Source organism: Esox lucius, chromosome 20 (genome assembly GCF_011004845.1).
Source record: "Esox lucius isolate fEsoLuc1 chromosome 20, fEsoLuc1.pri, whole genome shotgun sequence".
NCBI lineage: Eukaryota > Metazoa > Chordata > Actinopteri > Esociformes > Esocidae > Esox > Esox lucius.
This window is the reverse complement of record NC_047588.1, coordinates 12,435,754-12,538,095: the sequence shown is the minus strand read 5'-3', so window position 1 is coordinate 12,538,095 and position 102,342 is coordinate 12,435,754. Positions and strand designations below refer to the sequence as shown.

Sequence of the window (102,342 nt, the reverse complement as noted above, 5' to 3'; positions counted from 1 at the left end):
GGTATTTTTTCAATGTTTTCGAAGTTGATACATTATGATACAAACCAATATAAACTGTCTCTCCTTTTCAGTAAACCTGCAGACACAGACACCCCAACATGCCCCGTTTAGTCTTCTGTGCCAGTGCAGCTGGCCTTCAACATACTCTTAAACCTTTGTTGTTTCAAATTCATTGCATTGAGACACGTTTTTTTTTCCATAAATATTTTAAAATGAAGACACAGCCAAAGCTACAGTACAAGAATATCTGTACATCAAATCAGTGACACAGCCTCAGTAAGTCAAAAAAGGACGGCCTCAAACAGTCCTTAGAAGCACCCCATAGTACTGTACACACTGTTTATAGAAAGCTGCTTCAACAGACAGGATGACGTACACACTTCAGCTGCTTCCTGTGCTAAATATTGTCACATTGGATGAGTCGACTATGGTTAACTGGCTATGTATAATATAACAATTTATATTAAGTGGCATCCATACTTTGCAACAGTAACTGGATGTATTCCTAGAGCCTAGAGGTCTGCTTTGACTTTAAACATCCCTAGAGAGGGCCAACAGAGCATGAAGCACGAAGCGGTTGACAGTTCTTCTCCAAAGCCCTCCACACTGTCCTTGTGTCACCATCACTTGATCCAAATTGGCCTCTATGTTCTCTCATCTTCTCCATCTGTCAATCTATTAGCCAGCCCCACAGTGTAGGAATAGGCACAAGGACAAAAGACAGGTCAATGTCGTGGTTTGTAGAGATTGGATATGAATGGAATTGTGGTAGTGAACATTTGTCTGATTGATGTGTTCGATCCTGTGTGTATGTGTGTGTGTCTGTATTTGTGTGCCTGTCATTTTAAATTCCTGTCAAAGAGACTGGTTATTTTTAGACCATTTATGTAGGAGCTTTTCAGTTAGTGAGGAGTTACAAAATAAATATTTTAAGGTTAGGATTATGTTTAGGTATCAGGGGTTATGTTTAAGTTAAGGGTTAGTTTTAAACTACTGCATTTTTGGTTCTCACTTTGATAGACATTTGAGTGTGTGTGTATGGGTACTAGTCTCTCTTGCATCATGTTAACAGTTGAGGGAGAGCACCAAAGTATTGCCATATTACGAGAGTCAGTAGAACAATTATTCTCAGAAATAAATCACATTTGTCGTTTTGAATTTGCCCAAATGGTGGCTTATGCTGAATGTCACAAATCTAGATATCCATGATAGATGTTATTTTTTTACCAAGGGTATACAGGTGCAGAAAAGGGATTATGCTTATTTCAGTTGACATAACTTTGCATTGTCAGAGCAATATGTAGAGTTTTTTGCAATATGTAAAGTTTTTTGTAAAATCAGATATCCATAATATATCTGCAGTTACAGTGAAATTATAGTGTTTCACAAGATTCATGCACCCAGAACCAATTTGAATGCATACAAAAGGACATCCTGAAAATGCAGATTTTCTGTTTCCCTAACCAGATTGGGGTGAGTTGGTCTGAACACAAACTGTTGTTGTTGCAATTCACCTACCATCAACATGGACAAGACATATTCATCATTTAAGTTAAAGTTGGAATTACTGATGAGTTAGAGGCAGAGCAGGTGTATAATGCAAAGTCACCTGCATTTTACCAAGGTTAACTGAATATTAAATAATATAGGTAATTAAGGTAATCGATGGAAGTATATGGTAACGTTGCTAATTTACGCATTAGAGAAATGTTTTCACGCAGTATATAGCATACTTTCGTCCACATTGTCCTAATTGTGTCTCAAAAAAGACAGACAGTGTGGTCATACAGAAGACAGTCAAAATATTGAAATAAGACAGACAGTGTGGTCATACAGAAGACAGTCTAAATATTGAAACATCTATCCACCACTGTTTGACCCCAACACATCAGATTCATACCAGCAATCCTTTGAAGAAAATGAAAACTGTCACAGAGGAAGTGTCGTTACAATGACCCCAGAAAAGTTGGAGTCCTTATTCTAAAGCACAAAAAAGCCAATAAATGTAATCTGATTCAATTCCATATACTCCTGATTTCTTGATTTACCTATACGTAGATACTACTACTTTTGGTGTAATTAGCTATGCTTCTGTAATAGGTTATTCTTTTTGCAAGCAAATGTGATGAATATAACAGTATTCTCCCAGAGTTGTGCCAGTGCATTCTATGAATGACTTAATACTGACAGCCTTCGGCTAACATTTGTTGCCTGAATAGCATGTTATACTATTTGATATGATTTATTAACTTTCAACCCAGCTATGCAAGTATGAAGAACATTGATCAATATACAAAGTTTGAATTTTACTTTAGAGCCATAGTCTGCTATGACTTAAAACCTACAATATGTTGCTAGTTCTGGCTAGCATGAACTCCAAAATGTGGTGTTGACTAGGCTTTTTGAAAGCAAGCACAAGGAACAATGAGTTCCGCCAACCCATGCAGCTAACAATGTTAGTTGATTTTCCAGTGCTCCCATCCAAGAATGTCAACAAATTAGCTGGATGTGCAGTATCACTTTGAAACGTTTTCATTGGATCAGCCAAATGAGTATCCTGCGTAAGGCCATTTTTATTTAAGTTCTTCCAAAATGCAGTCTAGGGATTACCAAATCCGTAGGAAGTAGGGGTGCCGAGGGGCTGTAACCATAAAGAAAATAGTTTGGTATCGATCACTAGGTCCAAATGTTTCGGCACAGTTGCCGCCATACCTTCCTGGGTGTTTCATTTGTGGTAGAGTTTCCTTCTTTTATTTATAAATAAAAGTCTGAATGTAATTGATGGCATGGTCAAATTGGCTGCATTCAGGCTAGGTATAAAGGGGACATAATATATCCTCCCTTTGCCACCACAGTCAGAGGTGAGAAATATTCAGTCTATGGCTCGGGGGAATGCCACAGTGTTTCAGATTAATGCTAATGTGATTTAGTGTTGGTTCACTGACTGGAACATTACACTACCACATGTGCTTTGATGATATCAAACTGGAATGATTTGTACATAGCTAGTGACTGCGCAGAGCCTGTGGTACAAACGACAGGGTCAATATCAGATCTCCTCGTGCTATAGTCATATTTAGAATTAATCCTGCAGTATTGTTCAATGGTGGTTGAATACAAAAACAGAACAGTGAATGATGTAGTAAATAGCAATCATTATTAAAAATGATAGTGCCGGTAGATTTCATCTACGTGCGTCATTTATACATTCACAAGAAGAAGGTGCCAAATATAGTTTTTGATTTTGTATAGCTAGAACATATCTGAATTTGAAAATGGCATTAGCTAAATGAATGACGTTGGAGAGAGGACAATGGATCTGTCTCTGTCCATTCACATGTTAGAATGTAAGCACTTTAGGTCATACAACATCTCACACTCAACCCGCCTACTGTTGACCTAAATTAAGTAAATAATGTGTATTGTAAGCAAATAATAGTGTTCCTGAAAGGTCGTTTTAGCATGGAGATTGCAATTGAGAGCTTCCACCATTTTCATATAGTCTACTAGCATTGCTTCCCAGTGACCCGGTTGTAGAAATTACCAAGGAGGTCATCAGGAGAGAAAAGTCCATTTATATTTTCCTACACTATTAGGAAGGCGATCTCATACAATTCTTGCCTGATTTTTTAAATGGATAGTAAATCATTGGAAATAAATAGTATAGTTTAATGCAAATCAAAATGGGTTTATCTTGTTTAGACAATTGGTAAAGAATATAGACATCAGCTAAAATCAATTGTTTAACATGTCCAAGCAGGAAATTATGATAAATAAGCAATGTGTATTTTGTTGTGTTTTCTGATACTTCTGAACCAGTGACTGGAATGGACAAAAAAATTGTCTCTTGTTGCTATAATTATAATATGCAGATCCATTTTGTTCATTAAGGAATTACTGAGAACAGGGGATATCGAAACCTGGACAGTTTAGTTAGAACAGACATTGAACAGATGCAACCAAATCCAAGCTTGGAAGTGTAATTTACACCTCTGCAGTGTTGTGGTTAAATACATTAGATTTATAAAGAAATATCAATGTAATGAGTTTGATAGTCTGGTCGTCAACGTGTGAGAATGTCTAGCCAGTGAAGGTTGAACAGTACTGATGTGTGTGATGTCGTCACGGGGGAGATGTGTGTGAGGACACGTGCAGCACAGTCCTAGACAAAAATAGCAATTCAATATAGTCCAGACATAATCTGATAGATGTCAATTTTCTTATTTTTTTTACACTACATATGTTGGACACAGTCCACAGCCAGATCATCATAGAAATAAGAATTCATTTGGAAATTGATCTAACTGGTGAAATAGTGGTTAAATGAAAAGTAAATGAACAAAAAATTAATCGCTTAGCTGCAATTAGTGACAGAATAAGTCTTCACTTTCCAATGTTCTTTAGATGGAAAAAAGTTCCTTTCTATGCCTTAAATGATGGTTGACTGTTCAATATTACAACAAGGCTACAAACTGTAATTACAGAAGTTGTTAAAGTCAGGCAGGTGCCCTAGAGTGCAATGGCATTGGCAGTGTTAGTGGAGACATACACCTGAGTGTCATCCGCATTTAAATGAAAGCCTGATACATGTATCCTGAACATGTTTCCTAGTGGATGCATATTGATCGAAACAGCAGTGGCCTTGGGACAATGCCTTGAGGGACCCAATATGTCTCACCTTCTAGGGCAAATGGCTATGAACTGTGAGTAATCGAATATCGGACCGGATCCAGTCCAAGACAGGCTCCGACAGGCCCAGAAGCTTCTCCATGTAGTCCAGACTGGTGGCCTGGCTGACCAGGTCAAATATTGCACTAAGGTCAAGCATTCATGAAGAGGTTATTAGTCATACTTACCGAGACTGTCTTTAGCCCTAAAACCAGACAGGAAGGGCTCTGGTTGGCTATTAGTGGCCATATGGTTTTGGAGAAATGTCACGTTCAAGATATGTATAAAGACATCCAATCACTGGTTGTGTGCTAAATTAACTTTCACTGAGTTTAAACTGAAGAGGGTCATATCCAGTGAGGGACGTGTTGAGAATATCTGTGAAGATAGTCATAGCAGGTGAACAGGTCAAGGACAAGAGACCAGGGGATTGGATGAAGTGAACCAGAGGTAAGCCTCATTGCTTGAGTCCATTATCTGCAAAGATTGTGGTGAAGGTGGTGAACTTTGAATCTCAGGGAGTTTAGGTGTCCTGGAGAGGACAGTTTAATTATTGAAATACTTAAAAGTATTTCAATAATCTTGCGATTACTTGATCTTACCTTACACCAACTAGCACCTCTTCTGTATTGAGTCCATGTGATAATAGTTCCGTGTTTGTGCTCGTTTTATTGGCTGGGAAAAATCGTACACTTTTGACTGATACTTTACTAAGGGGATCGCTGATGTTTGACTGGAGGAGGGCTGACGATTGACAAGGGGAGGACTGACGATTGACAAGGGGAGGACTGACGATTGACAAGGGGAGGACTGACGATTGACAAGGGGAGGACTGACGATTGACAAGGGGAGGACTGACGATTGACAAGGGGAGGACTGACAATTGACAAGGGGAGGGCTGACGATTGACAAGGGGAGGGCTGACGATTGACAAGGGGAGGACTGACGATTGACAAGGGGAGGGCTGACGATTGACAAGGGGAGGACTGACGATTGACAAGGGGAGGACTGACAATTGACAAGGGGAGGGCTGACGATTGACAATGGGAGGACTGACGATTGACAAGGGGAGGAGTGACGATTGACAAGGGGAGGACTGACGATTGACAAGGGGAGGACTGACGATTGACAAGGGGAGGACTGACGATTGACAATGGGAGGATTAAAGCTTAATCGGGGTGATGTTTGATAAGGTGAGAGCGGATACTTGACCAAGCGAGGGGTGACGTTTGACCGGGGGAGGGGTGATGACTGAGTAGGAGGAAGAACTGAGTTTCTGGGGAGGAATGATAACGTTCCTAATATGGATGCTGTACAAATTTTAAACAGGTTGTTCAGATCTCCCCACAACCAGCCAAAGGATGGAAGCAATACCCAGCACGAGAACTCTTGGAAAAGGGTAATATTCTGTGTGTATTTATTTTTAGAATTTATGTATTTGTAATACTACACATACATCATTATTTTTATTACCGTCATTAATTGTGCATGGTCCTTTTCATCTGTTACAGAATAATTTCACAAGATTGCAGAGCGGTGGGAGAAGTCATGTGTGAAATATATCCAAATAGACAATTACTCTAGTAAAATATCTTGACTAAAATAATCTGGCAAAAAAGACTTTTCAACTAATTTGTTGTTCTGACCCTGACACATCAATAAATAAACTTCAATTAGTGCTACACACGACTGCTAGAATCCTAACTAGAACATTTTGTTTTTAACACATTACTCCTGTACTAGCCTCTTTACACTGGCTGCCTGTTAGGGTTAGGGCTGATTTTAAGGTTTTACTCTTAACCTATAAATCAATACATGGACTTGCTCCTACTTACCTCGCTGAAATGATCCAGCCATACATACCTGCATGTAACCTATGATCGCAAGATGCAGGCCTTTTAATTGTACCTAGAATCTCTAAACAAACAGCCGGAGGCAGGGTCTTTTCTCATTGAGCTCCACTACTGTGGAATGATCTGCCAATTAAGGTTAGAAATGCAAACTCAGTGCAAACTTTCAAGTGTCTACCAAAGACTCATCTCTACAGCACGGTCTATGATTAGGTGTAGCCTGGCTCAGGGGTGTGAAGGTGACCAGAAGGCTTGATACTGTCCACCCCTGCTTCCAAATGCCTCTCGGGGGCGGAGTCACAGGCTTGTTGTCTCTCTGTTGCGCACTTGTGCAATTGGGCTGTACTCTGCTGGCAATACTTGGCCCTCATTCAGGGTGGTTGCGGTTGGTGGGTGTCCCTTTGGTTGATGCTTGGCATTGTGGGTGGATTGATTTCCTGCCAGTTGGGCCCTGTATGGGGCCTCCCCCAAACAGGGCCACAGTGTCGCTGGACCCCCCTGTCTCAGTTCCAAGGTCTTACGCTGCTATATTATTGTGCTTGGGGAGTAGGGTCAGTTTTCCTCCTTCACTAAGTTATCCTTCTCCACACCTGTTGCTGTCCCTGTGCAGAGTCCTCCTGGTTGTGTTGCAGACCGAGACAATGCCTGAGGATTTCAGCTGACACCTCCCCTCCCCCGTGTTGTTTTTCTTAGCCACTGAAATTCAACACTACTGTTGTTTGCTCCTTGGGGTTTAAGGCCAGGGGTTTTGTAGAAGCACTTTGTGACATCTGCTGATGTAAAAAGGGCTTTATAAATACATTTGATTGATTGATTCTTTCATATATGAAACAAAAAGACTCCGGTCATCATCCTCAACAGCCTCTGGAGGAAGACTCCGGTCATCTTCCTTCCAACACATCTCAACCTCTCCACTAAAAAGGCAAGGAGGCTCCTCTTAAAACCACTCCTTCATTGGTTGTGAGAGCAAAGACAAACCACCAGAATGGCATTAGTAGTGGCAAGTAACACAGAAGGGTCAGATATGAAGTAACATACTAATTTTTATGTTTGTTCTTTAAGTCACTAGCCATCCAAGTTCCAGACTAGATCGCAGATCAGACCAGCATCTGAAAGGAATTAACTTAGACATGATGATTAACCTAACAGAACACAGGTGCGCACAGTGAACATACATATGCCATGGGGCTGCTTGGAAACCACAGCATGGCACCTGGACTGTGACACAGCTTGACCACTATTTTCATATCTTCTATTTGTGTCCCAACAGCGAGTTGGAGGCCAGGAGTGGAGGTCCAACCTACAACGTCAAGTCCAATGGAAGAAAGTAACACTCTTGGAAGTAGGTTGAATGAGTATAACACAAAACAACAGTCCTGTAGTCCTGTTATACTTTCAATGTTACTCAGACAAAACCAACTCATCATTGGAAAGGTGGATGCTGCCCATACTTAAGTGTTTCCTCTGGAAATGTATCTTGCTGTAGTGGGAATGTTGTTGAGCAGGGCTGCCCTCCACCTATTCTCTCTTCCCTGCCCTCTTCCTCACTTTCTCTTCTGTTATCTCCACCTCTTCATTCCTCTGTTCCACTATGGTCTTACTCTCTCTAGTCTCATGTACCTTGTTGGCACTCTACTTTCTGTACCACTCTGTCCCTCATTATCAAGACTATTGTCTCTGCCTACTGAAGTAATGTGTACACTTATGAAAACGCAGAGAATGACCTTTATGAGATGGTAATAATAATTACTCCTAATTAATAAGGTTATTCAGATTCAAGTATAATACATCAATTTAAAGTAATTTTACTTTAATTTTAAAGTTGCCTGACATTTGTCCCTGCTCCCCCATTCTCTTTAGTTGCAACGGCTTAAACGATTTACTCCTGAAGAAAATCACACTGAAAACCGATACATTTATGTTGTATTCAATGTTGGCTGAACAATCATGGATAAGCATGGAAATAGTACTGTTAGTGTTAGCAAGCCAAACTTGCTTTACCTAACGTCTGTGTTTCTCAGTACGTGTCAATATTACTCGAGATACAACTGTGGCAGCAATATTGATAGCTACATCTTCTGGTGACTGGCCTTTTCTCTCTATCTATAACGTGTGTTCCTCTGATGAATGGCCCGATCCTTCCTTCTCCTTGCTGGCAAACACTGATTTAATTTTTTTAGCGTAGGGAGAACGAGAGTTGTTTTGAACGCGATCAGGACGTCTGTTTTCCTGTTTCAACTCGTCTGCTTCGAGCATATTGGTAGCTCGGACATCGGTAAACGTATGTGTTATCTGTGATGTAGATAGTGCGGGAGTTGTAGGGAGTAGGTCGTAATGTCACTCATTGCAATGAGGCTATATATATACACAAACACACAGGGGTTTTCCTGGCTCAAAATTAGGCAAAGGTGGTATCCCAACCCTCGCACTCTACCGAAATACTTTATATAATATGTGGCTACACACTTGAAAAAGACAATTAACCTGTTATCTTAGGTGCAAATAAAGTCAATTTCCGCCTAAAATGATGTACCCAAATCTAAATGCTTGTAGCTCATGACCTGAGTATAGTAGAAACATTTATTTGGTACCATTTGAAAGGAGACACTCTGTAGTTTGCAGGAATTATAAATTAATGCAGGAAAGTATAACACAATAGATTTGGCAGAAGATAAAACAAACCAAAAACATACGTTTTTTATTTTTTTTATTTTTATCATCATGTTTGAAATGCAGTGGGAAGGCCATGCATTGAGATAGGAGGCTGGAGACACTTCAAGTAGTGTCCCTTAGAAGGCAGGAGACTGTAGGTAAAGTTTTAGGCAGCTACATTGAATGACCATAGAGCTGCAGAATATTCTGTAAGAGGACTCCCAAGTGTCCTTCCCGAGTGTCCCCAAATCTACCCAAGTGGCCAAATTGGATAAATGATTAAATTCCAAGCATATGACAACAGAGATTATTCAAAAATACAAGTGTAATAACAAATAAGGTTTACACACTCCCAGAAATGTCATACATGGTGGATCATTGGTTTCTCTTCATAAAGGTACTGACAGGAGGCCCAACGAGAACGCTGATCCAATGCCCCCCAAAATAAGTGAACGATTTACAATAAGGGCTAAGTTAGAAGCCAACACTGATCTAATGTCAAAAGTGCAAACAGCAAACCACAGCAAACAAAAAGTGAAAAAAAAACTTTGTACACATTGAGGGTCCAGATCACCCAAGTCAACCCTCTACATAATGTTATGCTGCTGATGCCAAGTACCATAAAAGTATCTTTCTGTTGTAAAGCACAGGGTGACACCACAAGTTGTGCAGGTAATAGGTGACTTTTTATGGCACAGGGTACAACGGCGCCTTCCAACTGTACCCTTTTGGCCTTGAGGCACATTCAGGTCTGCAACCAGATACTTTGGTATGTGCGCACCACTGGAGGCAGGTCCTGGGGCAGGAGTGCTAGAGGAGGCAGGAATGCTAGAGGAGCACAATCCCCATGTAAATGACCAGTGATATGTAGGAGTACATGTCATTGATGGAAATGGTCTTCCATGCCTCTTTTTTTCCAGCTTGCTTTTTAGTCCCATACTTGTTGGTGTTCGACACCAGCGTCGCAAGAACAGAGGTAGTAATAAACAGCTGGAACAGATGGAGGGGGCTGTATGTCCCAGTCATGTCCAGCTGAGGTCCAGGCTGCCTTTTAGGCCTGAATGTGGGTGGACGTGGCTCCACATCCTCCTCCAGTACTGTGTGCCAACGGTCCTCTCCCTCAGTGGGGGTGTCAGCTGGTGCACTGGACCGTCTTTGTCTCTGGGCTGGTCTCTTCACACCTCTGGATGGCCGGACGGGGGTAGGTGTGGATGACATCGGACCTGGAGTGATTTTGGAGACAAAAGGTGTGCTTGTTGTAGACCCAGAAACAAGGGCAGATGTAGATGCTCCTGAAGTAGTGAGGGCAGGACTGCTTGATTGTGGTTGTCTCTTTGCAGCCGGCTCCCAGAGATCATCCGAGTCTGAGTCGCTTCCACTGTTAAAAAAATAAAATTTAGATTTGACTAGAATTACATATGGGGACAAATACTACAATTATATATTGGGACAACAACATGTTATAGCCATATAACAAATGTGTGTGTGTGTGTGTGTGTGTGTGTATATATATATATATATATATATATATATATATATATATATATATATATATATATATATATATATATATTCTAATTTAAACTTTATTTCAACAAGGCATGCAGACTGAGACTAAGATCTCTTTTACAACTGGGCCCAAAACAGGACGGAAAAAACCCCAGACAAAACAAGACGCTCACATATAGCACAGGACAAAGAACAGTTCTTTCAATCTGTATTTATATAACTTTTTATATGAAAGTTTAGCTGAAATATATATTTGTGTATGTGTTTATTTGTACTGTAATTGTATATTTGTAATATATACATATTACTACACTTACTACCCAAATAAAAATATTTTTCAGGTGTACACAAGCATATACACGTACACACATACATATGAACATACATATAAAGAACAATAATTTATTTTACTCACCAATCTAAAACGGGATCCTTTCCTTCCAAGAACAATTCTTCCTCGCCAGAATCAAAACTTTGTTCACTAAGAGAGTCCTTGTCTAGCTCTCGGTCACTCTCTCGCTGAATCTCCTCAAAAATCTCCTCCAAGTATGTGTACTTGGTCTTGGATTTCGCTTTCCCACTTTTAGGAGCCATGTTCAAATTCGAAATGTTTAAAATGATCGAAATAACAAGAAGAAGTAACTACTAAGTACTAGCAACAATGTGCGTAACGAAAATACTAGCGCGCTCTGATGCTCTCTCAATTCGAAATGATGCAGGGGTGTCTGGTTGAGCACACCTCTAGATTCCAGCCCATTCTTCCCACAGTGCACATTCCCACATCACAAGAAAGGCCAGCTCATTGGCTATCTAGCTAGCTATGTTTCAAATTAATTGGTCGTCATTGGAGGAAGATATTGTCCTTCAAGTTTGTCTTGGTCCATCTTATTGGTGCGTAACGTGAGGCGCGCTACTAGGGTTTACTGAGGTATTGCGCAGCCAATTCGCTGTGTAGAATCTCGGAATAAGGCTAGTTATCTTCCTGAGTGTCTAATCATTACAGACATACCAAATGTCACGGGGAAAATACTTGTGTTACGGTCTGGATAGCATGAATAGTTTGGTTGCATGTTGATCGAGTCATTTTTCATTCTGTGACGCATGGATACTATGAAAATTAAAACGGATTTTACCAAGCAAAAATATGCTTCCCGTCCTCTCTGGGAACAGAGGGATAAGAAATCTGCGGAGGTTCAGTAATGTAAGTACAAAATTTTCCGTGATACATGAAAAATGAAACCGAGTGCCTACAGTAAAGTATTTTGTTTTTGTTGACTGTCCTGAAACAATTGCACCGTGTTTGGTCGTCGTAATAGCTTTTTTAAATTGCATATTATAATTAGTTTAACGAGATTCCAAGCTTTCTGGCGATATAAGACATGCCTATGACAAAAAAAAATATATTTTACGAATCGTCGCAGTTTTTACCACATGCCGCAAATGAGTATGAACCGTCCCGTAGACGGGACGCCGGTATGGTTCAGGTTAAATCTGCCTTGTGTTAAATATGCCATGTTGTCCATGTCTACGTGAGCAGCTAATGCACGCCGCAATGTCCTCCATAAAATCAACCAAAATATATAAGCAATATATTTATTCTTAACACGGACCTATTAGCGTTATTTAAAACGAAATAGGAAATCACTCATCAGCTATATATCAGCCAATATTATTGTCAATTTTCGTTGTTATGCTATATTGTTGTTAATATAGACTTGCATAAAAACGAAACAGCGCTGTATATATTACAGCCTTGTCACTTATTTCTTTCTCCATCCTTGCCTTTACGCCATATCGTTAATCTCCCTCTCTCGACCTCCTTCATCTGTACTAGGCTCTGCTGCTGTCGCTGATCCAAAGTCTTCTTCACGTTCATATGTATATTCTTAGTGACCTAATGTTGTGTATTTTTGTCACTGTATATTGCATATATAGCCTAATATTTTTGGTGACAGTACACACACTTATCTGATTATCTTTTCACCAGTCGTCTTCATTTGTCTCGCGATCTCTCTGTAATAAATCTGTAATTGTAAGTTATACTAGAAGTCACCTGAAAGGTTTAAAAAAATAAAATAAAAAATGATTCGGCTTGGATGTAGTTTGAGGTTATTACGTTTATTTATTTATTTTTTTAATAGTTTTTTTTAGATGCCTTGGTGTAAAGGAAAAGATCCACTTGTATTTCTGACGTTACTCATCTCTGCGATGTCTGGACGGGTGTGGTCTTGTATGCAAGATTGCCAGATTTCATTGACAGTCCGGCCCCTGGCTGCGCATGCACTGGGAACATGTCTGACTTACTGCCGGCAATGCGAACCAAGTACAGGGACCTCCACAGGATGCCGTGAGGGACACAGTCGAATGCCTTCTCCAAATCCACAAAACACATGTGGATAGGTTGGGCAAACTCCCATGAACCCTCCATCACCCTGTAGAGGGTATAGAGCTGGTCCAGTGTTCCACGGCCCGGACGAAAACCACACTGTTCCTCCTGAATCCGAGGTTCTACTATCGGCCGTATTCTCCTCTCCAGTACCCTGGCACAGACTTTACCGGGGAGGCTGAGAAGTGTGATCCCCCTGTAGTTGGAACACACCCTCCGGTCCCCCTTCTTAAAAAGAGGGACCATCACCCTGGTCTGCCATCCCAGAGGCCCTGTCCCCGACCGCCACGCGATGCTGCAGAGGCCCCCTAAACTAACTTTGCCATTATAATAATAGTTAGCTTAAACTTTTTTTATTTAGGATTTGTCAAGCCTTGCTGACAATACTGACATCAATATTGCAACAAGGCTGCAAACTGTAATTACAGAAGTTGTTAACGAGTGCCAAACCAGGCAACCTTATTTTTATCTGCAGGGAGTTCTCCACCTACATAAATGTCAGGCAGGTTACCTGGAGGTTACCTGGAGTGCATTTTGTCAGTAATGTCAAGGTAAGGTCAAGGAGCAGTCAGTAAGTTGATAATCCTTGGAAGAAAAGTTGATGTATACTCACCTGTCTATGCTATTTAATTGTATTTGAGGACAGTAAAGCACGGCAAGCATTTGCAATGGCACATCACCTTTTTGAAACTCTACAACATAGCCTCAACATATGCAAGAGAACGCTTATTATAGGCGACGCCACTAATAAAAAGTGCCTGTTATTGAAGAGGGCAGCGAGCCATGTGAACTGCATTTCATCTGTGTCTTACTGAGCAACAGCGTACTGACAGTTGATGCTCTACCTTCCACAGATTTATGGCTGCATGGTGCAATAATATTTCTGTTTACACTGTTACCAGTTGCCATGGTAACTGATGTTCCATTCATTTGTCAGGGACATGAACAGTGATTTAGTGACAAAGTCAAAATAATCAAATTGTTTCATGGCAATTTATCCAATGACAGGTGGTGCCTGTGGATGCTGGGTGTCGCGGGCAGGGCCATAACCAAAAGGGAGGGAAGGTGGGTATGATTCATGGGGCCCATGGCCTGGCAGGGCCCACTGATTGTTACAATGTCAATGCCATCTGTAAGTGAGGGGGCCCAGGCATATTTCTTTTTAGGGTGACGGCCCGGGTCACTGCCCTTTAACTTCTCCCCCTAAAATTACTTCAATCACTGGCAGCATCTATTTGTAGCCCATGTCAATCTGAATAGAAAGTTGTTGGTCTCTGATCCCATATTTCTACTTTTCCTACCACTGTACTGTACAATAACTGTATACATTAGGATACTGTATAAAACATACCCGCAAAGACATTAAATAATGATACTTTTCTAATGATAATTTTCTATGCTACAGTACAAACAAGTTATTCACACAGAGTCTTAGGACCAGCAAAAACAGTCAGAGCTAGCGGAAGAACTGCTGGCCTTGTCGTTCGTTCGGTTTTGGGAGGAAGACAGGAATAGGGAACACAGAGAGAGATTAGAATTTTACAACTTTGAACAGGACATCCACTGTGGTAATGGATGTGTAGACTACTAACACCCTGTTAAACAGGAATCAGAGATAAGTGGCATGTAAACACTATTCACAACATGTTTGCCTAAATCTCCATTGCTACATTAAAGTCAAGCACTAATAAGTCACAAGCACTAATAAGTTTACCGGTATACTGTTGGAAAAACACAATAAGTGCCCGATACTGCGATCCAGACCATTGGCTCCTGTTCAAGTCAAGCACTGACAATGGGTGGTTCTGAGCCCCGAGGCTCAAAAAGAAAACTAAAATTAACGGCAACCAAAAAATTGCGTCATTAAGCATTTTTTAATTAATCGCACACGTTAACTTTGACAGCCCTAAATTATATACAGTGGATGATGAGAATACATGTTCCTATTGTGAAATTATAAGGCAATATTTAGTTCATTAGAATGTGTAGCCTTTTGATGAAGTAATTATAACCACTACAGTATGCTGGAAATTACTTTTCTCCCACCGCTGAAACTAAATTGCAACTTCCTTGCCATAATCAGAAGTAATGGGAGGCTAATGAGATCAACAACATGCATATGCAGAAACATCCTGAATCTAGGCTGCTACTCTGGTCCAGTGGGGAGCTATAAAAATCTCCTGAAATTCTTCATGCGTGAGCTTGGCGTCATTTCTAGGGGTGGATACGTTTACGGTTTCCTTAGATAGTTTTCCTTGGATACTGTTTTTCAGATGATATAACTAATTTAATTGACTTTTGATAAACAGTTTTTGTAAGCTTCTGACATAATGGCTACAGATCTCATATAAACTGCATACTCAACAAAAAAATTCAATTGCCAAGGGAAACATGTTTTTGGTTCAAGATAGAAAGAGTTCCCCCTGGATCCAAAATAAGTGTGACCCTTCAGGGACAGCCAAAGCACCCTTTCAGAAATGTTCTTTTTTGAGACTTTAACAGAGCAGTGAAGACAATTATCAGCTACAAGAATAATTCATTGCAACTGTAAAATAAGCCAAACAAATTAATTTAGATAAAGTACGGTTATATAATGCAAACCTGACAAACGAAGAAAATCGAAAGGTGTGTCATTAGGGTTTAATTATGTTTGTAGGGCAAAATCGCTGCTCATAATTACATTGTTTTGTCTTTGGCATAAGTAGGGGCCTTTTGAGATCAAGTTCTTATTGAATTGGACACTCATATTGATTGTTTTTTCTTTTTCATTAGACTAAATCCAGGGGGAATTTTTCTCACAACCATATAATTGACAATGCTTAATCTAGCAAGTCCTATATATTACCTAATATACTGTTACTTGGCACTGGACATGATTTATAATGTGTTGTATTATGTAATAATTAAAATAGCTGCTGCATTTGGCACTAGCTAGTGTGTAATGGTCCCAGCCGGATGCTTTGTGTTTTCTGTGTCCTTGGTTTGTCGTGTACTTGTTTGGTCTTTCCTGATCTCGTTCCAGTTAATCCGTTTATTCCTTGCACCTGTGTTTAGCCCCCACCTGTTTCTGTTCTCCTTGCTAGCCTGTGTATTTAAGTTCCTCCTGCGCCAGTGTTTCTGGTGGATCATTGTTTAATGTTAAGTACCCGTGTGTTGGGTTTTTGGCCATTGTGGTTCTTTCAGTTTTGTACTTTTGCAGCACCCTCCCTCCTTGAAACGTGATATAGTGGAGATCCTAATAAACATCCTAAAACTAGGATTATGCATTCTTGATAAAGGATGTAACATGTCTAATTTATATTATTTATTCATTTCAAAATTTGCAGGATAAAAACTGTACAAAAAATCATTAAAAAACAACAGTTTGTAAACTCCTTTTTATCCAAAATAAATTTCATAATAAAATCAAATAATATTATACAAATAAAAGCAATTATCATTATTAACTACAAGAAAAGTGTATGGGTGTAGAATTCTAAAACTAAGGACAAACAACTACCAATACAACCAACACATAGAAGTACCTGTAATACATGGAGACATTTATTTACAATTCTCTCTACATTTCTATGAATTAGTCTTTATTTTTGAAAAGGTAAACTATTGCAGTCAGTTGGGGCTTTACATTTAGAAGATTTTACTCCTATCTCCTGATGTTCTCCTGTAATTTGTAAATGTTGCTGATGTTGAAAGTTTGATGGTTGCTTTGTGTGGCACTGCCCACCCTCTCCAGCACGCCACCTCACCAGAGTACTAACTGCCAGCAGGGATGATGGCAGCAGCACACCCCATTGACACACCTGCACTTCATCCGTTTATTATGTGTCCTCACAGGTTATTGTGTCCTGTTCTGTTTGTGAGCGTGGGATGCGGGTGCGGGTACTTCATCAACCGGTCCCTGGTATCCGCTGTCAGGCTACCATTGCATAGTTTGAGGTCTTCGATGCCCATCCAGGCTTTAGATTGGTCGTCCCATGGGGTCCGGTTCCATTACCCACATGACCCGCCCACTCACTCATCATCATCAATGGCTGCCATCATGAGAGACTGGAATTGCTGGTGATGACGTCACCCATACACTCTATCATCCTGGTTCTTCCATGTCTCCAAAAACACAACGCCAACATCGCCTGGAGTAAACAGAAGATTCTGGGATGGTCACCAGAGTTTTGGAAGAAGATTCAGCACCATCGCCGCACCGCTCACATTGTTGCTGAAAGGCAAACCACAGTGGCTCTGCTGGACCTGGAAGCAGAGAAGGCCTTCCTCGACCTGAAGGGCAGGTTCTCCACTGCTCCCCTGCTACGCCATCCGGACCCGCACAAGCCCTTCATGGTCGAGGTGGACGTGTCAGGGGTCGGAGTGGGGCGGTCCTCTCCCAGCAGCAGAGGGATCCCCCCCCAGACTCCATCCCTGTGCATACTATTCGTCGTAGACCCCCTGCTGCGGAGAGGATCTACGATGTGGGTGACCATGAGTTACTGGCGGTGAAGTCGGCACTGGAGGTGTGGAAACACTGGCTAGAGGACGCTTGAGAGCCATTCACAGTCCTGACCAACCACTGGAACTTAGAGCACATCAGGGCTGCACGGCGCCTCAACTCTCGCCAGGCCTGGTGGACCCTGTTCTTCAAGCGCCTCTAGTTCACCTTAATGTAACGACCTGGAACGAAGGACGTCAGGGCAGACGTACTCTCCCGCCTTCACGGCTGGGAGGCCAAACTCATGAAGGACACGCCCATCCTGCCCGCCTCCTGTGTCCCATTTCCAGGGACATTAAGACAGATATTTGACGAGAAGGGAGACAGGACCCCGCACCAGCAACGTGCCCCCTGGACAAGACCTACGTGTCCAGGTGAGTGCGGGGCCGGTTGGTGACCTGGTCTCACACCACTCCTGTGACCGGACACCCAGGCATCACCCGGACCCTGGAGGCACTCCAGGAGAAGTACTGGTGGCCTGGCATGGGACGGACGGTGCGACACTATGTCCTTGTCTTTCTGCTTTAGCTGAAAAAAAAATGTTGCTGAAAGGGATGTTCATTGTTACCAAAGTGAGAAAACTGCGAACAATCACAGTCACAGAAGTCAGCATCCCTCAACATGTTGGCAGTGAGTGTGAGATTTTTGTCCTTTCCTAGAAATGGCCAAGGTTCACCCAGATTCAACTCACTTCCAGGGATGAAGAAGCACCACCACTGAGTCTGGGGTATTGTATGTGATGGAGTATGAGGACACACTACAGGTGCTGGACATAAAATGTGAATATCATCAAAAAGTTGATTTATTTCAACTTCTGCCTATTCCATTCAAAAAGTGAACCTTGTATATTATATTCATTCATTACACACAGACTGATGTATTTCAAATGTTTATTTATTTTAATTGTGATGATTATAACTGACAACTAATGAAAACCCCAAATTCAGTATCTCAGAAAATTTGAATATTACTTAAGACCAATACAAAAAATAAATTTTTAGAAATGTTGGCCAACTGAAAAGTATGAACATGGAAAGTATGAGCATGTACAGCACTCAATACTTAGTTGGGGTTCCTTTTGCCTGAATTACTCCAGCAATGCAGCATGGCATGGAGTCGATCAGTCTGTGGCACTGCTCAGGTGTTATGAGAGCCCAGGTTGCTCTGATAGTGGCCTTCAGCTCTTCTGCATTGTTGGGTCTGGCGTATCGCATCTTCCTCTTCACAATACCCCATCGATTTACTATAGGGTTAAGGTCAGGCGAGTTTGCTGGCCAAGAACAGGGATACCATGGTCCTTAAACAAGGTACTGGTAGCTTTGGCACTGTGTGCAGGTGCCAAGTCCTGTTGGAAAATGAAATCTGCATCTCCATAAAGTTGGTCAGCAACAGGAAGCATGAAGTGCTCTAAAACTTCCTGGTAGACGGCTGCGTTGACCTTGGACCTCAAAAAACACTGGACCAACATCAGCAGATGACATGGCACCCCAAACCATCACTGACTGTGGAAACTTTACACTGGACTTCAAGTAACGTGGATTATGTGCCTCTCCTCTCTTCCTCCAGATTCTGGGACCTTGATTTCCAAAGGAAATGCAAAATTTACTTTCAACAGAGAACATAACTTTGGACCACTCAGCAGCAGTCCAGTCCTTTTTGTCTTTAGCCCAGGCGAGACGCTTCTGATGCTGTGTCTTGTTCAAGAGTGGCTTGACACAAGGAATGCGACAGCTGAAACCCATGTCTTGCATATGTCTGTGCGTAGTGGTTCTTGAAGAACTGACTCTAGCTGCAGTCCACTCTTTGTGAATCTCCCCCACATTTTTGAATGGGTTTTGTTTCACAATCCTCTCCAGGGTGTGGTTATCCCTATTGCTTGTACACTTTTTTCTATCTTTTCCTCCACTTCGCCTCTATTAATGTGCTTGGACACAGAGCTCTGTGAACAGCCAGCCTCTTTAGCTATGACCTTTTGTGTCTTGCCCTCCTTGTGCAAGGTGTCAGTGGTCATCTTTTGGACAGCTGTCAAGTCAGCAGTCTTCCCCATGATTGTGTTGCCTACAGAACTACACTGAGAGGCCATTTAAAGGCCTTTGCAGGTGTTTTGGGTTAATTAGCTGATTAGAGTGTGGCACCAGGTGTTTTCAATATTGAACCTTTTCACAATATTCAAATTTTCTGAGATACTGAATTAGGGGTTTTCATTAGTTGTCAGTTATAATCATCAAAATTAAAAGAAATAAACACTTGAAATATATCAGTCTGTGTGGAATGAATGTATACATTATACAAGTTTCACTTTTTGAATGGAATTACTGAAATAAATCAACTTCTTGATGATATTCAAATTTTATGACCAGCACCTGTATATGTTTCTGCATCCAGAGAAGGCCATCAATCCAGTCACACATCCATCTGAGCAGGATCAGACAGGACTGGAACTCAACCAGTGTCAGGGTCCCTCTTAGAAGATCAGAGACCTCTGCAGGGACACCAGGACCCCAAGGACGTGACATGCAAGACCTCGGTCCGTCTCATCGGGGGATGGAAGACACCCGGCACTCTCTCTTTCCATTTCCTCACAGTAATGTAGAACTCGTCATATTCATTACTAATATTACTAATCATACAGTGGGGAGAACAAGTATTTGATACACTGCCATTTTCCTACTTACAAAGCATGTATAGGTCTGTCATTTTCATCATTGGTACACTTCTACTGTGAGAGACTGAAAAAATCTAGAAAATCACATTTTTAAATAATTAATTAGCATTTTATTGTATGACACAAGTATTTGATACATCAGAAAAGCAGAAACCTCTCTTTTACAACACAAGAACCTGGCATTTTAACAGGGGTGTGTAGACTTTGTATCCACTGCACTAAATATACCATAAGTGTTTAAAACATATTATAGCATAAACATGTGCTAGGAGCATCTCCAGTTGCGGTGTGCACCACTTCATTTGGTAACGGGGTGCAGCTGAAGCGTGATCAGAAGTTCAGGCTGGGCTCATACACGGGAAGGCACATATACACACTGAGGCACAAGAGGGCTTGGCAAGTCTCCAGGTCACAGGCAGGCAGAAGGTCAAAACACAGTAGTCCAACTGACAGGCAAAAGTACAGACAGGGGCTAGACCGGGAATCGGAGTCAAAGGTCGATCAGGCAGAAACAGGTCGGTACACAAAAATCCCAAAACTGTAGCTAATCCGAAAAGGGCTTAGTAATGATGCAGCGAACAAAAAATCAATACCTCACAGTTGGGAGACTGGTAGTGGAAGTAAACAGGTAATTGACACAGGTGATCTGTATTCAGGTAATTGTGGTGCGTTCAGGTGGAGTGGAAGGTTGAGGTCTAGGAGGAGCGCCGGTTCCCGGTGAGGAATGACGTGAACAGGGCACAGACCTTACAGACTGATTGGGGTGTAGCAAGTTACAAATATATTGTTACAAGGTATTTGTTGTAGAGGTAAAGGTTTAGTTAAAAATACAGTTTAGAATATTTTCATTGGCTTGTTTAACTGGAATGTATTTCATGATTGCAATCATTCAGTACACATTTCTGTTTGGTTGACAGTGGCAACCTAAATTGATTACAAAAGTCCTTCAACCATTTGGTGGAGACTGGCACATTCAGCCATGTGATGTCATGCAGTCTTTTTCTCAACTGAGACCAGTTGGCTGACAATCTGCAGGCCCCAGTACAGCAGAGAGAGGGAGACAGAGGCCTACATGAGAGAGGGAGAGAGACAGGGCAAGAAAAGATAAGTAGATAAACAGACAGACTGATGATGGATGATTAAATTAGATATTCTTCGACTTCCACAGTGTTTCTATTGACATTTTTGTGCCCATGTTTGGAACTAAGCATGAGTGCTACTCGAATGGATTAATATCAGTGGTATTCAAGCCATGGTCCTGTTATAACACTAGTGCCACCAGAGACTCGGGCAGTGCTGTTTTGCATTGGGAAATTCGCATCAGACTCAGCCCACCTCAGCATGTGCTGTGGGGGGGGGGTGTGAGCAGGCAGACATGCAGGCTCCACCCCAGCTCTGATCACATACATCATTCAAGCAGACCCCTTCCCATAGCTAAGCAATGCCCTTTGCCTGGTTAAGATGAACGTGCTGGTGTGCGAAATGACTAACCCCTTGATCTGAGTTTAATAGTACAACTTTTTGTTTTTGTTGTCTTGCTATACTATCGTACTTTCCACAATTTTCCCATTGCCAGGTTTTTCCAGGTTTCTCCAACAAGTCACTCTTAAACTCAATGCAAACGGCTTGTTTTTAGCCCTCATGGCTCCAAAGAGGCCACTATTTTCTATCTTGTAGTTACACTGGTGGGATGCATTTTAAAAGTACATATGAAGCATAATATGCGGGCAGTTCATTAACTAGGCTTTGCTACCTGTGTTGTTTAGGCAACATTTTGTTTTCGCATAACAACTGGAGCTGGGTTGTATTCATGTATTTAATCAGCTAAACAAAATGTTTCAGTTGCAAAACAAGTAGGTCCATGTCCCTTCCCGTTACGTTAATTAAAAGGTTTTGTATGACAAATGACCACACCCCATGTAATTTACCACTGCCAGAAGCCTATACTGTATGGAAACATTTGGTGGCACAGCAAAAATAGGAAAATACAAAAATACAAACGAAACAATTTAATGACTAAATTCATCTTACTATTACTGTATACTGTATTCATCTAAACAAATATTTTTTTGTTATTGTGTATCCAGGGACTCAAACACCTGACCCAAGACTTTGACCATAGAGACTCTGATGGCCAAGATACCGCACTGACACATATTTAACCAAAGGGACTCATGACTTGACTCCGACTCGAGCACAGGAAACTTGGGACTCAACTCGGACTGGAGGTTTAGTGACTCTAGATTTCAGCCAGTCAGTATCAAATGCATGTTTGTCTTTGTCCATACACATGTCAAAGCCCTTTGATACTGTTGACCACACTGTACTGGTCCAGAAATAAAAATGCATTGGATGTATGTGTCCATTTGTTTGCAATTGTTTGTGAACTACTTGTCCAATCAAAGCCATTGAATCAAGTCAGATGATTGTAGGGTGTGCCTCAAGTTTCAATTTTAGGTGCCTTGCTTTTTATAATTTATATCAACCACACTGGAAGACATATTAAGGCAGTTGATTTACATTTGAATGCAAATTATATTATTATATTCCCAAGTGGCAGCAGTTTGACAGAACCTTTGGGTTCTTAGCCCATGCTTTAACATGGGCTAAGTCCAGAGACTAAGCTTGTCATGGCAAAAATGTTTCAGCTTCCTGGCAGAAGCAATCAGATTTCTGTTGAAATGTCGTGGTACTGGGTAAAGTCTAGGATGCTGTTGACCTTAAGGGAAAAAAACAGGACCAGTGGAAACAAAATAGCCTGCCCACACAACATCAACCATATTTTACAATAAATAACGGGGTTATTTTCTGCACATTTCTTTCTTTACGCAAAACCCACCACTATTGTCCATGGCCAAATACCTATTTTTTCATGTTATTTGACCACAGCACCAGATTCACTCCAAGTGCAGATTTTTTTTTGCAAACTCCAGGCATGTTAGAAAAAATATTATGAAGAAATATATTAATCTCAGACCAACTGAAAGAAAACACAAAAGGCTCTTTGCCAGTCATTTGGGACAACATAAAAGACATATAAGGACAGACAGAGGTACAGAAGTGGGTCAAAGTTATCTCCCATGATGCTCTTATGTAGGGGTTCAAGAAGTCAGCGTCATGGGGGATTACGCCAGGGGGTTCTGGGAGAAGCGATCCTGCGGCGCCTGCCCCTCCCTCCCCACTCTGTGTTCTGGGCCATAAACTGCATCCTACCTCGCAGCGCGAGCCAAACCAGGCCCCTGTCCATCACAGGCAATGGCCTGATGGGAAAAAAGCAGCGTTTCCTCTGGACGCCACAGCTGTTTTCCTCCCGAGAGGGAGGGAGTACAACGGTGCCTGGAATGTCCCCCACCCCCTGCTTTTCCACCCTCACTACCTGTCCTGGCAACAGGTTCCCCACTGAGAGAAAGAGAGGATGAAGGGAGGAAAAAGAAGGGAAGGAGGGGAGGTTGAAGAAGGAGGTTCCCTGGGCCTGTCTCAGTGTCTGGGGCGGACAGAACCGAGACTGGATGCTGTGATGTGTGCTTCAACCATTCCCAAGACGGATTGGGATCAAAAGTGTACAAGGCCTCGGCAGTACCCCACAAATCACATTAGAGGCAGAGCTAAACACTCACATGACAGATGCCTCTTTATCAAAGCGGTGTGTTGGATGGACCGGAGTTCTGCCCTGATCTCTCGGCTGGCCAAGCTGTGCTACATTTTAATAGACTTCTCTGGGTAATATTGCATGTGGGTTCGATTATATGAGGAAGCAGGGGTTTGATCATCTGCAAATAAGCACTACAAGCGGAGAACACTTGTTCACCTAGTAGGAATCTCAACAAATCCGCTCTCACTCACTTTGTTTGGATTTCAAGACATGGTCGTTCATTAGACACAAACAAACCGGCACAGAGCAGGACCAATGGAAGTACTAGGGGTAGATATCTAAATCCTAGCAGTAGTAGTTTTAATTCACTTGTGATGAAATCACAGAAGATGAAGCATCAGTTAGTCTTCTCCCTTTCCAAACAATAAGGACAATGCAACTCTGTTCTCTAGACTGCAGTGACTATTCCATAATGAGATCAAAAGTTATCCAAAGTGAAGAAAAACAACAAATTTTACCAAATAATTAAGGAATAAACGCCACCAGAATCTGGCATCTATCCCTTACTAAATGTCATTTTATGGTTTTAACATCATGATTAGCAGTCCTGTATATCTGTCCCAAAGATATTCAACTGTCTCCTACATCAGGAATTAAAGTGAAGTCTAGAACACACATCTAGCCACTTAGAAACAAGTATTCAACAATTCTGTGGTATATAACTGGAAAAAGGTTTATGTATTTAAACTGTAATCATAGTAGAATTTCCGTGTAGTAAAATGCTTTAAAATAATCAAAATTGGGACATTACAAAAAAAAGACAAAATCCAACCCCTCACAAAAAAAGCATCCAAAGAAATTGATGTATTTAAATACGTAAAGGTGGTACATATGGGGACTTCTCCCCCATGTGGAAGACAGGTGAATTACAAGAATATTGTGCTTTCAAAACAATCCCCCCCACAATAACATAATGGAGCCATACACCTGACTTCTAATTTTCAGTTTTGTCTACCAGTTTAGTTTCTAAATTTTTTTTTTGTTGTTGACGTTACCACATATTTACAATCGAAAAAATATTTCCTACACACAGGTAGCCCCTTGATTGGTACAAGGCCTTAAAGAGTTTTCCCATGAGCCACAAGGCCTTAACATTAAAAATATATATTTCCCACAGTGTGCAGCATGGGTAGTCAATTGACAGTGTGCAGCCCAGTCTGTTAGCCAGTAATTCATATCTGATTACCTGAAACTTTGTGAAAAAAGCCACATCCACAAAACAGGCCTATTGGAGGGACTGAACCCTCTTCGACATGCTCAGACCTTCTAACCTTCTCCCGCTCCCCAAGGCTGTTGCACACAGTGCTCAGACGTGTGAAAGAATGACACGTTCTGTCTAAACTTACAAAGAACACTGAGAGGGTAGAGAGCAGAAGTGGAAAAGCTTGAATGAACATGATTGTTACGCAATAGTAATAGCTATTTTAGCATGAATAATTTGAACTGAAGTGAAGTAAGTAAATAGCTCATGGTCAAAAAACTTTGCTGGCAATATACTGTAGGCCCCTCATTTTCTAGCCAACGAGGATCAGGGATAGAAATGATCCAAGAATGGTGGGATAAAATGCATTAAGTACTCTTAGAAATAAAGTTTGTTTTCTGAGAGCTAGAAATTAGTTTGGCATAGTAAATGAAAATATGTGATACTATATATATCAAGGGGAGTATAAAACCAGAAGAAATACTGGAAGATCCACATGTATTTGGTATGCAAGAGACTGTGTTCTGTGGTGCATAGTTTAAAACAATAAACTGTGTACCTATCACAGCCAATCACAACACTGGCAAGTGAAACTGTGTAACAGAATCATTCCACTATTACTGCAGATTCGTTGTGGACATTTTCTGAAAATAAATCCAATGTGCAGCAGCTGTAAATGCCAGTAAAACAATTGTAAAGTTGACATTAAAAGCATTAAATGTATGTAAAATGTTTTCAAATTATTATAAATATATTTAAATATATATGTATATTTATACACACACACACACATATACAGGATTAGTATATGTATATAGATTCTGCTTGTGACAGCCTTAGTCCACCAGGTAACCACTGTCCCTGATTTGGGCTACCTGTGTCAGTCCTGGGCAGTACAGGGTTAACATGATGAAGCCCTCACTTCTCCCAAGCAGCTGCACTCATGATTGAAATGAAAACAGTGCAGAATGGGCGCTGTCAGAAGCTTGATATATGACTTGTAATGGGATGTTTCCAGAACTCCCCACCCATCCATATGGCCAGCCTGCCTGCCTACAGTACACATTAAATAACACACGCTGTCTAGGAGAGAGACAGACAGACAGACAGAGAGAGAGCAACAATACTCAAATATTTGCCTCCAGAGGCTATGACAATCTTAGAAACACTCTCCCTCAATCTCTTGCAGGCTAACACATATAGCATAAGCATGTACACGTGTGGATATGCATGTATGGACATATATACAGCAATACACACCAATACACACACATCAGCACTGTTGTAAAATACATAAGTCTTGATGAAGTAGCAAAGGGACTCCATTAGACTTTGTGTAATCTCTTTCCAGTCTTATCAGCAGTAGGATGTCAGAGGACAGAGACCCTTTTGTCATGTCACATCCAAAGGTATTACGAACCAGTCCAGTCCATCAGGCCTTTCCTTTTCCACCGTTCAGAGGTCAGCCAAAAGAAACAATCCATTCAATTTTCTGACATTTTGCAGATGCTCTCATTCACATCGACTTACAGGAGCGACTGGGGTTAAGTGCCTCCCTCAAGGACACAACAACAAATTATTCACCTTGTCAGTTTGGGGATTCGAAACAGCTATCTATCGGTTACTGGCTCAACTCTTCAACCGCTAGGTTATCTGCCATCCCGACCTTCTGGCTGTTTGGCTCTATACACTATTAGACTGAAGACCATGGGCTGGCATGATCTAACATCAGACATGGGTCCTAAATGGTGTCCTGTTTTTGAGAATAGGGATCTAGTAAAAGGCAGTTCACTACATAGGGAATAAGGTGCCATTTGGGATTCACATTAATCATCTGCCATGGGAGTCAAGATCTGACTAATACCCATAATGCCTTGGGTCGCGAGTCAGCCCACTGCGGAGAGAGAGCGCAGGCGGAAAGTTGGCAGCACCGGCGCGAGGAGAGGAGCGGGTCCAGGAACACAGGATGAAAAAACAAAGGAGAGGGGGAGACTTCTGCGTTGTAAAATCAAGCCCAGTGTACTTTGATGTCACAATCAGGCCAGGCCAGAACCATAGAACCGGGGTCTCAACGGACGTTCTGTAAATCAGTTCAATGGGATTCCACAGAGAAGGGCGAAGATGGATGGGACTCCCGGGGCTTGTAAGAGAGAGAACTATCCTTCTCTCCATCCTTGCCCGGCCTCCCTCCCTTTATCGCTCTACCTCCACCTCCATCTTCTCCCCCCTCGTTCTCTATGTCGTCAGTGTACTGCAAAGTCCTGGAGTCAAACATTGTGGCTAGTGGCTTGAACCAGAAATGTACTGGCTAGCATGATTCAGTAGATCACTACAGGGTTTGTGGTGCTGCTGCACTCCTCTACGTCCTCTTCAAGCCCTCGCTTTGTTCACATAGAACAACAATGTCATATGCTGAGTGGTGATGAGTGTTTGGAAGTATCTGACCTCTGTAAATCCATCAAATGTATTTTCTAAAGCATTTTTCCATTTGCAGTTGCAAGACACTGTTTATAGAAACACCCAGCCTAAATTCCAAAGAAAAATAAGATGTTGAAGCACAGAGGCTAGGAAAAACTAAATAGAATTTAGGAAACTAAGTAGAATTTAGGAAACAATCTAGAGAGGAGACAGGCTCAGCAGAGTGGTTGTCTTCTGGCGGTGCTGTATCCATGTTTCTAGAGCGTGGAAGTTACATGGGCTGGCAGGGGTCACATCCAGGGCAATTTGTTCTTTAAAGGGTTTAAATATTCCAGCAGTTAAAGCACATTCACAATTATTTTTACTTTTTAACGCAATTTATCTCCCAAATGTCCTGATATCCAATGCGTGATCAAGGCCCTACTTAATTGCAGGCAATCCCAGTGGACTTGGGACAGTCAATGTTTGGATACGCGTCTTCTGAAGTACATCCAATGCCTCCTCAGTCTGAACACGTCGAATGTCTTTTGTGTATAAGCTTCAGTGCCATCACAGAGCACTGGGCAGCGGCAGAAATGAGGAGGCAGCGGTAGCTGTGTGCGCACACATTTCTGTAACTTTAGCTAATTCAAATCGAGTTCCAGAAAATGTTAAAGTGCAGCCACTGACAGTGAGAATGAGACAAGTAAACCCTGCGGCCATGATGTTTCAGTGCTACAGTGGTGACTAATATATCCAGACTTTGCTTTGAGAGTATTATTGCTGCAGCATGAAATCTGATTACATGGAATTTGGACCTTCGAGACAACAGCTGGATTTCAAGGAGAAACGGCCTGCAACAATGTGAGCACATAAATACACAAGCATTCAATTTTAGCTGAAATTTGCCATTGAACCATATCACATGGTGTTAGTAAAGATTTTGTGTTATTTGATTAATAATGTATAATTGGTTGACAACCAATGATTAAAACTCGTAACACAATGAATATGGTGTGCTTTAGCTTAGAGAAGTAAAGCACCTTAGAGTAGACATGCTGATCTGGGATAAGTTTAGCCTTACTGAACAAAATGAATACAATCATAGGGACAGGGTGGACCTGATCTCGGATCAGCATCCCAACCTGAGATGCATTAAGAGTATGAGTCCAAAAAAAACACAATCTAAATGTCCACAGTATTACCATGAATACTTGACAAAACAATAATAACTGGTTCACAGTGCTAACTGTTGAGTGACACAAACCCCAGCACATTGACTGATACTACTTCACAAAGGCAGTCGATTGGACTGTTTACTTGGGGAAAACACTGTATTATTACCCCACACTTAAATCCCTATATATTTGCCAGAGGGGAGATTTCCTTCCTTCCCAGGGAGCTTTCAGATGAAGTCATCTTCTTTCCGTAGCCCCAAATGGTCCTTTAACCTCACACATTTTTACTGACTTACTGCTACCATGCATTTTCTCCTCAAAGGGTGCTAACCTCTCGCACCTCAAAACCAGCTGGTGGAAATAGCTTTTGGATTACAATGTATTCTCACTGATTGCTGCTCATTCTTTTAATTCAATGTTGGGTGCATCAATAACAAATGGAACAATGGCTTTATAGGACATGATGTCTTTATATACGGATCAGGTGTTGGCCTAGATTTGAGCTGACGTGAGCACAAGTGGAACTTGATAACGTTTTTCTGACCTCTGTCTTCGACTGTAGAATATTTTTCTTTCTCATGAAAAGCTAGAGGAGGAAAATAGGTGTTACCAAATATGGTACTGTATGATTTTGTTGATGATGTTGATCCAGTTATGTAAAGAGGTGGCAAAATACCAGATGCACGCCATTGAGAAAGAGTGCGTTGAAAATGGCTCCGCATTCACTACATAGTTTTTTGCTTATTACTGTTTGTATAGTTTTATTTTTGTACATGCTACACAGACGCTCATATTGAATTACTGTCTAGCACTTTAGGACGTTTGTTCATTACTGGATACAGACTTTATCTCAACTTACCAGAGAACTTGCTGCGACTACTTTGTCCTGCCGCCGATTTGTTAACTAAAACGCAGATGGAGGAGAAAGAAGAGAGACAAACGTGTCGGTATCCTATGTAGATCTTGGATGAGATACTGCAATCCGCCATTACCAAGTATTTGTTCTTGCAAATGTTCAATCCCTGGACAATAAAAGGGACAAATTACAAGCACTGATTAACTTGCAAACTGCTGTATGCTGGCGTTTTCTGAGACTTAGTTTGACCATTTGGTGCCTGACTCGGCCATTACACCAGATGGTTTTTCCATCTATTGGCAGGACTGAACCTCGGAGTCAGGTAAACGTGGCGGCGAAAGGGGTTCGGATAACTTTCGCTGGGGTTGCAGTACTTTCAACATACTACTCACCAGACCAGGAGCTACTAACTATGAAAGTACGGCCCTTCTACCTCTGGAAATCAGCTCCGCTATAATCAGAGCAGTCTACATACACCTGGAGGCGGATAAAACACGCTTGCTAGAGGACCTATATGGAGTAATTAATGGACTAGAGGACGCTCACCCTGAGGCAGCTTTTATTGTTGTTGACTTCAATAGGGCAAATATGAGGAAAGTTTTGCCGAAATACCACCAGCACATTAACTTTCCTACCCGTGGTAAACAGACTCTTGACCATTGCTATTTACAAATACGGAACAGCTACAAACCCCTACCCCGCCAGGCCTTTGGTAGGCAGATCGCTCCTCCATTCTTCACCTCCCAACCTACAGACAACAGCTAAAACAGGAAGAACCAGTTTCTCAGGCAGTTCAACGCTGGAGTAAGAAATCCATTCCCACTCTCCAGGACTGCTTTGAAACAACAGACTGGAAGAAGTTCTGTGTTGCAGCTGATGGGGACATTGATGAATACATAGACTCTGTCTCAGCATTTATCTCCAAGTGCATCGATGATGTCATCCCGAGGGTCAATGTCAGGACTTTCCCCAACCAAAAGCCCTGGGTTAATGGTAATGTCTGTGCTTGCTATAATTCTGGGGACATGGAGGCTTTGATGAGGGCCAGATATGACTTACAGTAAGCTATTAAGATGCAAAAAATACTACAGGAATAATCACATCATAGTCTATAAAAACATCACAAAAGGGAAAAACAATAGTGATGCTCGGCCCGCCACCTCTCTCCCAACAAGCTCAACACCTTCCATGCTTGGTTTGAGGTGACCAACACCATTCCTTCTGTAAGGCTAGCAGAGAAACAGGAAGACTGCATTCTGTCCTTAGCCACGGCTGACATGTGGCGAGCTCTTCAAAGAGTGAACCCAAGAAAGTCACCAGGGTTTAGACCAAGGCATTCCAGGCCATGTCCTCAGGGGGTGCGCCGACCATTTAGAGGAGGTATTCACCCTCTCCCTAAATCAGTCTGCAGTCCCCACCTGCTTCAAACAGAACACCAGTGTCCCTGTACCGAAGAAACCTTCCACCACCTGCTTGAATGACCTAATGACTGTCCTGTAGCACTGACCTCCATCATCATGAAGTGCTTCGAGCAGCTGGTCAGAACCCACATCTGTTCCACCAATCCTGAAACCTTGGACACCTTTCAATTTGCATACCGCCCAAATAGATCTACAGATGATGCCATCGCCCTGACGACACACCGCCCTCTCCCACCTGGAACAAAGTAACCCATACGTGAGGATGCTGTTCGAGGACTACAGCTCAGCATTCAACACTATTCTCCCTGCTAAGCTCATTCCCAATCTCAGGACCTTAACACCACTCTTTGCAACTGGATCCTGGACGTCCTTATGGCCAGACCCCCGGTGGGGAGAATGGCCAACCTCACCTCTTCTGCACTGACCCAGAGCACTGGAGCCCCACAGGGCTGCATACACAGTCCCCTCCTGTACTCCCTGTTCACACATAACTGTGTGGCCACACACAGCTCCAACATCATCCTGAAGTTTTCAGATGACACCACCATACTGGATCTTATCTCCAAAAATGATGAGACCGCTTACAGAGAGGAGGTAAGGCCCTCCGGAAGGTGGTGAAGTCAGTGGAGCATATCATCGACACAATACCTTAGGAAAGCACTGAACATCATCAAACACTACAGACATCCAGGCTCTGGTCTGTTCACACTGCTGCTGTCTGGTAGACGTTACCGGAGCATCAGGACCTGGACTTCTAGACTCACAAACAGTTTTCCACCAGGCCATAATGCTTCTCAAACAACATTGATTTATTGATCATATTGATCACATGAACACCTTGCTTGCTCTGTTCACTTTCTATTTACATTCAATGTCTATTAACACATACACCGATCAACCATAACATTGTGACCACCTGCTAATATTGTATATGTCCCCCATCTTCCAGCAAAACAGACCTGGCCTGTCGAGGCATGGACTCCACTAGACCTCTGAAGGTGTGCTGTGGTATCTGGCACCAAGATGTTAGCAGCAGATCCTTCAAGTCCTGTAAGTTGCAAGGTGGGGCCTCCATGGATCGGACCTGTTTGTCCAGCACATCCCACAGATGGTCGATTGGGTTGAGATCTGGGGAATTTGGAGGCCAAGTCAACACCTTGAACATGTTGTGTTCCTCAAACCATTCCTGAACCATTTATGCTTTGTGGCAGGGCGCATTATCCTGCTGAAAGAGGCCAATGCCATCAGGGAATACCATTGCCATGAAGGGGTGCACATGGTCTGCAACAATTCTCAAGTAGATGGTACATGTCAAAGTAACATCCACATGAATGGCAGGACCCAAGGTATCCCAGCAGAACATTGCCCAAAGCATCACACTGCCTCCACTGGCTTGCCTCCTTCCTATAGTGCATCCTGGTGCCATGTTTTCTCCAGGTTAGCGACGCACACACACCTGTCCATCCACATGATGTAAAAGGAAACGTGATTCATCAGACCAGGCCACCTTCTTCCATTGCTCTGTGGTACAGTTCTGATGCTCATGTGCCCATTGTAGGCACTTTTGGCAGTGGACAGGGGTCAGCATGGGCACTCTGACTGGTCTGCGGCTATGCAGCCACATACGCAACAAACTGCGATGCACTGTATGTTCTGACACCTTTCTATCAGTACCAGCATTAACCTTTTCAGCAATTTGAGCTACAGTAGCTCGTCTGTTGGATTGGACCACATTAGCCAGCCTTCACTCCCCACGTGCATCAATGGGCCACTGACAGGTGCCATGATAAAGAGATTATAAATTGTATTCACTTCACCGGTCAGTGGTCATAATGTTATGGCTGATTGGTGTATAATGTATCCATTTATAGGCACTACTAGACTTACATTATAATATTTAAGATTTCTATTCATATTGTCCATATTCCCATTTCTACATTCTCTGGAATTTCTGCTAGTTTTTATTTTTATTTTTATTTTATTTATTATATTTTTCTTAATGCTATATTATTTTGGTTTATATTTTTCTTAATGCCTAATGCGTAGATCTCGCATGCCATGCCACAAGAATTTCACTGTTCAGAATGATGCTATGTTATTCGGTGCATTTGACAAATAAAAATACTTTGGCTTTTGACTTAAAAGTGAATCAGCCTGATAGTGGTGGAGTGACTAAGATGGGTTCATTCTGACAGCAGAGCCTTAAAAGGTTCCTTTCCAAACACACCACTCCACAGGACAGGTGCATTTTTATTAGCTCTCCTCTTAAATTGCTATGACATCAATGGTCAGGGAGTTAGCCTGTTCAGAGATTGGCTCCTTAATTGCTGTGGGACATGGAGAGTCCAAGCGCGGCTCTACAGCACGCTCTCTTACGCCTTCAGGCGGGCAGATCATGGGTCTAAATAACCCTGTGTTACATCATCAGAGGCCAGTCAGAAGTCTCGTCCAGTCAGTAATCCCAACCACACAAACACACACACCACCCTCCTACCTAGTACAGAATGGCTCCATATGTCCCATACAGATATTGTGTGTGTGTGTGTGTGTGTGTGTGTGGGTGGGTTAGACATGGGGGAGAGGTACTGAACACTTGGCTTACAGGTCAAGCCTCAAGCTTTACAAGGGAAATCTCTAGAGCCACTATAAATACCACAGGGCGCTTAAAGGGCGCTGTATATCACACCAGTGGGCTTTGAGTGCTTCAACCCTGCCTGTTTTTTGTCGTTTCTTTTTTCGTTGTGAATTCCCGAATGAGTCTGACTACAATTAAATGTGAATTTCCCTCCACTTTGAATCCCTGGCTTTACTTGATTGGTGCAACTTCAAAATGCCCCCCCCTGAGAACAAGATTTGGCCATTCACCTCAGACATCAGTACAATGTGTCATTATTCTGCCTATTTCTTTCTTTGATGTCTTAGTCATTTTTATGGACAAAAAGGCACAAAGTAGTTTTCATGAAAATCATTATGCTTTTCAATGGGCTCCACCTGCATGGGTGACATTTATTCAGCTCCAACTGAAATACAGAGAGAAATTATTCCATCACAGTCCATGGATACGAAACATAGATGTCATAGAGAAAACACTGCCTTGTAGTATGTAGAGAATAAATCAAGATTAATGACATTTCCAAGTTGAAGTAGAATACAGTTTTCATTAATTCGTGGCACTTTATTTTGAGGGGGTGGCGTTGAATCATTTCATGTTGAAAACAAAAGTCTGGGAAAAAACTCCCAGTTTCCTTTTCAAACACCTGAGTGTGCAGATGTGAAGTCACACAATAAAAATCAGCAATCCAGCCTCAGCGCTCACGTGCGAATCTCATCAGCCAGCTCTAGTTAGCAGACAAGACAAATTGGTTCCAGAAGTGTTGCAGTTAGCAACTCGCACCGCCCGGGATGGCAGGGAACAGGGGAGTAAATGAGGGAGAGACAGGGAGGAGAAGGGCAAGTAATGAGAGGTCAGCCACGATCTGGAGCTCCACCGCAAAGTGCCAGTAACGCACAGCAATTTAATGCTCAATTGGGCCATGAATCTGGAGGCATAATCACAAAAAGATGTGGTCGACGGATTCGGCGCTAGCTCATACACAAACGCGCGCACGCACTTTAAATACTTTATTCGAATCCACAAATCAGATTTACATTCAAATAGGATTCCAACCCACAGTAATGACCTACTGTCACACCTGAGCCCAGAGCAGCTTCATCCACAGTCACTGCTACGGCTAGGCCAGGGTTCTAACTACGCCTAATGGTCCCTAAAGACCAGATGTCAGCTCCGCTCATCATCATCACGCACCCACACACCTCTCCCACCGTACAGAGGAATGAACAGCATTCCGCTAAGTGCACTATTTCGGGCCATTGCCGGTTGTTTTCCTCGGCCAATGTGCTCCTGACGAAGATATTGGGTAAGCATATTGTCTCATTCTCTTTCATGGCTATGTTAAATGTTTAATGGTAGCGGTGTTAGTGCTCCTACCTCTATGAGTCCAGCCAGTGGTCCCGGTACTGTCATGTAGCCATATCTCAGCAGCATCACCATCATTATACAGCGCAGCAACTCCCACATGGAAGCTGTTGGCCTGCACAGAGAAAGATCATAACGAAACGTAACATAGCATAACAAATTATTATGACTACCAATAATTAACTACCTTAAGTTGCCAGTAATATCGGGTACACAGAAGTACAATTATCTTCTGAAAGTATGCAATATCCTGCTTTATCTCAGGGGAACGTCATTACCATTGTGCAATGTGAGGAAGGAAAGTGTCCTTCCACACAAAAGGTAGCCTCTCAGACCAGGACATGCTATGTTAGGATGCATGAGGAGATTTGGAGGTATGGACTTACTAGACTGAACAAATGGAAACTCTAGGCTCAATCAAGATTTAGCATGCTGGAGCTACTCTTGTCTTTGCAACTGTGGAATCTAGTAGAAATCATTATCAACCCCAAAGGGTTTTTTTACATGTACATTTCCACATGATGCACTGCCTCTGACTAATCTCAAATAATCAATGATGAAAATCTCAAACCTGGACATAAACATTTAACCCAGAGGACCATAGACTCAAGTTAAACAGTTATGGTGTTGCAATCCAATAGACAGGATATAATTTGAGTTTTTAGATTTTCTACTCAGTTATTGGATTGGGTTGGTCCAAGTAACTTACAAAAAAAAACTATCTAAACGGTTTCCGGTAATGAATGTCTGAAGATAGGGACAGAAATATCCATGGATATAACAGTACAGCTGCCAAGTGAATGCAGTACAGTACCTTTGGTCAATGATGAACCCAAAGCTGGTCAGACTGTACAGAATGTAGCCAGTCATCATCAGAACTGTTAACTGGGGCAGCACCTACAACCCATCGAAAGAGTAGTTATCATGACAAATACGTATGGGGAATATTAATCAACATCAAGAATGATGAATCATGAACAAACTGTATATAACTCTGTGACAATACATGTACAAGCCTTTGTAAATGACATACATGTACAAGCCTTTGTAAATGACATACATGTATAAGCCTTTGTAAATGACATACATGTATAAGCCTTTGTAAATGACATACATGTACAAGCCTTTGTAAATGACATACCTGTACAAGCCTTTGTAAATGACATACATGTACAAGCCTTTGTAAATGACATACATGTACAAGCCTTTGTAAATGACATACATGTACAAGCCTTTGTAAATGACATACATGTACAAGCCTTTGTAAATGACATACATGTGTAAGCCTTTGTAAATGACATACATGTATAAGCCTTTGTAAATGACATACATGTACAAGCCTTTGTAAATGACATACATGTATAAGCCTTTGTAAATGACATACATGTACAAGCCTTTGTAAATGACATACATGTATAAGCCTTTGTAAAAAGTAATAACCCTCAGTACCCTTTTGCAGTTAAAGATGTTCTATGTAGAATCCTGCCTCAGGTGTTTAGTGAATTTAAACAATAACACGACTTGTCTCCTCTTATCTTACCAAATTAGATCGGAATAGTATTAGCTATTCCAGGGTGGTTTAGGGTGCAAAACACATTCAGTACATTCACAATACCACACATATTGTACCCAAAAGGCACCTAGTGGCATTAACACATCATCAAGAAGAAAGACTGTAGTATTTCTTGATGTTTATATGCTAGAGGCTTCATAATCTGCAAAGCCTGAAGTTCTCTAACCCACACATTCCAAATGATGGCTGTGCTGAACCTCTCCAACACTCTAGGGTAGGAGCTATGGCCTAGAAAGCAATTCAGCCAATAGTAATTCACACAAAAGTAATTCAACCATTATTCAACAGGCAACTATAGGGCAATTATACAAGCCAACTAATGCACCTTTAAATCTGTCTTGCATCCAAATAGTTACCTAGAAGTCAAAGTAGGTCAACATGGGGTCACAGAAACGCTGGTTTGACTACCTCCTCCCATGGAGAATGGATCGTAGACACTACCTAGCAGTCACTCAGGAAAACACTACCTAGCAGTCACTCAGGAAAACACTGCTCATTCACAGCAAAAACAATCCAAACCGACAGCAAAAAAAAAAAAAAACCTGCTTAGTGTTCACATGTTTTATTTTGTCTCATTCCGTATCATATTTCAATAATAGCGAGTGAAAATAAATGAAATTCAACATCTGCTGGCAGGTCAAGGACTCCAGACCGGGACTAATTATGTTATTGTTTCCCTGTGTATCCCCAGACACATGGAGATTAACATGTTATTATTATGTTACCATCATCATTAATATTGTTATTATCAGGACAAGAGATTGGTTACATCCCTTTCCTTCCAGCAAACGGATCCAACCTGTAATAAACTGGAGTTACACAATGCTTGGCGATACCAATGATGTAATACAAAGCTAACTTCATTTGGTTAGAATATAAAGTATTTTAATTAACACTAAGCCCATAAATTGTTCTACACTTTATTATCAATAGTCACTGCAAATAAGGACTGCAAATACCTGAACATGATTTATTGTCAGCCTAAAGTCCTCACTGTTATTTTCTCTCTAAATCCTGATTGCTGCATCCTGAAGGCTATTTGGGTAGGGAAATGGTTGGGAAATGGTTGTGAAATGGTTGACTTGGCAATTAAGGTATTTGTGTTCACTGTTAGACCACCAGCCGCTCTGCTGCTGTTTCATGTGCCGGTGGCTGATGGTAGGAGGGGAACTATTTGACTGTGGGCTCACGTGCAAGGAGGACCACAACTAAGGGAACACCAAGGAGGTAGGAATCACACGAAGACAGGCCATTTTGTCTCAGTTTGAAGGGCTGGGTGGGACAGCACATTTTGGCTAACCAAAACTATGCCTGGGGAAAAAGGCAGTCCAAAGATAACTGCAGAGGAAACCTGCCTGGGGTTTTCAGAATGGGAAAGGGGGGTCTTCTGGCTCTCGGAGTGGAAAATAATAGACAAAGTTTATTCTAAAGAGGACTAACAATCACTCATTCTGACATGATGGTAGACAGAGTCAGTCTTTTTCTGCTCTGAAAATACTGCAGAAAAAGAACAAAACGAGGCATGTAATAAACTAAAATAAACAGAATGTTTGTTACTTCGTCCCTTCGAAGAAAATGCTAATTACATTATTTAAAATGGTTAGTTCAAAAGTAGGATGGAGCCTTATGTTTTCAATCCAACTTGATTGTCTAGGACTCGTAGCACTTCGGATTGACAAGACGTACCAGCTGTGATTGAAACAGATCCTGGTAACACCCCAACAACATCAGACCATGTAGGCAGACGTAGACCTGCAGAGCCAGAGGCCAGCTGGGACTGTATGGCAGCTCCTCTCCAGTAACCTGACAATGGATCAGAAATAGTAACAAAACTATATTAAAACTGCAAGCAGTGTTTCTGGGATTCAGCAGAGTACCCATTGTAGCAGCATTAAAATAAATGAGACATTTCCCCATAGTTAGCTCCTTCTACTCCTTAGCCCACTTTACAAAACATCACAAACAAACAATGAAAAGATAATGCAACAGGTTTTCTAGGTACATTCCACAATTTTCAATGAAATTCGTTGCTTCAAAATGCTACCCCAGTGGAACCATTGGTCCGGACCCTATATTACTATGTAGAATCCACATGCACTTCTTTAAACCCAAAACGTTCTAGCATTCTAGTGAAAACAATGTGGCCACTATGAACCAATGAGCTTGCATCAAAGGTTCTCCCCCTACAACCGAGCCAAAACAAAAGCACACTTTAGGGTTTAGCTAGACATACATAACTCAACAAGTATGCAATATTTCCCTACTCTGTCAAAGGGTTTAGGGGATATAAAAAATTGCCCTAATAGGGCCACCGTGTGGTCAATCGGCCGCTGAATCCTCCAAAACCACAGCTAACATGTTCCCACTGAGATGGCAGTGTTGTCACACAACTGAATGTAGCTTCACTTGATTCCAAACACAAAGTGGAGAGCCATTGATGTTCATTTAGTACAGGTCTCTTTTAGATTTTTTCCAGGGGTCTTGGGTGAGTTAGCCACATGTTGGTTCCCCAGCCCACAACTCTGCTTTGGCTCAAAAGCCAACATTTCCCTCTTTCTCTCTCTCGTCTTTACTTTGTCAATTTTTCACTCTCTCTCTCTTTCTTCAGCACACCCTTCTAGGCCTACAATGGTAAGCCTTTCAAGATATTTCAGTCAAATTTCAGAACCCCCCACATGTTTAGAATCACCATGCAAGCGTTTAGGGGCCAATTTAATCGTGTAAAGGCGAGTGGTGGAGTTTTTTTTACGTGTGAAGCGTGAAGGGTCTGAATATGTGCCACCATCAGCGCTAAATCAAAGCCAACCGCCGGCGCTCCTGATGAGGTCTATAGTAGCGTGCATGCACACGCACCAACCACACACACACGCACACGCACCAACCACACACACACACGCGCACTAACCACACACACACACACACACTAACCACACACACACACACGCACGCACCAACCACACACACACGCGCGCACTAACCACACACACGCACTAACCACACACACACACACACGCACTAAACACACACACACGCACCAACCACACACACACATGCACCGACCACACACACACAAACACACCCTCACACAGTCTTTTGATCCATAGCAGAGCACCCAGACTTGGTATTTAAAAACTAGTGAAAATTAGCCTGTTGTGTTTTCTTCTACAAAGGCCTTGAACATTCATTTGGTGTGCTATTTCCTTATGATAGCTGTGTAAAATGTGCATTTTTAAAGCGAGACTTCTGTGAGTCATTTGCATTATGGATGAGTGACATTAAGATAGGTAATGTGGTATCTTAAGTATCAGATGGCTCCCTTTTTTAGAATACAGACAACAAAATGCAACATAAAGTAATCAATCCTCCACATTTCATTTTCTATTTCTATCTCTCATTTGTTCACTCTCCATTTTCTCACATAACCTCTTTTACCCCTAGTCGTTTTTCCCATCCCTATAATAACAAAATATTTCCTCATTTTGGATGTGGTTGTACCTCAGGCACCTCTGAGTGATCCCCCAGTCTTGGTTTGCCAGGTTTCCAACTTGGTCCTTTCCAAAGAACGCCCAATTTATTAAATATTGTTGTGTATCTGTTGAAGCTCTTCCACAAGTATTTGTAGTAATGGAACTAAAAAAACAAATCAAAACCCCTCACATTACAGTCACATTACATTAACATAAGCAGTTTTACAATCAAATGGCCTTTTACATATTCATTGTTGACAATTTAAATCTGCACTTCGATTAATACTTTGTGTAGAATGTTCCCTGTCATGTAGGAGGGATTGCTCACGCTCTAAGTTGCCAGCGGTAAGAGCAGTGAAAATAATCAAACACAACTTCTAGTGTTTCATTTTATTGGACTCTTTCACCTCTGCTGGGCGGTTTGTTTAAAGTAGAGTAATAATGTTATGGTTACAATGTGCCTATTCCACTGGCAGAGCAAAAAGAGCTTCGACCTCATCTATAGCTACACTTGAAGGTGGTACCACTTTCACATAAACACTGATTGAGAGTAACTGCTCCACAAATGGTTTTATTCCACTGATGTAATGCCGGAGCAATCAGATAGTTTGGTTGAAGGGCCAGCTCAGTCTAAACACTTTGACACTACGCTGTTCGATCGCTGGCATGAAAATGTATTGTCATGTTTACTTGCGACAGTGTAAATAAAATACAACAACTCGAATTAGATAGGCATGTTGTATGTAGTCTTTTCACATGGCACTAACCTGTACATAGATGATTTCAAATGTGTTTATTGGGTTTACTAGACCATAGACAACTTTGTGACTCTCTAGAGCAAAGGTACCTGAGAAATCAAAGGGAGAAAACATAGTTACACAATTTCACTTCTGTTTTCCACATAATACAACAAGCTCTCATCTTGAAATCCTTCTGCTTACCAAACAGTCGGTCCCATATGATCAAAGCTCCCCCATAATTCTTATCAATGCAATATTCATTTCGCCCTGCAAATACAATATATATCTAAGTAATGCAACATATCATTTTGCATTTTGTCATGTTTCAATACAGCACTGATCAAGTTGAACATGGTAAGAATATGTATTTGTTCGATAGAGTAAAATGTTTCGTACCGTGGTGAACTCTGTGGTGACTGGGAGTATTCAGGACCCACTCCAGCGGTCCCATATCTCTGATCAACTGGAAGACAGGGAATCTACATATATTAGACATTCAATGGTTAAATAGCCTGGCTACAGTTTGGGCTGGGTAAGGATATGAAGCTCAGTCCTGAAGTAAAAAACTATTTGAAAAGCTTTCTTTAAATTTAATATTTAAAGTGCACTCTTGGTGTCTTTTTGGCAAATATAGAAAATAAATGGGTTTGTTTAAAAAGATTTAGCATGTTCTTATCTGATGAGTTGAAGTAGGTTTACACTGTATGACATAGAAAAGTAGCCAAATGTCCAGAGGGGAAAGAAACAGTTAAGAAGTAAAACCAACCAAGAACATAAAGAACTCGATAGTATTGATAATTCTTTACACACAGTGTACACAGACTTAGGTTATCAAGCATATTTCTAATTCTAGATATTATGGTAATATGCCCCCCCCCATGCGCACACGCGCACACACACACACACACACACACACACAGTACTCAGTACTCTTGCTATAAGATCATTCTATACAGGCCATGTTTCAGTTTCAGAAGTATCAGGTTTCTGGTTGAGTGCGACTTTTATAGACGTTTTGATGTTAAAGTCTACAACTTATCATACAGTCGGTCTGGGAAATGTAGAATTGGACAGGATTTTTCAACGATTCATTATTCCCATGTAATAAGTGGTCTGGAAACAGCCAGTTTTTTCTTGAATGAAAAAGGTTGTTGCTTCACTCAGACCTTTAATGCTGGATCAGGTCTGGCAAACGAGTGCCAATAAATTACATGACATCAAAAAAGTCTATAAAGAAAGCACAAATTATATCCCCTTAGAAAATTGTGAATGTTATGACTGTTTTCACTAATAGTGTACTAAAAGATGGAAGCGATTCTGACTCCATTCATTCCTATAACGATTGGGAATTGTAAAGCTGATACTCCCTGTCACTTTAAAGGAGAACGATTGGTCTTGCTTCTGTTTGGAATATTTCATGAAATCTCATTATTTTTTATTAAAAACAGGTTTGACTTGAGCTCTGGATCCATAAAGGTTATTTTGAACCGCCGATAGTATAGGAACTGGAATGAGAACTTTCAGTCCACTAATCTATATTTTCGAGCTACTTACAGCTAATGCTACTGCAGGCATTGTCCAATATGCATAAGGAATCCTGTCAGACACTGATACATAATTGTCATTAAAGACGTTTATATTCGCTACGCATTAAAGAAGCAACCATTTCCAAAATTGGAGAAAAGTGCCATGATTGTGCCTTTGGGTTGTGTTTACCTCAGTGTGAATCCAGAACTGGTAGAGCAGGTTGAATTGAATGTGAACAGCGAACACAGAGGGAGGTACAGCCAATGCCATGGGGAGATAGAACACCTGGGAAAAGGATTAAATCTCATTGATTTGGGCCAGAAAAGTCTCAAGGCTTACAACTGTCTGACTATGGATTTTTAGAATAGCATTCCTTTGTGCTCCATACGGTGAAGGGGCAAATGTATTAAATAGCTTTGGCTATCTCCAGCATTAGAGGAAGATGATCTTGTTCACAATAGAACAGAAAGTACAGGTCTCAGTGGTGTTGTGGGCCCTTACCCATGATGAGAACTGCTGCGTGGCGGACTGTCTGAGGGCAGTGGAAAGGTTGTAGTACTCTGAGCTGTGGTGGACCTGGTGGGCTGCCCAAATAATGTTGAGCTCTGTGGTTGGATCACAGAGTTAGTAACAGATAGAACACACGCACAGTTAGTAACAGATAGAACACATACACACAGTTAGTAATATAGTACACACACACAGTTAGTAACAGATAGAACACAAACACAGTTAGTAACAGACAGAACACACATACACAGTTAGTAACAGATAGAACACACATACACAGTTAGTAACAAATAGAACACACAAAGTTAGTAACAAATAGAACACACATACACAGTTAGTAACAGATAGAACACAAATATACAGTTAGTAACAAATAGAACACACATACAAAGTTAGTAACAGATAGAACACACATACACAGTTAGTAACAGACAGAACACACATACACAGTTAGTAACAAATAGAACACATACACACAGTTAGTAATATAGTACACACACAGTTAGTAACAGATAAAACACACACACACAGAGTTAGTAACAGATAGAACACACATACACAGTTAGTAACAGACAGAACACACATACACAGTTAGTAACAAATAGAACACACATACACAGTTAGTAACAGATAGAACACATACACAGTTAGTAACAGATAGAACACACATACACAGTTAGTAACAGACAGAACACACATACACAGTTAGTAACAGACAGAACACACATACACAGTTAGTAACAGATAGAACACACATACACAGTTAGTAACAGATAGAACACACATACACAGTTAGTAACAAATAGAACACACAAAGTTAGTAACAAATAGAACACACATACACAGTTAGTAACAGATAGAACACACATACACAGTTAGTAACAAATAGAACACACATACAAAGTTAGTAACAGACAGAACACACATACACAGTTAGTAACAGACAGAACACACATACACAGTTAGTAACAGACAGAACACACATACACAGTTAGTAACAGACAGAACACACATACACAGTTAGTAACAGATAGCCTTGCATGTGCCCCTCCTGGGCGATGCTGGCCAATTAGCATTAACACTCCTTGGAGCTTTTTAGCCACTCATCATCAGCTAGCGACACGGTCAAGGCTTAGAAGGCCGTGTCATGGAGGGAGTCTAAATATGTTGAACGTTGACAGTATTTGTAACATGTGTAACAAATGTTGGAATAATATGAATATTTATATGTATTAATTTGCCAGACAACTAACTGAAAATGTTTATTGATTACCAACACCAACTGAAATGTTTATTGATCAATAGTGGATAATTTGTGTTAGGTACTAGTCTGTAATATACTATAGTGAGAGATCTTTGTCAATAGAGACCACATATAACCTTTCAGATTGGTCAATTGGTGCCTGATGAATAGCGTTTTAAGTGTTTTTCCATTATGGTCGACTTCATGGATTCATGAGGCAAATATTTTTGTTGCAATAAGAGGAACCAATGTCAATAATTTAGGTCAAACAAGGTGAGGCCAAAGTATGTCAAGATGTGTAAAATTGGGCTAGCGGTGTCTAAGATTTCAAAATGGCATGATAATAGCCAACGTGCAGTCACACAGAGACAGATTGAGAGTCCCCCCTCAATTTGATCATTAAAATGGAACAAAAAGCTTGACTGAATTAAATAAGAAAGCGTCCGCAATCATCATTACTAAAACTACTAATAACTAACATTATGTCCCATAGAAAACCTCCGGGGCCTCAGGAGGACGTCAGGATGTTATGACAATGTATAAAACCTTTACGCTACAGCTGTCGACCATCCGGACATGTCCCAGTGCTGCCGTTGACATTCCTCCGCCGTGTTGTGATATTTGCTACATTAGTAACACTATTATGCTTTAGTTTAACATCCAAAGAAACATGCTTGTTAAGTAACACTGGATCTCCGACCTGTTTCCGGACCACCCATGCCTCTGTGCTCTTTGGCAGTGGCGCCCCCCAAACGCTTTGGCTTCATCTACATGGGAATAGAGGAGCCGCGGCTAACTCTGTATCACCAAGCTCCCAAATATGCCTTCTACAACAACATATACATTTCATTATGCTTTAGGATTCTATGAAAAGTGCCACATTTAAACATACAAAACAGTGAAGTCACTCACAACCCATTAAATGCCTGTCCGGGTGCCTAAAATGTACACCGAATACACAAAACCAAAAACAAACAATTAAACTGTGACTGAAGTTGATGTCAAAGTTGGGTTTTCAAAATGTAAGCAGGCACATTTTTGGCCTGCTAAATATCGTAATGTGTACGATGACTACTAACATTCTAACTGGGCTGGTCATCATTCTTTCTCTTTCAAGAGTTCATTCTAAAGTGTTCTTGAAGGTGCTGTGTGGCTCTTTCAGCGTTTACTAAACTGGCGAATTTGATTGAAACCAAAAGCTGTGAAACCCAATAAGTCGAGAGACGCCACCTGAAAAAACACACTGAGTGTATCGTGAAGCTGTGTATGGTGTATATGAAAAGACTGCCATGATCAGTCCTCGAACACCTTAAATCAAATGTCCAAGATGCCGTGGCTAGTCGTCAAAATCAGCAGGCTTTGTCTTTGAGGAATTTCTAAATCCTAGGAGACATCCAACACTCTTCCACCGCTTAAGAAAGAACTGCCTGGACAATTCTCTGTAATGTCAGCAAGCTATAAACTACTGTGAGAGAATGGATTGTTTAGTACAATATTACTTGAAAGGTTCAATGAAATTACTGGACTGAATTTCAAATTTCCATACTTGACAGAATAGAATGTAATCCGGAGTTCCACCACAGGCCTAACAGAAGACGCAGAGAACTGAGAAAGAGAAAAAGAGCCTAGGGAGAAAAAGAGAAAGATACATCGTGTGTAATATCTTAAGTCATTTATGTGAGCTTTTACACTTCCTCCTGTCTAGAGTCCACAGGGGAAGTAGATGAACTGTCCTGTTAAAGAATCACGCAAAAAAAAAGATAATCCAGCCATTGTTCAGATTTTTCAATTTCACTATCCCCTTTTTGTCTGGTTCGAGGGGCCAGTGTGGGCTAAGATTGATGCTGGTGTCACTGGTAGGAAGTACGAACTTGCTAGGCTTCGCTGCAAAGCCATGTCTTCATCCTGCGACTCGGCAGGACACTGCATAGTTTGGCAGGCCGTATTCAGGAGGGAACTCCTTTAATGATGAGAACGAATGCCACAGAGCCCCTTTCCCACCAAGAGCAGAAACGCTGACGACGGCACATCCACGGGTCTCAAGTGGGCCTCTGCTTTTATTATTCTCTGGCGTAAGTAGATAATTATAAGCTAACATGCTAAATGGAACAGAGACAGTCAATGGAAATAATGATAATTACTCTGGTTTTTAGAAATGATTCTGGTGGTGGTAGTGGGTTAAGGTCGAAGAACACTTGTTGTTAAGAACACTTGCTTTGGTACTATAATCAATAATGCTGGTTTTTTTTAAAACCCCAAACTGATCACACTTGTAACCAATTAAATCTCGCATTCAAAACTGATTTTGCATTCATTTTGTTTGTAAACACCCTTCCCCGCAGGTTTTTGGTGAAATGTATTAATGAGTATACTGGTTAAGTCATCAAAACATAGTACAATATTTTTTGGAACAAATACTAACACATATAAATGTCAGTGTATAGCACATACTACAATTCTGACTTCAATTTTTGGCCATGATATCTTTTTTACGGCACAATTCCTATTATAATTTTTCATGCACAGCAGGGAAAATCCAAACATGACATTGGTCACCAGTGATTTCATGACTCAACCAATGTCAACTATTTTAAAGCGGTAATAATCAACTGCGTAAATTACCACCCTCTTTTCAACAAGACCTTTGCCTTTGATGGGCAGGCCCGTGAGTGGTTGAATGCCCTGTCAATCACATGTGTAATGACCTGTTAAGGGCTTTCAGGGTTTGGACACGAGGTTCTTAAATGACGTGCCAACTACAACACAAAAGCCTCTACCCAGGGACAGTCGACTAACTCCCTGCTGTCACTGCAATACTTCATGCTGTCCTCAACCCTGCAACACACACACACTAAACTAAAGTCAGGCCCACTAACAAAATAATTCAGAACGCAGACTAGTCCTGAATCTATATTCTCTATAACAACAGTGACTTGTGACTACATCAAGCACTTCTGATATCTAATAAGTGAACGTTGTGTCTACAATGTCACTTCAAGATTTTTATGAAGTGCTGAAAAAAGTGAATCATCTCTTACTACACGGTACATAACAGTATAAATGCTGTTTTTAGATCGGTGCCCCACTCCGACACGATTTACCATCTCTGTTAACGTTATTAATGACACTTCCAAAACTACGGGGGACGTTTTCTGTTGACCAAAGAGAGCACATGAGGGCAGCATACTCCTGGGCTGGAAGAATGCTTAGATCAGCTCAGTCACTCAGCCCGTCAAGAAGACCAACTTTCCTTCATGCAGCCCAGCCAAGCCCATCCATACACACAAACAGTACATACACAAGCACCCCCCCACCCACACACACTGTCCCTCACGCACACACACACACTCAGACAGTGCACTGAACTCTGTGACCTGCAGGCCATTGTTGATATTAACCCCGAGTCCCAGCGGCGCTCTCAGCCGGGGTATCTCGTAGCGCGGTGAGCCCCCACATCCCGACCGGGTTTGGTTCTTTTGTACGCCCCCCCAACCCTCCAACCTGCACCCGGGGGAAGATTTATGAAGCCCTGGCCATCGGAAGGTTAACCCCTGCCCTGCCGCACGGCCAATAGGAGGAGCTCCTCCTAAAACAATAACATCCAGATCAGCCAAACAGCCCCAGGGACGCCCCAGAAACCCCCGCCCCATTACAGAGTGGCTCAGCAACGGCTCCATCTGTTTGTCTTGACAACTGCTGCTGTCTGCAGAGCTGCAGTACATATAGGCCGCCCCTGGTCAGACACACACACACACACAAATACACACACACACACGTGCGTGAAACCAATGTCAACGTGCTCTTACTAACAGCTTAGCTATCCGACTGACCCACAAAGGGTTCGAAGGAGAAGTCCTCTGATTGCAGACAAACCGCCATCTTTGACATTGTTCCAACCATTTGAGCTATACACCATGAACCAACTGGATAACCTTAGTACCTTACAGTACCTTGCGCTTACAGCACTTTCTTAACTCTGTTACACTCTCATATGTGTATATTATATATATATATATATATATATATATATATATATATATATATATACACACACAGCTCTGGAAAAAATTAAGAGACTACTGCAAAATTATCCGTTTCTCTGGTTTTACTATTCATTGGTATGTATTTGAGTAAATGAACAGTTTTGTTTTATTCTGTAAACTACCGACATTACTCCCAAATTCCAAATACAAATATATTATTTGTGGTAAACAGCAACTGTTCACAATAACCCAAACATTTTTTTTCAGACCTCAAATAATGCAAAGAAAACAAATTCATATTCAATTTTCAACAACAAAATACTAATGTTTTAACTTTAGAAATCAATATTTGTCGTATAACCCTGATTTTAAGTGGTATAACCCAGCTTTCTTGCGTCTTGACATACTCTCCACCAGTCTGTCACATTGCTGTTGGGTGACTTTATACCACTCCTGGCACAAAAATTCAAGTAGTTCAGCTTTATTTGATGGCTTGTGACTATCCATCTTCCTCGTGATCAAATTCCAGAGGTTTTCAATGGGGTTCAGGTCTGGAGATTGGGCCATGACAGGGTCTTGATCTGCTGGTACTCCATCTACAGCTTGATTGACCTGGCTGTGTGGCATGGAGCATTGTCCTGCTGGAAAAAACTATTCTCAGAGTTGGGGAACATTGTTAGAGCAGATGGAAGCAGGTGTTCTTCCAGGATAACCTTGTACTTGGCTTGATTAATGCGTCCTTCACAAGCCAAATCTGCCCGATTCCAGCCTTGCTGAAGCATCCCCAGATCATCACCAATCCTCCACCAAATTCCACAGTGGGTGCGAGACACTGTGGCTTGTAGGTCTCTCCAGCTCTAACCATTAGACGACCAGGTGTTGGGCAAAGCTGAACATTTGACTTGTCAGAGAAGATGACCTTACTTGATTTCTCTACGGTCCAGTCCTTTTTGTCTTTTGCAAACTTCAGCCTGGCTCTTCTTTGCTTCTCACTGAAGAATGCCTTTTTTCTAGCTTTGCACGACTTCAGCCCTGCCCCTAGGAGCCTGTTTCGAACCGTCCTCACCATGCACTTCACCCCAGCTTCTTTTTTTCATTCTTTCTGTAGGTCACATGATGTCATTGAAGTAATTCTACGATTCACCTAATCAGTACCTGATTTAGTAAAATGAGGTGCGCCTGTGTTAGAATTTAACACTGGAATGGAATGGCTGCCATACATGTTTAGATGCTGAATTAAGTAAAATTAGGAGTGGTCTCTTATTCTTTTCCAGTCTCTTATACCGATCAGCCATAACATTATGACCACCTGCCTAATATTGTGTAAGTCCCCCTTTTGCTGCAAAAACAGCCTTGACCTGTCGAGGCATGGACTCCGCTAGACCTCTGAAGGTGTGCTGTGGTATCTGGCACCAAGATGTCAGCAGCAGATCCTTCAAGTCCTGTAAGATGCGAGTTGGGGTCTTCATGGATCGGATCTGTTTGTCCAGCACATCCCACAGATGCTAGTTGTTGTCTCTCTGTTGCGCACTTGTGCAATTGGGCTGTACTCTGCTGGCAATACTCGGCTCTCATTCAGGGTGGTTGCAGTTGGTGGGTGTCCCTTTGGTTGATGCCTGGCAATGTGGGTGGATTGATTTCCTGCCTGTTGGGCCCTGTCCGGGGCCTCCCCCGTGTAGGGCCACAGTGTTGCCGGACCCCCCCGTCTCAGTTCCAAGGTCTTACGCTGCTATACTATTGTGCTGGGGGATTGGGTCAGTTCGCCTTCCCCACTAAGTTTTCTTTCTCCACTATAAATTGTTGTTGATATGAGGAATGCATTTTCTGAATTTTCCCAGTCTCCTCCCATTTTAAACTTGAGGAGGACATGAGGTCCTGGTCCACACCTGCGGAGTACCTGGTTTGGGGGGGCCCATTGCTGTCCCTGTCCCTGTCCTTGTCCATCTAGTCATATTTCTGACCTAGTCTGAATTTAAATAGACTCTGGATTTAGCCCACATGCATTTATTGATTATTCCAATTGGACTCTTAATATCTCACCCGGCACAGCAAGAAGAGGACTGGTCACCCCTCTGAGCCTGGGTCCTCCCTAGGTTTCTTCCTAAATTTCGGCCTTCTTAGGGAGTTTTTCCTAGCCACTGAAATTCAACACTACTCTTATTTGTTCTTTGGGGTTTTAGGCTGGGTGTTTCTGTAAAAGCACTTTGTGACAACTGCTGTTGTAAAAAGGGCTTTATAAATAAATTTGATTTGATTCGATTTTATGATTTGATTTGAGATGCTCGATTGACTGCGGCCACGCAGACCCATACGCAACAAACAGCGATGCACTGTGTGTTCTGACACCTTTCTATCAGTACCAGCATATCTCTTTTTCAGCTATTTGAGCTATAGGAGCTCGTCTGTCAGGCCACATTGGCCAGCCTTTGCTCTCCATGTGCATCAATGAGACTTGGCCACCCATGATCATGTCGCCGGTTCACCGCTTTTCATTCCTTGGACCACTTTTAATAGGTTCTGACCACTGCACACCGGGAACACCCCACAAGGGCTGCAGTTCTGGAGATGCTCTGACCCAGTCATCTTGCCATCACAATTTGGCCCTTGTCAAAGTAACTCAGATCCTTACGCTTGCCCATTTTTCCTGCTTCTAACATATCAACTTTGAGGACAGAATATTCACTTGCTGCCTAATATATCCCACTCACTGACAGGTGCCATGGTAACGAGATCAGCAGTGTTATCCCTGTTTATCCCCGTTATTAACACACATTTGTATGAATAGTAACAAAGTGAAAAAAAACAGATTCCGATAGTAAATAGTAAAAAAGAGTGTAGATTAGATTTGAATGAGCATGCAGAAACTCTGCAGAGAAGTTGAAGTGTCAACTCTTTTAAATTTTTGGTTAATAAGAAACTGTCTTAACTGTTGAGGTTAAAAAGAAAGAGTTGGTAACCAATTCTGATCTGAGGTTAAGGATATCTGGTGAGACTGCTTATGTGTTCTTGGATGAGACTAGCATTTGAATGACAATGGTTAGAGGAGAATAAACAGAACTGTCATCAAGTCAACCCTATCCAATAACACGCTTCCATTTAAACTATATACAACTGAATAGGAATTGTAATAAACATGATTGTCTCTGGAATATGCTGGATCATTTCCTATCAAATTGCTGACTGATTATTAATGTGATAATAATGAAACATGATTGTTAAAATGATTGTAGTCAAATCTGGTGCCCAGTTCAGACAACCAGATGAGGGTAGTTCCTAACTAGTTAATGACCTTATTAGTCAATCAAGTACAAGGTGAGAGCCAAAACCTGCAGACACACGGCCCTCCATGGAACCGGTTCGCCACCTGTGACTTACACCACCGTTCAAGTTTGGGGTCACTTAGAAAATACCTTGTTTTCCATGAAAACATACATCAAATTAGTTTGAATAGGAAATATAGAAAATGAATAGGACATATAGTCATTGACATTATGATTTTTAATTGAAATAATAACTGTGTCCTTCAAACTTTGCTTTCTTCAAAAAATCCTCCATTTGAAGCAATTACAGCCTTGAAGACCTTTGGCATTCTGGTAGTCAATATGGTGATGTAATCTAAAGAGATTTCACCCCATGCTTCCTGAAGCACCTACCACAAGTTGGATTGGCTTGATGGACACTTCTTACATAACATACGGTCAAGCTGCTCCCACAACAGCTCAATAGGGTTGAGATCCGGTGACTGTGCTGGACACTTCATTATAGACAGAATACCAGCTGACTGCTTCTTCCCTAAATAGTTTTTGCATCGTTTGGAGCTGTGCCTTGTTGTAGAAGGAAATTGGCTCCAATCAAGTGCCGTCCACAGGGTATGGCATTGCGTTGCAAAATGGAATGATAGCCTTCCTTCTTCAATATCCCTTTTACCCTGTGCAAATCTCTCACTTCACCATAACCAAAGCACCCCCAGACCATCACATCGCCTACACCATGCTCGGCAGACTGCATCAAATACTCCTCCAGCATCTTTTATTTGGTCTGGGTCTGACAAATGTTGTTCTTTGTGATCCGAACACCTCAAAATTAGATTTGTCTGTCCATAACACTTTTTTCCAATCTTCCTCTGTCCAGTGTCTATGCCCTTTTGCCCATCTTAGTCTTTTCTATTTATATACCAGTCTGAGATATGGCTTCTTTATTGCAACTCTGCCTAGGCCAGCATCCCGGAGACACCTCTTCACAGCTGACATTGAGATTGGTGTTATGCGGGTACTATTTAATGAAGCTGCCACTGTTTTTCAAACTAGACACTTCTATGTGTTTTTCTTCTTGCTCAGTTGTGCACTGTGGCCTCCCACTCCTCTGTCATGTTCTGGAATGGCAGCCATTCATCACAGATACCTGTTTTTTGTGATTATTGACCCTGATCACAGACTCTTATTTAAGTTCCTGCTTGCCCATAGTATCCTGTTTGTCTTTGTCTTTGAGCCCTGAACTGACAACTTTCAGAACAAAGTTCTTTTTTTCTGGACATTTTGTGCCTGTAATTTAACCCACAAAATCTGATTCTGAACATGCTGAACTAGTCTAAAGAAGGCCAGTTTTATTTCTTCTTTAATCACAGTTTTCAGCGGTGCTAACTGTTATGTCTTCACTATAACAATAGTACACTACTGTACAATGAGTGCCATTGGAACGCAGGAGTGATGGTTGTATGCCTATGTAGATATTCCACTGAAGATTAGCTGTTTCCAGCTAAAATAGGCATTTTTCAACATTAACTACGTCTGTAATGTATTTCTGATAAATGTTATGTTATTTTAATGGACATTTTTAATAAGTGACCCCAAACATTTGAACAGTAGTGAAGGTGTTCATGTAGTGAACCAACGTTTTCAAATGAATTACAGTGTGGGTAGTCCACGCAGGGCTGCATGAAGACAAGATATCAATCATTATTGTAAAAGTTGTGTCAAGCTCATGAACTTTCACCACCACCAGGTCAAGTGAAGTTCATACAAGCTTACTGTACAGCATTCCTAGTAAATGTAGGTAATGGGATGACCACAGAAAATGTTAATCTCTTGACTCCAAGTTTACTTCGTTATAGTGGTAACAATAAGTGTGCATGAATCCATTCCTAGTAGGATTTTTCATCATGATGTATGAACCAAAAGTCTGTCGACAGAAATTTATATTTTGGGGGGAAATACCAAGAGGAAAAAATGAAATAGAATTGCGCTCAAAAGTTTGCATACCCTTGGAGAATTGGTAATATATCGGCAATTTGTAAAGAAAACATAAGTGAGCAGGCAAAATACATGTATTTTTTTTTCTTATAGGATTCACATTCAACTGTAGGTCATAACAAAATGTCACAATCATAAAACAAAACATGGTAACAAAGAAAGAAAAAGGAACTGACCCCTGTTCAATAGTCTGGAATAGTTTGTTCTTAATGCTGTGTATTGCCCCTTTAGCATCAATGACAGCATGCCGTCGTTTGTTATAGTTGTCTATGAGGCCCTGAATTCTTGCAGGTGGTATAGCTGCCCATTCGTCTTGGCAAAATGCCTCCAGGTCATGCAAAGTCTTTGGTCTCCTTGCATGAACCGCACGATTGAGATTTCCCCAGAGTGGCTCAATGATATTAAGGTTTTTCTTCTGTAACCACTGGAGGGTCTTTTCTGTTTTTGGAGGGATTTTCTGATGACATGCTGCATTCACCTTGCCATCAATTTTCATAAGATTCCCCATGCCTCTAGAGCTCACACTCCCCCAAAACATCAATGATCCACCACCATGCTTCACAGTGGGGATGGTGTTCCTTTCACTACAAGACCTTGTTGACCCCTCTCCAAACATAGCACTTGTGGTTGTGACCATAAGCTCTATTTGGGTCTTGTCACTCCAAATGAGTGTGCCAGAAGCTGTGAGGCATGTCAAGGTGTTGTCGGGCATATTGAAACCAGGATTTTTTGTGGCATTGGCGCAGTAAAGGCTTCTTTCTGGCTACTTGACCATGCAGCAAAAAAAAAAATCAAGTATCGTCGTATTGTGCTCCTTGAAACAAAAACACAGTCTTTTTCCAGAGCAGCCTGTATTTCTCCTGAGGGTTTTTCTTTGTATCCCAAACAATTCTTCTGGCAGTTTTGCCTGAAATCTTTATTGGTCTACCTCACCTTGGCTTGGTATCAAGAGATCCCTGAATTTTCCACTTCTTATTAAGTGAGTGAACAGTACTGACTGCCATTTGCAAGGCTTTGGATATCTTTTTTCTTTCCTGAACAGACAGATGCTGTGGACAGATGCTTTTGAACGGCCAGATTTGAGGCAATGATAGATGAATGATAGATACTGTAAACAGAAAGGTAGAAGGATTGATGCATAGAATGATTTCAATTGTGGTCGTAATCAACAGTATTTTCGACAAAGGACAAACGTTCACATCATCTGGGCTACACAGTTGATCTAGCATACAGGCTAGCTATAATAACTGACCAGAGGACAGGACGCCATTTCCACAGCAATGGAGTAGGACTCCCCCATTGGATCAGCCATCTTCTCATGCGTGGGAAACGGTTAAATGATGGTCTGTTGATAGAGATATTAAGTTCCAGAGGATTGTAATGCAGTTGCATTACAATCCTCCACTGGCATTCTCAGCATCTCTGGCATTCTCAGCATCTCTGCCGCATGTGTTGTAAGGTGATGTTGATGGAGTTGGCTCACTGACGCTGGTGTTGTCCTTTGATCAGCCTCTCCATAGCGTGGACTTCATACCTTTCCACAGCTAATGTGCAACACCCACTTGGAGGAAGCCTTTGCATCTGTCAGATTTAATGTCTTAGGCATGTTGTCCTACCTGAGGCTTCAAAAGGAGAAAGTTGAGAATAGTGACGGATCAATGAAAGCCGGGTTCTGGAACCGCACCAAAACTGTAATTACTGTGCTGGGGATGTTAGTACTATGTCCTACAATCAGAGACCCTTAATACTGGACTACGATAATAGCGACCAGAGTTGTTCTCTGAGTCTATCCCCACACATAAAGATGAACACAACATGTTTAGAGGCATCAACACTGGGTTTGTGAGCAGCTTCTTAATTGTGAACTTGTTTATATCACTGGCATTTCAAACCCTGCTCCAGATCTCTTTCAGATCTAATTCCAAGTGGTTTAAAGTCCATATTGCCCTGGCATGACGTTTGAGTCCCAGGTAAACAGTAGCTGTGTTTCTAAACAAGTGTAACTGGTTAAACCAACAGACTGTATGACAGAAATGCTAAAGCCTTGGCCTCTGTCAGCACTAACCTGCGTGATCAAGCATTTATTGCTCAACAAGTGTTCTCTGCTTTTCCTGTATAGAAAACATGTAAACAAAGCTACCAAGGAGATTTATTATCGTCAACTGAAGGTTGTTAACCTCTACTGAGCAGGTTTTTATCATGGTATATAAAGGTCAATAACCATCCTCTCCCACTAAGTGTTTTTTAGTGGTAGGTTACATAAATGATGTACCAGCAGCAATTTGGCCTATTTTACCTTATTTGTAGATTCACCATGGTGATTGATCTCCATACCATTTCGCATTTCCTTTGTAGTGCAATGAGGTGATTGCACATGTTATCGTCATTCTTTCCATTGATTAAAATGGCATTAAGTAATTATTCCTGCGATATCTTGGTTTATTTGGTAAGGTGTTTTTTGCCTCAACTTTTTCCACATACTTTCATTTTCTTCTCATGCTTTTGACTTATTGGTGATGGAATGTTGTGGGGTCACAGTCAATTATCTTCTGCCTGACCACTAGACTGCACAGTTAGAAGGACAGAAGCTTTTCCCCTTATCTAGCAGACAGAGCAGGTTCCCTCCGCACAGTAGAAGGACCTACTCTGTCTTGATTCACTCAGGCCGGGAGGTCAACATGTTCAGCCAATTTTTGATCTCTGGCTAATTCCAACATAGTGTTTGACCAGTGCAGTTGTAATTTCCGAATTTGATGTTTTTTTGACTAAATGAATGCTTATGGTCCATGGTAAACATGTATCAAGTTGTACCAAATGTGAAAGCTATAAATTACATTTCACATTTAGCTGCATCGACGGAGCATGCAAAACTGTTTCAACAATCCTGTCCTCTCAAAACACATCTCCTATAAATCTCAATACCGTGAGATTAAAAACTGAAATTACAATAGAAAGCTGTGAAAAAGGCAGATTGACGTTCTCCACAGGGAAATACCAAGCGTAATTAGAAGAACTGTAAAATATGAATGTGGATTTGAACAGTTTTATGACCATTTCATAGTTTCCCCTCATGTCATCCACTTGAAAGGACGGTCTCATTATAAACTGAATGGAAAGTGCTTTGAAAGTTTAAAACTCAGCCTTTCTTTGCTGATGCCATCTTTATTGAGAAGACATTACTTGCCCTTGCTCTGGGCAGCCAGTTTGCTCTTGGGGATAGCAACACAGAAACAGCATGATCATAGTCCTCAGGCATTTAGGCCGTGAGGCTGTCCGTCTCTTCTTTTTGACAGAGGAAATACAGAGTAAAGTGAATGGCAAAGTCAGTGCTTGGTAATGGTTCAACAGGAGGGACTGTCACAGAGGAGCTGTGGGGAAGCATTGTGAAAACAGGAGGTTTTTAACTGCTACTCCAGCCTTTTTTTCCAACAGAGAACAAGGCATAGTGTTCTGGGGCTTTGAATAATCCATGAAATAGAATAGTCGTAGTCACGGCCATCCCATGATTTCCTCACCGGGGACTTTCCTTTCTAGATAGTTCTGTCATTTTAACCCCTGTGCCATGTTCCATTCATAAACTATGTTTTCTCATAGGGTTTTACCCTGTCGCCTAGCTCTTCCAGTAGTCCAGCCTGTGCTCACCGTTATAGCTCAACACGTATTTCAACTGCCAGGCTCCACTGCCCTCAGCCCTAACTGGCACTCCTTGAAGAATACATTCTTCACAGATGCTTGCATCCTTTTAGCCAAACTCTCACTTGTAGACAACATGGTGAAGCACCTTATAGTCTGCATTAGTGATCGTGTTTACAGTTGTGCTCGTAAGTTTGCCTACCCTGGCAAAACGTGTGAAATTTTGGCATTGATTTTGAAATGATGACTTATAACCGAAATCACCCAAATGGCCCTGATCAAAAGTTTCCATACCCTTGAATCTTTGGCCTTGTTACGGACACACAAATTCACACACACAGCTGAAAATGGAAATTAAAGGTGAATGTCCCACACCTGTGGCTTTTTAAATTGCAATTAGTGTCAATGGTCAGTGAGTTTGTAAGCTCTCACGTGGATGCACTGACCAGGCTAGATACTGAGTCATGGGGAGCAGAAAATAACTGTCAAAAGACCTGCGTATCAAGTTAATGGAACTTTATAAAGATGGAGAAGGATATAAAGATATCCAAAGCCTTGCAAATGCCATTCAGTAGTGTTCACTAGTTAATTACGAAGTGGAAAATTCTGGGATCTCTTGATACCAAGCCAACGTCTCATTGATTTCATTACACTGCTAAATCAAGCACACCTGAAATATTAAATGTTGGATGTATATTTGACCCAAGGTCAGGGGTTAAACCTGGTAAATGACCATACCATGAGCAAAGCGATGGACCCAGTAGTAGCCGAAGTCCACCCCTAGGAACGCCAGCCACCATGTCCAGGCAGAGTCCCAGGGCAGCTCTAGCAGATGGAAGTTGTTCCACACGTAGATGTAACCAGTTACTTCGATACTTCTTGCAAAAAGCCTGGAAAAACATTCCAGATCTGTTCAGATCCATGGCTAGTCTACACATAGATAAACTCATGACACAGCACATTAAGGAGCTCAGTTAACAGTACAGCATACAAATAAACACTGTACAAATAGAAGCCATACTCAACGTGGTCTTGAGCAAGGCTCTTTTACCTAATCCTGGACTAAAAAGATAGTCTATGGAGATTCTCCATTGATGATCATTATTGTTTAAGACTAGGTTAAGGTGTAGTTAAAGTTGTGGTATTCTCACGCAGGCATTCGGGATATGATACCAGCTGACAATGAGGTGACAAAGTCACCAAAGTCAGCCACTGGTGCGTCATCCTTCAGCAGGCTCACCACCAACTCAACAGCCATCAAGCCAATGAAGAACGGAGTGGCCTGCAGACACAATGAGGAGAACCATGAATTTATCTGCAAGCGTGATAAAAACACTGACAGTTTTTTGTCTTCACTGTTGTCCCAATATAAATCTCCAACTTGGAAAAGGAACAAGAGTACCAAATAGGCTTTCATGTCTTATGACAGCAGATGTTTCCATGATGGCACTATAGTGAAGCTACACAGGTGACCTAAGCCACTGCCTCCCTGGCACATGCACATGCACAACTGGAGCATAGATTTGAATCCCGCCCATTGCTCTTTTCGCTAATTAATCTCTATCTTCTCCCACTGTCTCTATTAAAATATATAAAAATATGTTTAGGAATTAGGGTTCGTTAGGTTAGGATGTAAGGTTTAGGTTTACAGGTTGGTGGTAGGTTTTAGTTTAGGACTTAGGAAATGTCAATACATTTTTGTCCACAGCAAGTTCTCACAAATATGGTAAAACACAACTTTGTGTATGTGTGTGTGCATGCATGTGTGTGCGTGTGTGTGTTGGGGCGGGTGAGAGGATCACGAGGGACATGCGATCACACGCTACACTCCAACATCTGGCAGAGGACTGACAGACTGCAGCTAACAAATGGGCTCAGAGTGCTAGCGCTCTCCCCCCAAAGCCACTGAGTGAGAGAGAAAGATTATCATTTTGGATTCTGGCCTGAACATTCTGTCTTTTTCTCAAGTCCAGGGTATTGTTTTACCTCCTCAAGGCTGTATTGTTTTCTGGACAGCTTTCCACAACGGGAAATCATTTTGGGGGGAAGGCACGGTTCCTCATGGTTAAGGTAGAACATGTTCTTCCAATGCCAGGATTGAAGCTTTGATTCCCATGGTGGAACAGACAGAAAAAAAATACAGCACAAGCACTCACAACTATTCATTGCTCTGTATGAGAGCATTCGCTAAATAAAAAAACAGGTACAGTGGGGAAAACAAGTATTTGATACACTGCCGATTTTGCAGGTTTTCCCACTTACAAATCATGTGTATGTCATTTTTATCATAGGTACTCTTCAACTGTGAGTGACAGAATCTAAAACAAAAATCCAGAGAATCACATTGCATGATTTTTAAGTAATTAATTTGCATTTTATTGCATGACATCATTATTTGATACATCAGAGGAGCAGAACTTAATATTTGGTACAGAAACCTTTGTTTACAATTACAGAGATCATACGTTTCCTGTAGTTCTTCACCAGGTTTGCACACACTGCAGCAGGGATTTTGGCCCACTCCTCCATACAGACCTTCTCCAGATCCTTCAGGTTTCGGGGCTGTCGCTGGGCAATATGGACTTTCAGCTCCCTCCAAAGATTTTCTATTGGGTTCATGTCTGGAGACTGGCTAGGCCACTCCAGGACCTTGAGATGCTTCTTACGGAGCCACTCCTTAGTTGCCCTGGCTTTGTGTTTTGGGTCGTTGTCATGCTGGAAGACCTAGCCACGACCCATCTTCAATGCTCTTACAGAGGGAAGGAGGTTGTTGGCTCAGATCTCGCGATACATGGCCCCATCCATCCTCCCCTCAATACGGTGCAGTCGTCCTGTCCCGTTTACAGAAAAGCATTCCCAAAGAATGATGTTTCCACCTCCATGCTTGTTGGGATGGTGTTCTTGGGGTTGTACTCATCCTTCTTCTTCCTCCAAACACGGCGAGTGGAGTCTCATCAGACCACATGACCTTCTCCCATTCCTCCTCTGGATCATCCAGATGGTCATTGGCAAACTTCAGACGGGCCTGGTCTGTGAGAGCCGGAATTCTTACTGGTTGGTAGGTGATCAAATACTTATGTCATGCAATAAAATGCAAATGAATTATAAAAAAATCATACAATGTGATCTTCTGGATTTTTGTTTTAGATTCTGTCTCTCACAGTTGAAGTGTACCTATGATAAAAATTACAGACCTCTACATGCTTTGTAAGTAGGAAAACCTGCAAAATCGGCAGTGTATCAAATACTTGTTCTCCCCACTGTATATTAGTTCCACATACCTTTGGCTATTTAGGACTTCTGTGAATTGATTTTTCTTAGTGTGTATTTGACCTTCACAAACGCTATGTTTACTCTGGCATTTTACGCCAAACAATTGAACAAATGAAAACAAGTCTTATTGAGGCTATAACATACTTTGGGCTTACATAATATTATCAAGGGGATCTTTAATAGTTTAACATACATTTCTGTTTCTGGACATAGATCTTGTGAGACAAATGCCATTTGTGTAACAGATGTTGGTATTTTGCCAAATAGGGATTGTGGATGAGTGATGTTAGTATGTGAAAGGGAAAAGACAAACACAGTACATTTTTGTTGTGAAGTAGTGGCTAGAATTCATTTAATTGAAATTAGTACATATCCCAACTGGATAATCAATGAGACTTGGCCAGGAATTAAATTGTACCTAATGTTTTACAGTTCCTGTTTAAAGACTAACTAAAGAGACCAACTATATTTACTGCCTTAAAACAGCATTCCACGTTTGATTCTTTCTATTCACACAATCCAGCGCTATTGCATTTGGGTCAATACCTAGTTTCATAAAGGTAGTTCAACTTTTGTTTTAAAGTTTTGACAATTAAATTCTCACACAGATGTAAGGTCTTAAAGTGATGACAAACAGCAAACAACATCAAGACAGGCGTGACACATGGCAGACATCCTATTAAATTCTGACATGCAGTAAATAAGGTTTCCATGACAGTACGCTGGATAAGACACATTATGCTGCTGGTCTGATCCTAGTATTTTTCTCTTTTCAGAAAGTGTTTATAGACGCCTGTTAAAATGTGTGGTTTATCCCTTAAATAACAAACATGTGTTGGTTTTAAGAAGCCATTAAACCTTTATGATGCAGTCAGATGCCACAATAAAAAGTTGACTATTGATGGGTTTGCTGTGTTTGAGTCAAGACCTAACCTAAAGAAGCGAACGCTCAAAATTTGACAAAGAATATTGTCCATAAAATGCCTGACAGGACAGAAAAGAACACACCTCCCCATACCGTGTAATATGAAATAAACGCGCAACACTGCGATTATATCAGAAAACTATTGTCATTTCATATTTTTATATGAACCATAGGAAATTGACAACATTCATGTCCATATATAACGTAAACGATAATAACAAATAAACTTCCACATTGTATATCTATATCTAACCCATAAAATATTTTTAGGCAAGGCAGAAGAAACAAAGTCCTGTAGACGTCGTCCTCAATACTTCCCTTCTTTAATAGTTCCCAAGTTGTTGTAACAATTTATGTGAATATTTACATAGGTGCAGTATATCATATAATGGTACATTTGTATACTTTAATGGGCAGAGTTTAGATTAAGTTGTAAACAATTTACACTTGTATTGACTGAGCTGCAAGTCGACGGTTAAAAATCGCATAACACAAACCTCAAGCATTTTCAACTACAAACTGACCTGTTGCACGTATAGTGGGACATCTTCCACATGTTCGAAAGATGACTCGTTTGGTGTGACCATGTAAAACATAGACCGGATACCTTTGGTCAAATAGATTGGATCCATGACTTGCGACATTACGCGTCTTCAATACCGCTAGGCAAGTTACGTTAAACTGGTCTGGGAGTGGGGACTTTATCTATAGACTTATCATACCTTTGAACTGAGTTGGCGATAAATTAACTGGTGTCTATTTATAGCGACAAGAGACAGTTTCGTTTGCAAAACATTTTCGAACTTACAGATAGAAATGTCCTGAATACAGATGGTATTCTATGTGGAGAGGTATGTTTATTCAACATTTAATATTTGTATCTGAAAATTATAACATTCCGTTCCTGCATAACCCTAGTCTTTTTGGGAGGATGCAAATTGCTCGAAAAGTATGCAGATTTTAATCAGATTTCCTTTAATGAAACATATTTTGCTATGGGACTAGAGACTGAGTGTCAAGCTCCTCCACATCCGCCTCCTCATGGCCTGGTCCGGTCTCTTCCTCTCTCCTGTCTGTCTGTGTATGTTTGGGCGCCGGATCCGGCCCCCTGTAATCCAGTTCTTGCTTTCCTCCACTGCCCCTCAATTCTCCTCACCTGCAGTTCATTCCCTCGTCAGCTTGCCATCAAACACCCTGGTTTCCGTCCGCCCGGCGCTAGATCGTTTTTAATCACTACTCGGGAGTAACGTTCACAGCCACTCCAACCCATAGTTTGAGTAAACCCGTTGCATTTGTTCCTCCCTACTAACCTTGTTTCTCCTCTGTTCCAAGGTCCACCTTACCCGGGCTTCAAAACCGTCCACCTGCCAGCCCACCTGCTCTGCCTATCTGCCCAGCCCTCACCCCTCTTGCCCTGCCTATCTGCCCAGCCCTCACCCCTCTTGCCCTGCCTATCTGCCCAGCCCTCACCCCTCTTGCCCTGCCTATCTGCCCAGCCCTCACCCCTCCGGCCAGACCTCAGTCCTTCCAATCCAGCCTCCATTAAAACACCCCTTGAGTTTCACTGCTTGTGTCTGTTGTTGTGTGCTTGGGCCCACTCGCGGCTGCCCGTAACACAGAGTTTGTCAGTTTTACTGCAGTTTGCTGTTGCTGAGCACTTGTCTTGTACCTTCAAAACTCTGCAACCTTCTACATTTCTCCAATGTCGATCCATTCCTCATGCACACTCCACTGGCTTTCAGTTGAAACCTGCATCCATTCCAAATATGGTGCGTACCTACAGAGCAGCACAACAAAATGCCCCTCCCTAACCGCAGGCAAAGTGGAGGTCATAAAAGCACTTTGTTCTGCTGCCTCAGCCTCTTGGCATTCCCACAGGAGGTAGGACAGGTCTCGCTCAGGCCTGTCAAAGTTGTACTCCTTCATGGTACCCAAAAGGCAGAACTTTATAAAGGCAGAACAAAAGGCAGTACACAAAAGGCAGATTTTTTGGGGGATTTATGCAGCTGCAAAATACACTTAAGAGGCCCACTTAAGCATTTACTATGCAGACAAATACTTTGACTACTTATTGAAGGTGGGTTTGGACACCAGGGCTTAATCTGCCCTGGTGTCCTATCCAGCCTGTCAGTTTACACTAACCCATCTTTTGACCAATTTGATTTGCTCCAATGTGAATAATTAAATAAGGATAACAATAAGACATGTACATGTGTTAATTACAGGTGATTATAATCACAGGTGATCATAGTGTAGTGTAAATGTTTTTCAGTGCCTTTACTGCCATGATGTGCATTGTTTAATCATACAGTTGTATTCTATAGGGCAATCTGTCTGACCTTTCTGTTAGTCCATATGTGTTGTTTATTCTTTCGTTGTATGCGCTAGGGCAAGCTGTTTGACCATTCTGTTATCATGGGTATGCTTTTTATGGACTGTATCAAATGTATCTTTTTATTTTACTTAGAAATTCATTTTTAAAGGGGCACTCCTATTGAAAATAAACCTATTTCTAGCTAAAACATCATCGATTTAAAATGTTTTCTGAGTGGCATGTTACAGTAGTGGAGCCTGTAAAAACAGGGCAGTGCATCCGCCTCCACAAATGACCAGCTGCATCCTGGAACCTCATTTTGATGGGGATTCTGATTGGTAGTGATCTGTCTGACAGGAAGAATTCACTTTAAGAAAAGGAGTTATCACTATTTTAAAACAGTGTGTTTTTTTATATCATGTCCACCTTTAGAATGTAAGCCATTATTACATAGGCCTAATGCTTTTATGATGTTTCTGGTAAGGTGTGTCTCATCGGATCATTTGTGTAGACATACGAGAGCTGTCAATGTCAAATCTAGATTCGAGGCTGTGCATGTGCCTTTAGAGTCTGCCATTGGTGTGTGTCAACAGGTGGACCAAAGGGGTGTCAGTAAAAACCAGGTGACTTGTAACTGATAAAACCAATTATTTTGATGCCTTCAATCACCACAATATCTCTTTGAGAAAACGTCCATAACCACCACAAAGGAATGACAAATAACTTATAATCTAGTAAGTATGCATGAATAATCTGGTGTTAATGATAAAGGTTATTTACCTGAGTTTATTCATACAGAAGGGAGTTGATGTTTTTACTAGCTACCAACTGGAAAATAGAGCCAGGTCTGCTGCAGTGACTTTTTGGTGATCTTACAGATGTTTTTATCTAACATTAATCTCTGGGGTCATTCATAAAGTAAAGAATACCGCCCAGGTGCCACTACATAGATCAGTACAAGAAACCTTGATAATTATCTCTAAACTGTCTTGGATTGCAAAAATTCTGGACACATTTGTAAATATCACAAAAACATAATAATGTCTGGTCTTAGACCTGGGTTAAGTTCTTTTAGAGCCACAACTTTGTTGTTCTATTGATATGTCAAAGGCTATCAATACAATTTATTGTTTCAGAATTACCTCATGATCCCAGCTTATTCAGTTTTTAGTCCTCAGTCGCTTTGGTGCGTTTCTCAGATCACAATTGAAATTCTCGAAAAAAAATTTCCATTGCTTTGGTACATTCATGCAATTAATTGTTAAATTGTCAGCTTTTTCCTACATTATCAATTGCTTATGTCATGTTGATCAAAATATATTATACTGGTTTTCTGTTGAATAGTCTTCCCTACCAAAACATCTAGGCATTAGTTCATTGAATAAGTCATTAAATGCAAAATGGTTGACAGTTAATCTGTCAATCATGCAGCTCCGGAAAAAATTAAGAGACCACTGCACCTTTTTCTTTCCTTTCCAAAAAAGTTGAAAAGGAAGGTTTCAATTTGCTGTGGTCTCTTAATTTTAACCCTTCTGTTCCTCACTCAAAACCTTCCTTTCTTACTTTTTTGGAAAGGAAAGGAAAGAAAAAGGTGTGGTGTTCTCTTTTTCCGGAGCTGTATTTTCCATACTCAGCCACATACTTAGATGACCCTGCAGGCTGTCATGGACGCAGCATGTGAGGACATCACAGCAGATACCTGCAGAGGTTGGATAAGACACTGCAAGAGATTATTTCCACGCTGCATTGCAAGGGAATGTATCTGTTGTGATGTGGATGAGAATCTGTGGCTCGACAGGCCAGGACGCCAGGAGGTGTAGAAAGACTGCAATGTAATTCCCCATACAGTGTTGCATGTACAGTTCTGCCCGAGTGGTGTTTCCTATGTTTAACTAGCTCATGCTGTATTTTTTTCCTTTTTGCTGTAAAAGAGTCTTGTCTTTTTCTTTTCTGTATCGCAATGACATTGTACTGTAATTTGTTGACAGCCCAACATAAAAAGCATAAATGTGAATCCTTTCCAATCTGTTGCAATCAATATCCCACATACAGTAATGTGTAACTTTGTACTGTTGACACTGTGCCGCCTTGTGCATTTCCAATCATTGTCATCAAAACCAGAGGCATAGTTTACATCAGAAAATAATTACTGTGTACACTGTTATATTGACAACATAGCTAAGCATTTTGTCTAACTTGTTTGTGAACAATGACACAAGGACTTATCATTCTGATGGCACTGATATGTTCACTCACATAAATATTTACTTTTGAGAGATAAACTAAGGATGTTGAGCAAGTTCCAGGCTTTTGCAGGTAATCAATTGTGTGGTGCTGTTTGTACGAATTGTTTCGAGAAATGCACTTGCTGGTTTGCAAATGTTAAGGATGATTTGAGAAATGTACCGAAGCGACTGAGAAAAGCTTAAGCAAACATTGCAGGGTGTTTGTCATGTTCTACAGGCTACTTTTATGTCAGTGCAGGCATTTCAAATGTTTGTTAAATGATCTTTCCACCATTAAATGTGATTGATTTTCTTAACGTGTGTGTGACTCATATCTGTGTGTTTCAGTATGTTTTTTGTTTTTCTTTCCTATTTCTGTAGGACAGAGCTCAACTGTGAAGAGATACGAAACTCAGATGAACTTCCCTTTATAAATAAAAGTAAAATGAATAAAAAGTCAAAGGAAGCCAGTATGAGTCTAAAAAATCCTGAAAAGGTTGACTAGAAACATAGCCAAAACCTAAAGCTTACTAAAAATAACAGTTTGAAACGTGATAAAAAAGGTAAACACTGGTAAACTCAGGCGGGTTGGACAAGGAATGACCTCTAGAGTGGATTAAAAACAATTAGGAACAGGAGGTACTGTAGGCATGGATTTGTACTATCCACCGAAGACTTCCCAGCTGAACTACAGAGGCAACACTGCAAGCTGAAACCACAAGTCATCCTCAAAAACTAGATGGCCAGGTTATCGTCTGCTAAAAAGTACCTACAAGAACCTAAAAGGTTATGGAATATGTGAACAGATGAGGAAAAGATTAACATGAACCACAACATTGGCAAGAGACAGCATACCACTTCATGTGTGAAATGCGGTAAAAGGAGTATCATGGTGTGGACATGTATGGCTGACACTGGAACTGGCTCACTGATCTAATGAAGATGTAACCGCCAACAGAGTACAGTCTGAAGAACACAGAATCCTCTTGTTTGATAAAGTACAAGCAAATGCCTTCAATCTCAGTAGATGGCACTTCATCATATAGGAAGACAATGACCCCAAACACCCTGTCATAACGACTAGGCAGTTTTTCGGGGCCAAGAAGTCCAATATTTTCAATGGCCTTGTTAATCTCCAGATTCATCTGCAAGAGAAAACACTGAGTTTCTGATGAGGTCAATGGTTTACAGAGTTCAGACAGTTATTGCATGTAAAGATCTGTGATCAAATAGTAAACATGTGATTTATTTGGACATAATATTAATCTGTCCCTTTACATTTGGAAATTCTTTAATTTCAAAATTAAATAAATGTTTTCTGTGAAGAACCAAAGAAAAACAACATTATTCACTGTCTCAGTATATTAAATTTTGGTAGGTGCATTGTGGATATAATAAGTTTATCATGTTTGAGTGTTCATTTTGCTTTTGGACCAAACTCAAGTTTCTTTTCTCCAAACTACTGTTCAAAAACCAATTAGAATGCATGCTCACATGTGGTGAAAGAAGAGATCAAGTCTCGAAATTATTCAAAACATGATTTTGTAATAGAATATGATCCTTTTGTAGGTCTTCTGTGAGGCTTTGGCAGAAGTCCCAAGTCCCACCACTGCCCTGAGGAAAAGGTGAATTAGGCATGCACCCCATAAAACATCCACTACACTAATGTTTAATTCATGGTAGCTCCGCTCACAGTATAAGCACACATTATCCTGAATTAATGTGGATGGGAGGCTTTGTGAAGTTATTCAACCCAACATGAGATCTATTCACCTCTGGTTTGACTTCATTTGAACTGAGAAGCATTTTAGTAGAACCAGTGTTCTGACAATATTAATTTCAGTTTTGTTTACAAGTGTCATTCAGACAGAACAAAATGTTCTAGAAGGACTGTCACAAATGTTTATTACTACCTGAAAATAGCTGGCAATAGAAAGAAGTTGACAAATAACATTTTACCAGCAGCAGTCAGACAACATGAACAAATACTAAAGGAAGTACCAGGAGTCTACCGTAATAAGAAGGCAGTTTTTTCTCACACTGTTCTCTTCCAAACCAAAATGTTGATGTCCTGATACGCATGACTTTAACTTCGGTGAACCAATCGCTAAGTTTCAAAGAGGTGATAACTATCCAGCTAAATTGTTTATGTTTATGAGAAGGGGGAATGAAATGTAACATTAGCTGTGTGGACAAACGGGTAGAAGTCACATTTTCTTTAGATATGTTTTTGTGCATTTAATGCTTTGATTGATCGCGAAGGTGGGAAATACCAAAACCAGACACATATCCAAAAGCAATAATTGTGCAAAAAACATTAAAAAAAACATATCAGTTCTAATAGTGTGCCCATCCATCTAGTGTTTCATTTCATTTTAGAGTTTCCACTTTATGGCACAAAACAATCTATATTGGAGGTCACTCGATCATCAGTGGTGTAATTCTACATAATAATTTACATGACACTTCATTTGACATTGGCATCTACAGCCAAATTAGTGGAGGAAGAGTTTTGGACTGGAATCAATGCATAGATGCAAAAACAAGTTGACTAGCTACTTATCTGTGTCCTTGGTCCACATGTAGTATTTTCATTGGCTACATCAGGTAGTCTATATGACACATACACCGATCAGCCATAACATTATGACCACCTGCCTAATATTATGTAGGTCCTCCTTTTGCCACCAGAACAGCCCTGACCCATTGAGGCATGGACTCCACTAGACCTCTGAAGGTGTGCTGTGGTATCTGGCACCAAGACGTTTGCAGCAGATCCTTCAAGTCCTGTAAGTTGTGAGGTGGGGCCTCCATGTATCGGACCTGTTTGTCCAGCACATCCCACAGATGCTTGATTGGATTGAGATCTAGGGAATTTGACACCTTGAATTCGTTATTGTGTTCCTCAAATTATTCCTCAGCAATTTTTGCTTTGTGGCAGGGCGCATTATCCTGCTGAAAGAGGCCAATGCCATCAGGGAATACCGTTGCCATAAAAGGGTGCACATGGTCTGCAACAATGCTTAGGTAGGTGGTACGTGTCAAAGTAACATCCACATGAATGGCAGGACCCAAGGTTTCCCAGTAGAACATTGTCCAAAGCATCCCACTGCCTCCTCTAGCTTGCCTTCTTCCCATAGTGCATCCTGGTGCCATATGTTCTCCAGGTAAACAACACACACGCACCCGGCCATCCACGTGATATAAAAGGAAATGTGATTCATCAGACCAGGCCACCTTTTTTCATTGCTCCGTGGTCCAGTTCTGATGCTCACATGCCCATTGTAGGCGCTCTTCAGCAGTGGACAGGGGTCAGCATGGGCACCCTGACTGGTGTTCAGCTACACAGTCCCATACACAACAAACTGCGATGCACTGTGTGTTCTGACACCTTTCTATCTGTATCAGCATTCACTTTTTCAGCAATTTGAGCTACAGTGGCTCGTCTGTTGGATCAGACCACATGGGCCAGCCTTCACTCCCTGTGTGCATCAGTGAGCCTTGACCACCCATGACCCGGTCACCGGTTCACCGCTTTTCCTTCTTTGGACCACTTTTGATAGGTACTGACCACTACAAGCCAGGAACACCCCACAAGGGCTGCAGCTTTAGAGATGCTCTGACCCAATCGTGTAGCAATCACAATTTGGCCCTTGTCAAAGTCGCTCAGATCCTTATGCTGGCCCATTTTTCCTGCTTCTAATACATCAACTTTGAGGACAGAATGTTCACTTGCTGCCTAATATATCCCACCCACTGACAGGTGCCATGATAATGAGATTGTCAGTGTTATTCACTTATCAGTGTTATTCACTTGTCAGTGTTATTCACTTATCAGTGTTATTCACTTGTCAGTGTTATTTACTTATCATAATGTTATGGCTGATCGATGTATTTGGCAACATAAAGCAACATTTATATGTTTAAGCGTTAATATTGGCCAGGCATTAGGACCATGCGGACAACTTGGAGCAGGCGGGAAGGCTGTTTGTTTGGTTAGCTGGCTTCAGCAAATTGAGGCAACTGCATATATTAGTGCAGTGAACAGTGCAATTGTTTCGTTCTAAGGTGGACGATGGTGCACAAGTTAAATGTGGTGTGAGTTCTCATGAACTTGAACTAAATGCAATAATACTGGCACTAAACTACTCTGTATACTAATATATTGCAGTGTAATGTGTCTACAGAATGTCATAGGTTCCCAATTGACTTGGGTAGAAGGCGTTGCAGCTGTCAACATAATGGCTGGAGTCATGCATAGCATTTACAAGACATATCAACATTGCAATTATTAAGGTGAAGAAACAAGGTTTTTAGTTGAAGCAATACTTTAATATGAATTACAATAAAAACCAATAATACCTATAATACTTCTATGTTTGATTATTCACTTTTATTGCAGGCTTGAATTAGTTAGCCAATTCAATGAATCAGTGGATGACAAGTTGTAGATAAGGACTTTAAAAAAGTAACAGTACTTCTGCAGCATAGTTCACAACATTCAATTCTTGTGTCCTTTTCACTGCCCTGTGAACTTGAACGTCAGACTCTAGTAAGTTGATCTGTCTCAGGTTGATTTAGCTCTGTCAGTGGTGCTGAAAATCAGATTATGCTGCCAATTCATTTAAAAAGGGGTCAACCCTTTATTTTCTATTTTACCTGAAGAAATGTCTCTTTCAGTAATAAAGGTTGCCGATGTAAAGGCTTTGTCAAGTAACAATTTTTAATTCAAGGTGCATGCCTTCTTATATGTAATCAATTGTCTTTTTAATTTGATATTCTCTTCTTACTAATTGTTTTTAATATTAGACAGACATACTCATACTATTTTTGGAGTTGGATGACACTTGTTCATTAATTGCCATAGTCATAAACTGACCCCATTTTGTAGGTATTTAATTTTACAATTACAGTTGTACTCAAAGGTTTGCATACCCTTGGAGAATTAGTAATATATGTACCATTTGTAAAAAAAACATGAGTGAGCAGGCAAAACACGTCTTTTATTCCTTATGGGTTTCACATTCAACTGTAGATTATAACAGAATGGCACAATCCTAAAACAAAACATGGCAACAAAGAAAAAAATAAACTGACCCCTGTTCAAATGTCTGCATACCATTAATTCTTAATACTGTGCATTGCCCCCTTTAGCATCAATGACAGTGTGTAGTTTTTTGTAATAGTTGTCTATGAGGTCCTGAATTCTTGCAGGTGGTATAGCTGCCCATTCGTCTTGGCATAATGCCTCCAGGTCATACAAAGTCATTGGTCGTCTTGCGTGAACCGCAGGTTTGAGATCTCCCCAGAGTGGCTCAATGATACTTAAGTCAGGAGACTGTGATGGCTACTCCAGAACCTTCACCTTTTTCTGCTGTAACCGCTGGAGGGGTTCAACTTGGGCTTGTGCTTAGGGTAATTGTCGTGCTGGAAAGTCCAAGAGCGTCCCATGTGCAGCTTTCGTGCAGAAGAATGCAAATTGTCTGCCAGTATTTTCTGATAACATGCTGCATTCATCTTGCCATCAACTTTCACAAGATTCCCCATGACTTTAGAGCTCACAAACTCCCAAAACATCAATGATCCACCACCATGCTTCACAGTGGGGATGGTGTTCCTTTCACTACAAGACCTTGTTGACCCCTCTCCAAACATAGCACTTAGGGTTGTGACCATAAAGCTCTATTTTGGTCTCATCACTCCAAATTACAGTGTGCCAGAAGCTGTGAGATGTGTCAGGGTGTTGTCAGGGTGTTGTAACCAGGCTTTTTGTGGCATTGGTGCAGTAAAGGCTTCTTTCTGCAACTCGACCATGCAGCTCATTTTTGTTCAAGTATCATCGTATTGTGCTCCTTGAAACAACAACACCATCTTTTTCCAGAGCAGCCTGTATTTCAAAGGTTACCTGTGGATTTTTCTTTGTATCCCAAACAATTCTTCTGGCAGTTTTGGCTGAAATCTTTCTTGGTCTACCTGGCCTTGGCTTGGTATCAAGAGATCTTTGAATTTTCCACTTCTTAGTGATTGAACAGTACTGACTGGCATTTGCAAGGATTTGGATATCTCCATCTTTATAAAGTTCCATTCCCTTGTTACGCAGGTCTTTTGACAATTATTTTCTGCTCCCCATGGCTCAGTATCTAGCCTGCTCAGTGCATCCACATGAGAGCTAATAAACTCATTAAATATTTATACATAGACACTAATTGCAATTTAAAAAGTCTCAGGTGTGGGAAATTCACCTTTAATTGCCATTTACACCTGTGTGTGTCACCTGTAACAAGGCCAAACATTTCAAGGGTATATAAACTTTTGATCAGGGCCATTTGGGTGATTTCTGTTTTAAAAAGGAGCCAAACAACTATGTGATAATACATGGCTTCATATGATCCCTATCCTTCAAAATATTTCAAAATCAATGCCAAAATTTCACAATTTCTATACATTCCACTTGTAACATACACTATACTTAATATTTGTACATTTCCTGCCCACTTATATTTGCACTTCTGATTAAACGCTAACTGCATTTCGTTGTACTGTACTTGTACTGTTCAATGACAATAAAGTTGAATAAAAAAAGAAAAAAAGAAAAAAAAATCTAATAGCTGTGATTGCCAGGAGTAAACAAAGATTGAATCTGTTTGGTTGTTGATTACATCAGCATCACAGGACCCTGCATCCAATCGGAAAACCTGCTGCTGTGCCCCTGACCAAGGCATTTCACCAGTAAATGCACTCTGGATAACCAAAACGTATTCTGGATAAGAATATCTGCTAAATTACTAAAATTACTTTTACATGGATATCATAGGAGTGTATTTTTTATTCTCAACATTTATGTTGCTTTTGTCAGTAAACATGTAAAGAACAGGAGTTGATTCCAAGGACAACACATCCACTGTACAGAAGAGTGACACTAGTCAAACAGCTGGTCGCATAAGTGACAGGATAAACAGCCATGCCAAGCCGTAATGGTGTTGAAGAGACTTCGGATGTCTTTTTGGTAATTAAGGGCCAGATTCATGAACTGAAAAAATTGACATAAAAAATGCAAGTGAAATGACTACTGAAAATGGCATTTTATATCATTCAAAGCTGAGTAGCGGAAATTGTACTATAAATCTTGAAAAAAAAAAAAGGCCAATATAGAAACACCAATAGGAATGACCTATAGGAATTCCATTTTATTCACAAAGACAATCAACAAATTTGAATTGATTTGGTGAAAACAATATTACAGACAAATTGAAGGCTACATGGGACACAACATTACAGAAACTTCAAGATAAAAACATTTTGCTATATTTTCACAAGTAGGTTATTCCATTAAATTATGTTTGACGTTTGGATGACAGGTAGGCCTACATAATTAGAGTGTTAGCATGAAAAGCATCTAAATGCATTTAAGCTCTAAATAGCATTCCACCCAAAACAACAAACAGCATCGATAATAACCAATGATAGGCAGTTGGCAATGTCAAACATTTGAAAATCTAGCAATGTTGATGACAAAACATTTCTATTTACTGAGTGGTATCTGTGTCATAACCAAGTGGTTTGAATCCTGAATGCTGATTGGTTGATAGCTATGGTATATGAGAACATATACCACAGGTATGAAATCACATAACGGGTTTTATTATAGCAGTAAGGCATCTCAGGGGATTATGGTATTTTTCCAATATACTATGCAATGTGTTGTGTCTAAGAACAGTTCTTAGCCATGGTATATTGTCCATATACACAAAGCAACAGAAGAGAAAACACAGAAAATGAAGTAAGGAGTATATATTAGCTGAGCAAACTTGATTCTCCTGCTCCCACTTGATTTAATCAATAATTCGATTTCATCGTAATTTACATGGCTTACAGTAGAAACCAATTAAGGAAGTGTTCAACAGTGCAAATCAAAAGCATAAACCTGCCCCATTTTCAATGTAAGACACAACATGGAATGTTCATAGCAATTCGGCCATTTGAAAATATTTCTGCTTCCTAGAACAGAGCTTTGAGTGGGAGCACATTCGTAATGTACACTTTATGGTTTGACCTTTTGCAATATCACATATCCCCTCATTGGATTTCAGCTCTTGAAACATATTGGTGATGTATCTTTTGGTTTAACCATTGTCTTCAACGTGTATCTTCTTATATCAAGTAACTTTTGTCATTTATTTGTACATAGTATGTACACACATTAATTTAGCATCGTTGAACTTTGCTAACGACGACCAGCTAACGTGTCCTTTTAAGGGCGTTCCTGAGATAGGAGGCGGGGCACACTTTAAGGAGCCATGGCCTGCAGCTGTAAATCATAAGTGAGCATGCTCAGAACTCTGGTCGCTGTCATGACTGTCCTCATTGGCCAGGGAGTCTGTGGAGTGGTGAAGAGCTGCTATGCCGGAGAATTCAGACGGCAGCAACGTCCCTTTTTTCACATTCACCAGTTCTTTCTCTCTCGCTACAGCCCCCTGTTGGCCTCCTTTCACTCGTTTCCACTTCATCCTCCTGTTTTGGAACCACACTTTTACCTGTGAAACAACCACAAAAGACAAGATGAGCTATCCTGAAAAGGAGACACCTATGTCAGAAGGTGTACGTTTCACATTGCTGGAGACTGTTCCGAATACTGAGTAGAGTGTTATTAAAATACCAAGACTTTGCTCAAATGGTAAGCCTGGCACCTGATACAGGCACTGCTTCCTTTCTCCCCTTGTCTTAAACCTTCAGCGATACATTTACATTTTGAGTCATTTAAAAAAGCTTTATTTCAGAGCAAGTTACAGTAGTTTGCCCACACATTAAAACAATGGTCCCTGTATATGGCATGCCGACCCCCTTAATTGGTGCTTAGCAAGACAGAATAGAGACTGTGAACTGTATCACAACTGCACACGGGCCTGTAAAGCTTTTGCCACCTGAGAAAAAAAAACTGGGATAGATTAAGCTTGTAGCTGCATTACCTAGTAGTGGTCTGTGACATATCACTGAAAAGTATTTTTAGTTCAGTGACAAATTTCCCATTTGTCAATTTGTCAGTGAGTCCAGTCCACTAAAATATGTAGTTATTAAATCCGTCAGGATGACTGGCAAAGTTCCAACCCCGGCCACCCAGGTTTCCTACTGTCATTACTGTCAGTGAACCGACCTTAATATACATTTGCAAGGGATGCACTTTTCTCTCCTGGTACTGACAGGGCAGCAGGGTAATGAGTCAGTCACCGGGTTTCTGGATAGCACCACTGTACATGTTTACAAAAGGCAGCGCTTTAATCAGTGGGCTAATAATTCTATATTTTTTTACATTATTGGTATGACTGGTTTGTATGTACTGTTTTTAGCCCTGATACTGTCATATTATTGACTACATATTAATTCCCATTAAAAAAGATATGACGCACACAGGCCTGTCCGAGTAATATATAGCATTTGGGGTCAATGTAATATATACAGTGGATATAAAAAGTCTACACACCCTTGTTAAAATGCCAGGTTCGTGTGATGTAAAAGAACGAGACAAAGATAAATCATGTCAGAACTTTTTCCACTTTTAATGTGACCTATAATGTGAACAATTCAGCTGAAAAACTGAAATCTTCGAAGGGGGAAACATGAAAAATGAAAACCTTACAATAACCTCCTTGCATAAGTGTGCACACCCTCTTATAACTGGGTATGTGGCTGTTTTCAGAATTAACCAATCATATTCAAACTCACGTTAAATAGAAGTCATTACACACCTGCCATAACTTAAAGTGACTCTGATTAATCACAAATAAAGTTAAGCAGTTCATTTTTTCCTGACATTTTCTTAGTTGCATCTCAGAGCAAAAGCCATGGTCCGCAGAGAGCTTCCAAAGCATCAGAGGGATCTCATTGTTGAACGAAATCAGTCAGGAGAAGGGTACTAAATAATTTCCAAAGCATTAGATATACCGTGGCACGCAGTGAAGACAGTCATCATCAAGTGGAGAAAATATTGCACAACAGAGACATTACCAAGAACTAGACGTCCCTCCAAAATTGAGGAAAAGAAAAATGGGCAGGGAGGCTTCCATAAGGCCTACAGCAACATTAAAGGAACTGCAGGAATTTCTGGCAAGTAATAGCTGTGTGCTACATGTGACAACAATCTCCCGTATTGTTCATATGAATGAAAATGTGTTATGGTCTGATGAAACCAAGGTTGATCTTTTTGGCCATAATTGCAAAATGTATGTTTGGCGCAAAAACAACACTGCACATCACCAAATGAACACCATACCCACAGTGAAGCATGGTGGTGGCAGCATCATGCTTTGGGCCTGTTTTCTTCAGCTGGAACCGGGGCCTTGGGAATTATGAACAGTTCCAAATACCAGGCAATTTTGGCACAAAACCTCGCAATCTGACAGATTTGGAGCACTTTTGCAAAGAAGAGTGGGCAAATATTGCCACGTCAAGATGTGCCACGCTAATAGACTCCTACCCAAAAAGACTGAGTGCTGTAATAAAATCAAAAGGTGCTTCAACAAAGTATTAGTTTAAGGGTGTGCACACTTACGCGACCAGGTTATTATGAGTATTTTATTTTTTTCCCTAAATATTTCAAGTTTGTTTTTCAATTGAATTGTTCACATTATAGGTCACATTAAAGGTGGAAAAAGTTCTGACATGATTTATCACAAGAACCTAGCATTTTAGGTGTGTTTAGACTTTTTATATCTACTGTAGCTTTTGGGGTCAATGTTAAATGACTAGGCTGTTATCAGGCAACTTGATAAATACATGATATTATAGTCTATACATATCTGTAATTAATAGGATGTTATCAGGTAATATCTGTGTATGATAAAGAATTCAATTCAGGTTTTGTGTGAACCAGTCTGTTCAATCAATGTAATCCTTACTTTACTGTATATGAAAAACTACATTTGGCAAGATATTTGCCACATTAAACTTTCTTTCTGACACCCCAAATAGGTGTTACTGAACAATGCATGATGTCTCCTTTTTTTGCAATTTGGCTTGAATAATTGATTTCATAAGACTGCGTTTACAACAACCCCTCTACCCACGTTCAGGTGCTAGTTTGTAGTGGGAAACAGGAAGTGACTTTCTAGACAGCACATCCTGCCTGTGCCTGTCTCCATTACTCCATTAGCGGACTGACTGAAAGAATAGATTCAAACATCTGGAATATGATAGTCCCCCTTTACATTTACAGCTGGAGCACAACAGCACACAAACCAGAAGTTCTGAAGTTAGGAAAACACCATACCTTGACATAAACTCTGCATGGTATTACTGAGGTAGTTTGTTTCTGACTGGTCTGCATTAAAGCCCTCCCATGAATTGTACTTTTTTTTTTTTAATCCATCAGTGCATGTCAAATACATCACTGTGTGAGTGTTTATTTAAAGGGGCATTGTGTGCAATCCTGCCTCTAACATTTAAAATACTACATTTTAAACAGTGACACTTCTACTTCATCTTCTACTTATATTTTATTTTGGACCAGTGTCTCATACACACTGTGTTGCTGCAATATTGCCCTAAATCATAAATATTGTATCATGCTATTAACACAAAAAGGGCATTATCATTCCGTTCATAACATCTGTATTATTTCCATGTGATTGTGAATAATTTTAAAATCATGAAAGACAATCACATTTTTGACTACACTGGGAGTTTATAGTTGTAATATCAGGTCAATACGTGTGAACCTAAAGCAATAAGGGGGAGCAGGAAGTTAAAGTGGTGACATACTTGTCTCTCTGTGAGATCCAGGTTTACTGCTATCTCGTAGCGCCTCAGTCTTGTCAGATAGTTGTGATGAGCGAACTCGGCCTCCAGCTCGCGAATCTGCTCTTTGGTGAACGCCGTCCGCTCCTTTCTGGGTTTGCTGCTCACATCTGACTTGTAATTCCCGTCTTGGGACTCTGAAATCAAACACCGCACACATTGTTTTCCAGTCAGGGAGATTTATACTTTAAAAAAACTTTTATAAAATGAGTGTTATATGGCAGGTGCTAGCCATATAGACAAATAAAGGCAGAGGAAAAAAGGAGCCAAGGAGTCAGGTATGGGAAACAAAGGGAGCTGCCAATCACTTTTTATTGTAGCAGCATTGTTTATGCGCAGTGTAAGTATGGGCTGGCTCCTACACTTTCCAATGTGGGGTTAATTTGTCTTACTGTTGCTACCCAGTTAGTTTTAATATGGAACAAAACAGCTCTGCAGGATGTGTTAAAATATGTTTCCTCAGTTTATTTACCTCAACATTTTACAGTCTGTCTTTATGACTAACAAACTGCCAACTCACAACAATTTGCAATGGATTTTTCTTCTTTCAATGTGTCACTTAGATGGGTGTTGTTTGATTTAACACACTGGGAAAGGCTTGACTGTGAGATGAACTACAAGGAGAGTACATCTACAGTATGGTTTGGTCTTGTGTTTATGCTTATTCCATTAAATGTACGGGTCTAGGATATTGGTCCCAAAAATAATTCAATACAGGTATAGGTCCCGGACAACCTTTTACTTTTTGCGAGAAATTATAATTGATTTTGACATACAATGTGGTTATTTTCACTTTGTTTTCAACCTGACAATAAGATATATTGTTACTTTTTTTAAGAAGAAACATGGTTTGTTAATTGGTTCCCAAACGTTTCTATTGTGACCAGACCTTGTGGTTAAGCCTTTTGGATATACTTCAGTTGCACATTGCTCTTCAAGGCAGCAGCAATTGCATTCTAATTATTCTGTGGTTCTGTTCTGCATTGTGTGTTAATCCAAAAAAGATGTCCAAAAGCCAAACCATAAATAGTGTGGGAGTTAACATGCCAGGGCCAGGCCTAATATATCATCAGTCAGGAGTCTTTCAGAGAAACATTTTGAAGTTTTCACTAAAATAGTGTATTGCATTGTTTATAACAAATATTGTTTACCTTATCATTGTTCTCTTGCTACGGAACTAGCTAGCTAGATACCATCAGCCTTAGCCAGCTACAAATGTTAGCTAACCTACTAGCCAAAAAAGTGGTAACGTAACATTACATTAAAAGTTAGGGCACCAGCTCATGCCATAACAGCAATCTAAAGTTAGCAAGTAACTAATGCAACAAAAGAAAAACTTGGCTGTTCCTATTAGCTAAGTGTCCATACTGGCACAACTCAAAATCAGTAATGACACATGTTTTTCATGTTTGTTTGATTTTTTAAAATATTTATAATACATGTATACATGGGAATATACAGCTCTGGAAAAAAAATTAAATTAAATTAGTTACTGATTAGGTGATTACCTGAACCAAATCTAATTTACTAGGAAAAGTATAAAAATCACTGCTGTGGTTTTTCACTATCCTTTCACTATCCTCTTGCAATAGGACCAGCTGGACGGCAAACACAGTGCAAGTAGTACCTCAAAGGTAATTTGAATAAAAAAATAACTATTCAGCATGATAAAAGAGTTGAAAAGAAAAGCTTTGAGTGAGGAAAAGAAGGTCTGAAGACGTGCAAAACTAGAAAAAAGCCCTTCATCAATGAGAAGCAAAGAAGAGCCAGTCTGTAGTTTGCAAAAGACCGTAAGGATTGGACCGTAGAGGAAGGTAATCTTCCCTGACGAGTCAAATTTTCAGCTTTGCCCAACTCCTTGTCGTCTAATGGTTAGATGGAGACTTGGAGAGGCCTACAAGACACAGTGTCTCGCTCCCACTGTGAAATTTGGTGGAGGATCGGTGATGATCTGGGGAGGCTTCATCAAGGCTGGAATCGGGCAGATTTGTCTTTGTGAAGGACGCATGAATTAAGCCAAGTACAAGGTTATCCTGGAAGAACACCTGCTTCCATCTGCTCTAACAATGTTTCCCAACTCTGAGAATTGGTTTTTCCAGCAGGACAATGCTCCATGCCACACAGCCAGGTCAATCAAGGTGTGGATGATGGACCAGGAGATTGAGGACCTGTCATGGCCAGCCCAATCTCCAGATCTGAACCCATTGAAAACCTCTGAAATTTAATCAAAAGGAAGAGGGATGGTCACAAGCCCAACAGCAATGTGACAGACTGGATGGAGAGTATGCCAAGACGCACAAAAGCTGTTATTAAAAATCAGGGTTATTTCACCAAATATTGATTTCTGAACTTTTCCTGAGTTAAAACATTAGTATTTTGTTGTTGAAAAATGAATATTAATTTGTTTTCTTTGCATTATTTGAGGTTTGTTATTTTGACCAGTTGTTTTTTTTTCTACAAAGAAATAGTCTAAATGACAATATTTCTATTTGGAATTTGGGAGTAATGTTGTTAGTAGTTTAAAGAATAAAACAAAACTGTTCATTTTACTCAAATACATACCAATGAATAGTAAAACCAGAGAAACTGATAATTTTGCAGTGGTCTCTTAATTTTTTTAGAGCTGTGTGTGTGTATATATATATATATATATATATATATATATATATACATATGAGAGTGTAACAGAGTTAAGAAAGTGCTGTAAGCTCAATCCATGCCTTGTTTAAAATGAAGGTACTAAGGTTATCCAGTTGGTTCATGGTGTATAGCTCAAATGGTTGGAAAAATGTCAAAGATGGCGGTTTGTCTTCAATTGGAGGACTTGGAGGAAGTCCTCTGATTGAAGTGGAGAAAGCTAAATAATTTTAACCCTTCTTTTCCTCACTCAAAACCTTCCTTTTTGACTTTTTTGGATAGGAAAGAAAAAGATGCTGTGGTCTCTTAATTTTTCAAAATGTATAAATACAGCTCCGGAAAAAATTAAGAGACCACTGTACCTTTTTCTTTCCTTTCCAAAAAAAGTCAAAAAGGAAAGTTTTGAGTGAGGAACAGAAGGGTTAAAATTAATTGACCACTGCAAATTTAATACTTCTGTTCCTCACTCAAAACGTTCCTTTTCAACCTATTGGCAAGGAAAGAAAAAGGTGCAGTGGTCTCCTAAATCCTTCTGGAGCTGTATATACAGGTGCTGGTAATAAAATTTTAATATCATCAAAAACTTGATTTATTTCAGTAATTCCATTCAAAAAGTGAAACTTGTATAATGTATACATTCATTCATTTAATTTTGATGATTATAACATTTTTTATGAAAATCCCAATTTCAGTATCTCAGAAAATTAGAATATTACTTAAGACCAATACAAAAGAAAGATTTTTAGAAATGTTGGCCAACTGAAAAGTATGAACATGAAAAGTATGAGCATGTACAGCACTCAATACTTAGTTGGGGCTCCTTTTGCCTGAATTACTGCAGAAATGTGGTGTGTCATGGAGTCGATCAGTCTGTGACACTGCTCAGGTGTTATGAGAGCCCAGGTTGTTCTGATAGTGGCCTTCAGCTCTTCTGTATTGTTGGGTCTGGCGTATTGCATCTTCCTCTTCACAATACCCCATAGATTTTCTATAGGGTTGAGGTCAGGCAAGTTTGCTGGCCAATTAAGAACAGGCATACCATGGTCCTTAAACCAGGTACTGGTAGCTTTGGCACTGTGTGCAGGTGCCAAGTCCTGTTGGAAAATGAAATCTGCATCTCCATAAAGTTGGTCAGCAGCAGGAAGCATGAAGTGCTTTAAAACTTCCTGGTAGATGGCTGCATTGACCTTGGACATCAGAAAACACAGTGGACCAACACCAGCAGATGACATGGCACCCCAAACCATCACTGACTGTGGAAACTTTACACTGGACTTCAAGCAACGTGGATTCTGTGCCTCTCCTCTCTTCCTCCAGACTATGGGACCTTGATTTCCAAAGGAAATGCAAAATGTACTTTCATCAGAGAACATAACTTTGGACCACTCAGCAGCAGTCCAGTCCTCTCCCAGACGAGACGTTTCTGACGCTGTGTCTTGTTCAAGAGTGGCTTGACACAAGGATTGCGACAGCTGAAACCCATGTCTTGCATATGTCTGTGCGTGGTGGTTCTTGAAGAACTGACTCTAGCTGCAGTCCACTTTTTGTGAATCTCCCCCACATTTTTGAATGGGTTTTGTATCACAATCCTCTCCAGGGTGTTTTTATCCCTATTGCTTGTACACTTTTTCTACCACATCTTTTCCTTCCCTTCGCCTCTCTATTAATGTGCTTGGACACAACTCTGTGAACAGCCAGCCTCTTTAGCAATGACCTTTTGTGTCTTGCCCTCTTTGTGCAAGGTGTCAATGGTCGTCTTTTGGACAGCTGTCAAGTCAGCAGTCTTCCCCATGATTGTGTTGCCTACAGAACTAGACTGAGAGACCATGTAAAGGCCTTTGCAGGTGTTTCCGGTTAATTCGCTGATTAGAGTGTGGCACCAGGTGTCTTCCATATTGAACCTTTTCACAATATTCTAATTTTCTGAGATACTGAATTTGGGGTTTTCATTAGTTGTCAGTTATAATCATCAAAATTTAAAGAAATGAACACTTGAAATATATCAGTCTGTGTGGAATGAATGTATACATTATACAAGTTACTGAAATAAATCAACTTTTTGATGATATTCTAATGACCAGCACCTGTATATGTTTATATGAATGTTTATTGAATGTTTGTATAATTGATCCAATATTCAGAAATTGCAGCTTGGGACTAAGTCACATTTAAGAACATTGATACTTAGTTGTACAAATCTTTGCTATGGCTGTACATAAACTGAAACCTGGCTCAATTCTGGTTAATGTCTACTTTGTAATTCCTACAACTGATAATTTTGAAAGGTTTTTAAACCTCTTTATAAAAACTCCCAGCAGACACAGGACAGTAAATGTTGAGATCTGTGACTTCTAAAGCACATCCGCTGCTTGCTCAACCAAGATCCAAACCATAATCCTTATGTGCCCGAAGAGATGTCCTCTCCAGCTTTCTAATCACATGGCATTATGTCAAAGGCCTGATTCAGACTTGAGGTAAGTAGACTTATCTTACTGTATGCAGGGTTGGGTAGGTAACTTTTTAAAAGTAATCCGTTACAGTTACAAGTTACCTGTCCATGTTTGTAATCAGTAAGGTCACTTTTTGATTACTCAAACTCAGTAAACTGATGACTTTCATATTAAGAGGCATTAGAAAACACGTTTGCAATTATAAACATCTGCACACAAATACGTTTTACTAGCACAAACATAACCTGCTATTATTAGGGCTACCAGCGATGGATTTTCAAAACGTAAATGAAAGAAACTGTGACTATACATCTGCACTCTTAGCTTAAAGTCGAAGTCATCAGCAGCCAATGCTAACCAATCAACCCAATTGTCTGAGATGCAAAGCAGGCAGAATCACATGGCCTACCTGTATGAACGGAGTTGAGTTGGCTACATCAAATGCAATCATACTTTGGCAGAGTGCTTCCCAACAAACATTTTCTCCTCAAATATCTGTGATAAATTCCATATAATGTTTTATCTTGAAGGCAGCATCGTGTTACCAGGTTATTGTAAGGTTTTTATTTTTTTCATTTTACCCACTAGAAGATTTCAGTTCGTTTTTCAATTGGATTGTTCACATTAAAGGTCACAGTAAGAGTGGAAATTACATGATTCATCTTTGTCTCATTCTTTGACATCCCAAAAATCTGGCATTTTAACAGGGGTGTGTAGACTTTTTAAATCCACTGTACTGTATATAGCTATATGTATTTGAGTGGTTGACATATAAGCCTGAAAAAATGTCCTTCAGATATTAGGTATGAAAATTATTGAGTTGTGTTACACTGACTCTTACTGTAGATTTCCAAAAATATATGTGGTCTTTAAGATTTTGTATTGGAATCTGAATTTATTCACCAATTTGTTGTGTCTTGAATTGTTGTACGGTGGGACATGAAAGTTATTGTATATAAAATGAAAATGGGGTATACTTTTCTTAAGAAACTCACTTTATCATTGTTAATCATTACTATCTTCAGATCCAGAATTTCCTTGTGAAAATACATTACATTTTGTTTTATTGTTCTTAATCATTGTGCAAATCAGACATCTGTTCTCCATCTTTCAATATATTTCAGATTACTTCCCACAAACCCTGTTATAAATCTATCAAAATGCTTGTGTCTCTTGCTGATACTATGTTACATGTGTTCTATTTAGATTTTGATGATTTATCACTAACAAAGCCTTTTTTTGGTCACAATTCTGAATGTCACACCAAATGACATAGTGTCACACCATAGGATAAACCACACAACACTACAATGCAAAAATTGTCAATGCAAAAATGTGTATAATATGCATGTAATTTAAAAAAAACTGTTTAAGAACAATCACACAAAGATGTGAAACATTGTGCCACTAAACATTATATAGCACTTGGTTATCGGACACAGGACTATTGAACAACCATATTTCTAGTGAGGAACACACTAATAAAGAATGGTATCACAAGTAATTGTTTGCAGTTTTGTCTGTTGAATAATAACCACTTGTACGTATTGATTACTCATAAGTACCCCTAAGTAAATTAGTCGTATAAACAAGATTAGGTTAGTAGGTAAGTACGACAAATGGTATAGTGGTCTTCAATTTATGTTAAGGTAAAATAATAGCCCACTTTGACTGTGAGAGGTCAGCTAAAAGAACAAAATGAATAACAATTGGATTAGGAAAGCGATCAAAGCCAGCCTGAAAACTAGGCTTCAGGCTAGTTGACTTGTTTTCATCTGATGATAGGAAAAAAGGTTAAAAAGGACAAAACACACTAAGCTTAGCTATTAGTTCAAATTTATAATTATTCTGAGTGTAGGGAAATATAGTTCATATCATATGGTGTGACGAGCAAGTGACCAGCAAAACCTGTCACACAATACACTGTAGTGTCACACCATATGAGGTTTGCACTTAGCAAAACATTGGGCCTTGTGTTTATTCGCTAGCATCCTAGCAGCATACCCACTGCGAATTTGTAACATAGATTTAAAAGGATATCTTTGGCATTTTTGAAGTGTCACACTAAAAGACACTAGGAAAGGGTACTGAAGTGGGAGTGCCAAAAATATTAGATTTATTGAAAAAAGAACAAGAGACAACTCACACTGTAACCCTTACTTGTCCTACTGATGTGTTTTCAAGTCCTTCCTGGTTGAACAAGGACCGCTCCTCCCCAAGGGTCTACAAACAATTGCCCGTTTAAAATTACACAAAGTAGGGTCACACCGTATGATATCAATTTCCCGGACAAAATCTTTTTGACCAGAGCTGACTCAAAATGTCTGACTCACAAATAGACATCTATGTAATCATTCTATACTTTATTGAGGAGAGTTGCATTCATTTTCCTTAGTTTTATTCAAGTTCAAACTTTGTGAAACGTGTTCGGGACAGTCACATCATATGTGCTTTTTCATGTTTGGTTGAAAATGTTAGCGATGAAATGTATGAATGTTCACATAAAGCAGCATGTTCTGAACAATATGAAAAATAAATTGACAAATGTAATTTTTTGTTATTTGTGTTAGATGCTCGTAACCAACCATGTCACGTCAATCACCCATTTACATATCAATTCAAAGACACCCCAACGTTCGACAGAGGTTGACCTCTCATCCTTTCCTGTCTGTAATTTCACCCAAAACAGTCCAACTGTCTGTGTGCAAGAAGGCAGGATTAATTAAAACCAACTATATAGTATTTACTCTGGTAAACACTTACATTGTGTAACGATAAAGAATAACATGGCCAGCTGCTGGAGACCAAAGCAGAGCTGAGTTTAAAAGAGTCCCAAGGTTTTACGACAGTCCCTACACCACAGTAATTAGGTCCTTGCTAAAACTTTTGTCTTTCCACACAAAGGGGAAAAATGGTAGGAAAATACAGCACCCAGACAAAGGGTGGTTGTAGGGCTCACAAATGGACTGAACCAAGAGCAGGGAAGCCTTTCAAAAACACTGTCCTCTCCTACGGTGCTTACAGAGACACTAGAATCATTATATTTTACACTGCTTTCCGTGTTACATTGTAAATGATAAGTGAAATTATAAAAAAAATAGAGAGATTTTTACAAGCATTTTATCTACAATTTATATCTATAATTTATATCTTTGCAAATGTGTCAAAGATTTCGCTCGCGGGTTTGTTGAAAACAAATTCAAAATATTTACAATGACTAAAACCAAAAAACTGTAGAAATAAAATTGACTGTATCCAGCTTGATAGTATGATAACAAACAGGAACTCAATTCCTTGGTCACAAATATCCCTCCCACAGCTGATACCAAGTGGACTAAACCACTATTTTCATTTAGTATATACCAACGAGAAACAATGAAAACAACACAGAGCCTCGGGCAGGAGCCCCTGCTGCTAATGTGAATAGTGGGTTCATGTATCTGTGGACAACATAAGCAGGTCTTTCAAGCATGTTAAACCTCATAAGGCTACTGGCCTGTACAACATCCATTATCATGCGCCGATCAAATATTTTGAGAGGTTACCTTGATATTCAACCCCTCCCTTTTCCAGTCGGTTGTCCAGACCTGCTTCCAAATGTCCACCATTGTTCCAGTACCCAAATGCGTCAAGGTGATTGAGCTAAAACTACCCCCCAGTAAAAGTCACTGTTCATTGTGAAGTGTTTTGTAGAGGCTGATCAAGGACCCGATCAATTCGATCATAACCGCCACCCTCGACTCATTGGAATTTGCATTCCACCCCCACAGAGTCACTGATGATGTCATTTTCACCAGCTGGTGAGGGAAGGAAAGATCCGCCATGCTGACCCTGAACACAGGGGCCCTGTGTGGGTGTGTGTTTGGTCATCTCCTGTATTCCCTGTTGGCACCACGGTGGCTGACCTTATCTCCACAATGCAATGAGCCTTAGGCTGATGCCAGGCAAAGAACATCTTCATCAGTGTAAAATAAAATGAAGGACATAATCAAAGAGAGTGAGCCCACCCCTACAAATCCATAGTCAATGTAGAAAGAGTCAAAACCTTTAAAGGGGCACTGTGTAGAATCCTGCCTTGAAACAATAACACAATTGTTAAAAGTCTTCCCTTACCGAATGAGACAGGTATACTACTAGCTAGTCTAGGGTGGTTTAGAGTGGGAAGGATTGTACTGCGAGTGTAAGGCGAGTATAAGGAGATTCCAAGTCAATGTAAACTGTATGACTGACTAGCAAGAAAGTTTAAATGGGGAATATGTCAGTCATTGATACATTTTGTAGAAAAATATTCTTTGAAACATTCACATAATTAACTGTAGATGTCTACTGGTCTTATTTGCTTGTTAATGTGCTAGTAGTATTGTAAAAATCGTACATATTTTCCCTTTAAGCTTCTCTGCGCACACATCACCGAGGACCAGAAATAGTCCAACCACACTGTAGTGATGATGGCAAAACAACGGCTCTTCAACCTCAGGTGGCAAAAACATTTCACATGTCCAAGAGGACCCTAACAAACCTCGACCGAAGCGCCATGGAAAGTCTCAGGCTGCATCAATGTTTGGTACGACGAACGCACAGCCAGGAGAGTATTGCTCTTTGGACTGTGTCCAGGTTAGTCCAGTGCACCTTAAGGGCCACAGTGCCTGAAGAAAAGGACATCTACTCAATATGGCGCCGCAGAAAGGCCTCTGCGATTATCACAGACGTCAGCTACCTGGGCCATGTGCATGTTCATGCTGACACCATCCAGCAGACAGTTTAGAAGAACCCTAATAAGGAACGAGAGGCCGAACAAAATGCAAATCTTAAGACTTAGACTGTTAAACTGAACTCTGCACCATAATGCTTCTGCACGATCACACACAAATGCACACTCCAGCTCTTTTACGCACACCATCCAGATACTCAAGCACACCTTCTCCGTGAACACAATCTAGCATTTATTTATTTCCCGTTTACTTGGCCTAAAACTGGTTTGCTGTATTTATATGTGTATTACTAATGAGTGGAATTGCTTATTTTGTATTACCTATACTTAATTTAATCAAATGGATTCATTAGGATTCAATAGAGAAGGATTTTTCTATACTCAAAAGAATGTTTAAAAAACATTCATTTAAAAAACTAAAACCTAAAAATATATATAACCCATTGTCAGTGCAGCCTTCTGGACCTGGTTGAATATGAAATGCGGGCCCTGGGCTAAATGAGTATGATACCCATGTGTGCTATAGTGTTACACTGTAATATCAAAATGATGTCAGCATCAGTACCCAGAATTACAAATAAGCCCATTCTGAGTCAGAATCGCTTGTTACAGCAGCACACAATTTTTCTTGCCGAATAATACAAATAATATAGCTTCATGTTGAAATAGTGCAAAAACTATCCCAAAAGTGTTGGGTACAGTATGTTAAGGTTTTACATATATTATATGCAGTTATAATACATCGTAAAATAGTACGAATTTTTTTTCTGACAATGCCTGCGTATTGTGATATGTAACATTACAACCCTTTTTTAAGACTTTATGCATACGTGCATAACAAATGTTTATACTTTATATCTGCTTATGTCAGTAAAATGCTCCCAAATTTCTGAACGGGCAAGGCTGAACCCTAACTTCCCCAGAGCTCCAGTATACCCTGAGCGAGCAGACCAGGTGACACCAAAGGGCACAGCCATATCCATCCAGCTAAAAAACCTCTTGCAGAAACCAGACGCCACACATGTCACATATTATTGTATACACTGCAGTCTACCTTTAGGAAACAGTCACACCAAGTATTTGTATTCCAGGATGAGGAGAGTGTTTAAAAGAGAAATCAGGGTTCTTGTGTTTTATTTTTTGTTTTTGTTTCTGCAGTTAAGTTTCACAGGCATATTTTACTCAGCATTCTAATCCAGATGGTGAAACCGAATCAGGGCTATCTCACCGGATTGGCAACACAATGTTATTTGGACAGCTGATTGAATGAGCAAGCTAACTACACTCAATAATCAGCCTGATTGGTGTTAGCGTGAAGAGAATGTAAGGCCATCGTAATGAGACCACCATAACCATTGGAACTAGGATATTGAGGCTTGAATGGTGTGTTAGATTCCAAATAATTTTAAGAGGAGAAATGAAAATGTATGATGGAACTGTGAGTATAGAATAGGTTAGTAAGGCAACAAAGAGCAGAATTAAATAAATATTAGTGCCTTTGGATTTGCATTCTCTCAGCTCAGTACTTTTATGTAATTTGCTACAATTACCAAAATAATAATTTGAAACGTGATGTATGTAGATAAATCAGGGATTTTCATCCTATCAAGTACCCCAAAATATGTTGAGCATATGTCCCCTACTGATTTTTTTATTTTTACAAGGGGTTAATAGTATTAATCTCATAGAAATCCAAACAATACTCATGTAAATGATATATTTATATATATATATATGTGTGTGTGTGTGTGTGTGTGTTCACATTTTCAAGTATGTAATTTACATTTTCAAAGAGATATATTATGTAATTGTTTAAGGCATAATAAAGAAAATAATCAATCAAAAGAATACTGGAACAGTGTATAAGAATCTGAAGCCAATGGTCACTGTATACCATCCTGATAATAACCACGAGTGGTTCTAGCGCAACAAGCGCGACAGACCAGCTCGCACAGCACCCTTCAACTGAAACAGAAAAACTGAATACTGTTTCAATCTCCCACTAAAACGGAATATAAAATAAAAAATCACTGGATATGAAATATATCATTGTCAGAGGGAGTGGAAATAAAAGACATAAATATAAATCATATTACTGTTTTGTCGCCAAACCGTTTAGTAAAAAAAGGACAGGATTTTCCTTTATATTATTTTACCCAGATCATCACAAAATTAACAAAATGTTAATGAACTAGACATGTTCTGTTTTTGGTGTTGCACTAAATCCACATTCCATGAGCGATTCTTTTGTTAACTACATAAAAAAAGACTCTGTGTTAGCCTCCGTGCAATCACTGTGTTACCTACATTCTACATACAAAACCTTTGCAAATGAACACTTGTTTGATTACCTGTGGTAATGTAACCATACAAAAGTATAGTCTGGATAAATAAATGTTGTTTCACACTGCATTTCGTGGTTCTGTACTCATACTGTTCAGTGACAATACATTTGAATCTAATCTAATTTAATGCACAAAGTGCCCAAAGGGACACTAGTTACACTGGAAATATGAATCAAGCATTGAAGTAGTGTGTACACAGGTCCAGCCAGGTAACAATCTCAGAGGGTGTTCTTAACTGACAGAGGTCTAGCCAGGTGCTGAGAGGGGACATTCCACTGACCCAGGTCCCGGGAATTAACACTCCCTACTACTCCCTACTGTATTAATGTAATAGAAATAGTCAAATAATAGACAGGTTGATATGTGAATAGGATAGCGGCCTTTTCTGATAACATTCAGAGTTATAAAGACACAGGAACTTAGGAACTATGGGGTGAAATAGAGTGAATTAAAAAGCTTATCAATTCCAAACCTTATCAATTCAAATGTTATCAATAAGACCAGGTTCATTTTAACATAACCTCTTCTGCATATCAATTACTTCTCAACAGTTAATACAATTGTGTTAATTCTATTGACAAAAATGTTGTATAAAATTAAATGTTTGCTAAAAAAACATTAGGAGTAAAAGAATATGTATGGTTTGTGTCACTGTAGTTTATTTACTTTTCAAGGATTATTAACAAAAATGAAATAAAATAGAAGGTATGTTTCTCAAGAAATTTGAAATTAGCTATGGTGGATTTTCCAAAAAAAAGTTATTTTCAATTGAATATACTTATTGAACACACATTCCATTTTCCTTTTTAATATTAAAAATCAGTTCAATATAATTGAAATGACAGTGTCAACAGTCCTGGAACTAAATGCTTTCCACCATAAGAAAGTCTTAGATCATCCCTGGTGTTAAGTGTCATCCAAAATAGAGTTGTAGTCTTTTACAATCCATGACATTAGTTTCTTATTGCAAGCCTAATTTTCTGCCCCATAAAATGCAATCGAAATTAAACAGATGGGAACTCAACAAAAACATGCCAAGAGTCTTATATCAACACAGAGTTCTAGTCTGAACTTTGCTTTCCACCTTAGTCAACATATTGTAATTGCCTCTGTTCGTCTCAGCCAAACCTCTTTTCAGACAATTATACCACGTTTTTGCCAGTGAGGCATATAATTCCTCAACTCTGTCTCTGCGGAAAGCCTTAGAAGTTTGAGTGGTTGAAATCCATACTGAAATCAAACTCTTTCTAAAACATTACGTCAATGGACAATAGTTATAACCATCTAAATAATTTCGACTTCATGAGAAAAAAGTGTGGCTTTGGTTTCCCTCTTATGCTGGCCACTATTAAGCTAAACAAATGTTTACATAGGCATCATAAAGAAGCATGTGGAGTGATCAAACCCGACGTCAGTCCGAAGCTGAACTTTGCTCCCGTCTTACCTGAGCTGTCACTTTTCCTCTTGCTGTTCCGCTTCTCTGCCTCAGCGGGTGACAGTGTCTGTCTTCCAAAGTCCACAGGCACACAGGAGGCCCCCGTCGGGGTGCTGCTTCTCAGGGTGGGGGTGTTGGCACAGAGGCTATTCCCTCCCGGGGGCCCTAAGTCGGCCGGTGTAGGGGCGCTGTCCTGGGCCGAGTGAGGGTGGGGGTGGCAGAGGTTGTGGCGAGAGGTGACCCCACCAGGCGAGGGCATGTGTGGAATGTGCCAGCCGCCTTGATGCTGAGGCGGGTTGTGCTGCTGCTGCGCCGGGTGATGCCCACGGTGATGGTGGTGTTGCCCGCCGAACAGGCCGTCGTCACCGGGGTAACCAGAGATGATGCACGCCGAAGAGGAGGAGGCGGAGGCGGCCAGGTCCGGGTAGGAGACGTGGTCAGAGCGTCCATGTAGGGTCAGCGGGGACTGGGTAAAAGCGGCGTGAAGGGCCTGGGCAGGAGCGTGGGGGCTGCGCAGGCAGCCGAAGAGCGTGTGATCCATGGCGCACACGCACACACACACACACACACACACGCAGCCCTCCGAAAAGATGAGGGGGAGTGGTAATATATTTTTTTTAAATACCAAAAGTTACAAAAAAGTTACCCAAAAAGTCAAGAAGCTAAATATCCGAAATCCGCTTTTAGCTTACCCAAAATGTTGCTCCTTGATTAAAGTTTTAAAAAGAAAAGTTGTGTGTATGTGTGTGTGTGCGTGTGTTGAAAGGGAGTTCCAGTGGTAATCCTGGGTGTGCAGTCAGCTGCCAGGCTGCAGAGGATAAACAGTGGACAGGAGATTTGAAGATGTCAGGAGAGAGGAGAGACCCATGAAGTGGAGGGAAAGGTGGTTCCAAGGAACTGCAATACGGGGAGCCGGCAGAGGGGACTTTATAAATAGGCTGTAACGTGAGAGGGAGGCTGGGTCATAGACTGCTCTACTGACCACATGCATATGATCGCCCTGTAAAAAGCACGGCACAATAAATCTGCACTATTAAAATGGCTGGTGCCTCAGGAAAGAAGGCAATTTATTTTTGACTTTGGCTATCTGACCCCTGCTGGCCTCTTTTCTTCTGAGAAAAGTCTGTGAGGTTTCAGATTATTGAGGGGGTAAGAAGTTTTTCAGCACTTGTTGCTTTGCTTCCTTTATAAATGAATCCGTGTTGACTGTCATTCTGCATGAGGAGTTGGTGAACATCACATTTATTTCTACTATTGGATGGAAGAAAAATTTATTGCATAACTACACAGCAAAATATAAACCATCCATCTTTGCTGAGCTGTGTTAACAGCTACAATATAGTTGTTAGTACTGTCAATAGCTGTTTAGAATGTGAAAATAAAGAAGAAGTAGTTGATGGAAAAAGTCATTATCAGATATGGTCGGTTTAGGTTTCCAATAGTATAGCCTCTGGAATCTAACCTATATCTAATGTACATCTATATTACATTATATATAGGAAAAGCAGAATCCAGTTCCTTACTATTTACATTTAATAGCAGGAGGGGGGTGACAAATCACAAATGAAACATTTAAAGTCTCATTTTGAAAATTCGTAAATCATTTTTTTCCTACCCACAAACCATTATATTAACATTTAGATGAATACATTTCAATCTCACAGCTAATATGAAAAAATAAGAAATGAACTGACAAAATTGTATTCCACCATAAAGTAATAAAAATACAGCATCCCAAACATATGATCTGTCAGTATATCTCCACTCTGACATGTGTTCACCTGATGTACGGCTAACGCCCCGGCCTCACGGTCAGTACCACACCCACCAGGGTTTCAGACACCAGGCTACCACAGCCGGCTGGGCCACATGTATCCAGGCCGGCTTGAGGAAGGAAATTAATTCCACTTTCAGAGAAAATGACTTTAGCAGATAGAGGACCAAGGCTTTAACTTGGGAGCAATCACACTCCCCGTTCCTATTGGGCCCTTCGAACAGAGCAGCGCCATGTCTAAAATGTCCTTCGGTAAGTTCAAACCATGTACTACTTTCATTACGCCCCACATGTGTGAGATGGTGGAGGGGCGAGGGGGGCGACCCCATGATTTTCTCTGGTGACTAGGAGCCCGGGGTCAGTAAAGCCAGAGACGAGTGCTGGGGGAATGGCTCTGATTTGGAACGTGTTTGATGAGGCTTAAGCCGTGACAAGGCCAGTGTTCTAGACATTAGATAAGAGGCCACGCTGTTACTCACGAACCTGTCCCAGTCAGTCAGGGGAAGATAGAATGGGAGGATGGAACAGGCCCCGCTAATCTGAACCGCATGGCCATAGAGGACGATGTGTTTACTATGATAGAATAGTGTTTTCAGTGAGTGTCCTTTGTTGTGCATGTGTTGCTGTTGTACTCTTCTAAATAAATTTGGCCCCTGAAATGCTTTGGACAGTAAGCTTTAAGAAAGTGCCTGTGATTCTTGTGAAAAACACCAATAGGAAATGTGAAGCACTGTGAACTGCTTAACGTGTGTACAATTTTCCAATAAACTTAATGCAAGTGAATCTATCAATTTCAGAGAGAAATATTAAGAATATGCAGATATTTATATACTAATTTATGGGTAGTTTTTATAAAACAAAATATTGTTCTTTTATCCTGACTTGTCAAATACAGAAAATCCGTAATTAACTGCAATTTAAAGTGAACAATAATTATGAAATGGATAAATGATGATGTTTATTTACTTCCACTGAATATTAATCAGGTTGTTATTAGCTTTTTTCATAAATTTTCTTTAACTCTAATTATCAATTACATCAGGTGCTCCAATTTAATACAATTTAAGAAATGAAAAAACCCAATTATGCATATTAATTTTAACAAGCTTTCTTGTCAACTTTATATATACTTATATATACAGCACCAGACAAATGCTTGGACACACTTTTCTGACTGGTATTGTATGTATACAAAAATATGCTAATGTTTTAAATCTTGAACTTCACAAATGAACTGTTTGCAAGAATTCTACATTAAAATAATTTAGTTGTACTATATGCAATTTTTTTGAACATTTTACTACTTTCATTAACAACATAATTGCAAATACAAATGCATGTATTTCTAGGCTGTAGAAGAATCCTATCTGCTCCTAACAATAGAGTACGGCATTTAAAGTATAGTCCTGCTGAAGTGATTGTGTCTAGACAGAGCAGGCGACTGTGATGAAGAAATTTTTATTGCTGCTTTGAATTTAAACTCTAGATTTATGACCATTGTCAGTAAAATACATTCAGACGTGAAAACGATGTAGTTGATATTTCGTGCTGTGAGGCACTAACTTTGTCCCTTTACACTCAGCATTTGTGTGTAGGTCTGTATGAGAAAAAAAAGAGGTCGCCAATAGATGAATAAATATGAATTATTTATCCAGAACATATGCATTATTTATAAAGTCAATGAAGTTAGAAAGTATTTTGTGGTTGTTGTTTTTTTTGTAGGATGTTTGTTGTACTTGAATATGATGTGCCTCATTTGTTCTCTTTTGATCAACTATCTACACTTCAAGCAAATGTTTTGCAAAAATATGTTAATACTGCAATTGCATTCTTTAGAATGAGTAATAGTTAATCACTCTGGATAAAATGTAATCTAGGCCTGTGAGCCGTATGTATAACAACTTTGTTTTCGTTTTTTGACATTGTGTAAACACATTCATTTATATATGTATAAATCTTTTAGGAATTCAATAGATGTGTCATGTTAAAAACAGAACTTCGAAACCAGACACAAAATAAAATGATTACTTAATGCATTTCTGCTTTTCCTCAAAGTCCATCACTGCTTCTTCCTCTGTCACCTAGAAATCCTGATTACAGTTCAATATATCCAGCTTTTGAGAAATTACAATGAATAACTAAAATGTGCAGAAATCAAGATCCAGCTGACAAACCATTTCTCATCGAAGCCTACATCCCTGTAATAATAGGATCATTAAGGCAGAACAAAACAAGACGGACGTTTCCTACAGACTAAATGTTTCTAGACAGCAGATGAGATCAGCTTCTATGATGACGGGGCTCTGAGCGGCGGATCGCATGAGGGTCCTGCTGAGCTCCCAGTGAGGGGCAGCAGAGCCTGGCTGGCTGAACGGCTGCAGACGTCTGTGACACTGAGCAGGATCTCGCACCAGGCAGACCGCACCTCAAACAGCTCAGGGTCGCCCACTTAAACTCCATTTAGACCTGGACCAAGCACAACTGGTCCAACCACCGAACCCAAAGTGCCTGGCTGGTGAGTTGCGTGTGCGTTACTACAGCACTAAGCCTGTTTTCTTCCAGCCTAAATCTGTAAAGGCCCTGCCCTGCAGCATGTCGCGCCCCACACTTAATCCTGGAAGGCTTCAGACGTCACATGTGAAGGAGGCATTGAATCGTTCAGGGCTCCCATCTCTGAACCATGCCTCCGGGGCCACCGGGCCGCCGTGTTTATCGACTGCCTCGCCCGCGGCCTGTTTCGCCCACTGCAATTTGTTGCAGACGCCGGCAAAACATCTCGTTCGACTCCAGCGTCTTGGATCCAGCGTTGGGCCAACTCCAACACTTCAGCATCCCTCTGATCATCTAATACAACATGCTGTTCCAATATGACTAATGATTCAGAAGAGTGAAGTAAACGTTTTGTGATTTAATGGCTTCTTTCTCTCTTTGGGTTCCAAGGGGTTCTGGCCGCGTGCCAGAGAGCTAGTCTTCTTCTAGTGCACTGGGACAGGATCTGCTCTGACTCCAAGCTCTGACACTCAACGTGTCCAAGTCCTTGTAGAACTTCATTGGCTGGTCCGGACTTAGCACATCATTCCGGCACTTCTCCTCCATTGATCTGCTCCCAGCATGTTTCTGCGCTGTACCACCCTGTCAGGATTTGGTACAAAGCCACTATTAGAAGCTCTTGAATGGACGCTGACTGGTGAAGGTGTATCCAAGCGGTTCAGACCACCCCAGGGTGTGGGACGGTCTTCTCTGGAGGAGGGTAGAAAGGTATGTTATGTAAACGCTGACCTCTGCTGGTCATTATTGAAAGGGGGGGGAGTGTGCAATGGGAAGGTAGATCTACAGTCATATTATTACAGTCAGCCCACAGTGAACCCGCCTGACTGAAGGCTATTACTGATTTGAACATGTCCTTGACCTCTGCAGCTGGTGGCGTTATGCTGATCTCACTTCCCTTACAGAAGCCTCTGGAGAGGCACAAGAAACTAATAGCAACCAGGGATAGCTATCATAATCATTTATAAGATGGTATAGTAACAAAAGGAATTGTTTAATCCTTTTTCAGCAAACAATGGATTAATTACAAAGTGTTAGAAAATAAGCCACTAATGTAGATTGTCATTAAAAATATGTGTGAACACCCTATTGAACACAGTATGTTGTCTAGTAAAGTGGAAGAAACATTGAATTTAATGGTATGTATACAGATAACACCATGTTGCCAAGTGATTCTCTTTTCCAACATATTTTTTGACATTTACTTATTAGCTATTTTTAGTGCATGAAGCACAGATCTGAAGTCAGTGGTTATTGCTGCCTGGTGTCAGTCAGATATAGCAGTGACCCAATAGGAGCTGGATGACCTTTGCATATTTTGCACTCATTGAGGTCACTGGCTGGGCCCCAGGGAACCATTATCCTGCTCTCTGGTTCATCTCACGCTGGGAAGTGGAGTTCCCAAGCTTCCCCCTTCCCTCTACAACAATCCCAACCATCCCATGTCTTCCCAGTCAGGAACAGCCAGTAGCTGGCTTCACCCGTTCACAGAGTCAACGCGGTGTGAGATGACGCATGACCTGCCGTCTGGAACAATAGGAGGATATTGACATACAGCCCGAGTGTCCCAAATGAAATCCCCCTTAACTTTGATGGTGACCCGCTAATTGTAATTTTGTAATTAGGGTGAGGTTACAGGGGCTCGTTTTGGAAATTGTCCAATACAGTCAGTGACAAAAAGACTTGGCCTGAGAATGTAAAGATTATACAGTAACTAGCCAAATTAACTTTCAGTCTTTATTTATTAGTTTAACGCTAAATAAAAATCCCACATCTCACCAATTGATGAAGTCCGTAAATATTCAACAAGTGAAATGAACGCCTTCAACCTGACATCTGTTGAAGAGATAGATACTGTAGGATACAGCATGACCCTATATCATGTCTCCTGTTTATGGTCGTCATGGTGACAGCACAACGCAGCAGACAGAGAAGGGATATGGGGGTTTATTCAGGCAAGCCTGTTGAAGGTGAGGAGGGGGCTGTTTGGACAGGATTGAGGACCACATCAGTTCCAAGGCTTTGGAAACCTTTATGGGACTTCAGTATAAGATAGAGGAGGATACGAGGGACTTCCTGTGACAAATAATCCAACCATCCAAACAGAAGCACTGAGGGCTCCAGACCTGCAAAGGACCCAATGTCATACAGAAACAGTTTTCTGCAAACCAACACTGAAGGGAGATGGAGAGAGAGTACAGGAAATAAGAACCTGGAACAGAAAGAAAGGGTGTGCGGATGGAAAGAAAATGACTGGGGGAGTTAGTCTCTAGTAAGTCTTAAACTCCCTATAGCGTGATAGTTCAGTTGCAAAAGGGCTGTTAGTCATCCAATAGGAAACAATAGGGATGTTGTTGTCAGCCTGGGGGAGAGGACAGAACAACTTTGCTCCGGAAGGAAGAGGCGTGGGACTATTCTTTAAAGAATTTAATACTTTCAATCAAATCTCTGAAATATAGTTTTTGTGTTTGGCTAAGTAGTATTTGCTTATGTCCTTGACTTGACCATGAACAGATTCTACTTAGCTACCTAGATAATTTTTAAGGCAGCGCTTCCTCGGTGTCCTACCCAGCTGTTTATGTTTACTAATAGTTACTGAATCTCCCACACTGATACACCAAAGCAGCACGCATTTCCAGATGGCCTTTACAAGTCTTAGATTAAGCAAGAAAAATCCCCCTAATTCAGTCATCACTGTTGGCTATCACAAACACATACTGTGGGTTGAAATATTTACATTCGTCCCCCTACACTTGTTAAAAAAATACCTCAGGATTTTGGCAATGAGCCCCTTTATCCATCTTCCAAGAGTCAAATGAAATAATGAATACCATTTTCCTGTGTTTGTGTGGTTTGAAAGATATTGTTAACTAGCATAAGTACCATTGCTTACTAGATACCATAGACTTCCAGACAGAAACTGAGTACATACAGAGCTACTTGAAATCAGACTACAGACTAATAAAGATTTTCCCATGTGACAGGTGCCTGGCTCAGGATCATTAGTTGCCCTCTTCATGAACAACAGGTAGACAGTTCTTGACATCGAGTTGTAAACGTCTATTTGGATCCACAGAAATGTTCCGACCCAGTACAAACAGAGGCTTATAATTAATGTACAGACTGAACTGGAAGGGCCTTTCTCCACATTTTGTTGTGTAAAAGATCCAATTTTATAATCAATGAAATTATTGAAGAACAGCAATCACATTTTTGTGTTATCTTGGGTAAGCTTCCCTGCTTTGTACAGCTGCATTGGGGCATTTTCTTCCTTGCAGCCCTCTGAAACTCTCTCAGATTGGATGCAGATCACCATATGAACTGCAATCTTCCATTCTGCCTACATTTGATCAATGGAGTTCAAGTCTGGGCTTTGGTTGTGCCACTCAAAGACATTCAAGTCTTGTCCCAGAAGCCCATCCTGACATCTCTGTCCCACTCTGAGGTCCTGTGTGCTCTGGATCAGGTAATCGTCTAAGTTCTCTTTGTATCTTGCATTGTTCATCCTTCCGTCAATCCTGACCAGTCACTCAATCTCTGCCACTGAGCATCCCATGGCATGATGCCCCCACCACCATGGTTCTGGGTAGGGGTGGTATTAGCCAGGTGATGAATGGTACCTTGTCTCTGCCAGCACTTGGCATTTAGGTTTAGCAGATAAATGTTGGTATAATCAAAGCAAAAATGTATCCTTCAGATGGCATTCTGTCTAGACACAGAAACATATAGGCCTGATTGATGGGGTTCTGCTGGTAGGTTTTCCAATTTCTGTTGAGAACCTCCAAAGCTGACCAAGCCCCATGGTGCCTGGTTACTTAGTTTGGCAGAGCGGCCATTCTTCTACCATTTTACATTAATATAGCCAGCAGTGCTCCCAGGAACTTTCAATGCCGCAATTTTTTATAAGCTTCCCCAGATCTATGCCTCAACACAATTCTATTTCTGAGGTCTACGGAGAGTTTCTTGGACAGGCACTGTGAATTGTGGGACCTTATATAGACTTGAGTGAGCATTTTGAAATCATTTCATTGGTTTCATGGAAAAGGTCTGATTTCCTAAAATGTGCTTTCACTTTGTCATTATGGGGTATTGTGTGTAGCATAATGTCACAAAAAGTGTCTTTAATCAATTACAAATTCAGTCTTTTACACAATACAATGTGGAGAAAATGAAAGGCTAATTTCTGGAATCTTTAATCAATACCACATCAGCTCCACTAGATGCTCTGTGTTGCCTTGCAGTCAGCATTATGTCAACATTCTTCTCTTCCTAGTTCATCACAACCAAAAGCAACCGTATTTCTCATTATTTAAATTTACAAGATTAGCCATGGTGAATTACATCTTGACGATTCTTGAGCTTAAACGTTGCCATTGGACACTATGCAGACTGAGCAGCTTTAATTGATTCCTTCATCCTATCTGACATGCCACAGCTACAGTTAGTTTTGATTCAAAAAAGGCTATTAGATTCAAGTCTACTGTATACTTACTTAGGCAACAATCCATGAGTGGTGTAAAATATATATAATATACTGCAGTGTATCGCTGAGTGCCTGGATACAACACTCAGCACTGATATATTCTCAATATACCACAAACCCTCAATCAATCAATCAATCAAATGTATTTATAAAGCACTTTTTACACAGCAGTTGTCACAAAGTGCTTTACAGAGACACCTGACCTTAAACCCCAAGGAGCAAACAACAGTAGTGTTGAATTTCAGTGGCTAGGAAAAACTCCCTAAGAAGGCCAAATTTTATGAAAGAAACCTAGAGAGGACCCAGGCTCAGAGGGGTGACCAGTCCTCTTCTGGCTGTGCCGGGTGAGATATTAAGAGTCCAATTGGAATAATACATATAGTTCTCTGGGCTAAATCCAGAGTCTATTTGATTCTAGACTAGGTCAAAAGTATGACCAGGTGGACAAGGACAAGGTGCTTATTGCTATTATGAAGTGGTTATAAACACAATTAGAAAAATAGAAAGTTATGTGGCATCTTGTATGCCATGGCTTTGAGCCAATCAGCATTTGGAATTCAAACCAGCCAGATCATAATTATGATAAGCAAAGACTCTTGATAACTTACATACACATTTTCCCTGAGGTATAATGTCCTTAGTGTGGTTATCGAGTTAACGTACACCTTAAAGGAGGAACATTCTCACCCTTCACTCATGTTCACTCAATTCAGTCTTGTTCTTAGACAATCCGCACACCATAACCCTTTCTCTTTGATGAAGCAACCCTATTTAAAGATGTCTGCCTTGCATTATAGTACCCAGTGCCAAGCAACACTGTCACAGTTGTGGTGTGTCATGTAAATAACTGTGTTCTGCTGAGAACTTGCTGATCAAACACTGAGCACCAACAACCATGCTGTTCCTTAATGGACCGTTTCCTACAGCTTGATGTGTTTATCTTAAACCAGATTGACCTTTTATAGAGTTGATTACAATGTGCTAATTACACAGTCCTAACACACAGCAAGTGAATGCACTCAAAGGCTGAAACACACATGTTTCGCATGCACACATACATGCACACACACACATATATGTAGATTATACATGTACGTACATATATGCAGATTACACACGTACGTACATATATGCAGATCACACACGTATGTGCATATATGCAGATTACACACGTATGTACATATATGCAGATTACACACGTACGTACATATAAGCAGATTACACACGTACATACATATATGCAGATTACAGACGTACGTATATATTTGCAGATTACACACGCATGTACATATATGCAGATTACACACGTATGTACATATATGCAGATTACACACGTACGTACATATAAGCAGATTACACACGTACATACATATATGCAGATTACACACGTACGTATATATTTGCAGATTACACACGTATGTACATATATGCAGATTACACACGTACATACATATATGCAGATTACACACGTACGTATATATTTGCAGATTACACATGTACGTACATATATGCAGATTACACATGTACATAAGAGAGAGATTAAGCCTTTATTGGAAGCAAAGAAAATGGAACCAAATGCTTAACAAAAGTGTTTAATCTGGACATTAAATCTGTTCAAACGTGTAATCAAAAACGGTTAAAGAAGAAGTCATTGGTCCTTCAGATCCATAGTAGCCTCCAAAAGGCTCCGACCAGGCACCGCCTGACACCTGCAGACACACACACTTACACACACTTACACACACACTTTGCACATGCAAACACACCTCCAAACATATCCAGAGTGTGCGTGACCCAATTTCACGTGGGCTCACTTTGGTCAGCGTGTGAGGTAATCAACATTAGGAGAATTCTGAAGAGCAAAAGCTCCGGCAGCGCTGGTAGAGTAAACAGGTAATGCATCTAACTCACGTCAGCCAAGCATTCTAATGTAAACACGTTGGTAAAAACATCTATGTCTGGGAGATGCTGGGACAGAATTCTTGGAGCTTTCCACAAGAAAGAGTCGTTGGGAGTTTATGGGTTTGAGTTTCTCCAGAGCATCTGGTGGCTTTAATCCCATGGGAGGAAATTAGTCAGAAATGTAGGGAGAGGCAAGATGATTGTGTCACCCCGATGATTGTGTCACCCCGATGATTGTGTCACCCCGATGATTGTGTCACCCCGATGATTGTGTCACCCCGATGATTGTGTCACCCCGATAATTGTGTCACCCCGATGATTGTGTCACCCCGATGATTGTGTCACCCCGATGATTGTGTCACCCCGATAATTGTGTCACCCCGATGATTGTGTCACCCCGATAATTGTGTCACCCCGATGATTGTGTCACCCCGATGATTGTGTCACCCCGATGATTGTGTCACCCCGATGATTGTGTCACCCCGATGATTGTGTCATCCCGAGGGTAGAGTGGAGAGGGAGCCTCACACAGCCCATTTCTGGAGCTTTTCCAGTTTTTCTCAAACGCTCTGGCTCATTTTTTGAAACAGTCTTAACATTCTCTAAACTGTCAATGCAATCGTCACAACTGTTTCATGGGACATCACAACTCTTTGGCATGTCTGCAACATCTTGTAACCTAAAACATTTAATTCATGCTACAAAACCTAGTTAT

At 40.6% G+C, this 102,342-nt stretch overlaps 2 protein-coding genes across 2 annotated transcripts; both read right to left on the bottom strand.

The window, feature by feature from the left end:
* Positions 1-21,213: 21,213 nt before the first annotated feature.
* Positions 21,214-61,721, bottom strand: agmo (alkylglycerol monooxygenase). Its single transcript, XM_020041536.2, has 14 exons — positions 61,539-61,721; positions 57,968-58,098; positions 57,555-57,706; positions 42,700-42,803; positions 42,388-42,483; positions 41,068-41,134; positions 40,873-40,938; positions 40,699-40,778; positions 39,960-40,094; positions 38,151-38,267; positions 35,706-35,788; positions 34,904-35,006; positions 29,498-29,660; positions 21,214-21,278 (listed from the first exon to the last, which is right to left on the bottom strand). Exons 1-14 carry the CDS (start codon positions 61,656-61,658, stop codon positions 21,214-21,216), a joined length of 1,482 nt encoding a protein of 493 aa, XP_019897095.2. The 5' UTR covers positions 61,659-61,721.
* Positions 61,722-72,134: 10,413 nt separating this feature from the next.
* On the bottom strand, positions 72,135-91,808 carry meox2a (mesenchyme homeobox 2a). The gene is made up of 3 exons (XM_010889906.4): positions 90,931-91,808; positions 77,308-77,480; positions 72,135-74,087 (listed from the first exon to the last, which is right to left on the bottom strand). The coding sequence occupies exons 1-3, from the start codon at positions 91,460-91,462 to the stop codon at positions 73,869-73,871; spliced, it is 924 nt and encodes a 307-aa protein (XP_010888208.1). The 5' UTR covers positions 91,463-91,808; the 3' UTR covers positions 72,135-73,868.
* Between the last annotated feature and the right edge of the window lie 10,534 nt (positions 91,809-102,342).

Bases quoted from the DNA above. Each gene is read 5' to 3' on its own strand.
- agmo (XM_020041536.2), bottom strand. From the start codon at position 61,658: ATGTCGCAAGTCATGGATCCAATCTATTTGACCAAAGGTATCCGGTCT. The intron at 35,007-35,705 runs GTACTGTACTGC...TTCTCTGTGCAG, and splicing joins GGGTTCATCATTGACCAAAG to GCCAACAGCTTCCATGTGGG. The intron at 21,279-29,497 runs GTAAGTTGAGAT...TCTCTCATGTAG, and splicing joins TAGTCGCAGCAAGTTCTCTG to GCCTCTGTCTCCCTCTCTCT.
- meox2a (XM_010889906.4), bottom strand. From the start codon at position 91,462: ATGGATCACACGCTCTTCGGCTGCCTGCGCAGCCCCCACGCTCCTGCC. The intron at 77,481-90,930 runs GTAAGACGGGAG...GTTTGATTTCAG, and splicing joins GAGGAAAAGTGACAGCTCAG to AGTCCCAAGACGGGAATTAC. The intron at 74,088-77,307 runs GTATGTCACCAC...GTTGTTTCACAG, and splicing joins TGGATCTCACAGAGAGACAA to GTAAAAGTGTGGTTCCAAAA.